This window comes from Triticum aestivum, chromosome 2D (genome assembly GCF_018294505.1).
Source record: "Triticum aestivum cultivar Chinese Spring chromosome 2D, IWGSC CS RefSeq v2.1, whole genome shotgun sequence".
In the NCBI taxonomy this organism is placed as follows: Eukaryota; Viridiplantae; Streptophyta; class Magnoliopsida; order Poales; family Poaceae; genus Triticum; species Triticum aestivum.
This window is the reverse complement of record NC_057799.1, coordinates 230,175,253-230,319,431: the sequence shown is the minus strand read 5'-3', so window position 1 is coordinate 230,319,431 and position 144,179 is coordinate 230,175,253.

Here is a 144,179-nt window from a genome sequence, read left to right as displayed (position 1 = left end):
TGTCATGCATCCCATATCATGTCATCATGCGCATCTCATTTGCATACGTGTTCGTCTCATGCATACGAGCATTTTCCCCGTTGTCCGTTTTGCAATCCGACACTCCCACATGCACCGGCGCACCCCTCTTGTTTCTTTTTGTGAGCGGGCGTTAAACATTCTCGGAATGGACCGAGGTTTGTCAAGTGGCCTTGGTATACCACCGGTAGACCACCTGTCAAGTTTCGTTCCATTTGGAGGTCGTTTGATGCTCCAACGGTTAACCGGGTAACCGCAAAGTCCTTTTGTGTGTTGCAGCAAAATACCCTCCAAACAGTCCAATAACCCCTCTAAGTCACTTCCATGCTCTTGGTCGTTCGATCACGATCTAGTGGGCGAAAACCGCACTCCATTTGGAGTCTCCTAGCTCCCTCTAGCTAAAAATAAGTGAACCCCCTCGGATTTTCGCGCAGATCAAACCCTAACCCGCTCCCTCTCCGTCGCCGGACGCGTCCGCCCCGCGCCGGACGCTTCCACCGCCGCGCCCGCTCCAATCGGATCCCGCCACCTGTCACCGCCGCTTTCCACCGCCCGCGGCCCGGCGAGCCCGAGTCGGGCCCGCCCGAGCCCGTACGCCGTCCGCGCCCTCCCGCGGCTCCCCCGCCGCCCGAGCGCCTCGCCTCCGTCCGCCGCCGCCTCGACTTCGCCGTCTGCCGCCGCCTCGACTCGTCGGCCGCCGCCCGTCTCCAGCACCTCCAGCCGACGACCGCCGCCGCCTCCTCCAATCCCGCCAGCGCCGCCGCCCGCCGGCGGCGCGCTCCTCCTCGCCGGATCCAGCGCTCCCCCCTCCTCCGGCGAGCTCCTCCCCCCTCTCCGGCAAGTCCTCCGGCGACCCGCTGCGACCTCGACATCCATGCCCCGATCCAGATCTGGAGAGGTAGACTCTGAAAATCTTCGAAGTCCCCGAATTATTGCAATATATTGCTCTGTTCATCGCATCATATCTCATTGCATACTGCTCCGTTTTGCGTGCATGATATATCTAAATGTTCGCCACGAGATGCTCTTCATTTTGTTCCATTGTGCCATGCTCATTTGAGTTCATATGGATGCCCAAATCTATGGTGCAAGAGTGCTATATGATGTTTACTGCTGTTACTTATCAGAAATTGATGTTTTGTTTTTTTTGTTGCATTTGCTGTGTGCATCTTATGGGCATGAGCTCTACAGGTGTTTTGATCTATGCCATGCAATCTTTACAGAGGTGTATGACATGTATTTTTGTGATCTATGTGGTGACTAGCACAAGCATGCAAACTAGGTTTCGTGATGTTTCTGGTTTCAGCGACTTAGGATTTTGCTAAGTCTGTTACCTGCTGTTATTTTGTTGCCATGTATCCATGTGTCTACAGTGAGATCCTTGCTTATTTTGAGTATGTTCAGTAAGTATGTTTTGTAGATATAGTTGTTCTCTATCCATCCATGCCCCTTTTTGCAATTATAGAGTCATCGAGCATGTCTTAATCTTGCTCTACTTTTGCTATAAAATATTCCTGGCAGAATGTTAGCATGATATTCAATTTTGCCAAGGTTGTTGTAGTTGATCCTTTCATGCTATTACCATGGTTAGCTTCATAGACATGCCATATTGCTGTAGGTATGCTTGTTTTGTCATGCATTGCTTTGTGATGAGTAAATCAAGCTCACAAATATGCCATCATGATGCTGTTAATGACATGCTCTGTTTTCTGCCAAGTCTGAAACCTTTTAACGAAACTTGCTATGTTTACATGGGTACCATCATATCTTCTCATCCCTTTTGGCTCATGGCCAGTAAGGAACTTTTGTTCTATGCATTTAGTAGATTCATGCGATGCCTTGTTTTGATATGTTAAGTTCCTGTACCATGTTGATTGCTTGCTCTGAACATTGCTACCTGATGTTGTTTCTGCCATGTCCAGTAATTTCACTGTCTGTGAAGCTGATATCTTTTGCACTGTTGCCATGCTTGTTTGAGCCTGTTATGGTGTGACCTAGCTGTAGCTCAGTGTTCATCTTTGGTCAAGTATCTCCTGTAGATCACTGCCATTTGCTTTGTTGCTATGTTGGAGTGCTGTAGCATAGTTACTTGTTGCATTCTAAGTGCTATCATGTTGTTAATCGCAGAATCGTGTCATTCTTGTTTTGCTTGCCATTTGCAAACCGTGCATCCGTTTCCGGTGATCTTTATATCGGTTTCGACCGAAATCATCTCATCTTTCCAGTGGCATACTTGGTTTGCCAAGTTACTGCCTTGTTCATCCTTTTTCTTCCGGAACACGCATACGCATTGCATATCATGTCTCGCTTATCATGCATGTAGTGCATCATGTTGCTTGTGCATTTCTCGTGATTGATTGTGGTTCCATTGCTTGTATTCTTGCTATGGGTAGAGCCGGGAGACGAGTTCGTTAATGAGGAACCTGTTGAGTACGCTTACGAGGATCAAGCTTTCGACAACTCTGAGAACCTTGCAGGCAAGATGACCATACCCTCGAAATCACTTCTATCTTTGCTTTGCTAGTTGTTCGTTCTATTGCTATGCTGCGCTACCTACCACTTGCTATATCATGCCTCCCATATTGCCATGTCAAGCCTCTAACCATACTTTCCTAGCAAACCGTTGTTTGGCTAAGTTACCGCTTTTGCTCAGCCCTTCTTATAGCGTTGGTAGTTGCAGGTGAAGTCGAAGTTGGTTCCATGTTGGAACATGGATATTTTGTCATATCACAATATCTCTTATTTAATTAATGCATCTATATATTTAGTAAAGGGTGGAACGCTCGGCCTTATGCCTGGTGTTTTGTTCCACTCTTGCCGCCCTAGTTTTCCGTCATACCGGTATTATGTTCCTTGAGTTTGCGTTCCTTACGCGGATGGGTGATTTATGGGACCCCCTTGACAGTTCGCCTTGAATAAAACTTCTCCAGCAAGGCCCAAACTTGGTTTTACCATTTTCCACCTAAGCCTTTTTCCCTTGGGTTTTCGCGAGGCTGAGGGTCATCTTTATTTAAACCGCCGGGCCAGTGCTCCTCTGAGTATTGGTCCAACCTGTCAGTCGCCGTTGGCCACCAGGGGCAACTCTGGCCTCGCCTAGCGGAAGCATGGACAATCCGGTGTGCCCTAAGAACGAGATATGTGCAGCTCCTATCGGGATTTGTCGGCACATTCGGGCGGCTTTGCTGGTCTTGTTTTACCATTGTCGAAATGTCTTGTAAACTGGGATTTCGAGACTGATCGGGTCTTTCCGGGAGAAGGTTTATCCTTCGTTGACCGTGAGAGCTTATAATGGGCTAAGTTGGGACACCCCCGCAGGGTATTATCTTTCGAAAGCCGTGCCCGCGCTTATGAGGCAGATTGGAATTTGTTAATGTCCGGTTGTAGAGAACTTGACACTTGACTTAAATTAAAATACATCAACTGTGTGTGTAGCCATGATGGTCTCTTCTCGGCGGAGTCCGGGAAGTGAACACGGTTTGAGTTATGCATGAACGTAAGTAGTTTCAGGATGACTTCTTGATCATTTCTAGCTTCGCGACCGTTGCGTTGCTTCTCTTCTCGCTCTCATTTGCGTATGTTAGCCACCATATATGCTTAGTGCCTGCTGCAGCTCCACCTCATTACACCATCCTTTCCTATAAGCTTAAATAGTCTTGATCTCGCGGGTGTGAGATTGCTGAGTCCTCGTGACTCACAGATTCTACCAAAACAGTTGCAGGTGCCGACGATACCAGTGCAGATGACGCAACCGAGCTCAAGTGGGAGTTCGACGAGGAACGTGGTCGTTACTATGTTTCGTTTCCTGATGATCAGTAGTGGAGCCCAGTTGGGACGATCGGGGATCTAGCATTTGGGGTTATCTTATTTTCATTTGGATTTGACCGTAGTCGGTCTATGTGTGGATTTTGGATGATGTATGAATTAATTTATGTATTGTGTGAAGTGGCGATTGTAAGCCAACTCTCGTTATCCCATTCTTGTTCATTACATGGGATTGTGTGAAGATGACCCTTCTTGCGACAATACCTACAATGCGGTTATGCCTCTAAGTCGTGCCTCGACACGTGGGAGATATAGCCGCATCGTGGGCGTTACAAGTTGGTAATCAGAGCCATCCCCGACTTAGGAGCCCCCTGCTTGATCGAATCGCTGGCGTTGTTGAGTCTAGAACAAAAATGTTTTGAGTCTTAGGATTATATATATCGGAGAGTAGGATTCTTTTTACTCCTCAGTCCCTTCGTCGCTCTGGTGAGGCCTCCTGACGTAGAAGTTTTGACTCTTCTCTCCTCAAATTTCACTAAAAAAATTTAGGATCACGCGGGTATCTTGGAATCGTTCCGATGGTTTTGTGACGAGAACATTGTTCTTGGTGCCTCCTGACATTTAGGGGTTGTGGCAGTGTCCCGGGGAGTTGAGCTCCGAGGTGTTGTCGTCACAATTTTATCGTTGCAGTTCTGGAATACCTGAGTTTCGCCGACATCGAAAATCTCTTTTATGCAGTTGTTGGTGAGATCACCTCGACGCCACCCAGTACTGGGGCGGGAGTTCGGGAGTATTGCCATAACTCGTATAACGGATGCTTTTCGAAGGTTGAGGTACACGATTTCCGAAGGTTTCTTGGTTATGTGTTGACGGATGGATACAGCTGGATCTAGGGATTGCTAGTTTGGGTGATATATTTTGTGTCCCCTGTATCCCCAACACCAGATTGCATAACCAGAAAGTTTCGGGAGTTTATAGGTGGGATTCAAGTAGCTCTTAGCATTTCTTCCCGCAGATATTTGGTTTGTGATTGGGTAATCCTTACCATTTATTTGTTCCAGTTGCACCTTGTTATTTTATTCATCAATCCTTTATCAAGTGGCTTCTCACCTTATGGAAGTGTGATGATTTACTATGGAATTCATTCGTTCATCCTCGTTCAAATGTTTATTGTGAAGACTATATGTTGCAATTTCTATCCGTTGATTCAACTTGTCTATTTGTCTATCAAGATGCTAACGGATGTCACCCTCTTCAGGATGGCTCCGCCAACGCGTCAGAATCCGGAACGCAATGAAGGGAGTCAGGCGAACCCTCCGCCACAACCTCCGCCTCCGGAGGCATGGCAAGCTATAATGGCAGCCACCAACGCCAATGCTCAGATGATTTTGCAACTCTTGCAAGAACGCACCCAACGGCAAGGCAATCAAGGAAATCAAGGCCAAGGCAACAATCAGCCTCACTTCGCTACCCTCAACCAGTTCCTCGCAAATCAGCCGAAGTCTTTCAGCTACTGTGCCGAGGCCACAGACGCCGATGATTGGCTCGTGGACATCAACAAGCATTTTGAATGTAGCAATGTCAGGCCTGAGGACTTTGTCAAGTTCGCTTCTTTTCAACTCAAGGATCAAGCTGCCGAGTGGTATCAACAATACAAAGATTCCAGAGGAGGTCGTGTGATTACCTGGGATGATTTCCGCCGAGACTTCAAAGCTCACCACATTCCACAAAGTGTTGTTGAGAGCAAGCGTGAGGAGTTCCGCAATCTCAAGCAAGGCAGCATGTCCGTGTATCAATACAATACCCAGTTTCAGAAACTCGCTCGCTTCGCTAAGCAAGACGTTCCTGATGAAAAGAGCATGATCTATCAATTCAGAGGTGGCCTCAGAGAAGATCTGCAATTACCTCTCGTGCTTTTTGAGCCGACCAAGTATGATGATTTCTACAATATGGCACTGAAGCAAGAGGCTGCTCAGCTCAAGTGTGAGGCTTCTAAGAAGAGAGTCAGGGACGCAGTTCAGTCTTCTTCTTCCTCACTAGTGGCTGCTAAGCAACAGAAGTTCTGGTTGCCTCCTCCTCCTCCGTTTCGTCAGCCTTTCCAGCAGAAGAACAAAGGTGGCCATGGATCTTCCCACCCACCCAACCCTGGCTATCAGAACAAGTCTCAGAATCAAGCTCCAAAGTCGAATGCTCCTTATCATCGTCCACTCTCAGAGGTGACTTGCAACAAGTGTCAGCAGAAAGGTCACTATGCTAACAAGTGCTTCAACCAAAGGCGCCTTCCGCCTCCTCCTCCTGTGAGATCTTCCAGCAATGCAGTGGTCAAGCATAATCCCAAGTCTGCAAAGGTGAACATGATGAATGCAGCTCAAGCGGAGGAATCTACTGATGTGATAATGGGTAATCTCTCAGTTAATGATTTCCTGCAAAAGTTCTTTTTGACACTGGTGCATCGCTTAGTTTCATCTCAAGACCATTTGCATCTAAGCATGAGTTGCATTTCCAAGAATTGCCTAGAACGTTAGCAGTTGTCTCTCCGGGCAAATGCATGAACGCAAGCTACATGGTTCCCGATGTTTCCATCAAGATGGGAAACTATAAATTTCTGGCCAAACCAATTGTCCTTGGTGACTCGGATATTGATCTAATTCTCGGGATGGACTGGCTTTCTAAGCACAAGGCTCAACTTGATTGTGCGGCCAGAGAAATTAAATTGACACACTCTTCTGAGGATGTTATCATCTATGCCGCTCGTGATGAAACCATTCGGTTATTTTCTCTCAATGAGAAGGCAAGTTGGATGCTATTTCTCAAATTGACACACTCTTCGGTCTTTCCAGAAGAGCTTCCGGGTATGCCTCCTCACCGGCCAGTTGAGTTCGTTATCGATCTTGAGCCTGGCACGGAACCCGTTTGCAAGCGTCCTTACAAGCTTGGACCCAAGGAGCTGAAAGAATTGAAGAAACAACTCGATGAACAAGAGCGTCTGGGTTTGATCAGACCGAGTTCATCTCCATGGGGTTGTGGTGTTCTTTTTGTCCAGAAGAAGGATGGCACGGATTGACATTGTGTCGACTACCGTCCATTGAACAAGAAGACAATCAAGAACAAGTATCCACTTCCCAACATCCATGAGCTATTCGAGCAAATTAAGGGTGCTAAAGTATTCTCAAAGATTGACCTTTGAATGGGTTATCATCAGATTCGCATTCGTGAAGAAGATATTCCCAAGACAGCATTCAGAACAAGTTTTGGTTCTTATGAATATACTGTCATGTCTTCCAGCCTTGTCAATGCTCCTCCAACATTCTCTCGAATGATGAACTTCATCTTCAACCCCTATACCAATGAATTCGTCTTGGTGTATCTCGATGATATTTTGGTCTTCTCCAAGAATAAGAAGGATCATGCCAAACATTTGCGATTGGTGCTCGACAAGCTCAGAGAGTATCAATTCTATGCGAAGTTTTCCAAATGTGAGTTTTGGCTTGATGAAGTTCTTTACCTTGGTCATATCATCTCTGCCAAGGGCATCGCTGTTAATCCCGAGAAGGTGTCTGCAATTGTGAATTGGGAACCTCCTCAGAATGTCAAGCAGCTCCGCAGTTTTCTTGGTCTTGCAAGCTATTGCCGAAGATTCGTTGAGAATTTCTCTAAGATTGCAAAGCCTCTTTCCAACCTCCTCCAGAAGCATGTGAAGTATGTCTGGACTCCTGAGTGTGACGTTGCTTTCAACACTCTCAAAGAGAAACTCGTCACAGCTCCTGTCTTAACTCCTCCTGACGAATCCAAGCCATTCGAAGTTTTCTGTGATGCTTCTCTTCAAGGTCTCGGTGCTGTGTTAATGCAAGAGAAGAAAGTTGTGGCCTATACCTCTCGTCAGTTGAAGCCCAACGAAAAGAACTACCCCACTCACGATCTTGAGTTGGCGGCAGTTGTCCATGCATTAATAACATGGAGACATCTCTTGTTGGGAAGAAAAGTGGACATATTCACCGATCACAAGAGTCTCAAGTACATCTTCACTCAGCCCAACCTCAACCTCAGGCAAACTCGATGGGTCGAAATGATTCAAGAGTACAATCCGAGTATTGAATATACTCCAGGCAAGGCCAATGTCATTGCAGATGCTTTGAGCAGGAAGGCTTATTGCAACAGCTTAATTCTCAAGCCATTTCAACCGGATCTTTGTGAAGCTTTCCGCAAACTGAATCTCCAAGTTGTTCCTCAAGGCTTTCTTGCCAACCTCATAGTCTCTCCTACTTTGGAAGATCAAATTCGTGAGGCACAACTCCTGGATACCATGGTGAAGAAGGTGAAACGTGGTATTGACAAGGGTCTTTCCAAATACAAGTGCTATCGCATTGATGACAGAGACACTTTATTCTTCGAGGACCGGATTGTGGTTCCTAAAGGTGATCTAAGGAAAGTCATTATGAACGAGGCACACAATTCTCTTCTTTCCATTCATCCTGGAAGTACGAAGATGTACCATGACCTCAAGCAGTCGTATTGGTGGACTCGAATGAAGCGAGAAATCGCTCAATTCGTGAATGAATGTGATGTCTGTCGAAGGGTGAAAGCAGAACACCAACGACCAGCTGGTCTCCTCCAACCTCTTGCTATTCCAGAATGGAAGTTTGATCATATCGAAATGGACTTCGTGACTGGATTTCCTAAGTCCAAGCGCGGAAATGATGCTATCTTCGTTGTCATCGACAAGCTTACTAAAGTGGCTCATTTCCTTCCAATCAAAGAATCTATCACAGCAGCTCAGTTGGCAGAGCTATACACCTCCAGGATTGTCTCCTTGCACGGCATTCCACAATTGATTTCTTCAGATCGTGGAAGCATCTTCACTTCTAAGTTCTGGGACTCCTTCCAGAAGGCCATGGGCACCAACATTCGCTTCAGCACAGCTTTCCATCCTCAAACTAGTGGCCAAGTCGAGCGAGTCAATCAAATCCTTGAAGATATGCTCAGGGCTTGTGTCATTTCCTTTGGCATGAAGTGGGAAGATTGTCTTACATATGCCGAGTTCTCCTACAACAACAGCTTCCAAGCGAGTTCGGGTAAGGCCCCATTCGAAATTCTCTATGGCAGAAAGTGCCGTACTCCTCTCAATTGGTCAGAGACTGGTGAACGCCAACTTCTTGGCAATGACTTAATCACAGAGGCTGAAGAAATGTGTAAAGTCATCCGTGAAAATCTCAAAGCCGCGCAATCGCGCCAGAAGAGTTACTATGATAGCAAGCACCGTGACTTGGCTTTCGAGATCGGAGACCATGTCTACCTCCGCGTATCTCCAATGAAAGGCACTCGTCGCTTCGGTATCAAAGGGAATATTGCCCCTCGATACGTGGGTCCTTTCAAGATCATTGGCAAAAGAGGCGACCTCGCCTATCAACTTGAGCTTCCCTCCAACTTCGCGAACGTGCACGATGTGTTCCACGTGTCACAGCTTCGCAAGTGCTTCAAGACTCCTGAGCGCACCATCAACTTCGAAGAGATTGACCTCCAAGAAGATCTGTCTTATCATGAGCACCCCGTTGCTATTCTTGAAGAAACTGAGCGCAAGACTCGCAACAAGTCAATCAAATTCCTGAAAGTGAAGTGGTCGCACCATTCCGACCGAGAAGCCACCTGGGAACGCGAGGACCACCTCCGTTCCGAATATCCGGAGTTCTTTCAGTCCTAGATCTCGGGACGAGATCCTCTCGTAGTGGTGGAGTGTTGTAACACCCCGGATGTAACTTTCCATATTTGTAACTCCAACTCTTGCCATTTTCGGCTATGTGTGATGATATTCCATTTGTGGTCGGGTTTTGTATTTCGTTTTGCATTTTGTTCATGTCATGCATCCCATATCATGTCATCATGTGCATCTCATTTGCATACGTGTTCGTCTCATGCATCCGAGCATTTTCCCCGTTGTCCGTTTTGCAATCCGACACTCCCACATGCACCGGCGCACCCCTCTTGTTTCTTTTCATGAGCGGGTGTTAAACATTCTTGGAATGGACTGAGGTTTGTCAAGTGTCCTTGGTATACCACCGGTAGACCACCTGTCAAGTTTCGTTCCATTTGGAGGTCGTTTGATGCTCCAACGGTTAACCGGGTAACCGCAAAGTCCTTTTGTGTGTTGCAGAAAACCCCCCCTCCAAAATGTCCAATAACCCCTCTAAGTCACTTCCATGCTCTCAGCAATTCGATCACGATCTAGTGGGAGAAAACCGCACTCCATTTGGAGTCTCCTAGCTCCCTCTAGCTATAAATAAGTGAACCCCCTCGGATTTTCGCGGAGATCAAACCCTAACCCGCTCCCTCTCCGCCGCCGGACGCGTCCGCCCCGCGCCAGACACTTCCGCCGCCGCGCCTGCTCCAATCGGATCCCGCCACCTGTCTCCGCCGCCTTCCACCGCCTTCCACCGCCCGCGGCCCGGCAAGCCCGAGTCGGGCCCGCCCGAGCCCGTATGCCGCTCGCGCCCTCCCGCGGCTCTCCCGCCGCCCGAGCGCCTCGCCTCCGTCCGCCGCTGCCTCGACTTCGCCGTCCGCCGCCGCCTCGACTCGTCGGCCGCCGCCCGTCTCCAGCGCCTCTCGCCGACGACCGCCGCCGCCTCCTCCAATCCCGCCAGCGCCGGTGCCCGCACCCGCGTCCGCCGCCGCCCGCCGGCGCCGCGCTCCTCCTCACCGGATACAGCGCTCCCCCCCTCCTCCGGCGAGCTCCTCCCCATCTCCGGCAAGTCCTCCAGCGACACGCTGTGACCTCGACATCCGTGCCCCGATCCAGATCTGGAGAGGTTGACTCTGAAAATCTTCTAAGTCCCCGAATTATTGCAATATATTGCTCTGTTCATCGCATCATATCTCATTACATACTGCTCCGTTTTGCGTGCATGATATATCAAAATGTTCGTCACGAGATGCTCTTCATTTTGTTCCATTGTGCCATGCTCGTTTGAGTTCATCTTCATGCCCAAATCTCTGGTGCAAGAGTGCTATATGATGTTTACTGCTGTTACTTATCAGAACTTGATATTTTGTTATTTTTGTTGCATTTGATGTGTGCATCTTATGGGCATGAGCTCTACAGGTGTTTTGATCTATGCCATGCTCGTTTGAGTTCATCTTGATGCCCAAATCTCTGGTGCAAGAGTTCTATATGATGTTTACTGCTGTTACTTATCAGAACTTGATGTTCTGTTAATTTTTTTGCATTTGATGTGTGCATCTTATGGGCATGAGCTCTACAGGTGTTTTGATCTATGCCATGCCATCTTTACAGAGGTGTATGACATGTATTTTTGTGATCTATGTGGTGACTAGCACAAGTATGCAAACTAGGCTTCGTGATGTTTCTGGTTTAAGGGACATGATTTTGCTAAGTCTGTTACCTGCTATTATTTTGTTGTCATGTATCCATGTGTCTACAGTGAGATCCATGCTTATTTTGAGTATGTTCAGTAAGTATGTTTTGTAGATATAGTTGTGATCTCTCCATCCATGCCCCTGTTTGCAATTATGGAGTGTCCTAGCATGTCTTAATCTTGCTCTACTTTTGCTATAAAATATTCCTGGCAGAATGTTAGCATGATATTCAATTTTGCCAAGGTTGTTGTAGTTGATCCTTTCATGCTATGTACTTGCTATTGCCATGGTTAGCTTCACAAACATGCCATATTGCTGTAGGTGTGCTTATTTTGTCATGAATTGCTTTGTGATGAGTGAATCGAGCTCACAAAGATGCCATCATGATGCTGTTAATGACATGCTCTGTTTTCTGCCGTCTGAAACCTGTTAACGAAACTTGCTATATTTACGTGGGTGCGATCATATCTTCTGATCCCTTTTGGCTCATGGCCAGTAAGGTACTTTTGTTCCATGCATTTATTAGTTTCATGCCGTGCCTTATTTTGCTATGTTAAGTTCTTGTAGCATGTTGATTGCTTTCTCTGAACATTGCTACCTGATGCTGTTTCTGCCATGTCCAGTAATTTCACTGTCTGTGAAGGTGATATCTTTTGCACTTTTGCCATGCCTGTTTGAGCCTGTTATGGTGTGATCTAGCCGTAGCTCACTGTTCATCTTTTGTCAAGCATCTCCTGTAGATCACTGCCATATGCTTTGTTGCTATGTTGGAGTGTCGTAGCATAGTTACGTGTTGCATTCTAAGTGCTATCATGCTGTTAATCGCAGAATCGTGCCATTCTTGTTTTGCTTGCCATTTCCAAACCGTGCATCCGTTTCCGGTGATCTTTATATCGATTTCGACCGAAATCATCTCATCTTTCAAGTGGCATACTTGGTTTGCCATGTTACTGCCTTGTTCATCCTTTTTCTTCCGGAGCACGCATACGCATTACATATCATGTCTCGCATATCATGCATGTAGTGCTTCGAGGGCCAGGGATGCAGTTTTATTTTCGGCGCGGAGTGCTATGTCCGGATCGCTGGTGAGAGTAATAATGCCGTTGGGCCCGGGCATTTTGAGCTTCATATACCCGTAATGGGGTATGGCTTGAAAGCGTGTGAATGCGTCTCGCCCCAACAGGGCGTGATATCCACTGTTGAAGGGGGCCACATGGAAGCTTATCTCTTCGGAGCGATAGTTTTCCGGCGTGCCGAATACCACGTCGAGTGTGATTTTCCCCAAGCATCGCGCCTCCCGGCTGGGGATAATCCCTCGGAAGGTCGTATTACTTTTCTCGATGTGGCTCCTGTCTATTTCCATTTTGCATGAGTGTATCCTCATAGATGAGGTTTAGTCCACTGCCGCTGTCCATGAGCACTTTAGTAAGCCGAAATCCGTCCACAATTGGATTGAGGACCAAGGCGGCTAGTGCGCGGACTGACGGGAATTTTGGTTCGTCGCTGGCATTGAAAGTTATGGCCGTGTCGTTCCACGGGTTTATAACAGCGACTTGGCAGACTTCGGCGAGGTCGCGGAGTGCCCGCTTGCGCCGATTGTTTGAAGCGAAGGTCTCAAAGACCATCAATACTCTGAGGTGGTCGTCGTCTGGGGGACCTTGCTCTGAGGTGTTTTTGGTGAGGATGTCCTCGCCACTTTTTGCCACTTGCCGAGTATCCAACATGCTCTAAGGCTGTGGGTTGGTTCAGTTTCCGGTCTCGTGTGTATTTTGCATGGCTTATCGAGCCATCCCTCCTGAACGGTTCCGTGTCCCGTAATGGGCTTAGTTTCCTTCAATATGGGGCCGGGTGCCGTGCGAGGGTGCACCCTTTTCGCCCGCCCGAGGGGTTGAGCGGAAACCGGGGGTACCGAGCGAGCTGTCTGAGTTTTCCAGGGGCTTTTCATTGCGCAGTACTTCTGTACTATAGTTGCCAAGTCAGCGAAGTGTAATACGCGACGGTGGTTGATGGCGTTGTGGATTCCTTCATCCGTGCAATTATTGCAGAATACTGAAATCGCGTGTTCGCCGCGGCAATCTTTAATCTTGTCTTTGACAAGGAGGAACCTGTTATAAAGGTGATGGACTATTTCCTGAGACTGCTGTCGTATGCACGTCAGGTCGCATATATCCGAATGACTAGAATTGCTTGGCGAATATTGCTTGTGGTGGGTGGGTGGCTTTAAATCCGAACCCTGACCCAGTTTGGAGTCCGGAGTTTGAAAAATTTCCGAGCTTAATAGTTCGGGCTCCGGGATGTCAACTGATTTTTCAGGCCCAATGTCCGACTCTAGATTCGGAGGGCTGGGTGTGTCGTTCTGCACACAGGTCTCCGGCTGTTCGCGCTCGGATATCCAAACATAGTTCGTCTTCAACATAGAGGAAGAGTTGTTGTTTTGCTCCTCTACGACCGCTATCTGATGGGTGATCGGCGGAGATTTAATTTCTCTCTGATCGGGTTTAAGCCCAATCTGATCATAGTCTATAGCGACCCCCATGGCGGCGATGCGATCCAGTAGTTCGTTTAAAGACGACAACTCCGCCGGATCCATCCATTTGGAGTATTCGGAGTCAACACCGAGGCGATTTTCGATGACCTGAGAGGTCACCGTCGGCTTAACGGCCGAACGGGCGATTATGGTAAAGTCGCCTAACCAGAGGCTTTGGCCTGAGGCCAGGGCTTCTCCGGAGTTGATGCTGTCCTTGATGACAAGGCGAGCCATCGATCCTGTCTTTGACATCACAGCGGAACTCTCAATGAAAGCACCAATGTCGGTGTCAAAACCGGCGGATCTCGGGTAGGGAGTCCCGAACTGTGCGTCTAGGGTTGATGGTAACAGGAGACGGGGGACACGATGTATACCCAGGTTCGGGCCCTCTTGATGGAGGTAATACCCTACTTCCTACTTCATTGATCTTGATGAATATTAGGATTACAAGAGTTGATCTAACACGAGAATGTAATGGCTAAACCCTAGATGTCTGGCCTGTATGATTATGATTACCCCTACGGACTAAACCCTCCGGTTTATATAGACACCGGAGGGACCTAGGGTTGTACAGAGTCGGTTTACAAAGGAAGGAATCTACATATCCGAACGCCAAGCTTGCCATAAACGCAAAGGAGTGTCCCATCCGGACACGGGATGAAGTCTTCTGTATTGTATCTTCACAGCCCATTAGTCTGGCCCACGTCACATAGTCCGGACGCCCGAGGACCCCTTAATCCAGGACTCCCTCACCCGCGCTCCACATGGGTGAATTGTAAAATCCAAGCCTCTTCCCTCATCGGTTTCCCGCCACCAGCTAATGGCTTGCTGCATATAACCCAAGCGGCAACGCACCGTCGCGACACTCTGCGCAGATCTAGCCCTCACCCATCTACCGTTAGTTATTCCAAGCATGCCAGGAAACGACCAAAGCTTCGACGTTGAGGCCTACGTGCGTTACATCTTCGGCGAGGAAAACAAGCCGAAGCAGGTCGGGGAGCAAGAGCTTCATCGGCCGGTGCAGGCACCATGGCCCATCGGCAGTGATAACGGCGTGACAGCCCTTGGGCTCACAATCGACATATCGCAGAGGGGCTGTGATGAGCAGTTTGCCATCCACCGTGAAAAAGATCCAGAGCTGCTCAGCGGCATGATCGACGACCCACCCAAAGAGCCTCCGTCACCTGTGCTCATCGAGAGCCTGATTCCCTGCAAGGAATGGGTAGAGGACCTCTGCGATTCAGTCAAGACACAGCGAGCCTATGGATTCATCATTGCCCGCGGCGGCCGTGTCATCCTCGATCTCGATGATGTGGTGGCCAAGCTCGAGCGCATCCTTGGCGGAGTTGACGTCCCCGACGAAGTAGAACATCGCCAACGTGATATCTTGAGGATGTAGGTGATGGACGGAATTTGCTACCAGGCCAGAGACATGGAAATGGAGTGGTTCCGCGGAGATATCATGCGCGTGATTGCACGATGTCAAGCTCTTCTGGAAGAGGCCCAGCAGCCCCAAGAGCCTCCCATCGTCAGCAGCTCCGTAGGCGGAGGCGGGTCAGGACACTTGGAGTGAACGGCCGCAAGGGTGCTACACTGATCATGGAGTCCGAGAAGACCATCGTCGGAAGGCCTGCTAGCTCAGCCTTTTAGCCTATATTTTATTGTAATTGTATGCATATGTAGATCGTGAGCGTTCTGGGCCTTGCCGCATGTGGCATTTTAAATTATCTTTAATATGTAAGACAATTATTAAGAATTATTAACCGTTGCCATTGTAAATTTGCCTCAACGATGAGCAGAGCGCGTAGGGACGCTAGAGCGGAGGGCGCCATGACCGCCTCAACGGCGAGCAAAACGCGTGGATGGATGCGAGTAGAGAGCGCCGCGGCCGCCTCAACGGCGAGCAACCACGTGGTCAATCTTCTGCCATCAATAAATTTTGACCTTGTTTCTCGTCACATTGCAGATTACAATGCAATAAGTAATTGCAAATCTGTTCACACCTATCAAACTAATATGTGTTCATATTTAGCACCGGGCTATAAAAACTACCCACTTGAAAATTACTTCACATTTCCTCTCCTCATCACCCAGAAAACTGGTCTTTCCTGTCAAGTCGTTCCTTCATGACCGGTAGGAGGAGTTTCGGGTGGACATATAACCAGGCAGCAAAGACCAAGGCCGCGGAAGCACTAGAGAGGTCGCACCACGAAGCCGCAACTGAGATGTCCGGCGCACCGCGGAGCCCGCGAACAAGCTCTCACGGGCACGCGAGGGCTCTCACAAGCGCACTCGCGGCGTCGGCCATCGCGACGTGCTGGCATTCCTAAAGTCCTTGGCCGGCGACGAAGACATTCTCGCTGGTGTCATTAAGTAGCAGGAGCTGGTCGACGGCTTGATGAAGATGCTAAAGATCAGCGATGCCTCGGTTGACAAGGCGACCAGCCTCGTCGAGCAACTCATGGGTGACAATGCGAAGCTCCTCAAGGCACTCGCCGAGAAGGAGGAGGAGGCCGCTGGCTGGAAGACGCTTCATGAGCAGAGCAGTGCCTCGGGGATGACACTGACAATGATCGTCCAGGAACTGATGGGTGACTTGAGGAAGCACCGGATCAAGCGCGAGTACGAGGTGGAGGAATCTATGGCTGCTTTCAAGAAAAGTCGTGAGGAATTGAAGAACGAGCTGGAGGATGTCGTCGCCCGGCGATCCATCGACGAGTAGAACAGTAGCCATCTAGATCGTTGTCTGTGATTTCCTTCTACTCTTGCCCCCATTTCTTCCAGAATATGTAAGACAATTATTATCTGTGCCATTGTAAATTTGTCGTTGTATTATCTGTTGCCATTTTATTTGTGGTTGTCTTATCCTTTTCCTATGTGGCAATTTAAATTAGGCCGGAATACGAGTTGAAAACACGAACAAAGCAAATGCTGCCATGGGATCACAAGCAAACACCCTCCGTCCAGGTGCTTTAATTAACCCATTAATGGAGAAGTTGTGAGTGAGGCAGGCGGCGACTGGTGCATGGAGGTCAAAGAGCTCGTTTACCGGTGAGCATGGGCGGCCTTGCTGCTTGCATGTGTCCCGTCGAGCCTGGGAGGTGGACAGGAAGCACGTGCCCCGTCGAGCCTGCGCGGCGGACTGCTCACATGCGTTCCGTCGAGCCTGCACGGCGGACTTCTCGCGCTCGTCTAGTCTAATCAAACAGCTGCACGCACGCCACCGAGTATGGTTAAATTTTGACACGGTAAATATAATACAACCGTTTGCGATATTAATGTGTCAGCTTTTTTTTCAAAAAGGACTTCGTTGGCTACTAATGTGTGCGCCTCTTCTCAAACTAGACGATTTTTCTTACCACGGCATATATGTGCGATGTCATGAAACCATGCCAAGTTTCATGTTTTTTGGGTGACTTTTTTATTTACTGGGATTTAAAAACCGAGATTCTCATTGTTTTAGGATGACGACAAGTTTGTAATTCATTCTCATTCCTTAAACGAGACCTAAACATGCACCCAATGACACATGTACGATTTCCCACCCATTTTGCTTCACTGGAGCATGTGATTGTAGTTCAAATTTGAATTATGGACTACATTAAATGCATAGAAAACTTAGTAATTAGTAATATATATACAATGGCCAAACGAACCTTGAACAGTTTCAAATTTCAGCGCGACACTCCTGTTATTCTATGTTGCCTATAGAAAACAAAGTTGAAGGCAAGAAGAGGCAGCGATTACAGTTTCGCACACAAGGGGGGCATGTTTCCCTACCGGAACCACGAGGGTTGCGACAGGCTCCGGTTTGTAAGAGGCTTGTAATATAGCTTCGCCCAAATTGGACAATTATATGTACCATGTAGTGACACCATGCCAAGTTAATGATTTCCTGGTGAGTTTTGGATTTATAGAGACTTAAAAACCGAGATTCACAATGTTTGTGGCTAAGCTAGGATGGCAAGACGGTTGAATTCATTCCTATTCGTTCCATGGGACCTAAACATGCACCCCAATGAAACATGTACGTTTTTTCTAGCCATTTTGTACAATGGAGCATGTATTTGTAGATCGGATTTGAATTATGGACATTAAATGCCTAGAAAACTCAATTAGTGAATAAAAAAGTCAAACGAACCCTGAATAATTTCAAAGCTCACCACGAATCTCCCGTTGTTCTGTGTTGAGTGTAGAAGAAAATACGAGGCTACAAGAGGGAGCGATTATTGTTTGGCCAACAAGGGGACACGTTTCCCTATCAAAACCATGAGGGTTCTTGCGACAGGCTCCGGTTTGTAAGAGGTTTATAATAAAGCTTGGCCCAAATTGGCAATGTTTTTACCATGACATATATGTTCCATGACGTGACACCATGCCACCTTTGATGTCTTTCTGGTGAGTTTTGGATTTATGGGGATTTAAAAACCGAGATTCGAAATGTTTGAGGATGATCCATGACGCCGGTAAGGTTGTAATTCGTTCCCACTCCTGGCATGGGACCTAATCATGCACCCAAGGACACATGTATAATTTTTCTAGCCATTTTGGTGAACTAAAGCATGTATTTGTAGTTCAGATTTGAATTATGGACATTAAATGCCTAGGAAACTCAATTAGTGTATAAAAGGCCAAACGAACCCTGAATAAGTTTAAATTTCATCACGAATATCATGTCATTCCATGTTGCCCGTAGAACAAAATACAAGGCGAAAATAGGCAGTGATTATGTTTCGCCCACAAGGGGAACACGTTTCCCTATCGGAACCACGAGGCTTCTTTGAGTGAAGCTCCGGTTTGTAAGAGGTTTGTAATAAAGCTTGGCCCAAATTGTCAATGTTTTTACCACGACATATATGTGCCATGACGTGACAGCATGCCACCTTTGATGACTTCCTGGTGAGTTTAGGATTAACGGGATTTAAAAACCGAGATTCCAAATGTTTGAGGACGAGCCAGGACGCTGGTACGGTTGTAATTCGTTCCCATTCCTGGCATGTGACCTACACATGCACCCAAGGACACATGTATAAATTTTCTAGCCATTTTGGTGAACTGGAGCATGTATTTGAAGTTCATATTTGAATTATGGACACTAAATGCCTAGGAAACTCAATTAGTGTATAAAAAGGCCAAACGAGCCCTGAATAAGTTTAAATATCAGCACGGATATCCTGTCGTTCCATGTTTCCCGTAGAAGAAAATACAAGGCGAAAAGAGGCAGTGATTACGTTTCGGCCACAAGGGGGACACATTTCCGTATCGGAACCACGAGGATTCTTTGAGAGAAGCTCCGGTTTGTAAGAGGCTTGTAATAAAACTTGCGCCAAAATGTACGAAAAATATTCCTCGACATATATGTGCCATGTCATGACACCATGCCAGGTTTCATGATTTTCGGGTGAGTTTTGGATTTATGGGGATTTAAAAACCGAGATTCTTCTCATGAAATGTTTTCAAATAGCACACGGTTCACTCACGAAAGTCGTGTGCCTACCAAACCATGGCCGATGCCCCCCTCCCCCCCTACGTTGAGCGCGATCTGAGTCGTGCGTTCTGATTGGCCAGAACCCAAACCCCACGGTTCGTACGTGTGCACCGTTGGATGCTCCCAGATTGAATGGCAACCCTCAGCCCTTTCGACAGCACATGCAGTACATGGATAAGCACTATGTGCATGTGTCGTGCTAGCTCACGCTTCCTTCTCTACTACGTTTTCTAAACAGGCTATCGTTTCTCGCCACTCCTCTCATCGGTTTCCCGCCTCTTCTCCCATCATTTTCCCTCTACCAGTGTCAGTGCTCATTGAAGGCTAGTGGCGACACATTGGCCATGTAAATATCCCACACATTTTCTAAAAGCACAAATGTGTGTCATAGGAGGGAGTAGGTCCCATAGGGTGACCAGCGTGAAACGCCTTAACGGCAAGGAGGCAATTCCTATCAGCAAGGGGCAGCTTCCCATCCGCTAGCCTAGTCGAATAGAATGCAGAAGTTAAGCATGCTCGGGCTGGAGTAGTCCACGGATGAGTGAGCCGGTGGGACGTTGCATATCTCAAGCTTCATTTAAATGCCATGACCTGGTCATTATGGAGATATAATATATCTCTATAGTGACCTATCATGGCAATTATATAAACCTTGGGATCCTTGATTTGCTAATTTGTAGACTATGTATTTATTGGTTATTTTTTGCTCTAAAAAATTAAAGAATGATTGACTTGACCTGTCATGGCGATTATATAAACCTTTTTCAGGTTGCATGCAGGGTATAGGGGGCAGGGTGTTCTTATCGATCATGTCTCCCTTGTGCGGCTTATAGACGCGGCACATATCTGTGGGCTCCCCGAGGTATATATACTATCCTTTACCAAAAATTAAGGGGGCCCACACAATCTATCCGTTTGACCCAACAGCGAGAAGGGTTTGACCATGATGGTTTCCTATTGATACTAGAAAGGTACACGTGCATTGCACGCATGAGATTTGGTAACCAAATTAAGAATAAATACCACACTATAGGATGTAAGCTTTGAGTCATATATGCATGATGTAGATGTTCGTTTAATTCTAATAGTTCATCTCATCCAAAATCAATTAGTTTTATAAAAAAATCGATTTTAAGATTAATGGAATTGTGCATTGTAAAGCATAAAGTAAAAACAAAAAGTGACAATTTATTTAGAAAGAAAGTTTGGGCAATTAAGATATGGAATATTCTAGAACAAAGGAGAAGTGCTTGTGTTTTGAGGTTTGTGCATTATTCTTAAGTTCAACCATTGAGTCTTCTAGATTGTACATGTGGCAAAATCTGGTGGAATGTAGATGATATCGAATGGCCAGTAGTGCTCGGATTTGCCATCTCTGTACCGTTGGATTGGCTTCATCCAACAACCAACTTTCAAAGTTTTTCGCACACTATATAGGGGTATAGATGTGTCCCATGCTAAACCAAATAAAGTTTGAGCGCATGCGTGGGACGACCCCCCCCCCCCCCCGCCGCCACCTCGAAGTTGGGAAACCGACATCGTACATATTGAAACAGGCATGGAGTCGGGTACAACGTTCGGTTTGTAATGTAGTTGGTGGCCCATGAAGTTGTGTATTTGGGATTTAAACACATCACACACCACCGTACCCATACATATTTTCGGGCCGCATGCAGTGTATACGGGGTCTTCTGATCGACCACGTCTCCCTCGTGCGGTTTTTTGTGATGACACACATCTCTATGGGCTTCCCGAGTGTATATATATCATCCCTTTGACCGATAACGAGGGGTATGTGTTGGCCATGAATGGATTCCTCCTAGTTCACGTTAGGGTCGGTCTGTCACATGTCGCTCAACCAAAGCTCGAGCTCATGCGTTGTCAGGATTCCCTCTCACATGCTCGGATTGCTGGGTTCGACCTACATCATACCCTGCGTATCTCGTCCTTAACTACATTGCCTTCATGGTTGTTGTCTGTATCGTGAGCTAGGCACCACATATAAATTGTACATTATTCTATATTGAAAACACACACCACCCCTTCCCAACGTACATCATTTTGGGCCGCATGCAAGAGGTGTTGGTTTTGTGGTCCCTCTCGTGTCATTTTTATGATGGTTCAATCTATTGGCCTAAGCGGTTTATCGACAAAAACAGTTGTCGTTTGACCAAACGATAGATTCATTGGTCTGTCTTATGGTAGGTCATGGTGACATGCATTTATAACCAAAGTATCGATCATTACGTGTATCCGCCTCGCTGACACGAAGTGGGAGGTGGTGGGCCAAGCATCCTAGCTAGCTAAGACATTATGTCATTATAGATATATCCAAGGGTGCTTTCGGGGTTGCGAGGCAGGTGCCACCAAAGTTATGCATTGTGTATTTAAAGTTTTAAACATCCCCAATATTCCTACATATATTTGGCCACGTCCACGTGGTTCTTGACTTCTGGCCCATCTCATCGATCTTCGACGACACACCCAACCGTGGGCTCGCGTGATTAAAGTTGTGCATTGGAATTTTGAACATCACAGACCACCCTTTTCACTCATATATATTTGGGCCACATGCTAGTGTGGCTGTCTTCTGACCCTCTCTAACTTTTTTTTGCTGCAAAGACTCTGATGATGCTCGACGGACACGGATATAATATCTTAACCGTGTGCGATGCAACTGCGTTGTGAATCACGATGACTGCGCAAGCGCGAGCGAAGTGGACACTGGTACAGCGAGGTGCTATACAAAAGGTTTTTAACACCTTTCCGCGGCGACATTTGGAACCCTCGCCAAGTGAGTGTGGGCGATAGGGGGGTCCTTCCCACATGACCCAAAAACCGTCGGGGATATGCCCTCCTGGCACACACGCTCGGCAAAGTGAGGTCATGTGCGACCGGTGAGCGATCAAATATGGTTATACGTACAGTAGTGCTAAAAAATACAATTATACAGGCGAAATCATTTCCGGCCGTAAGTACATCCCACACAGTCAGTCCCCGTTAAACGTTTCCATTTGTATATACATCCCACATAGTCGCTCCAAGGAAAACGTTTCAGTTCGCAGGTACATCACACACGATATTAACAATTTTATCGTTTGCGTTATTGAATGCATCATAGACGGTGCATAGAAGAAACTGTGTGGCAAAGGCTGTCCATCACACACAGTTTTTATGTGGTAAACGTTTGCGCAAGGTGGCCTTACGCAAATAGTTTTCAAGAGAAGGTCGTGTGTGATTTTTCATTGATCCAACACGGTTTATTCCTGGAAACTATGTGCGTTGCGTGAGGTCATCGCCCACGGTATTTTCTCAATAACCGTCTGCAATAGCAGAACCCAATTAGTAGGCTAATTCACCATTAGCGGGCTAATTTCCCTATTATTAATAATCCATTTATTGATCTAATTGACATTCATATTAAGCACATAATATATTTCATTTCCATATTAAGGAAGTAGGATTTCATAATTGAAATACATCAGAGTACAACATGATATAGCTTCAGCACTCAGCTACCCCATTACACAACTGCACCAACACCAAGTTTCACATGCAACATGTAGAACTTTTCGAAATTAGCACCATAGACGGTACATAGAAAGATGCATCTCATCTGGAGAACTGCTGAAGCGGGAGGCGAATATTGAGCCTTCATTCATGTTGAAGGTCTTTGCAACTTTAGGCCAGTACATGTGGATGATTGATCGTCCGTCCTTCGTCCTTTTCAGGAACACTTGAATATTGAACCGTGGGTGTTGTATGAAAACCTTCCTCACCTCCTGACCATAGAGGTGGTTTGAGAGGTAATCATTAGTGAACCGCTTTGGAAAGTCTTGAAAACAAGGATGTGCATAAATATCTTCTCTATTGGAAATGGGGCAAAGGAATAAAAAAAGGCAAGGTATCATAGTTACTACCATCTTGTACTGAACTAATGTTTTCTTCATTGTGCAGACAAAGATCTTATTGTTTTTGTCGCTAGTTTCTTTATCCTAAAAATCTTTCTAAGTTTATTGACTTGATTGATATTCACGGACAACTCATTTCCCCATATACAAAAAGGGTCGAACAGTGGGCCAAAACCTCTGACAGCAGAACCTACATGTGCAAGATCAAATTGTTAAAAACCTAAATATTAGAACAGTTCCTGCAATTGCACAATAATGTGCTATTAGACAACGGACGATGCATGTTCTAACCTCGATTGTAAACCTCAATGCTTCCCATTGTTTCCCTGCAACACATACAAGGTAGTTAGTCATCAGGTTAAGTAAGGGTTCGCATGCTATCAGTAAAATATGTTCATGAAAAATAAGCACATTGCAGATTCATCAGATTAATTCAAGCCACATGGAAAACCCATTCATCCAAACCAAGCATGATTAAGAACTAGGAAATATAGCACTTGTATATGTTTCCCACGTATTAACTGCAGCCAAATTTGATTTATTCCTCACATGCACAACAATAGTTTACTGTCTTGGATAGCTAACCTTTCTTAGCCTCTTTGCTTGTAAGTCTCTTTTCTCTCTTTTTTTCTGTAAATTTGTATAGTTGTAACTATACTGTTTTCTTTTAGTCATTAATAAAGGACTGTGAGGCTGTTGCCTTGCAGTATATAGTCAAAAAAAAACATGCACAACAATACAAAATTCTACCCACGACAATTGGACATCGCATTGCAGAATTGAACCAAGCAGTTAACTAAACACCACAAGAAATGAACCAAACATTAACTGAGCACCACATTGCACAATATAACATACTCCTAATAGAAGATCAGATAGTTAACCAAACCAAGCATGCTTAACAGCTTGGAAATATAACAATTGTATGTGTTTCTCATGTATTTACTACAGCCAAATTCAATTTATTCCTCACAACGTATACAATAACAGAATGCACCCACAACAATTGAACATCGCATTGCAGAATTGAACCAAACAATTAACTAAACACCACAACAAATGAACCAAACGTTAACTGAACACCACATTGCACAATATAACATACTCCTAATAGAAGATCAGACAGTTAACCAAACCAAGCATGCTTAACAACTTGGAAATATAGCAATTGTATTTGTTTTTCATTTATTTAGTACATCCAAATTCGATTTACTTCTCACATGGTATACAATAACAGAATGCACCCACAACTGTTCAACATCGCATTGCAGAATTGAACCAAAAATAGTTAACTAAACACCACAACACAAATGAACCAAACGTTAATTGAGCACCACATTGCACAATGTATAACCAAACCAAGCATGCTTGACAACTTGGAAATATAGCAATTGTATTCGTTTCTCTTGTATTTTGTAAAGATAAATTCGATTTATTTCTCACATGGAAGACAATACAAAATTACAGCCTGAAGAATTGAACATCACATTTGCAGAATTGAACCAAAAGTTAACTAAAGACGACAACTAATTAACCAAACAGTTAATAGGTGAGCACCACACTACACGACATATAGAACATATACACAAGAGCAACAGATTGCATGGTAAAATTAGATAGCACAATTCACAAGAATTTGTTAAGGAAAGGCAGGAGCAGCACACGCAACGGGTAAACTGAGCATGCTTAACTGGCGTAGCTAGCAAATGACAAGGTGCTCCTCCAAGATCTGGCGGTCGACACGAATGGCAGCCATCGCGACCTCATCCGCGCGTGCGGCCACGATTTGCTTCTCCGCTGCCAAATGCTCCTTGAGCTCCTGGCTATACTGCATGCACCGTGGCTTAGGGCAGCGCTTATTTGGTGGAGGGGTCGGTGATTTGGGTGGAAGTTGTCGCGCCGACGGTCGGGGCATGTGGGATGTGGAAGGAGGAGGAGGATGGGGTCGGGTGTGGATTACCTGCCTGGATAGACGAGGCCGAGCAGCATGAAGGAGGGTCGCCGGTGAGGAGGCGGTGCTGCAAGCAAGGAGTGAAGGTTTCAACTTGGAAAGGAAGGCGGAAACAGGGGAAATGTGGCTTTTGGTAAGGGGAGGGGGCGGGGAGGTAGATATTTCCGCGGAAGCCGAAAATTTTGAATCTGTTCAGCGAAAAAACAGGCACGCAATGTGTCATCAGACACGGTCCCTTATTCAGAACTGTGTACAATATGTGAACATCACAAACGATTCAGATAGCTTAACCCGTGTGTGATGAGTTTGAACGTCAAAATTTTTTGTTCCAATTTCCCTGGTTACAGTTGTCATCCATGTCATTGCATAATTTGGGTACACAACACACCCACACTTCTTAATCGAGGAAGTTCAACAATTAAACACAACTAGCTGGCCTAAACTTTGCTCTAGCGAATTAAAGACCGGCGATCTTAATTAAACAAATCAAAGAGTATTACTACGGCTGGTGCTCGTCGATCTCCGCCACCTCCTCCATGTCCAGCTCACGCCCGACGATCTCTTGGGGAAGGGGCTCCATGGCATCCATCGCACCATACTCGGCAAGCATCTCGCCATCCGCATCCGCCATCTCTTTGGAAAAGGCCACCACGAGCTGGCGTGGGCGGCCGTGATCTGGGCTTGGACGGGCTCCGTCGTCGCAAGGTATGCGGCGGAGGAACGGACGGCTGCTCAAACGCTCTCGGCGATTGCCAACTCTTCGGCAATGGGTTGTCGGCCATTGTCGGAGAAGCTTCGTTCAATTTGTGCGGTGACCTCCACGAGCTCTCGCCGCTGCGGAACGGACAACTGCTGTGCCGCTCTCGCCAGTTGCTATCCCCGAGGCAGATGTTGCTGCCGCCACCTGAGAAGCAACAACGGCCGTTTGGGCTGCCTTGGCCGCCCGGTCGCAGATCGAGGTTGCGCTCATGCACCTTGTTAGCACGCGCATGGCGGCTGTGGCCGCGCTCTCGCCGGAGTGGGCCGCCGAACTTGCCCTCATGATGCGGGTCCACGTCCCCATCTTTCACCGGTGAAAATTGAACAGTGAAATGATATTTGGGGAGCGAGCTAGTGTGCTTGACACGCCGGCAGTGGACTGTAGCCGACGCACCTTTTCGCATAAGCCATAGGCGTACTATACACCGACGGTGCTCCAGGATATTTTGTACTGCATCTCACACGGTTGGTGATAATAAACTGTGTGGGATCTACTTGATTTTTCATCTTTATTTGAATTACATAATGGGGTCACAGCGGCAATGGATGGTGTTTGAATTGCTAGACCTTTTATCTGCAGTGAACATGCAACTATATGTGTGTCGTAAAAAAATGGAATTATTCAGGGTTCGTTTGGAAATTTTATACATTAAATTGGTTTTCTAGCCATTTCAGGTGCACAATTCAAAAGTAAAGTACATGCACATGCTCCGGTGCACCAACATGGGTTGTAAAATTATATATGTGTCCATGGATTTACGCTTACGTCCCATGCAAGAAATGGGGATGAATTTCGAACACCACGGCACCGTGGCTCTCCGGCAAATGTTGAGGTACATGCTTTTGTAATTCTAGAAAATCCAAAACCCGTCTGAAATTCATGAACCTTGGCATGCTATCATGGAATGGCATCAACATGCTGGGGTAAAAACTATTGTCCCATTTTGGGGCAGGTTGTGGTATAAGCTTTTCACAAACCACAGCTTTTCACAAGAAGCCTCATGGTTCCTTTAGGGAAACGTGTCACCTTTGTGGACACCACGATATGTGTCGCCTCTTCTTCCTTTCATTTTTTTCCTGGTGTCAACATAGAACAACAGGAGTGTCGTGTTACATTTTGGATTTTTCGGGGATCGTTTGGACATTTTTATACGTTAATTGAGTTTTCTAGGCATTTATGTGCATAATTAAAAAATGAACTACATGCACATGCCCAGTCCATAAAAGCGGGTTGCAAAATCAAATGTTTGTCCTTGGTTGCAAGATTAGGTCACATGCAAGAAATTAGAACGAATGTCAAACACCTTGACATTGTCGCTCGGCTGCTAACATTGAGATACATGGTTCTAAAATTCTAGTAAATCAAAAACTCTTCTGAAATTCTTGAAACTTGACATGATATCATGGAATGGCAGCGACATGCCATGGTAATTTTTTTCCCATTTGGGGCAGGTGTTGGTATAAGCTTCTCGCAAACCAGAGCTTCTCTCACAGCAAGCCTGATGGTTTCGGTAGGGTACGTGCCACCTTGGGGGACGAAATGATATCTCCTGCCTCTTCTTACTTTCAAATTGTTTCTCGTGTCAACATAAAACAACACGAGTGTTGTGTCAATTTTTTGGATTTTTCGGGGTTCACTTGGACATTTTTATACATTAACTGAGTTTCTATGCATTCATGTGCATAATTCAAATTTGAACTACATGCACATGCTCTAATGCATATAAATTAGTTGAAAATTCAAATTTTTGTCCTTGGTTGCATGCTTAGGTCCCATGCAAGAAATGGGAATAAATGTCAAACACCCTGCCGTCGTCACTCGGCCGCAAACATTGAGGTACCTGGTTTTTAAATACTAGTAAATCCAAAGCTCGTCTGAAATTCATGAAACTTGGCATGCTATTATGGAGCGGCATCAACATGCCGTGGTAAATTTTTTGTCCCATTTGGGGCAGGTTTGGGGATATGCTTCTCACAAACCAGTGCTTGTCACAACAAGCCTGATGGTTTCGGTAGGGAACGTCCCACCTTTGGGGACGAAACGATATCCATTGCCGCTTATTGCTTTCAAAAAATTTCTCGTGTCAACATACAACAACAAGAGTGTTGTGTCAATTTTTGGGATTTTTCGGGGTTCGTTTGGACATTTTTATGCATTAATTGAGTTTTCAATGCATTTATGTGCATAATTTAAATCTGAACTACATGCACATGCTCTAATGCATATAAATTGGTTGAATATTCAAATCTGTGTCCTTCGTTGCATGCTTAGGTCCCATGCAAGAAATGGGAATGAATGATAAACACCCTGCCACCGTCACTCGGCCGCAAACATTGAGATACCTGATTTTTAAATTATAGTAAATCCAAAACTCGTCTGAAATTCATGAAACTTGGCATGCTATCATGGAGTGGCATCAACATGCCATTGGAATTTTTTTGTCCCATTTGCGGCAGGTTTGGGTATATGCTTCTCACAAACAGAGCTTCTCTCAAAATGCATGATGGTTTCGGTAGGGAACGCCCCACCTTTAGGGACGAAACGATATCCATTGCCTCTTATTGCTTTCAAAATATTTCTCGTGTCAACATAGAACAACAGGACTGTTCTGTCAATTTTTGGGATTTTTGGGGTTCGTTTGGACTTTTTATGCATTAATTGAGTTTTTAATGCATTTATGTGCATAATTCAAATTTGAACTACATGCACATGCTCTAATGCATATAAATTGGTTGAAAATTCAAATCTATGTCCTTGGTGTTGCATGCTTAGGTCCCATGCAAGAAATGGGAATGAATGTCAAACACCCTGCCACCGTCAGTCGGCCGCAAACATTGAGATACGTGGTTTCTAAACTCTAGTAAATCCAAAACTCGTCAAAAATTCATGAAACTTGGTATGTTATCATGGATAGGCATCAACATGTTGTGGTAAATTTTTTGTCCCATTTGGGGCAGGTTTTGGTATAAGTTTCTCACAAACCATAGCTTCTCACAACAAGCCTGATGGTTTCGGTAGGGAACGTGCCACCTTTGGGGACGAAACGATATCCGCTGCCTCTTACTGCTTTCAAAAATTTTCTAGTGTCAACATAGAACAATAGGAGTGTTGTGTTAAATTTTGGAAGTTTTCGGGGTTTGTTTGGATATTTTTATACATTAACTGGGTTTTCTAGGCATTTTATGTGCATAATTCAAATTTGAACTACATGCACGTGCGCTAGTGCATATAAATTGGTTGAAAAATCAAACGTTTGTCCTTGGGTGCATGCTTAGGTCACATCCAAGAAATGGGAATGAATTTCAAACACCAGGGCACCGTTGATTGCCGGCAAAACGTTGAGAGACTTTGTTTTTAAATTCTAGCAAATCCAAAACTTGTCTAAAAACATGAAACTTGGCATGCTATCGTGGAATGGCACCCGACATGATGTGGAATTTTTCACGTCCGTTTTGAGAGAAGGCGCACTCAATAACAGCCAACAAAGGCATTTTGAAACAAACTGCCACTCTAACATCGCAAATGTTTGTATAATTCAAATCATGTGCGTTATGTTAACCATTCACGTGATGCCACGTGTCTTTGTTTTAATGGCTATAGGAGGTGCCGTGTGGACAACTGCTTGACTGAAAGGGAGGCGTGCGAGCGCAGTCCAGTGCACAGGCTGCCCGAGAGGCGTCCAAGCTGTCCTCCAATGCATAGGCTCACCGGGAAGCGTGCACTACTAGAAAAAGGCTTACTAGTGGCGCACCAGTTTTGCCTACTAATGGCGCACTACTGGTGCGCCACTAGCACCACGCCACTAGTATTTTTTACTAACGGCGCACCACTAGTGCGCCATTAGTATCTGGTATACTAATGGCGCACCACTGGTGCGCCATTAGTATAGGCCACGGTGCGCCATTACTATCTGACTTAGTAATGGCACACCACATAGAAGTGCGCCATTAGTAACAATTTTTTTCAAATATTTTTTCAGAAATATTTTTTTGAAAAAAAAAATTCAAATTTTTTTTTCGTTTTTTTCTTAATCTCGGGTCACTATGGCTTAATCTCGGGTCAATATGCTTAATCTCAAGTCAAATCGCACTAAGTGGTCAAACTTCCCGGAAGGTCACCCATCCTCACAATACTCTAGCCCGAGCACGCTTAACTTAGCGGTTCTATCCAACCCCAACACCACCTCACTTAACAACCACTTGTTGATATATCTATCATATCAATCCTATTAAACCTTGTTGATGTCTAGGACTTTGTTCATATTCATGAGTATGATAAAATTTTGAAAAATATTTCAAACTTCCCTCTCATATTACGAATCATTTTTTGAAAAAAAATTCCAAAAAAAATTCAAAACAAATATTTTTTTCTGTTAGGTTTTTGAGGATTTTTTGAATTTTTTTTGCCTCTAGATCTAGATAGCCCCGTATCTTTTTTTCTGTTAGGTTTTTGAGGATTTTGAAAATGTTTAACGGGGTTCGTATGCAAAAGTTATGCCCATTTTAAGAAATTCCAGAGAGATTTTGCAAATAAAGTCGAAATTCATATTTGTTAATTTTCCCAACAACTAGACCACATATCATATGGGAAACTTATTTTATTTTATTTTTTGACATTTCCATCATTTTCTTTTATTTTTTCTAAAACTGAAAAGGCGGTCCACGGGGGGGGGGGGGGGGGCATTCGGTGGAATGGGCCAAGTTACTAATGGCGCATCGTGGGGGCGGTGCGCCATTAGTAGTTTTAAAAAAAAAATTGAAACAAAATTTGTAACAAAATTACTAATGGCGCACCGTGTGGGTGGTGCGCCATTACTAGTTCAACAAGAAATGGGGCACCGTTGGAGTGGTGCGCCATTACTAGTTGAACTAGTAATGGCGCACCATCCCACGGTGCACCATTAGTAGTTTAAAAAATAAAAATAAAAAAAAATTGAAAAAAAAATTGAAACATAATTACTAATGGCGCACCATGGGAGTGCTGCGCCATTACTAGTTGAACTAGTAATGGCGCACCATCCCATGGTGCGCCATTAGTAGTTTTGAAAAATATAAAAAAAATTACTAATGGCGCACCGTGGATGTGGTGCGCCATTAGTATTTGCACACTAATGGCGCACCACATGTACAGTACGCCATTAGTGTCCATATTGGCTATAGCCTTTTTTGTAGTAGTGGTGCGAGCTGTACGCTGTGCAGGCTCACTGGGAAGCGAGCCCTTTGACTTCCATGGCCGCCCACCTTCCTCTCCACTAATGGCTCCCGAGCTGGTGTTTAATACAGGCGGCCTTACTGTTCGCCTCCCATTACCCTCCCTCCCGCAGACCTCCACCAACGCTATGGCGCAGAAGGATCATCTGCCACTAGTCTTCAAATTTGGTGAAGTCGACTCCGAGCCGGAGGAGATAGAAAATAAGGAGGAATGGGGCCTCATAGAAATGGCCCAGAACAAGCTGGCCGTGGAGGTTGCTACCCCCGCTCCCGTCCCAGCTCCCATCCCCGCGCCCGCGCCAGCGACCATCCCCGTAGCATTGATGGGCTGGTCGCCGAGCACTATCGCAGAGCTGGAAGCCGCGGGCGTTAGCAAGGTCCCCGTGGACCCGCGCGAGCTCGTGTACATGCCACCGCCAGTGCCCGTGCCCATGCGCGCCCCTCCACCCACCGTGGCGCCAGCCCCCGTGCATTTGGCTGCGCCCGTGCCCGTGCGCGCGCCCCCCTCAGCGGCATGGGACACCACCATCGACCGCTACCTCTCAGCACCGCCAGCTGCCGACCTCCCGCGCCCGCCCATCGATTGCGCGATGACATGATGTTTGATTTACAAGTGAAGAACATTCTGTGCTGCATTGAAGACTTCAACAACAGCGTCCCGCAGCACGAGAACGACGGCGCGGCACGCCGCCTCCGCCGCCGCCGGAAATAGTTTTTTTCTTGGGTTTAATACTGTATCTCGATCATATAAATTCGTAGTATGACTAAATGAATGATATGGTTTGAGCGAACTTACATTTTTCTCTCTTAATGTACATACTTATCAAACAATTTTCTTTTGAAAAAAAGTCAATGGTTTCTAAATATAAAACACTCATCGCAAACGTTTTAGTTAGAACACCTGTATGCAAACCGACAGCTTCCCCAGGAAACCAAGGGAAAATGTGCCGAGCTCTTGATCGCAAACGTTTTAGATAGAACACCTGTATGCAAAGTGAGAGCAGGATTTGTGCATCTCTTCAGCGCAAACGGTTCTTCTGGATGACCCGTGTGCAACCACTTACAAGCAATTTGGTAAGATTTGCATCTGTCATATTGGGTATGTTGCCATTTGTCAAACTGGAAAGATTGACATTTTCTGATCTAGTAACATTGCCATTTGTGAACCTTGTAAAATTACGATTTGTCAAAATATGAAGCTAAAAATCACTAGTAGTATGTAATTTTTGCAACTAAAATTCAGTAATTAAGAATAGATTTCATTCATAGATTAAGCAGTCGTTCTTTATACAAACAGTTCAACTCGACAGCTGAATCAACCAAACTTTTCACCAATTGTTGCCAACCATGTACTAAAATAGCTAGTTCTACTTTATATACTAGCCAATTTTATGTACGTTGTATAGTTCCACCACATCTATAGTCAGATAAACTGAACAAAATAGCCCCTAAATACTACTACTACGGAGGGGCTTTGTACTACTTCTGGCAGCCTCTCCTCTGTCGAGCGCACTCAGTAACATGCAAAGGAGGAGGAGCCTAGCGACGAGCTGGACAACTGCAGTACGGTGCTTGCCGCTGCTGCACCTTCACCGACGCTCACCTCAAACACCCTCTGCCGCTCCAGACGACCCCTCTCGAAGCGGTGGTCCTCCTCGTAGATCTCCTGATTCCTCACCTCTGAGGTGGCGTGTGCCACGGCCACGGCGGTGGTAAGGCACTTTGCCCGCAGGAACTCGGTGTAGCGCACAAGGTCGCTGCGCACGTGCGGGCATCCACCTCCGGCTCCCAACTTCGGGCGGCGGTGGTGGAGCGGGTGATGACCTCGGCGGTCGACGGTGGGCTGGCGGCCATGGCGGCCGCCGATGGGGTGGCCGCCACGACCACCACCTCCCACCTTCGGGCCGCGGTGGCGGGGCGGGTGATGGCCACAGTGACCGGCAATGGGGTGACAGCCAAGATGGCCACCTCCCGCCTTCGAGCCGCGGCGGCGGAACGGGTGATGGCCCTGGCTTTCGACGGTGGTGTGGCGGCAACGGCGGCCGGCAATAGCTGCCGAGAGGCAGCGGCGGTGGAGCCTGTGGTGGGTGTTCCACGCACACCCAACATGGACGCTACGCGCACTACACTACGCTGGGGACTGCGCCGCCGCCGTGGTGTAGCCTCCCAGCTGGAGCTATCCTTTGATGACGGCGGAGTGGCTGAGCACGAGGGACCGTTGCTATTGGCGATTGTGGGAGAAGCAGACGAGATAAGCTATAGGGAGGGAGGGGAAAATGCGACGCAGGACTCGCCGGCTGTGAGGGCTTATATAGCAGGTCGGTAAGCATTAGGATTTTTGGGGATTTCACCGAGTCGGGCGGGAAGCTTGCGCGGGAACCTACGAGGTTGTGCGGGAACGGGCTCACCGACGATTCGTTGGCGCCACCGTTTGGCCAAAAGAATGCCCCCGCGCGCTGCGCAAGCTTGCGCTGTAAGCCGTCTGCGGTAGCGGGGTTACAAAACGTGCGATAGGAGGACGAAAGGCCACATACACTACAGTTAAAAAAATATTTGTGAATTAATTACCTACTATACCCCGTCCTGGTTTATAAGTAGGATTTAACTAATAAAATACGAATGCATGTCGCCAAAGATTATATAGTTGGATTCGTATTTGAACATAGTTTTCAAATATATAATTTTTATAACATGCATTAACATTTTGTTGGTTAAATTTGAGGGCAAAGTATGGAAAAGAATATAAAGGGGACTATAGACCAAGACGGAGATAGTAGCACACGGCCACTCTCTACGCAGTGACGCAACTGTCGGCCGGCCTATAGGCGTCCATTTCCTGCGTGTTCAACTGCTCTATGCGTGTGGTTGCTTGCGGTTGAGGCCACCGCGACGCTCTCTACTCGCGTCCCGTCACGCGTGCTCTGCTCTCGCATCCCTCCGGGTGCTCTGCCCTCCTCCCTCCACGCGCGCTGCCACTGTTTGGGGCCGGCACACGATCACACACGTTCGTGTGCATGCGGTTGCGCCGGGCGCAGCGCGACAATGCAGTTACCCGCTGCAAAAACTACCATGCGGACGCGCTGAGAATCCGGGCCGCCCGGCCCCCATTTATTCCTTCGGTCATTTACCTTCATCTCTCGTGTCACACGGCACAATAAGCACACCCACGATGACACATACAGAGAGGACATCTAGCGGTTGCAATGGCGATCCCCGTGGCTCCAATGGCGCTCTCAGCAGCCGACGACGACAACGGCAGTTCACCACGCATCACGTAGTGGACACCCACGTGAGGGGGAAGGCCCTCTCGGTGGTGTACACGAACGATCCGGTCTCGGTGGAGATCTCCATCCAAACTATGGAGCAGTTCCTTGCCGAGGACAAGTACCAAGTGGTCGGCTTCGGCCTCGAGTAGACCAACAATCGTGCCGGGCACGAACAGAAGGTTGTCGTCACCCAGTTGTGCATCCGACATGACATCCTCGTCTACCACTACGACATGGCCACAAGGCCTTGGGAGCATTTCTCCAGGTTTATCAACAACTCTGACTACAATTTCCCTACGGTGGACACCACCGACGATCTAAAAGCGCTCAAGGCTTCGGGCTTGAAATGCCAGAATCTTGTCAACATCCCGGACCACTACAATGTCTGGGGCAGTGACAACAACAAAAATAACTCCCTGGTTGACCTCGCCTCGGTCATCATCGACCCCTACTACATGAAGTTGAAGGTTGAGAGCAAGAAGGATAAGAACGCCTGGCATAGTGTCTGGCATGAGAGACTGGATGAACAACACGGCACGTACACGGCCAAGGACGCGTGCACAAGCTACGTGATGTACAAGTGGATCGTTGACATGAGGGAGTGTCTTCTTCCTGCCCCAGACGAGGGATCAAGCCACAGAGCAGGGCGGGAGCATCACAAGAAGTAGATGACTAGACGATCATTTCTCCTAGTTTATAATGCATACAATTGTTTATTGAGGTGTGTGTGAATTATCTGTATTGTCACTTATGTAATTCTTCCGTAGACAGAGCACATCACACAGCTTATTAGCAGCAATCGTCTGTGTTATTATTTGTCTTCCCACACATTTCTTATTATGGACCTGTCTATCGCGTATCACACACATCTTGTTCAGTTGAACCGTTTCTATTGTGTTGCCTAATCACAAACAGTTCATCCTAGTGAACTGTATGCCGTATATCGCACACGCCCTCATCTGGCTGCCCGTTTTTGTTGTTCTGCATCATCGCAAATAGTTCTTCTGAATTAAAGGGTTGCCACTCATCACACACGTAACTCCAATATGAACTGTGTTTGAGGTCACCACCATCGCAAATGTTTTGCATCTTTTTTGACAGTTTTATTACATAACCGTTTGTGATTGATGCATTGCACATAGTTTCGTCGAAGGGTCTCTGATTCGACTGTCATGTTTGGACCATCCTGCAGTAGTGGGAGGTACTGGCTCAACCGTGTGCGATGCAAGTACGCTGTAAAATCACCACGGCCGCGCAAGCGCGAGCAAAGGGTGGAGCTACTGGCTTAACCGTGTGCGATGCAAGTGCGCTGTAAAATCACCACCTGCGCAAGCTAAAGGCGGCTGAGATTATTTGGAAATTAGGACGAACCGTGTGCGATAGACCAGCTAGCTAGAAATATAAAAACAAACTACGCTGTAAAATCGGCGGTTCCGCCACTATCATACACACATATTGTTATTGTACCGTGCATGATCTTGGGCACTCCCGCCCCGCATCAATTCCTTAACCCAAATTTTAGTAGCCGCCGTACTTCAACCATCGCCCACACTCCTCCAGCACCGACCTTATAGTAAAATTGCAATAGCCGAGGCATTACCGTCGCCCTCCCTCGTCCACTACCATCTCCACCCACCATTACTAAAATGGTCAATAGTCGCGGCGTATCCTCAAACACCCCCCTCCACAACCCCCCTCCCCCCTCCCTCCTCGAACCCTAGCTCGCGGCCACCGTCGGCGTCACCGGCGCTGCTACCAACCCCTGTCGGTCTGCCCGTTCCTCCTAGCTTAGATAAGGCCTGAGTTTTTTAGATGAGGCCTGCGGTGTCCCAGCAATTCCCATACCATCGCCCCACTCCCCTGAGTTTTTTAGATGAGGCCTGCGGTGTCCCACCCAACCATATCCACACCCCCTGCTCCAGAATGTTGCAGCCTAAGCTCGACCACGTATCCCAGGTAGCCCGACGAGCGTTCGACCAAGAAGATGTTTAAAATGGGCTCTCCGGCGGACGTTGGCGAGGTGGCCGCCGTTCGCCCCGACCTGTCGATCCCGGAGCAACACGTCGCCGCGGAAGCCAGCAAAGACGTTGACTACGTTGCCATGCCGAAGGCTTCATGTCAGCGGGCTAGCGTCTTACTGTATCTCGGGAAAGCTTGCTACGACATCAAGCTCCTCCACAGCGACGGCTTCACGCGGGCCATGTCATAGGTCAACTGCTCCATACCCAACCCCTCTGGTTCAACCACCGTCGATCTCTCCGACGGCCCTGCCGCTGATCTCCTCCGCCAAACTGTCAAGGATTTGTGATCCTTATATGCCATCGAGCCCATTTTTTCATTTCTGAAGGACAGTTCTACAACGGCGGCTTGGGATCCTCAATTGCCAAGTCAGATCTCATCGACCACGACCACGAGGAGGGCACCCACGAACATTCTTCCAAGGTGAAACAACCCATCTGTGACATCAGAGAGCACACCATGGGTATGTGCTCTTCCAACTGGAAGGATGCCGTCCATGAAATGGGAAGCAACATCCTATCAGCAAATCTTACCTTTTCTAGCTTGCCAACCCGTACCCTTTGTTGTAGTAGCATTTGCCGTGCGGTGCTTTAACTGTGTCGTGTTTAATTATTTCAGTTATGCAAAAATGTATTGTTCAATAGGGCTATGTGATGTTTAAGTATGAATTGTCCACTTTAGTTTCATGAATGGCTATATTAGGTTGTTTATAGTGAGTAGATGCCTTGTTTATCTGTATTTGGTTCTTAGGTTGGTTGCAGTGAGCATTTTTCCAGTTATCGAGCATATGCCTTGTTTATATGTATTTGGTTCTTAGTTTGGTTGTAGTGAGCATTTGTCCAGTTATCAAACAGATGCCTTCTTTATATGTATTTGGTTGTTAGGTTGCTTTTTTTAGCATTTGTCCAGCTTTCATGCAGATGCCTTATTTATCTGTATCTACTTGTTAGGTTGGTTGCAGTGAGCATTTGTCCAGTTTTCAAGCATATGCCCTGTTTATCTGTATTTGCGTGTTAGGTTGGTTGAAGTGAGACTCTGACAGTTTTCAATGGCTATATTTGGTTTTTATACCGATCATTTATGCCTTGTTTATTTCATTCATTCACCATGTGTTGTTCATTATGTGCAAGTCGGAACTGTGCCGCTCGACTAAATCAATACCAGATTGAATGGCTATTTTTGGTTCCAGTTATGTTTCGTGTAGTTAACACATGCCCTTTATTTCAGTTTTACACATTTATCCAGTGTGATGTTTAAGCATTACCTACGTTCTATTCATTTTCAACAATACCAGTTTGAATTGCAATATTTGATGGTTGTTAAGCCTGCTGTCGGAAATATTCCCTTCCATTTTATATCTGCTTTAACAGCATGCTGAAACCAACACATTCAAGCTATCATTTTGAGATGATGTTGTTTACCTTTGCTATATTTGTTTGATGTTAAGGTTGTTGTACATATCATGCCTTACCACTACTTATGCAGGACAACAACGGGAGTGGCCACCATTTTTTGCCGAGGTTAGCTTCATCCCCCGGCTTGTACTCCCCCCATCGTTCCCTAATGTAGTGCATATAGATCCAGGCCTGGACACTTGTTAGCTTCTAATATTGACTTGTTGCTTGTAGGTACATATGCCCTTGGCAAGGATCCACGCATCGACCCTTTTTGCGTATGGGGCAATGAGATATTGATGAACAAATACTACAGCAGGGTGCTACTAACCCGACACTACAATCAGAGACCCTTCGACGAAACTGTGTGCGATGCCATTATAGCAAACGGTGGTGTAAAAAACCCGTCAAAAAAGGTGCAAAACATTTGCAATGGAGGATGCATCAAACACGGTTCAGATTTTAGTTGCGTGTGCGTTGCAGGGCATACGGTTTAGCTCAATTAACTATTTGCGATGAGGAGGAACAAAAGAAATGGGCAGCCAGATGAAGGTGTGTGCGATATACAGCATACGGTTCACTCGGATGAGCTGTTTGTGATTAGGCAACACAAAAGAAATGGTCAGCCAGATCAAGTTGTGTGCGATATACGGCATGCGGTTTACTTGGATGAACTGTTTGTGTTGAGACATGAGAATAGAAACAGTTGAACTAAACAAGATGTGTGTGATACGCGGCAAATAGGTCTGTAATCGGAAACGTGTGCGAAGACCGATAACAACACAGATGATTACTGCTAACACGCCGTGTGTGTTGTGAGCAAATGATTGCTGGTATACAATTGTGAGTGATTGATGAAAACATCACCGACGGATTCCATTGTTTAGTCCCTGTGCGATGTGATTTTCTCTGTCCGCGCAACATGTACGCTCTGTCTACAGATCAAGATATATACTTAAAAATACATCATTGCATAACCAAATTAAGCATACAATTACACAAGTGACTACACACATAACATTTCCACACACCAAACACTACAAAAAATACACTTCCGTGATGATACGTGTTTGTCACAGTAGGTCGCGTTTTCTGTCATGCATGTACACCACGACGATTTTATGACAGAATCATGATAGTCATACCTGTGCTGTCGTAGATGTGTTCCATGACATTACCAAAATTATCATCACAGAAGTGTTCACTTCCATGACGATAAATGCCGCGTCATGGAAGTGCTTTCGTCAAGGGTGACTAACACGTGGCATCCACCGTATCGGGTCGCCGTTAAGCCATCGGGTCCGGTTTTGGATCCGATAACCCGCTAACAGCCATGACCAATGTCGATTTTCCACGTGTAAAATTCTCATTGGCCGACGGAACCCCGTGTCAGCTCCGTGTTGGCACAGGTGTCACTCACCCAATGGGCGAGATGCGCCTATGATATGTCGACACGTGGGCCGGCCCAAGAGTGGCCCATTCAGGTTAAAAGGTCGGGCCTGTCAAAATAAGCGGGCCAGCCCATTAGCGGCCTACTTGAGTCAGGCCCATTTACAAGCACGGCCCATACAAGTTACATAGAATCGGCCCATCAAAGGCCCATTCTACATTTGACAATTTCCAACCCATCGTCAGTTTTAGCCCATTAACGGCCCATTACGTCTTTGGGCCCAATTGCGGCCCGACCTTCTTTCGGCCTGTTAGCGGCCCATCATCAGTTCCAGCCCGTTAATGGCCCAGAACGTCTTTCGGCCTTTTCTTGGCCCATTCTGCAGTTGGGCCAATTCTAGCCCGTTGTGACTTTAGGCCTGTACTCGGCCCATTGGGTAAATGGGCCAAATCCTAGCCCATTTTGTGTCTCGGCCTGCTAACGGCCCACACAACAGTTGAGCCTTTGACTTTAGGTCCATTAGGGGCCCATGTTCCGCAGGGCCATCATTTCAGCCCAACGTGACTTTCAGCCTGTTAAAAGCCTAGTTTGCAAATTGGGCCTCCTCTGCCCCATAACACTTTCGGCCTCTTACTGGCCCATAAAGTAAAAGGGCTGAGAAAAAATTGACATCTATTTCAGCCTGCTAGAGGCCCGCGGGCCATTTCGATTTATACGGCCTATCGAGCTTTTGGCCTGTTAACGGCCTGCTAAGAGTTGTTGTTACGGTGGGCCACATCAATTGGGATCCACTTAATGTTATTTGGACCAGCCCAATTAAGGCCCACTTTGACTACACATGTTTGTTCGTTTGTATGGCGTCCAGGAAATGTTTGGGCGTGTTGGCCCCCGTTTCAACGATATAGCATATTCAAGAATTATCCTACTCTATACTATCGCCTCAAAAAACATACACTATACAATAAAAAGACTAAGGCATAGAAACATAGAATAATCCTACACTATACAATAAATAAATTATAGCCGAATATACCCACTGGGCATTATAGTTCGGCACCAGTGATAATAAAGAGTACACAAACAGCAAATTACATACACTGGACAAATAAAGCTCATACATCATGGAGACGCATCAACAGAACTTACCATTTGAACTATAATCTCTTCAGAAAATAGGATTGGCCGGATTCAGATAGCACAAATTTCAGTCTGCAAAATCTCCAATTCCTTCGTGGTTACCTCAGTGTCTTGTTTCATTTTTTTTTACTCCTGCATCTAATACCTGCATGTCCAGTCTCAACTTGTTGATTGTACATTGAGAGTCATGTACACGTTATCTTGCCACCTCTAGTTGATGCTCGAGAACATCAGCACATTCCAATTCCAATCCATAATCATTCGGTAACGGCCATGCCGCACGGCTCGCAGATCTTTGTGTTGATGTCACTTCATCCTAAAAAATTTCTGTAAGTACACATGACTAGGGCAAAAATATAGTTACAACAATGAAGTTAGCCAGACAGACTATTTTGTACATGGCAAAACAGGACTAACAATAATGTTACATGTCATGAAGCATAAGCAGGTGATATTTTAAAAAATATAAAAATGGTAGTTTGTGCAGCCTACATATAGAAATCTCTCTTGGCTCACCAGAGGAGCATGATGTTGGGGCCAAATCCAAAACACAGACAAGTTACAAATTTAGACAGCACGTTGCATATAAGTAAGCAAGCAGTTGGCCATTCTGTAGCTCAATTAAAGTCTTAGGGAGTATAATGAATAGTAGAGGGATTCATACAACCTACTACAACAAGCAAAGCTATGCAATCATTAGCCTAGTATAAACTAGATTGTGAGCCTCATGCAGTAATAGTTGGTTAATGGACTTCAAAGCTTCACGCACACTTCGCCAGAGTAATTAAATGGTAAGGCCTTTAATTATGTCAACTAATAGTTATACAAGTACCCAACATTAGGCATCATTGTTTGGGCATCTCATTAACCTAGGACAAATAAAGCAATTGTACAGAGCAAATTAACTATGCCTAAAACAAACAAGGAATTTAACTGTTGAGTTGGATACAGTGACTAACCTTAACAGGTTGAAGAGGCTCAGCGCAAATACTACTTCTCTCGCAAGGCTCCTTCCTAACATATTGTACTTGGAAATGCTCAACCTTATCTTCATTGCACCCCCTCTGCAAGGTGACACAAACTAGTTACTCGTCTCCTTGGAAGATAAATATGCATACTTTCCAGACTGTGAACAAAGTAAAAGGATGAGATTATAACAAAACAACACCACATAATGAAAGATGCCACATCTCTTGCACTTGCACACAATGAAATAAGCATAGGCATGCCTTCTAACTGGATCTCCATGTACTCTTGGAGAGCCTACTTTAGTGTACAGCCAAACCTTTATGTCACCTATGAGTTAGATAAGACCCCACTACAGCAGCCCTTAGTGTTTAAATCGTTGACAAGCTCTGTTAGAGTGTTAGGTCAAGAACAGCAAGTAATCAAAGCAAACAGTTCTGGTATGGCTGGCTGATGCAAACAAGCAATTGAACAGATGTATCAAGAAAAGAAGCAAATAAGGAGGCTTAAAGACCATCACTTGACTGAGCAGATTTAAGGGGCATTTAAACATCATGTGCAACGTATGAACTAACATAAACATTGCATATTCCAGATTCTACAATGGAATGCACATGTATTAGGTTATGCCATGTATGATGATGCCTAAATGTACACTATTGCAGGCAGGAGTGATTCATTATTGCACGCACAGTTGAATTGCTGGTTAAGGGCCAGTTCTATTCCGCCTTTTCAGAGATTACTGTCAAAATAAGCCATGAAAGATGTAAAGAAGTCATTTTTGACCTATGCACTTGGGCTTAACTTATTTCGCTTTGGAGGGGGGTGTTTCAGGTAGAAGCTCACTAAAAATTGAAGGGAAGGGGAATAGTGAAATGACTCTATTGTCTACTTATATTACACTCAAAATGCAATTGCCCTGCCCGCTTGCATCTCCTCTCCCCTTTCCCTCTACCTTGATCCCCTAACTACAGCGCTAGGGTTTCTCCAGTGAGTCGTCACAACTGGTCCCATCTGGCCTGGTCCTCGACGATGCTCTGTCCAGCTAGGCTACATGGCCGGTGGGTAGGGCCAAATCTCCCCTGCTCCTCCTCCCTCTGGCGCCGCCCCTCATTCTCATGGACTCTAGCAGTTGCTCCACTGTGGTCCGTCCAACGCACTACTCCGGTGGGCGCCACACAACTACGGCTGATGCCACAATGCGTCAGAAGTCACCTTATCCCCCTCCCCTCCCCCCAGGCCGTGGCCTTGAGGTGCTGTTGAAGGATGAGCTCATCCAACAAGGTGAGAATCTCCTCTGATTTTTTGCCAAATTTTCATTCTGATCCACTATACAATGAATTGCTATGAGCTGCTTCTGCTGCTGCTATATGATGCATTGCTATGAGCTGCTCCTACTGCTACTATATGATGAATTGCTATGAGCTGCTACTGCTATATGATGAGTTGCTATAAGCTGCTCCTGCTGCTCCTATATGATGAATTGCTATGAGCTGCTTCTGCTGCTGCTATATGATGCATTGCTATGAGCTGCTCGTAGTGCTGCTATATGAAGAATTGCTATGAGCTGCTGCTGCTATATGATGAATTGCACACTGCTGCTGCTGCTATATGATGAGTTGCTATAAGCTGCTCCTGCTCCTGCTATATGATGAATTGCTATGAGCTGCATCTGCTGCTGCTATATGATGAATTGCTATGCGCTTCTCCTGGTGCTGCTATATGATGAATTGCACACTACTTCTGCTGCTGCTGTATGATGAGTTGTTATGAGCTGCTGCTGCTGCTATATGATGCTTTCAGGTGGTCCTGCTATATGATAATAACCAGCCACTTGGACCATCGAATTTCAATAAATAATTATTCTTCATTTAAATGTGGGTCATGCGTTCTTCGTTTAAATTAGGCAATGGGATCTCTATGGAAGACATTCACCAAAGTAGATTGAGCTAAGTAGATGGTATCTTTGTATTTGCATTTTGAAAAAATAGTGATGGTCTGTTTTCCTATCATATAATTACTGTAGTGGGTCCAATTTGTGATGTTTGCAAGTCAAATTAGTTTTGATATGGGCAGAAAAATGACAAAATATAATGCAATCTAGATTTTTCACTGATCATACCAAAGATATGCTGAAAAGGAAGGCAATTAAAAGAACTAGTTGGCTTATTACCCGGAGCTTATATTCACATGTGCTTATTTTCTTAGGATAACTCATAATAACTGTCCCTAAGAAACTTGGCCAATAGAGCTGACATACAAATATGTCACGATGATTACAATGGAGGAGCGACCTACCATAGCACACTGTGTAGGCTCACCGCTACCTCTCCTTTTTTTTGAGATGTTCCATGAAATTGCCACATACATCTTGTACTTTTGCATTGTGTAACCCTATCTGCAAGTTGACAGGGCTAATTTCAGACATCTCTACATGATAATACTTTGCATATCCCTTGCGCATATTTAAGCCACCAATTAACGATTGTGTGAGTAGCATAAACTAGCCATGACTCTGTGTGCTGGACTAGCAGGCACTCTAAGGTATCCTAATGTAGTGCACTGGAATTCCTACATGCCACCTATGATTTTGTGTAATGTACTACCTCTGTTCCTAAATATATGTCTTTGTAGAGATGCTAGTAGGGACCACATACAGATGTATATAGATGCATTTTCGAGTGTAGATTCACTCATTTTGCTCTGTGTGTAGCCTATAGTGGAATCTCTAGAAAGACTTATATTTAGGAACAGAGGTACGAGGTAGTATCATGTATGACATCTACATTTCTAATTTAGCAGCCAGTAGTAGAAATCATTGTCTGCACAAAGGGATTACTAGTTGAAAATTATAGCAAATCACACTGGCAGGCACACAACAATACAAGAGAGAGAGACACACTTACAAGATCATAGCAATTCCTCAGTCTAGTATCTTGGTTGGCCAAGCTATTAGATCCAAAAGAAACATCGTCATCGTAGTTTTTGCCAGCTGCATAACAGGTAACAGCGACGTGTTATTATATTTGAAGTACATCGGGCAGGTGATGCTGGACGGGTTTAAAGGTGAAGTACCTAGGCCATGGTGGGTGCTTGGCATCTTGCTACACGGTGGGAATCAGGTTAGAAACTTCAAGGGTTATGACGCTGCGCTGGCTGTCGGGGTCCGATAAGGAGATCTAGAACCGTCGAGTAGGGTGTTCGTGTAGCGGCTCCGGTAGAGTCGACTACGGTGTGGGCGAAGTGGATCTCTGGCCGTGGGCGAGAGTCGGCGTCCTGGGAATGGGGGTACCCAGACTTGCCTGCTTGTGGCCCGACACGTGGCTCCACCAATGGCCTGGTACGGCCCATCTTCATCAGCAACCACCCAAGAACCTCGAGAGGGGCCAAGCCTCGCGAGGCGGGCGACACAAGACCTCCTCAGGGACAGCCTCACTAGGCCCGCTCCCGAGGAGTGAAGATATCTATGCAAGGGGCACCTCGCGAGGTGCACGTGACGTGAGCCGTGACGACCAAGGCCAGGCACGTGCCAGCAGGCGCAGAGTACTCATTTCCTCTTTGGTGCTAAAGGGGCAAGCGCAGGCGAGGAGTCCCGAGGCATCAGGCAAAGGTTTCCATATCGGTGCAACGAGAACAAGACCAGTAGGATGGCAAGACGGAGGTCACCGCAGAGCCCACGGCGGCGTCACCACCAGAGCCTTTGGCAGGCGAAGACCACCTTTTGTCAGGATAGTTTGTACTAGTTGTCCCTCTTCAAACTTGGCCATTGTGGGATCCCTTCCCGCCTAAACATTTGGGAAGTGGACCAGGGACCCTATAAATAGGACTAGCCACCACCTTAGCAAGGGGACGGATCATTCAGACCATCCTCGCACTCACCACCTCACCGAGCTCAAGAACACCTCTCCTCAAGAGGCTGTTCTTAACTTGTACTGTTCATCCCCAGCCTACAAGGCAATCCACCACACCACACTGGAGTAGGGTATTACACCACGACGGTGGCCCGAACCAGTATAAACTCTCGTGTCTCTTGTTCTTCGGGTTCGTCGAGCTAGGCCTTGAGATCGTTGCGAGAGTGAGCTAGGGAGAGAGAGATCTTCGTGCACATCCCAGTGTTCGAACCTCAAGGGTTTGCCAAAACCCGCAATCCAACATTTTGCGCGCCAGGTAGGGGTGCGCTGAAGCCTTTCTTCCGCCGACCCGCGCTCCGCCGCTCAACCATATCCATGGCTGATGACCGATGAGCCTGTTGAGTGACGGGCCGCCCTTGCCGCCCGCGTTGCTCAGACGACGCCCGTTGGCGGACCTCCCTGCCGTTCTCCATCACCTGCTGCCAATGCTGCTACAGAACCGGCCGGGAACGAGCAGCAAGCTTTGTCGGTTCACCCTTCCGTGCGGCGGGACGGACGCACCGCCACCCCATCGCTAACCCCGGCCGGCTCGTCATCCCACGCTCGTCGCGCGCCCACGGACGTGTAGGCTGCGCTGCTCATGGCACGCAAGCTCCTGCGTTACCACCCGGTCGACGACCTCTACGATGACTGGCTGGACCGCATCACTGAGCTCGCCAGTGCCGCTGGGGGCTCTCCTGCACCGTCCCTCTCACTACCTCGACCTCCTCCAGCAGCGGGCGACGTCGCCCACGGAGCGCCTCCACCACCTCCGCATCAAGACGCTGCCCTCGCACCAAGATGCGCAGCCCCGCGAAGCTTCCCGTCGCGCAGGGCGTCCGCGCACGAAGAAGGAAGCTGCCAAGAAGTCCCTCGGCCACAGGAAAACGCTCCTGCGCTCCCGGCACCATTGTGTCAAGACCGCGTGCCGCCTACGGTGGCGGCGCGTGGATATCAAGATCAGGCACCGCCTCCGCGACGGGCTCCGGTGACCACATCAGGATGTCGTGCCTTCACTCTCGAACTCCGCAGCGTCGTCTAGCCCGGCAAGTTCAAGCCAGACCTGCCTCCGTGCTACGACGGCACCCCGACCCCGCGAAGTTCTTGCAGCTCTATGAGCTAAGCATCGAGGCGGCCAACAGTTACGAGAAGGTCATGTTGAATTGGATCCCCATGGCCCTCAAGAATGGCGCGTGCTCGTGGCTCCTGAACCTGCCCGCGGGATCGATCTTCTCCTTGGGCGAGATGCGCGAGCGTTTCGTCGCCAACTTCCAGGGCACTCGCGACCGCCCAGCGGCCATAGGCGACCTGCAGCACATCAAGCAACAGCCAGGGGAAACCTTGTAGAAGTACATCCAGCGCTTCAACAATGTTCGCCTCAAGATCCCCAAGGTGACGGACGAGGCCATCATCTCCACATTCTCTGATGGCGTCTGTGACGTCAAGATGAAGGAGGAGCTCGCCATCCACGAGGAACTATGATGGCCCTGGAACTGTTTAACATGGCGACCAAGTGCGCAAGGGCTGAGGAAGGGCGCCTTTCCCTCCTCGAGCTCCCAGCAGCCGACCAGAAGGACAAGAAGGCCAAAATCAAGGACGTGAAGCGCAAGGGGGCTGCCGTACTCGCGGCAGAGCCTGAGATGAAGCGCAGATGCGACCACCCTGAGTCGTCCAAGGCCCACCGGCTGTTCTACGCCTTCCAAAATGTTCACAGCCACAACACCAGCGCCTGTCAAGAGCTCAGGGCCATCCGCGGTGGGTGCTTCGGTCGACACCCCGAGCATAATGACCGAGGCTACAGCCGAGGAGGATGACGAAGTGGGGGACGCAGGGACGACCGCAGCCCCTGCCAGGAGTGGCGCGACCGGCCTCATGAGGACCGCTGGTAAGACCAACCTCATGAGGGCGCCTGGAGAGTCCAGCCTCATGAGGACCGCCCTTAGGGCAACGCCGGCCTCCCTCCGCCGCCGCCGCCGCCAAGGAGGAACGATGACCATCATCAGGACAAGGAGGCTGGGGGCTTCCAAGAGCCTCGCGCCATCGCCTGCATCTTGGGTGGTGCTCAAGCCCCAACCTCCCAGCGTATCTTAAGGCAGTTTGCTCGTGAGGTGAACACAGCCCTTCCCAGGCTCGAGGCCACGCGCCCGCTTAGGTGGTCTAATTGTGCCATCACCTTCAGCTCGTTAGACCAGCTCAAGTGCGCGGCAACCGCCGGCACCCTCCCTATACTTTGCTCACCCGTCATCAGCAACGTCCATGTCACCAAGACCCTCATCGATGGCAGCACAGGGCTCAATGTCCTGTCCATCGAGGCATTCGACAGCCTCCAAGTGCCATACGATCAGCTGCAGCCTACCAAGCCCTTCTCAGGAGTTACCCACGGCTCCACCACCCCGATAGGGCAAGTCCGCCTCCCTGTCACATTCGGCCAACGTGACCGCACCAAGCCATCGACTTCGACGTCGCCCACATCCCCCTGCTGTACAACGCCATCCTTGGGTACCCAGCCTTGGCCAAGTTTATGGCAGTAACCCACCATGGCTACAATGTCCTCAAGATGCCAGGGAGCGGCGGCATCATCACGGTCCCCTATGAAGAAAGAGATGCGGTCTGCTCCCTCGAGCGCGCTTACCAAGCTGCAGCGGCCGAAGACCCCAACAACGACGGCACCATGTACCCTCCTGTGGCCATCCCCAAGAAGAAGAAGCAGCCACTCCACCCAAGGCCTCAGGAGAGCGGCGTTTCCAGCGGCACCACCTCAGGATCTGCGCCCGCAGCCGGGGTGCCTCCCTCCCTCGCATAGGAAGGCGCGCCCGGTGCCCTCCTTAGGCTGGGCTCGGGGGCTCTCTTGTAGAGGGCCTCAGACCTAGCCAACGTCACGAGGGAGGTGCTTGGGCACCATGTGGAGGCGTGCTTCACCGCACGTTTCCCTCAAGAAGGCACAAGTCCCGGAGCGCCAAGTGCTCAGGAGTTCATCACCAAGGCGACCCAGGAGCTTCAAGAGGCAAGGACCATACGCGGCGACTGCCACCCACCACCCGGCATGGCCCCCATCCTAGCGAGGACGGCGGGCTGCATGTCTGCGTCGACATTCCAGGGCTCAATAGGGCTACGTCTCAGGGACGTTTCTGGCCTTCGCGCGTTGGACGGGGCGAGGGTCCACCTCACAACTATGGTCGCATGCCATTCGGCTTCCCGAACACGGCTATCACCTTCCAGCGCCACCTGCGGAGCGTTCTGGTGGCTCAGGAGGCCATACATCACGTCGTCTTGGCGGAGATGGCGACAGTTCTTCGGGAGCCACCTTGGCCTATAGAGCCTCCTGAGGCTCAGGACCCTAGCGCCTCATGAGGAGCAACTTCTTCAGCACACATCTTCGGCTACTCCAACATCACTCTAGCTACGGTATCAGGTGACTCTTTCCAGTTCATTCAGTTGGGGGCGCCCCTCAGGCAGCATTATCCACGGGCATGTGCCCGCGACATGTATCCTTTTGCATCTTTAGCTTTCTCTGTTGGGAGTGCCCCTCGGGCTGCATCATCCCCTGGCCGCTCGGGTCCGTCCCACTGGCATGTATTGTTCTTGCATCTATCTAAGCTAACCTGCCTCATTGCTTGAGTCATTTCATGATTATCACCTGCTTACCTATTGCCCCTCGCGGCCACCCGCAGTGCTGGCCGGCCTCCTGCTCATCCCGCAACGGGGGCTATGCATGCGGGCACGGCGCTTGTGCTCGAGTCCGTCCCTGCAACGCTGACAAACCTGAGCGGTCGAGCTCTGGCTCATGGCACGCCCTGCGCACGTCACCTCACCAGGCCCTCACTACCTTCATCTTCTTGTGGAACGACCAGGGGCAGACCAGCAAGCACGGTTGCAATCTGTATTCCTCGGGCGGTCGAGCTCTGGCTCTGGCTCATGGCACGCCCTGCGCACGTCACCTCACCAGGCTGATAATGGGCGGCACCGTGGGCTCCTTCTTTTTTCACACAATTCGCTTGTGCGTTAAAGGGGGGGCTCCCGAGCATCACGTCTCTGGTGCTCCTACTGACTCTCCAGCCCTCACCCCTGGCCTTGACCATGGCATCGCTCCCTGGTATACCAGCGGCGGCTAAGCTCGCTCGGGGGTCAGGACCCGAGGACGTAGAGCACCTAGAAGAGCGTGAAAAGGGGAGGGAGGCCAGCGCGAGCCTAACCCAATCGTCTCACAGCTGCTGACGCACGAATCGGACGTTGCGCACGGAATCCGACCCAGAGTCGCTAAGATAAGTCTCCCACTCAAGCAAGCCCAGCGCCGTGACACAGGATTTCCATCTCTTGCAACCTTGCTACAGCGACGCCACCTTCCTTTCCTGCCTTCAGGTTGTTACTTGCACGCTAAAGGGGACCTCTTGAGCATCGCCCCTCGGAGGCTCTCACTGGACCTCGGGCCGCTCACCTCCTGGCCTTGACCATGGCATCGCAACCTGGCATACCAACGACGGCTGCAGCCTGCCTGGGGACTGGGACCTGTCGGCGTAGAGCACTAAGCTACCGCGAGGTTGGAAAGGGGGGACCAACACTACAAAAAAAAGACACATCAGTGACATTTTGGGCCGAACGAAATTTTTTTCTATCATACTTATGACACTTCTATGACGATAATTGTGACAAAACCCGGTATCATCATAGATGTGGTGGGCTCCTACTTCTATGACAAAAAATCATGACAGAAAATGGGCTTTTCGTCCTGGGCGGGCTGGAGACGCAGCTGCATGACATTCTTTGGGTCGTCCATGACAGAGAAAACCGTGGTAGAAGCGAGGGCGAGGAAAATATCGGGGGAGTTCCCAGTTACGGTGGGTGGTCGGGGCCGAGCGATGCGCGTTTCTCTCATACGTATGCGCGTGTGTGCGAGGCGTTGTGCTCTAACTGAACCCGAGCGAGGCGTTGGGCTCTAACTGAACCCGAGCGATTGCACTGCAGGCTACGCGCTACTGAACCCGAGCGATCGATCGATCCCTTGCTGTTAACTGAACCCGATCGAGCGATTCCTTCGCTACTGCTGCTAACTGAAGCCGGTCGATGCTGCCTCTGGATGAACAGTGAGCATTGTTGGGGGTTTGGATGAACAGTTCCCGGTGGAGATTGGATGAACAGGAACCCGTGGCAGTAGAGGATGTTGCCGCTGGATGAAAAGTACCCCGATCGATCGAGTCGATGGATGAACAGGACCCCGTGGAGGGCTGGATGAACAGGACCCCGTGGAGGGCTGGATGAATAGTAGCCGGTGGAGGGCTGGTTGAACAGTACCCGGTGGAGGGCTGGATGAACAGTAGCCCATGGAGGGCTGATTGAACAGTAGCCGGTGGAGGAGCGGTGGAGGCTAGATGAACAGGGGCCCGTGGATGAACAGTCGTAGGTGGAGGCTGGAGGAGGTCGACGGTGGATGAACAGTAGCCCGTGAAGGCTGGAGGAGGTCGACGGTGGAGATGAACAGTATCCCGTGGAGTCCCGTTTTGCGGTACGCCACACCCCTCCCGATGAACATGACCCCCGTTTCGACCGTAGCGCTCCAACACAAGTCCATTTCGTCCGTTTTGCGGTACGCCACACCCCTCCCGGTCAACAGGACCCCGTTTCGACCGTAGGAGGTCCAAGAGAAGTCCGTTTCCTCCGTTTTGCGGTATGCCAGACCCCTCCCGATGAACAGGATCCCGTTTCGACCGTGGCCGGTCGAACACAAGGTCGTTTCCTCCGTTCTACGGTACGCCATGCCTCGTTTCCATCGGTTGTTCTGTCGAAGCCGGTTGGCTCCCGATGAATAGCACGCGTTCTGTTGCCTCCCGATGAGGACGACGCATTCCATTGCCTCCCACCAACACGACGATGATGAAGTTTCTCTGTTCCGACCCAGCCACAGCCATGTACACGAGCCCTGGCCGTACGTATGCGCGAGTAGGCGTTCGAGACCCCGCCTGTATGTACGTAAGTGGCCGTATTTACTTTCTTGCACCCTGGCCGCTGTATGTACGTGTACATGCTGCCGGCGCGCCTCTACTACCACACGTGCGCGCCTGTACATCGACTAGTATGTACGTACATGTGCGCGCTTCGACCGGGTGGGCCCGACTGGCAGGCACTTCCTTGCGTGCGAAGATGTAGGTGGTGGGTCCCAGCAGTCAGGGGGGCGAATCATTATTTTTGCCCGCAATATGGACGCACTTCCTTGTGTGCGAAGATGTAGCTGCTGGGTCCCAGCAGTCAGGGGGAAACAATTTTTTTCACGAAATACGGTGGCCCGTCTGGTGGGTCCTTGCTGTCAGGTGGAGGAATCATTATTTTCTGCGAAATAAGGAGGCACTTCCTTGCTGCAGCCATGGACCCAGCTGTCAGCCTCTCCACGTACAGTACTCTTCTGATGGAAGTCGTTCCTTGCTCATGTTGACCACATCGGGGTGAGAGCACTAGGACGGTGGACGACGGTGAGGCCTAGGAAGGGGACGACGCGGAGCCGGAGAAGACACGGCAGTGGATGCCCATGCGGAGAGGAGTACAAGGGTTCACTGGTTCGGCTGCGGTGTGAGGCTGCCGCCGCCGCTGGGCCTGGCCAGGGGTGGGAGTAGTAGGGGGCGGTGAGGCCTCCGCAGCATCACAGCCGGCCACGGGAAGCAGGAGCACGCGGCACGACCGGCGCTGGTTTGGGCGGCTAGAGCAACAAGACCAGAGGTTGAAGAAGCACCACCATCGTTGGATGGACATCATATGATCACTGGAGCTAGAATCGTTCATATTGACTAAGTTGACAGAGCCCTCCGTCCCCGTCAACTTAGTAGGCCCATAAGTCAGCCTCCCACTATGGTGGGTCCTAGCTAGGAGGGGGTATTCATTTTTTTGTGCGTAATAAGGAGGCACTTCCTTGCGTGCGAAGATATAGTTGGTTGGTCCGACCTGTCAGCGGGGGGAACTGTTTTTTCACGAAATGCAGAGGCCCTTCCGGTGGGTCACAGCTGTCAGGTGGAGGTATCATTATTTTGCGCATAATAAGGAGGCATTTCCTTGCGTGCGGCCATGGACCCAGCTGTCGGCCTCTCCACGCACAGTCTACTTCCGATGGATGTCGTTCGTGGACCACGTTCACTACTCCGCTCCGAGCGCATACAAGGTGGTGGATGACGACGAGGCCCCGGACAGCAACGAGCCGGAGATGGGAAGACGCGAGAGTAGATTCATAGACGGAGAGGTGTACGAGGGTTAACTGGTTCTGGTGCGGTGTGGTTCGGCCGTCGATGGAGAAGAACAGGAGGTGTGAAGGGGTGGAGGGATGGCCTGGCCAACGGTGGGGTAGCGCTTCACAGCGAAGCGTGCTAAGCAGAGCTGCTAGCCCCAAGAGGCGGGAGCAGGTGGTCCCGGCGGCGCTGGAGGAAGAAGGCGAGAGATTGAAGATGGATGCGGGTCGTTGGATGTAAATCCGACGGCTAACGATGTCAGAATCATTTGTTGACTAAGTTGACAACGACTTGCGTTGGCTTCGACCTATTGGCCCACATTCCAGCCTACAAAAATGTGGAACGTATTCAACCCATTTATTCAGAATTTACAGTCAATTTGATCTCTTTTTTTAGAATTATAGTCCATTAGCTAGGCTGGGTGAACAAATAATGTAGCGTCCATGCGGCCCATTTATTTTTCTCCTAAAAAATTACAGGTCATTTGCACTTTCTCGAAATAAACGATTTTGCTAGGCTGATTCTAATTATAATGTTGGGTTCGGCGCAGGAAAGTTATCAAAAAATAAACCGGGGCTGGGCATTTTGTTATAAATATATTTAAATAATAAGTGATTTATTATTACATTGGTCCTTAAATCTTACCAAGCTTTTGTACGCAATCACCAGGATTTTCGTTGCCAAAAAAATCCAGTATTTTATTTTTAAGAAATTATTTTTATAAGTTAATAAGATATGGGATATTGTTTTCTTACATATGTAAGTATCTGTTAAATATATGATGACAATAAAAATAATATATAATAACATATAAAATAATTTAAATATATATAATATATTTAGAAGGGAAACAAAAGTTGGACCAGGCCTTCCTATTCTTATATAGAAAAATAGAACAGACCTCTACATTTTCTTCAAAAAAATACATAAATTGGGCTGCCGATGTTTCAGGAAAAATAAAACCTCGGATGGGAGGTCCATAGGCCGGTCGATAGATGACAGACCTCAAAAAAATACAAACCGGCATCTTGTGGGCTCCGCATGTTAAAACACAAAGCCTAGACGGGGCAGCCCAAAACCCAGCGAATACTTGCTGCCCCAGTGATAATAAATGATACTACCCGCCAGATCCACAGCTTCGTTGTGAATTTATCTCCTACATTGAGGCACCTAAAAAAATGTAACCATGTTGACAAACCCATGGGCCCCAACGTTAGTATAGCATTAGGAGGAAGTTTTTTTCAATGGGGCACTTGCTTGCGTACGGCCATAGACCTGGTGTGTCCCGACTGTCCGCCTCTCCACGTACAGTCCTCTCCAGATTCCTCTCGTTTGTTCAGCATGTTCACAACGGCAGACAGCGGCGCCACGGCAAGCGCACAAAGGCGCAGGAGGTGATCGGACCACCCAAGGCAGTGCCTTATTTGTAACGGAAGTACCGAACTAGCCCAGTAGCCAAGTGACACTACCCGACAGCTGTTCTCCCCGGGTTCGATTCCACCTGATGCAGGAAAAATATCTCCAATTTTTTTGCCTCTGCCATTATTGACATGTGGGTCCCCATTTTCATCTACGCACACCACGTCCAACACTTTCCAAAACTTCGTCCCTCGTTTTCTCTATTTTTCGCACACTCGACATTGTGTGGGCATTTTGAAAATAGCATATCTTTTTGAATGTGCATCATATGAAGATGTGCTATACATGAATGTTGATCAGCATTATGTTAGCTGGCTGGTAGTTCCATTTTCGACCATGAATAAAACTTCCAACGTGATGTTAACCCTTTTAAAAAAGGCCGTGTTAATATAAATGCACTGCCTCTGAAAGTTGAAGTTTCTTATCTGAAACTGAACTTGCAGTTTCTTATCCAAAACTGAAACTTGAAGTTTCTTCTCTAAGAATCACATTGTCTGCACTTTTATACTCCTATGAAACTATATTTTTTTACGTGCTAAAAGTAGATCTCCAGAATTCATAAAATACTTCATATGCTCAATACTGCAAATCTGAAATTCAAAAGACATTCATATCTGAAAGTGCTCTAAAAATACACAACACAAAACACAATTCACAACCTGCAAATACTGACAACCCTAAGCTCCTCCTGACAATTCACAACCTGCCCGACTATTGGGCTGGGGGAGTAGTCCCCTCCTATTCCTCGGTGACAGACAGCCGCGCCGTGAGACGATGTGAACGGCGAGGGAGAGGATGTCGGGGAAGCATCGTCGGGCCAACTGCTTTTCTCCTCTTGCGGCTGGGTTCGGTCGATGAAGACTCCACCGGCTCGCTCTGGCACGACACCCTCACAAACGACACCCTGTAGATGCTCGATCCTTCAATCTCTGCTGGATGCTCCATCTGTGATCGATACTCCCACCACCGCTCCCTCACGATCGTATTAGGTGAATCTGTTTGCTCCAGGGCCCAGAGGAGCAGCTCTATGTACTCCCGCGCGACTCCCTTCGGGAGTATCGCCGCCTTTTCGCTCTGTTGCAGATATTTGGCCATGGATGCCGCCGTCGCCGCTAGTTGGTCCTTGTTGTCAAACCAAGACTATATCTCCAACATCCTAGCTAGCTTCACAGGGTCGCCGTCTGCGATCCTCACGTATCGGTTGTACTCCTCCATCGATCTACTTCTCCACAGCACCTTCACTCACCGGCGGTGGTTTTTGAATGGAAGAGAAGAGGAGGAGCGCTGGTTTAGGATTAGAACAGGAGAGGAGCGATGCTGGTTTTGGATTGGAACAGGAGAGGAGGGGCGGTGGTTTTGAAATGGAAGAGGAGAGGAGCGGCGCTAGATTTAGATTGGAACAGGAGAGGAGCGGCGGTGGTTTAAGAGGAGAAGAGCGGCGCTGGTCTTGGAAGTATTTTTTTGTTTCGCGTATTTTGGGTCAAAGTTTGACCACGTACTGTATTTGACAAGCAAAATGTGAATGCATGTCACCAAAAATTGTATCGTTTGGTTCGTATCTGAATGTACTTTCAAATTATATTATTTTTGCAACGTATAACATATATTTTATTTGTGAAAATCATGCTCAATTATGACCCAGAATAAAAGGGAGACTAGTTAATGTGGGGTCGCTTTCTTAATTGAAGGGTAAATTGATTTTGATTTTGATCCAGTCACACCGCGTCGGCCCTCTCGTCAAATCCTAAATCGCTGCCGCACGCTCCTCTCCCTCGTCTCCATTGCAAAACCACCTCCTCTCCTCTCCATCATCTCCATTCTAAAACCAGCGTCTCGCATCTCCCTCTTCTCCATTGCAAAACCACTTACTCTCTCCTCGGACGAGGATCACCTGACGTAGCCCATCCTGCCATTGAGACACTGACACATGGGTCCCACCAAGCGCGGGGGCCACCTGTCAGCGACCGAAAGGCAGGGAAACCTCTCCTCTCCATCATCTCCATTCCAAAACCACCGTCTCGCCTCTCCCTCTTCTCCATTTCAAAACCACCCCCTCTTCTCTCCATCATCTCCATTCCAAAACCACCGTCTCGCCTCTACCTCTTCTCTATTGCAAGACCACCGTCTCTCCTCCCATCTTCCAAAGCTAGCACCGGACCACTCAGAAGGACATCTATGGAGAGGATGCAGCAGCGAATCAGGCAGATTGCCGGCGGCGACCAGGCAAAGTTAGCCAGGTTGAAGGAGATCCTTACTTGGTTTGACAATGAGTGGGAGATTTCGAGGACGGTGAGGGCCATGTGGCAATGTATGCGAAAGAGCGAGATGGCAGCGATGTACTCCTCGGCGGCAGTCACGCCGCTGTCCTTCGAGTTCATCGAGTATCTCCTCTGGGCGATGGAGCAGACAGATTCGCCCGAGGCGAAAGTCAGGCGGAGGTGGTGGGCGTACAGGTCAAAGGTCGAGCACCCAGAGGATAACGAATCGATCGAGCACGGTGTGCCGTTCGTGAGGGTGCAGAGCTAGCCGGAGCCGGATGGCACGACATCGCTTCCCCACTGTTCTCCATGGTTCCCTTGATGCGTGCCTCGTTTCAACGGCGTCGGTAGGGTTTAAGGTAAGCTTTGCACTAACCTAATCTTCCATCTGCTCATGCTTACAATCAGTGTGACAGCTAATAAAAATCATGCTTACAATCAGTCTCCAAATACTATGCCAATCACCCTAAAATAGCTCTGGACCTTTGGGTCAAAGTTGTGACACTGTGTACAAATAAAGAAAAATAGATTGGTGGTTCTTTCAGAAAAGAGTACACCCCTAGAAAACTGCCAATTTAAGCTACTATTATTTTTTTGAAGTCTAAGCTACTAGTATTTGGTTAGAGGATTTGCTGCCGAGAAAGATCTGTCCACAGTGAGCGCTACACATCTCATTGATGGTGGTGGATGCCAATGCTTAGATGTAGTAGGGTTGGTGTCGGTAATATATGCCGGTTCCATCCGTACATTTGTGCAGTTCCACCAAAATGCAGCTGAATAACCCTGTTTGCACAGATAATGAAAAGGCGTGATTACATTATAGTGGAACTAGTTGATGAAACATACACTAATAAATAGAAGAAAATATTGCGATAGTATCATAGTATGCCATGCTGCAAGGGCAAGATGGGCCCTACGACGCCTCATATGGTACGCCTCATACTGCAAATCGACCCAAGTCTCCCCGATACACCTTCTGCCAGTGATGAACATCAGTGTACAGCAGTAGTACAAGGAGGGGCCTTGAGACATTCCAATCTCTATTTTTGTGCATATCAACTAAAATTAAGCACCCTAGTTTGCAGAAACGCTTAAACATTAACAATGGGACTAGTTGATGAAACATGTACTAACAAAGAGAAGCACTTTCTTTATCTACATTGGAAATGAAATGATAGAGAGGACACTCGCTCTATTTTAACTATATTATTACTTCATTTTATCAGTGGCACTAGGTTCGAGCAGGTGGCAAACGAGGTGTACCGTGCATCGCAAGGATGGAGGCCGGGGGTGCCTAGTCTGGGATCCTGAAGCTGGCTCTTTCAGTCCCTATCTTCCCCTCTGATGTTTCTGTGGTAGCATTTGGGTTGTAATCCAAACTTGGCCGAGCTGGTGATGCGTCCCCCTACATACCTAGCTTCTGTGGCGAACTTTTCTCCTGCTAGTACTCAGTCCGTTCCAGTAGTTTTTGCATAACTGCCCGTTTACACTGAGATGTTGTCGGATAATGGTTCTCTATGGTTGGATTTCTTGAATGAAATCGGAGGAAACCCCCTCTTTCGATATATATAAAAAAATCAGTGCCACTAGCGGTGCCAAAACATTGCCTCAAATTAATAGTGCCACTAGATTAAGGTGCAAAAAAATAACATTACTGCTTTATCATGGCAGTGCCAAAACAGTAGCACAGGAGTAGACTCAACATGTAGGATCTTTAGCAAACAGTCAGACCAAAAGGAACATACCTCGTGATGGGAACCATGTCTGCAGTCAACACCATTGTAGAAGGGATGAGACCAGTCACCAACATGGATGATTCAATTCATGGGACCTTTTGGTGCAGTTCACCTAAAATGAAGCAATGTCCCATGAGCTAGCAGCTTCTTCTTCATTTTTTTAAGAAAAGGGCTCCAGCCCCGGTTCCATTTCCATCAGAAAAAAAACCCACAGAGCTTCTTCTTCATTAGTTGCAATAAAATTGAGCAACATCAAGGTTGGTTGTGAAGCTCCTGGAATGTTCAACTATAATTTGGATATGTCCAGTTCAACTAACATCAAGCGTGAAATGTATGTCTCTGTTTGCACAAAAAAGGTGGAAAGGAGGGTGACAAACAAGTGATGAAACATACATCAAACGAAAAGAAGCATGTTCCTTATCTGAATGGCAATCCTACAAGGACAGTAGCAATTTCTAAAGCAGCAGCATTTCTAGGTATTAGTGTGGGCATTAGGATTAACTATGACAACCGTTAAATACGACATTACTTTAATGGTGCCATTGTTTCATTTTACCAGCAACATTGGTTTAACGTGTCCTTACTTTTAGCAGTGCGACTGCTACATTTTACCAGTGGCATTACATAAGAGTGGCTCGGGGCAACAAACATCAGAACATGATATCTCGGTTGGTCCCATTTTTGTTCGGTACAACCACCTTATACTGTGTGAGGCTAGCAAATCTAGTGCTGGACTTACTCTGTTGACTTGTCCCCCAGTCCCCACTTTCTTTCCTTTTTCAACCAATAGATCGGGTTTATATTGAATTTGTACTGCGTTTCCCTTTATTTCCCTATTAGACCTAGAGACCAGTTGGATAGCCAGTCTCTGCTACTTTTTGCCCCCATTATTTCCTCTTTCGACCAAATCCTAGATTCAGGTAACAAATCTTCCCCCACCACCCACCCCCACCCCCTTTCTTCCTTGTTTGAACCAAGTAGTACTAGATTCGAGTGCATGAACTAGTTTTACCTTTTAATAGTAAAAATTTAGGTGGCTTTCGAACAGCCGATCGATCCTATCTATGAGGGGGCCTGGGAAATAGTAAAAGATACAAATGAGGTGATGTTAGGAGCTCGGGAAGTAGAGCAAGGCCGGTTTCGAAGGAAGTTATACCTGAAGGTCGCCGAGATTTCGCTAGGTGGGCGGCGGGAGGCTGGATCTGCCCACACTATGGCAGTGAGGAAGAAGGGGTCGGAGGCCCTCCCTAGCCAGCGGTGCTTGGGAGACAACGGCAAGGCACGCTGACCAAGATGCGCCGGCAGTGGGTAAGAGCCGTCGCCGAGGTCGACCGCGTGAACGTTTTACCTTCTCACCTTCCCCGGCGGAGAGGTTCCGGCTGGATCTGTGACCAGCGATGAGCAGAGAGAGTGTGCGGCCACCGCTGTCGCGTTTAGATCTGGAGAGGACGAGACAGTGTGAATAGAGCAACACTAGCAAGCAAGCGCGGAGGCTCCTGCCTATATAGTGGAGTACTACTAGTTTTCTTTTGTCTACCGGAGCCGGCTTGACCTCGTCAATGACTGTCTTCATGCACGTGCCCCGGAGGCGCAGTTGTCCTCATTATGATCTAAAGCACCGGATTATAACATGACAAGAAACCATAACCTCACTGCCCAAAAGGAGACAACATGAATCCCAACTGACAAACTAGACGAGGATCAAACCTCAAATTAAAGATAAACTTGTAGAAAAGGGGTCCATCTATAGATGCCCTAATTAACATAGCCGGCTTGACATAGATGGCGGCCGAGTAGTCTTCGTGCATGTGGCCCCCATGACTAGCGCCTTGGAGGAACTCAGTTGTCGCTGTTTAACCCTCGCAGTCATCCGAAGCACATGACACCTCATTTTGCGAGATGACAAGAAACCTATTTTTAGTTTTCTCACCAGAACTACAGCCCTGTACAACACAGCCTGCACGATATGTAGACGATAGCCAATCCAGGCGTGTCTGCTGGAGTCTGGTCACATGCATGGACGAACTGATCTTCCGTGTCATGCAGGGATCGTCCAGGCACCAACGTCTGTACAACACTTCTCTAGTACTATCGCTCGTCTCTCTCTTCTATTAACTCACCCGACTTGCGGGGCCGGGGAGTGTGCCTATGGTTGGTTCTCAATTGTGGTCCCACATGTGTGTCCAAACGCAATATGATGCGCGTTCCATTCGGAGAGTGGCGTGCCAGACCGACCGACCATCTGGGGTGCGACGTGAATGCGACGGGTGTGCTGTATACTAAATGTGTACCGCCGTTTACTTGAGGCTTTGCTCCATGGCGCAATCCATGGATACAAAATTAGTATATTGTACTATTTAAAAGTCGAGGGCGGGGCTTTTCCCGCGTGGTAGACGGTGCAGTTTTGCCTAGTCGGTTCGAGAGAGACGCGAGAAGATGAGGGAGTAGGCTGCTGCAAATGTAGGGCTGTGTGAGTTGACAGCGAGTTACTGCTGGAGAGGTGGGGCCCGGTGATTTGACTGTGGCGCTACGACCGGCGTGAGTCTCCCGATTCCTGACCACCTCCATACAGGTGCCTCTCCCGATGTTCCACCATGTAGAGGTTGGCTCTTGGTTGAGAGCCCACTCCTCCACTTTTTCCATGCCTCTTTCCCCCACATATGCAAAAATGCCATGTAAAGCAGGCTTATACCCACTATTGTACTTGATCCTACAGGTGCTAAGCCTGCCACATAGGCATAATGTCTGATGTGGCAAGTTAATTAAGAAGAGAGAGAGTAGTTTGGTGACCCCACGAACAAAGGATACTAAGCGTGTGTACCTAGATGAAGCAAACTTAGCAACAAAAAACTAAGCACCTATGCATTGGGGACTTGAGTTGCTAAGCCATTTAATGCCATAGGACCTCATCTAAGCACCATTTCATTGGAAGAGGTCACTCCTTGGCAAATGCAATAAATACTATGAAGAAAGAGATAGAGAGAAGTAAACAAAAAATACTCTTATAGCCAACATTATAGCTAACCTTGTTGTAGTATGAGTGACTAGTGATGACTATGTATGACATGCCAACATCAGATAGCCTGACGTACAGTATTAAATCTCCAACTGCACGAGCGCGCGAGCAAGGCGGCGGTCATGGTAGGCGCGACCATGATATGGGCTGGTAGCAGCCCTTGGATTTGAGATCGAACAGTCGCATGCTAAGTTGCCGAAAATTTGCAGAATAACCCTCCAGGATAGGATATTCACCCATAGGTCTAGAATCACGCTATGCAACAGTTCGATCTCAGATCCAGGGCTCACGGAAGCTTCCCATCACCTGTAATTTTCTAGACGCTTGACATGACATCGAAAGCCATTTAATTGGGCGTCAAGTAGACATGACATCTAATTGGGCCCCCATAGTACTGTGCATGAATCAATTTATCCACCAGGCAAGCCACTACCCTGCCGTTTGCACGCCCCACTCAGCATTTTTACAAAAACCGCTGGCAGTTCTCGCTCGTACTCGTCCCCGGACGTCCTTTAACATTACGATAGTTTGCTCCTAGTCGTCCCATCCTTTCACATGACGTCAGTTCCACTAATCCTAACCCTCCACCCAAATCCATGGCGTCCCAAATCTCCATGATCGCGGTGAGTACAAGGTTAGAACCATCACCGGCGATGAGTTCGATGTCATCTACACCCGTTCTTCCGCAACGGTGAAAGGATGCCTTGCTCGCTTCAGACGCATGTTCGAAAACTCAAATGATGAGTGGGTCGCTGAGCTAGATGTTGAGTACACCATAGTCCTGGGAAGCGAGAAGAATCTAAAGGAGCCAGAGAAGAAGAAGCCCGCCGTGATCCAGGTTTGCCTGCATGACTTATGCTTGTTCTACCAGATATGCCATGCCGACATTGAGTGCGAGGAATTTAAGAAGCTCCTCAAGGGCGGCCTAGTCAAATTCGTTACTGTAGACTTTAGGAATGACAAGGAAATCCTGGGTCGGATAGGCCTTGTTGTAGGCAACCCCATTGACCTCCAGAAGAAAGGGCTGGTGTCCTCCCGTGATAAGCCTTCAATGCTGACCTGGCAGGAGCCATGGTTCATCCTTCGTACGGCAAGCTAAAGAAACCTCCGCACACGTTTCATCGTGCATGGGAGTGGAATGTACTAGATATAGACCACATCCACTACGCTGCAATGGACGGCTACCTTTGTTTCAATATCTACAATGGTTGGATGAAGAGCAAGAGCCAAGTGTGCGGTTCAAGCAAAGAAGTATTGGCCAAGAGCAAGAGGGACAAGGACGAAGTCGAGGACGTGGACGAGGACTCCGAGTAAGGTGGCAGTGTCGTTGCTCATGGTGGCCCTAATGCAGTGTCTACCAGATTAGTTGCTTAGTTTAATTTCTGGTGTGCTTAGCTTTATTTGAGGGGTGTGTTGTGCTAAGCCCCCAGCAGAACTATGTTATGTTTCTTGTTGTTACTTTAACTCCTTAGTACGTACATACTACTATTGCTTATAGTTCCTCTTTTAGTTGGTATAGTACTACGACTACCACTTGTTCCGTCACATTATATACGTACAATATATATGGCCAACATCATATAGCCAGCAGTTTAGTTGTCAAAGAATTTCAGGGGGCTTAGTTTTGTCAAAGAATTTCAGGGTGCTTAGTTTTATTTGAGGGGTGTGTTGTGATGGACACCATTATTGTGACTCAAATCTCTTTTGCCATGTTATAATGACATAAATACCGATGGACCAACATGCCAGCTCTCCCTCTATCTCACTACAGTAAAATAAAGTGTGGGGCCTACTTGATCCCAACAGCGTTCTTATTTTCCTGTAAAATTGTTCGCTTGGTTACTCCTGACATGCAGGGCCACACCTATCTTTTTGAGAATCGACTTATTTCTGTCATGTAACATGGTCAACGGTTTTGACGTGAAAATCACAATGTCTAATGGAATTTTTGAGCAAACATCTAACTTAACGATGGCATTTTTTAGATATCTAATTGCATTTTTGAGCAGGCATCTCACGGATCGATGGCATGTTTGAGTAGTTGTAACTTCTAATGGCAAAACTAAGTAGTGATACACAAGCTAGTGGCATAAATAATAAGAACCCAAGAATAGTTGTGCATCCGTGTTATCGATGCCTATTATTCTTGTGGTCCGTCAAGCCATTCTATTCTGGAATGACTAGGAGAAACAAACTCCAGTACCTCATCCATTTCGAGGATTGGGTCAAAGCAATTGTATTCCGTAGACCAAAATGCCAATCCAGCTTTTGCTCTGCTCTACCTTGGAGCGTTACCATCTTTATGTCAAGAGTGTCATGAGAATTGCACCACCTCTTATGAATTTTTGACGCAGTGATACTTCTCGCCATCATTATTCATTCCTCGGTCCCGTGTTGTCACAACCGGAATACCGACAAGTGAACCGTGATGTGTGAAATCAATACTCTGAGCAACTCGTTGCTGTGTAGTTAATGGCAATACTCTCATTCTTAGCGTGTTGGTTATTCAATCATCATCCTGAGATTGATCGTGTTACCTAGTCCATTTTTCCTGGTGCACTCTTCGGTCAACGAGTTAGGATTGTATCAATTCCTCGCTCTTTTTGATCACATCATCTTGCCCTGAAAATCAAGTTTGTTCTCGAGCTTAGTAACATATCGGTGGTTCGTGATTTTTCGAATATCTTCTCGGAAGTGTTACCAGGTTGACACCTGACCGCTATGTTGAGCTCGTGATCAAATGGTTTTCCTGTAAACCACTCTTTCTCCAAGAATCTGTGTTGGATACCTTGAGCTAGTTGGTTAAGCTAAACAACAACTTGGAGAGTTGGAAGATAAAAGCCTGCCTGACTTAGTTCTCTCCAAAGGATATCTCTTGTGTGTGTGTTTGTTGTAGAAAGATGATTTCTTCATCGATTGGTCCTCGTGATCAATTAATGGACCTATCATCTTAACCAAACTTTGATTTGAGTATGGGCTATTATCAATCAAATCAGAACCAACGATGTTCATAATGTTGTCTTACTCGTGGTTGATCCCGCGAGCATGCACCATTATATCTTTTGGGTCTGACCAATGCTATCACTTGTTCACATAATTATGGAATTCCATCTCCATGGAAACCTGGATGAACTGTTGTTGAGCCCATCAGCAACACTGCTACCTTCTCCATGATTCGTGTTGAACATCGAGCTAGTACTGGAAACTTTGTAAGCATTGCCTTCATGTTCCGCTCATGAGGTATACGTTATGATGGAAGAAGTGACCTCCTCTGGTTTATGTGCAATCGATGCAAGTTGCCGCCGTGAACTCGAGAAAGCTTGTTTTTGCTTCCTTTGGAATCATCCCAAGTCAGTCATGCATATGTGCGAAGTATTCTACGGTCTGGAGACTTGCAACCTTCATTCTATATGTGTTCCTAGCACACCAAGCCACTGATTGATTTGTTCAAGGAAAAGGAGTTGCCGTGCGAATACTAGTTCATGCACAAGGCTTCGATATCCTCGTTGATGGTTCCCTACCTGAACTCGGTAGTGTTTTATTATAAGACTACTACGTGGCCATGCTTGTCTGGGACAGCGTGCTCATAGGTTGTAGCAGAACCAGCCCATTTTGGAGTTTGCTATCGTAGTTCATCTCCCGAGAATCTCGCAACGTCATCTCGTCGATTTGTGTTGCAAACCTTCATTTTTCTTCCTAGACTCGATGAGTCTGGAATATCCTGCCACCAACTAGATCTGAATCTCGGGCAGATGTGATGGTTGGAACGTTTCCCAAGAGCTATAATATTGGTCTCTCGGTAACCGGTAGAGTGGATGTCGTGGCCAACACACCCAACCGGAAGACCTATTATTATGGTATCTTGATTCAGGAAGTTGGCCACCTCCCCATAAGGATTTCGTAAGATTCTACTTCCGTAGATATTCCTTATGGATTCTTGTGCTCCCGAAGTCCGACCTTTTACTTGATGTTCTACGTACCAAACCATTTTCATAAATGGGTTGCACTAGCACATCAAGGAGAACATTAGAAGCGGAGTGCTAAATGTTTCTCGGTCGATCATCCAGATTTGCTTCTTTGGCATTGCTAAGGAAAAATCTGAGAAAGTGATGTCCTCCTTTGCACCTGCATCCTCCATCACCGTTCATCCTGGTAGTATGATGTGTTGCCAGGATCCTCAGCACGGATGTTGGTAAAACCTTGATGAATATGGAAATGCTCAAGTTCTTGAAAACATGCTCAGTCACTAGGGTATATCCTTGGTATCAACTGGAATGTGCCTTCCATTTGCTGAGTTGTTCTATAACCATAGTTTCCATTCCAAATTGAGTGTGCCATTTTTTCGAATTCGTTCACACGATCGTTTGTGATTGCCTTAGGCTGGTATAAAAAGTCTCAACGATCTATGTATCAAAAGTAATTTGTTTGCCACTTAAGGGAATATTTCTATGAGCCACCCTCCCTAAAGTGCCCCGTTATGGAATGATGGCAGACAACTCCTCGTTATCTTGAAACCATGCACCGTCTTATTCAGCGTGGAATTGTGCCTATCAACTTGAATCTTCATTCTCTGTTTCACTTCTTCCCTCTGGATGTATGATCCGTGTCTTGGCTCGAGAGATGTTCAACATCTCATTCCGTGAGTTGATCGGAGTTGCTCGTTCTTTAAGAAGATCGATTCCTATAGAGTTTCTTCTGTCGTCATCATGTTGGATGAAGATCCCGAAAGCAAAGATGTCAAGATCCAGATGATGCAATGAACCAACATCTTCGAGAAGAACAATTGGATCGTGAAGATTATGTTACATTGCGTTCCCCTTTCATCTTACCCTACGCTTGAATCTCGGGACGAGATTCTTGTTTAGTGGGGGTGAGTTGTCACATCCCTAGTTCTAGTATTGCCTAGTGCTAGTATCTGGTGTTGCATCATGTTTAAATTTTATGTAATGCTGAAATGGGGATTGATCAAACCCTAGCACCAGAAAGAATTCAAATAGGTTTAAATAAAATCTGGTGCAAAGAAACCAAAATGTCATGGAAAATGTTCATGATTTCTAATAAAGGTGAAAACCTCTGCCAGAAATGATGAGCATATTTCTTGGCCATTTATGGATTTTTGAGCTAAATCATATTGTATTTGAATTGGAGCATTTACTGCCTATAAATATTTTAAATGCTTCAATACTTCTGGAAACAATTGGGGCTGTTGGAAATAATTCAAATAGTGCCCACAATTTTTATCAGGATTTTACAAAATGAGTTAGTATTTTTACTAATTCAAAACAGATCAAAATAAATAGAAAGCAGAAACAGAATTAGAAAAGAGAGAGAGAGAAGCACTCACCTGGGCCACTTACCTGGCAGCCCACCTGGCCAGGCCACCTGGCGGCCCAGTTGGCTGGCCCAGCCCAGCCAGCGCTGCCTGCTCCTTCAACCTTCTGCCAGAAGGAGAAGCAGGTGCGTGGCGAGCGCGCAGCCGAACGCGGCCACCTCCTGCTTGCCACCGAGGCGCCCCTGACGCGTCTGGAGACGCCCCGCAGCCCCCTCTGCCTCTCCCCTCACTTTCTGGTCTCTCCCTCGCCCTCTAGTCCCATCCCCGAGCTCACCCGAGCTCCTCGCCGCCGTTCGCCGTAGCCGTAGCCACCGTGCTCCTCGCGCTCAGACGACCTGACAGGGAGCTCAGCCTCGACACACTCGACCTCTCCACCGACTCACGCGACGCCAGAAGCCCTGTATCGTCGTCCCCGACCTCGCCTTGGAGCTTCGGCCGCCGGAGATCGCCGTTGTCGATTCGCCGCCCCGAGCGCATCCCCGAGCCCACTGACCACACTACCGACATCACCGTGAGCCCCTCAGCTTTTCCCCTCACCTTCCCCTCTCGCTAGCTTCCTCTAGCCGCCGCCCCACAAGCTCCCGAGGCCGTCGTCCGCCATGGCCGACCTCCTACTCACCTCTGAGCTTACCACGCCCATATGTGCTGCCCACCGTGCTCCTAGGGCCGCCTAGATGCGGCCTAGCTACCTGGTTCCCTCGAGGGCGAGCCGTGCCCTGTGCTCGTGCACCACCGAGCTCCGGCCACCGCACTTGTCGCCATTGCCATCGCTACGGGCCGCCCTAGCCACTGCTGCTTGCACTGCTCGATGCGGACGAGCACGAGCAATGCGTAGATGCCCTCCGTCACGCTTTAGGCCGCCGGAGGAGGAATTCCGGTGAGCCTCCGCCGTGCGTGCTATCGCCGCCGGCTAAACTCCGGCCTAACCACAAGTTGATTAGACTAATGACCTTGCTAATCTAATCCTAGCCACTGCCATGTGGGGCCAACCCCTGTTAAAAGTTAGTTTAGTTTAAACCTAAACTTAATTAGGCACTGAGAGACTGACACGCGGGACCCACTGGTCAGGTTTGGCCTGGACCAGCCGCTGTTGACTTGCTGACGTCATCCTGACGTAGTGCTGACGCAGTAATTTAATTACTGGAATTATGTTTATACAGGAAATTCCAGAAAATACCCTAAATTTCTAAAAATCATAGAAAATAATCTGTAACTCCAAATGAAATAAATTATATATGAAAAATGATCAGAAAAATCCAATCTATCCATCTGTACCATTTTCATGCATGTTAGAGCAACTTATAGATACTGTTTAGGACAAATCTTGTAAATGGCATTTGAATTTCCACATATGAAGTTTGAATTTGAACCTAAGGATCAAACCAACTCCATTTAATATGTTGTTAGTTGCATTAGCTCAAAACACATTCATATTGCCATGTCATAGCATGCATCATATTGTGCATTGCATTGATCGTGTTTCTTCTCTGGTTGCCGGTATTTGTCCCCTCTCGGTAGACGATGTTCCGGCATTGTGATCGTTGACACTAATGAAGACTCAATGCTATCTTCAGAAGTGCCAGGCAAGCAATACCCCCTTGTTCATTGCGATACAATACCACTCTCTCGCTCCTGCTCTCTTTTATTGCATTAGGACAACAACGATTCATCTGTTACATGCTGCGGTAGTTGAACCCCTTTATCCTGTGCATGACCTGTCATTGCCACAGTAAATAGATGAAACCCACCAGCATGAGTAGGAGTTGTTTGAGCCCTGATGTGCCTACTCATTCATGCTTGTTTGTCATGCCTGCTATTGCTTAGAGTTGTGTCAGGTCTGATTCATCGGAATGAATTGGAATGTGGTGAACATGTCCTACTGTTGAGAACTAAGTGTGTGAACACGATTTGGTGAAGGGACCGGTGAGAGGCCATGTAGGAGTACATGGTGGGTTGTCTCATTGAAGCTGTCCTCAGGAACTGAGTTCTGCGTTTGTGATCCATGAACAGTTACTACCACACATTGGAATGCTTAAGTTCCCCTCTCGACATATTAATCAACTTGATCTCTGTCCAGGAGTTGCACCTAGTTTCTGGTGTTTGTAGGTAGTGTTAGTAGTCTACCAAGTGGCACCCGGTACAGGTGGGCTTGGGACAGACTAGGCACACGTGGCCTGGTGTAGCGAGTGGCACCCGGATGGTGGGCTCGGGAACCCTGCACACATCATTTGGGGCCGTGAACGACACCCCGGCCGGATCTCCTTGCGGATGGAACCCGAATAGGCGATAAACCTGGACAAGAGACTTGTGTGGTTAGTCAGGTCGTGGCCGACTCCCTCGCCAGGCTTCCGCTTGAAGGTTGCCGAGGTACACGACGTGTACATGGTGGTAAGTGGCGAGAGCGTGTGTGACGAAGTACACCCCTGCAGGGTTAATATGATCTATTCGAATAGCCGTCTCCTCGGAAAAGGACTTCTGGGTTGCCTATAACAGTTCATAGACAAGTGAAAGTGGATACTCTAAAATGCGCAAGATAAGCGTGAGTGCTATGGATGGCGTTCTCGTAGGGAGACGGGAGCGGATCCATAGTGGTGTATTGATATGGTGAATATGTGGACTCGTGTGCGCCACCTCAAAAGAGTTACTTGCAGCCGTAGTTCAGGATAGCCACCGAGTCAAAGCTGGCTTGCTGCAGTTAAACTCCACCACCGCCTTTTGTTGATACCGATACATATGTAGATAGTTCTGATGTAAGTCTTGCTGGGTACATTTGTACTCACGTTTGCCTATTTTATGTTTTGCAGAGAGACGTCAGTCTCGCTCGTAGTTCCATGTGGACTTCGATGTTTAGCTTGATACATCAGCTACGATCTTGTGCCCTCGGCAGGATCTGGTAGATAGTCAGGCTTCTCAGCCTTTTTCATTTATAGATGTATGTACTCAGACATGTTAAGCTTCCGCATGTGCTTTGACTTGTATGCTCTGAATGTTGGGTCATGAGACCCATGTTTGTAATATCTCGCTCTTCGGAGCCTAATGAATAAATACTCTGAGTCGTAGAGTCTTGTTGTGATGCCATGTTGTATTTGAACATATCGAGCATATTGTGTGTATGATTGAAATGCTCGGTATGTGTGGGATCTGACAACCTAGTTGTTTATCCTTGGTAGCCTCTCTTATGGGGAAATGTAGTCTTGTGCTTCCATGAGCCATAGTAGTCCGCTACAGCCCGGTTCACCGGAGTCCTGCTAGCCCAGCACTACTGCTCCGGAACACTTGACTGGCCGGCATGTGATTCACTTCGTTCCTGTGTCTGTCCCTTCGGGGAAATGTCACGCGGTGACATCCGGAGTCCTGCCTAGCCTGCTATAGCCCGGGTTCCTGGAGTCCTGTTAGCCCAGTGCTACAGCCCGGATTCGCACGCTGCTGACCGACATGCTCTATGTTGATTCATGTATGCCTGTCCCCGTAAGTTAGTGCCACTTTGGGTTCACGACTAGTCATGTCGGCCCGGGTTCTCTGTCATATGGATGCTAGTGACACTATCATATACGTGAGCCAAAAGGTGCAAACGGTCCCGGGCCATAGTAAGGCGACACCCGTGGGAATACCATGCGTGAGGCCGCAAAGTGATATGAGGTGTTACCGGCTAGATCGATGTGACTTGGAATCGGGGTCCTGACATAGCAAGAGGCATTGTTCTATTGGCAATAAAGAATGATCTAATTTGCTAGTCATCTCATTTTTAGCATTGTTCTATTCATGCCTCGCAGATAAGGTGACACGTGCGGCAAAACACCCGAAGCAAAAAAAGAAACATAGGAGCAAAAGAAGAAGGAAGATTATCACCCCAAAAAAAGAAGGAAGACGCGCACACAAGTCTGGGGCGCTGCTCTCACTACATGAAGGGTTGCTGGCCGCGGAGTCGTAACTGCTTCTTCATCGCCTCCACGACCTCCATCTACTTCCGCATCTCCTCCGCTATCTTCTTCATTGTGTCCATGACGCGGGATTTCTCGACACGATCCTTCATCATCTGTTCCACGACCGCATTACATACCTTGACAGCAGCCAGGTGCTTGATGCGGAGCTTCGCCAACTCCTCCTTCTGTTCCATAATGAGGGCCTGCAGTATCTTCATCGAGGAACTACTATTCTCATGCTGCTTCTTCTAGCCGGCGTTCTCCTCCTTCAGTAGGTCGAGCTCATGGCCGAGCTTCGCCTTGTCCTCCTGAAGTTGCAGGATTTCGCCGGTCGACTTCTTCTCCGAGGCAATGCTCTTCTTTAGAAGCATCACCAAGCCAGCGATCAACTCCCCTTGCTCATTGAGCTCAGCGGGCATGTCATCGAGGCTCTCCTTCAGTAGCTCCACTAAGCCGTGGATGAACTCCTTCTGCTTATTGAGGTGCTTATTGAGCTGATCGGGCATGCCGTCGAGGGGTAACGACTCCAGCGCCGCTAGCTCGGCATGTTCGCCTCCGCAGCTAGGGCGCTGCTGGGAGCCATCGCCTGCCCGTGAGAGATCTTCCAAGGTCTCTCCATGGTGGCGAGCCCTCTCTTTTTACGAGTAGTTCGGATAGTTCTCGACCTAGAGCTCTACACACCGGCCATGGCAAGGACGGACGAAGAAGGAGGACTTATGAGGAGGAAGGTAGAGTAATTTTTGGTTATGTAGTTCCCCAATTTATAACCTAATTACTAGCACTAGTACTTAAACCTGCATAGTGGGAACACGTTCAGGTTTGGTACGTACTGGTAGGTGTGAGCAGGCTTGCACTTAATTGTAGCACTAGTACTTTGGAATGTGATAGGAACAAGGTAAAGATTAATTGATGATTTTGGTTTCGAGGCCCGAAACAGCTCCCGATGAGTTTAGTGGAACATAAATTTCAAGTACTCCTGATGAGTTTAGTAGAACATAAATTGTTTAACATAAAAAATATATCATTAAAAAATAGAATATTTGAAGTTTGTAGTGATATATTTTTCGTAATGTATGCCTCTTATTAAGTTGGTCAAATTAACGACCTAGGTACACGTGCAAGACTTGTAAACAGAGATAGAGGGAGTACTACACTGCTCAAATGCGGTTGCACAAGTCAGTGATGTAACTGGTCGTACATGTCAGACCAAGCCGATGCGTGTCCGTTCGGTGAGACGCGGGTCCGACCGACCGTCTGTTGGTGCGACTGACCGTAAAGTACTTACGCGATGGAGACTTCTGGTTGTGGCTTCGGTTGATTGCCACGACCAAGCATTCTAAAACTAGTGATAAATCAATTACCATCTTTTTCCAAACGACCAAGTATTTTTACAGGAAAACAATACATATAGATGGAGCGATTGTCAAGGTTGCAAACAGACATAGCGTTGCAAGTTCACTGCAGCAGCAACCGACTAGGTCACTGCATCGCTGGCGGGTAAGGAGGGCAGCTCACCTCGCCAATGATGCATGCCCAGCAGCGGCGCCGCAACTGGTCCCATGATTTGGCTTCTCCTACCGCCCATTTGAACAGTTGCACTGGCTGCTCATGCCATTGCGCAGGCATGCGCGTTCTTTCCTCCGCAGTCGACTGCGTGAATATGATCTCTGCCATTAGCCCTAGGTCGAAATCAATGCGACGCTGCCAGATGCTGACATCCCTCAGCATCTCTCCCCTGGGATCGACTTGTGTCTCCGCCTTGTGCTGCGCCAAGCGCAGCTCCTTGGAACTTCTCTGCAATCGATGCGACGCTTCCTCGATCCGATTTCCCCTTGCTGCCCACCACCTGAAACGCACCCCTGGCATGTGCTCCGGCGCCACCGATCTATGATTCCAGAGCAATGGATCCCCTCTAAAACACATGTGGGTTTCGCTCAAAGGTGGCAGTGCTGCGGGCCGCAGCGAGAGGGCAGCCCGTGGGATCTTGGGATCTAAGGGATTATCCATGGCGGGATCCGGTGGGTGAGGCGGGGAGGCGAGCCTAGGCGCTGGGAGAGCCCTACAAGGCTAAGATAAATATAGTACTACTCCACTCCGTCCATATTTAAATACAAAGGCCACCAACAGTAGCCCTGGCAAAAATTGATCATGTTGCCTGCGTCGTGGTTTATTGGCCACCTTTTTTTGTGCCACTTTTTATGACATGCATATATATTATGTTACTTACAAATATGGTCAAAATTTGGCACAAAATACGAAGGAGACAAATGGAAGTACTGGCACCCCATGATTTAACTACTCGCATGCCCGCAGTGGAGTAGTAATGTCTTTCTTCCGCCCTCATGTCCACTCAATTTGCATGTGCTGTATTAATTGACCATCAATGAAATGAAGGACTTTACACGTGCCAAATTATCACATGCGGTGGATCTTCGTACAAAAATCCATCGCCCCGTGTACCCGCGTGTGCGTGGGAGGGAATGAGTGCATGCGTGTCATGTGTGCACATCTTCGCTTCATGCATGTACCGCCAGTGTGGCTCAGAGAGGACGAGTACATTCTTCTGGAAGCAGCAGTATGTCACTGTGATGAATCCAGACAAGGAGGATGCGACAACGCCTCCACATGTGTCACGTAGCTTCATGAACTGGACGAGAGACACTGTGCAGCGTGCCATTGGAATTCGAATTTACGTGTTTGCACATACTCGAAGTACTAGTAAGGTACACGTGCATTGCACGCATCAGATTGGGCAACCAAATTATGAATAAATACCACACTATAGCATGTAAGCTCTGAGTCATATATGCCTGATGTAGACCTTCGTTTAATTCTTATAGTTCATCTCATTCAAAATAAATTAGGTTTTATAAAAGAGCTAGGGCCTATTTGATTCGTAGGATTTCCAAAACGCGGGAATAGGAAAAACACGGGGTTAGAGTGGAATGTCGTCTTGAATCCTACAGGATTGTACGAGTGTTTGATTGTGCATAGAAAAAACGCAGGATTCTTTCAAAGTAGTTTGAGTGGATGGGATGTTTCCTATGAAATCTAGTGCAAATGAATCCTATGGAAAAATTTCTATGGTTTACAAACCTACGAATCAAACAACCAAGATAGGAAAAATTCCTAAGGATTAGAATCCTCCAAAATTCCTTTGAGAATCCTTTGAATCAAAGAATCCCTTAATCTATTTTATGATTCATGGAATTGTGCGTTGTAAAGCATAAACTAAAAACAAATAATGGCAATTCAACTAGAAAAAAAGTTTGGGCAGTTATGATACGGAAGATTCTAGAACAAAGAAGAAGCACTTGTGTTTTGAGGTTTGTGCATTATGCTTCAGTTCATCCATGGAGTCTTCTAGATTGTACATGTGGCAAAATCCGGTGGGGGCTAGAAGATTGTGCGAGGGGCCAAGTGGAGGGAGACTATGAAGGAGTGCACAAGTGCAAGATCGATACTTGAGGAGAGGGGGCGAGAACGTGCGCTGTTGCGCGCAGTGGCGGAGCCATAAAAAATAAATGAGCTAGGGGTACAAGCATTGATAATCCTTTAAGAGAAGGGCCAATACATCAACTTAAACCATTTTACCAGCAATTGTCTAATGATCACATTCATATTAGCCTCGATATATAGTGATGTTAGGGGGGAGGGCCCTTGCTGCCACCTGTCTTTGCCACAGTGCGCGCGTCTGGGAGATGAAGCGGAGGCATGGATGATGAGAGGGGGACATTGGATATATAATTAATGTGGGTGTATTAGCTATGTAATCCTATACAGAGAGAGATAGATTGATCGATGTGGACGTGGGAAAGAGGGTGAGACCTCACTAGATATATAGATTGATCGGTTTGTGTGGTAAACTGTGAAAGACCTAGCTATATATACACACACATAGAGGAACATAAATCGTTGGGCATGCACGTGAGAGATAAAGAATGCCCAATATGATGGGGAGGGGGAGGGTGTGTGTGTGTGTGTGCATGCATGGGAGACCGACCTGAAGAAAAATATTGCATGTGTAAGATGGATAATGCCGACTGGTACTGTGTGTGCATGCATGCACGAGAGAATGTTAATGGTACAATTATAAAGAGAAGATGACTATGTGGGTATAAAAGACTAGGTGATGTCATAATCAATGTAAAGTAGAATTCAAATATTTGAATAAGAGACCATGATGTTTGAAACCCATGCATGCATGAATATAACTGAGATATGCGTGGTGTGGTTTGGAAATGAGCATGTTGTACTGTATAAACATTGAACAAGGTCAGACTGATTTGTATTTGAGATATCGATGGCAGACATCGTTTGGCCACATTGCATCCGTGCATGGACACACTATTCTAATTGGAGATGATGGGTGGCTTTCGCATCACATATCTATATCTATACCCCTATATATATTATATTTCATATTTTTTATATAGTGTGCGGATAACTTTAACTTTGAAAGATGGTCGTTGGATGAGGCAAATCCGATGGTGCAGAGATGGCAAATTTTAGCACAACTGGCCGTTGGATATCATCTAGATTCCACCAGATTTTGCCACTTGTACAATCTAGAAGACTCCATGGTTGAACTTAAGCATAATGCACAAACCTCAAAACACAAGCTCTTCTTCTTTGTTCTAGAATCTTCCATATCAGAATTGCCGAAATGTTTTTCTACATGATTTGCCATTATTTGTTTTTACTTTATGCCTTACAACGCACAATTACATGAATCTTTAAATAGATTAGCTTTCTTATAAAAACTAGATGATTTTGAATCAAATTAACTATAAGAATTAAACGAACATCTACATCATGCATATATGACTCAAAGCTTACATGCTATAATGCGGTATTTATTCATAATTTGGTTGCCAAATCTCATGCGTGCAATGCACGTGTACCTTACTAGTCTAAATGGTGTTTGTGTGTGTGTTGTGCTTGTTAAACACATTATACATAGTATATCATACATGGTTTAGATTACGACATCTAACTAGAGCATACATGTAGTATGATTTGAATTCAACATAAAATCTATACATATATTTGAATTTGAGATCATATGTACATGTAGTTCGTATTTATATAGGAATTTACTCCACGGCCCGTCTGGCACGCCACATTTCTAGGGAAGGCGTGTTGCCTAGCATTTTCACTTTCATGTGGGACCGCCGTTGAGCAAACCGACTATTGGCAAACCACACCCAGTCCACCGCCGGTTTGGAAAACATAAACGAGGGGAAGATCTAGCTGTAGCACGGAAGCCAAGAAATTTGGTGTCTGATGGGGCTCGTTGATAGAGTAGGTGCATTCCGTACTACTACTCCTACTAGTACGAAGTTTGTACTACAACTAGTACTACCACTATGCAACTAGGTACGTGCACGGCACAACATCGTAGGAATAAAAAAAAGGGAAGATCTTGTTTGGGGTGATTTATCTTTTTTTCAGTCAACGTAGTATGCATAATATGATGTGGGGGGCACCCATGAAGCTTATGTGGCTCGGTTGCATGACTACGAAAGGTTGGAGAAAAATAAATAGATAATGTGTTTAGAGTGCACTCCACTAAATAGATATACTTTGGATCCATTACACCGCACTGGCCGGCACATCTATACCCCTACTAGCAAGATGCCCATGCGTTGCATGGAAAATCAAGATGCATTTCTATGAGTAGTTTATCTTGTGAGAGAAAATGATGAATGAGGGAAGGCCTTATTTGCAAATGTGGAGAGGGGTGTGGGTATCTTTTTGCAAAATTGCCATAGTTTCCTTCCTATCCGTCAGATATAAATCGGACGGCCTATATTGCAGGATGGTAGGCACACCATCGTCACGAACTCCGTTTTTTATAAGAGTAGAGATACTAGCAAGATGCCCGTGCATTGCACGGAACATCAAAATGCTTTTTTTACAAAACGCCTGTTGTGATTGACCCATTCAGGAGTAATCCCATGTGAAAAACTAATGATATCTCGAGAATTTCATCGGGAAAATGGTATCTCGAGAATTTCATCGAAAAAATGATATCTCGAGAAAGATGAGGGATAAGGTGAGGAGGAGTGGGGCTTGGTGGTGACTGGTGGTTAGACTGGGCAGAGGCATGGGGATGGACGGCGCCGGTAGGCGGCCACCATGCCAGATTGTTCCAGAGACTTCCTTTTTTAATTGCTCGACAATGAGGTTGTGGGAGATAAGGATGAACAAGGCAAGGCCTTATCTGTAAATGTGGAGAGAGGTGCAGTTTTTTTGTAAAATTGTCATAGTTTGCTTTCTATCTGTCAGATAAAGATCGGACGGTCTATATTAAAAGATGGCAGGCACACCCATCATCACAAACTCGGTTTTTTATAAGAGTAGAGACAGTGTGTGAATAACTTTAAAAGCTTGTCAGGACCCCGATTCCAAGTCACATCGATCTAGCCGGTAACACCTCATATCACTTTGCGGCCTCACGCACGGTATTCCCACGGGTGTCGCCTTACCATGGCCCGGGACCGTTTGCGCCTTTTGGCTCACGTATATGATAGTGTCGCTAGCATCCATATGACAGAGAACCCGGGCCGACATGACTAGCTGTGAACCCAAAGTGGCACTAACTTACGAGGACAGGCATACGTGAATCAACATCGAGCATGTCGGTCAGCAGCGTGCGAATCCGGGCTGTAGCACTAGGCTAACAGGACTCCGGGAACCCGGGCTGTAGCAGGCTAGGCAGGACTCCGGATGTCACCGCGTGACATTTCCCCGAAGGGACAGACATAGGAACGAAGTGAATCACATGCCGGCCAGTCAAGTGTTCCGGAGCAGTAGTGCTAGGCTAGCAGGACTCCGGTGAACTGGGCTGTAGCGGCCTACTATGGCTCATGGAAGCACAAGACTACATTTCCCCATAAGAGAGGCTACCAAGGATAAACAACTAGGTGGTCGGATCCCACACATACCAAGCATTTCAATCATACACACAATATGCTCGATATGTGCAAAAACAACATGGCATCACAACAAGACTCTACGACTCAGAGTATTTATTCATTAGGCTCCGAAGAGCAAGATATTACAAACATGGGTCTCATGACCCAACATTCAGAGCATAGAAGTCAAACACATGCGGAAGCTTAACATGTCTGAGTACAGACAACTAAAATGAAAAAGGCTGAGAAGCCTGACTATCTACTAGATCCTGCCGAGGGCACAAGATCGTAGCTGAGGTATCAAGCTAAACATCGAAGTCCACACGGAACTACTAGCGAGACTGACGTCTCTCTGCAAAACATAAAATAAGCAAACGTGAGTACAATTGTACCCAGCAGGACTTACATCAGAACTATCTACATATGCATCGGTATCAACAAAGGGGGTGGGGGAGTTTAACTGCAGCAAGCCAGCTTTGACTCGGTGGCTATCCTAACTACGACTGCAAGGAACTCTTTTGAGGTGGCGCACACGAGTCCACATATTCACCATATCAATACACCACTATGGATCCGCTCCGGTCTCCCTACGAGAACGCCATCCATAGCACTCACGCTTATCTTGCGCATTTTAGAGTATCCACCTTCACTTGTCTATGAGCTGTTATAGGCAACCCAGAAGTCCTTTACCGCGGACACGGCTATTCGAATAGATCATATTAACCCTGCAGGGGTGTACTTTGTCACACACGCTCTCGCCACTTACCACCATGTACACGTCGTGTACCTCGGCAACCTTCAAGCGGAAGCCTCGCGAGGGAGTAGGCCACGACCTGACAAACCACACAAGTCTCTAGTCCAGGTTTATCGCCTATTCAGGTTCCATCCGCAAGGAGATCCGGCCGGGGTGTCGCTCACGGCCCCACACGATGTGTGCAGGGTTCCCGAGCCCACCATCCGGGTGCCACTCGGTACACCAGGCCATGTGTGCCTAGTCTGTCCCAAGCCCACCTGTACCGGGTGCCACTTGGTAGACTACTAACACTACCTACAAACACCAGAAACTAGTTGCAACTCCTGGACAGAGATCAGGTTGATTAATAAGTCAAGAGAGCTCGGAGCGCTCGGATCCCAATGTGTGGTAGTAACTATTCATGGATCACAAACACAGAACTCAGTTCCTGAGGACGGCTGCAATGAGACAATCCACCATGTACTCCTGCATGGCCTCTCACCGCTACCTTTACCAAATCGTGTTCACACACTTAGCTCTCACACAGTAGGACATGTTCACAACTTTCCAATTCACTCCCGATGAATCAGACCTGACACAACTCTAAGCAATAGCAGGCATGACAAACAAGCATGAATGAGTAGGCACATCAGGGCTCAAACAACTCCTACTCATGCTAGTGGGTTTCATCTATTTACTGTGGCAATGACAGGTCATGCAGAGGAAAGGGGTTCAACTACCGCAACATGTAACAGTTGAAATGCTGTTGTCCTAATGCAGTAAAAGAGAGCAGGAGCGAGAGAGTGGGATTGTATCGGAATGAACAAGGGGGTTTTGCTTTCCTGGCACTTCTGAAGATAGCATTGAGTCTTCATTAGTGTCAACGATCACAACGCCGGAACATCGTCTACCGAGAGGGGACAAATACCGGCAATAGAGAAGAAATACAATCAATGCAATGCACAAAATGATTCATGATCATGACATGGCAATATGAATGTGTTTTGGGCTAATGCAAGCTAGAACAGATTGAGATGAGTCCATTTGAACCAAAGATTCAAATGCAAACCCATTTTATAGAGTCATATAAGTGCATTATCTTGTTTCATCTAAACAGCATGGTTAGGTTGCTCTAACATGCATGAAACCAGTACAGATGGATAGATTGGATTATTCTGATCATTTTTCATATATAAATCTTTTCATTCTGAGCTATAGATAATTTTCTATGAATTTTAGAAGTTAGCACTATTTTCTGGAATTTCCTGTATAAGAATAATTCCAGTAATTAAATTACTGCGTCAGCACTACGTCAGGATGACGCCAGCAAGTCAACAGCGGCTGGTCCAGGTCAAACCTGACCAGTGGGTCCCACTGGTCAGTGTCACGGTTCTAGTTAGGGTCACTGACATGTGGACCCAGTCAATGGCCACGTCAGCATGGTCAACGCTGACGCGTGGGGCCACTGTGATTAGTTAAAACTAAATAGAAACTAATCTAAGTTTAATTAGTCAGTGGGGCCCTACTGTCAGTGTCACTAGGTGTTGACTAAGTGCGTCATTAGCCCTAACTAATCTGCCACGTCACCCTCGCCGGAGTTACGCCGGCGGCGACCAAAACACGGCCGAGGCGCACTGGAGTGACTCGGGTTTCGCCTACAGGCCACCGTTTGACGCGCAGAAGGGCGCGTTTGAAAGGGGGAAGCGAGGCGCATCTGTGGGTGGCCGTGGTTCGAGTGGGGGTGTACGGAGTCAACTGCGGCGAGCTCTTTTGCGGCCACCGGAGTTCGGGCGTGCACTGAACCGGGGCTACGGAGCACGGCGTGAAGATCTGGTGGGTGTGCTCGGACCCTGGGAGTGCTCTGAGTGCAGCGGTGGGCTCGGACGCGTGCTTGCACGGCAGTAGTCGCGGTGGCGACATGACCGGCGGCGAGGAGCTGTCGGCTCCGATGGCCACGGTGGCTAGAAGGCGCGGACAAGAACGGGGAGAGAGGGGAAAGAGGCAGGGGCTCACGGCGAATCCAGTAGAGGCAACGGCGAGGCCGGGGAGGGACTGGAGCTCGCGAATCCCCGAAGAGTTCGCCGGCGGCCAGAGGTTGAAGACAATGTCGGGGACGATGCTGCAGGCTTCCGGCGGGGCGCGGCTCGGTGGAGATGAAGAGGGAGTAGAGGCGAAGCCTCTGGGCCGGTCAGAGGAGCGAGGGGGAGGCGATGGCTTCAGCTACGGCAACGGCAGCGTCGGCTGCGCTCGGTGAGGTGGGGATCAACGAGGGAGAGAGCAGGGGGAGAGTGAAAGGGTTCGAGCGGTTCGGGACAACGCTGGGGCGTTCACCCACGCATCCAGAGGCTCGGCGGCAAGCAGGAGGAGGCGTGGCGCCTCGCGCGCGCGTGCGCTGTCCCGCCTCTGCCTACTGGCAGAGGTTAGGGATGACTGGCACCAGGGCAGTGGGCTGGGCTGTCCACTGGGCCGGCCAGGTCAGTTCTCTCTCTCTCTAACAATAATTTGTTCTGCTTTTCCATTTTTTTTATTTTGTTTTGATTTAGTTTATAGCCCAAATCATTTTAATAAATCCTGAAAGTAATTGTGGGCATTAAATGAATTATTACAGAGGCCCTTAACTATTTTCAGAATTGTTGGAGCATTAGAAAATATTAATAGCATTTAAATGCCCCAATTCAAATACAATATGGATTAATTCAAAGACCATAAATGGCTTGGAAAATGTGCATGACCTCTGGTAAAGGTTTTAACCTTTTTCCATAAATAATGAACATTTTTGAAGGGCATTTTGGGTTCATTGAAAATATTTTTATTTTGAACCTAGTAGAATTCATTTGGTGCTAGGGTTTAACAATCCCCAATTCAATTTTAAATGAAATTTAGACATGATGCAGCAACCAAGCTAGTCCAAGTGCATACCAGACTAGGGATGTGACAACGCTGGTCATTGGATGAAGCCAATCCGACGGTACAAAGATGGCAAATCCGAGCACTACTGGCCATTGGATATCATCTACATTCCACCAGATTCTGCCACATATAGAATCTAGAAGACTCCATGGTTGAACTTAAGCATAATGCACAAACCTCAAAACACAAGCACTTCTCCTTTGTTCTAGAATCTTCCATAACTTAATTGCCCAAAGTTCTTTTTTCAAAACGAATTGTCACTATTTGTTTTTACTTTATGCATTACAATGCACAATTCCATGAATCTTAAAATAGATTTTTTATAAAACTAATTGATTTTGAGCTAAATGAACTCTACGAATTAAACGAACATCTACACCATGCATATCTGACTCAAAGATTACATGCTATAGTGTGTTATTTATTCATAATTTGGTTACCAAATCTCATGCGTGCAATGCACGTGTACCTTACTAGTTGGTAGTAGTAAGAAACAAATTCCGGTTTGGCACGAGCTCGTACTGCGGGAGCACCACAAGGCCTGCCGCACGAGTTACTTTTCCCTCTCGGGGCCCACGGGACCGAGCTTCAGTGGCTTAGTGCACCGGCCTATGAGTCAATGACATGCGGACCTTAAATGCGGCTGGGCCACATGTCATTCTCATGGCGGTGGCATGGTTCGTGACTCACTCGTTCGAGATGAACTGGCCGGTGGTGGCGTGGCCGTGGCGAGGGTGCCACAGCTGGGCGTCGAGGCGTTACGAGGCATAGATGGCCACACTGGCGGGTACTACCTGTAGTACAGAAGTACTCCAGCTGAGGATTGATGCCCGGGGCGAAATGTGTCACAGCCGCTGGATGAAAATTCGATGGTGCGGGAGTAGGGATCGGAGCAGGCAACCCGCGTCCAATCGGGTGTGGCTGTGGTAGAAAGTTGACGGTCACCGCAGTTCAGCGGGCCCGCATGTCATGCACACAAAGGCAGAGGAGCGATGGGGCCGAGAGGGATGAGGCGCACGTCGGGGGACGTCGTGTCGTGGGTTGGAGCAGCGTCGTGGGAATCGCGTGTGGGTGTGGCAGTGGTAGAAACAAGAAACGTGATGTCGCCGTGGTTCAACTTCCATGGTCAAGCTGTCATGTCTGCTGACATATGCATTGCATACCGCTCACTACAAGGAGCAGTAGTAGAAAAAGCTTGTTCCAAAGATACCATTTTTCCCATAAAATTCTCGAGATATCATTAGTTATTACACATGGGATTACTCCTGCAAGGCTCAATCACAACAGGTGTTTTGTAAAAAAATGCATCTTGATGTTCCCTGCAATGCACGGGAATCTTGCTAGTTATAGAAGAAGCCCACACGGGCATCTTGCCGCAGGGTGTCCCACCGACCCAAACTCAATTTTTCTTCAGCGCGGCATGGCCGTAGTTTGGCACACCCCTCTCCACTTATGCAAATAAGGCCTTCCCTCGTTCATCCTTTTCTCTCACAAGATAAACTACTCATGCAAATGCATCTTGATGTTCCGTGCAACGCACGAGGATGTTTTCTTGGGGGTCTCTCCAGCGCGTTGTGGCCGTAGTTGCAAGTTGACGCCGCTTGAGATGCTGACGTTGAGGGGCACTCGGGTTTTGTCCGATGAGCAGGTAAGATGAGTTTGATCATGTAGTAAATGCATTCTAAATACTACTTCCGTGTCCATTTCCTAATTTTTCCCCTGCCCACTGTTTCACGGGTTAGGCTCGGTGCGAGTGGAGATTGGCTTGCATATGTACGGGAGGGTACCAACATCAATTTGCACAACATTTACAATGGTGACACCGTTCCCGTAGAACCTTTGTCTAACATTTGGATTAGCCATGCAATGGGCCACCGCCTGAATTGGTATGATGGAACCACGGTGAGATTGAAGAAGATAGCACGAACCTTGCACATGGTGGTCAAAGGTGGATCATGCTGTCTGTGGCCGATTTGTTGCCGTACGAAAATGAAGACGCTATGTTCCTTTCTAACCGCATATTCGCGGTGACAAACCAGGGGACTTGTTTCGTATGGGACACATCCTACGGTATACTCCCTCTCTCCTACTTTATTTTTTTTTGAATTTTTTCATTTTATAAGTTTCAAATTCAAATTTAGAGCTCCCCATCACATGTTGAGATTACAATGTCCACTAAATCATTGCATGCATGTATAGTAAATAAACAAATCTCGAGTTTGGCACGAGTTCGTGGAGCGGTAGCACCACAAGGCCTGGCGCAGGAGTTACATTTACCTCTCGGGGCTTATGCGACCGTCGACAGAAAAACGACGGCACAAATAAATTCCCCAATCTTTCACGGTACGGTGTCACCTGAAACGACGTGGCGCTCGCGACCTTGTAGATGCAATCACCCCAAAAACAACACGCACACCCGATAAAGGAAGTACGTGGACGATCTTTAAAAGATCAGCAGCACATTATAAGTTGATGCCTCCAATCTCCTTGCCATAACACACAAAGTATTCAACTCATCAACTAGTATTATCTGGTCAACGGAAGATACCACCACTTGACTCTGTCCATGAGGATCCAAAAACCAATCTAAAACCAAAACTGCCCTGGACGCTACGACGCAAAACATATAAATAACTCTATGGCCGGTTCCAAACCAAGTCGTACGCGACTAGTACTCTCAAGAATCCTAACCAAACTCTACTTTTATTTAATTAATAACAGCCGGCCAATTAGGCACGACGATTAGGCACACAGGCCTCTACTCTTCCTAACCAACATGTGTACATGTTGGAACTTTAACTTGCATCCGCTATGCACCATACCTCCCTCGATTGAAATCAACAGGTCCGATTGTAGCTGGAACAGATGTACGGACACAGCCACGGTAGTTTGAGCTCCCCTTCGGTTATGCATGTTCTTTGACAACATAGCCGAACAGTGCAACTTGCATCTTATATCTCTTTTTGTGTACAATATTTCCATGCCATCGCACAGAGTTTACAATCCCCATTGCCCACGGGACTTGTTGACGTGTCACAATAGACTTGGCGTTTCGTCCTTGGTTGACCATTTTAATAAGATCAGTACCGATGACACATAGGGCTGCATCATCCTCCCTCCCTTGAAAGGAAACCGTCCTCAGTTTCGCCATATACCTTGCAGTTTTCTTCTTGAACACTTCCATGGTACAACTTATATCTTTTGCATCTTTGGGAAGAATAGCATAGAACTCACCCTTATGCATAAATGCGTACCTATTTGTTCATCCATGATGAAGAGCGTTAACATCGTGCTGGCACGGACGTCCCAAAATAAGATGGAAAACATGTAGTGGCCTAATGTCGCATTCCACATATCTACATAGCCATCAACACAAAAAGGGACCTTCACCCTGTGAGTAACCCTCACTTTGCCCCCATCATTGATCCACTTCATATAGTATGGTTTTGGGTGCGCCCATGTTGGCAAAGAAAGAGACTCTACCACATCCTTGCTAATCATGTAGCTAGCACTGCCACCATCAATTATCAGTTTGCACATGTCAGGACCCCAATTCTAAGTCACACTGATCTAGCATGTAACACCTCATATCACCTTGCGGCCTCACGCACGATATTCCCACGGGTGTCGCCTTACCTGGCCCGGGACCGTTTGCGCCTTTTGGCTCACGTATATGATGGTGTCGCTAGCATCCATATGACAGAGAACCCGGGCCGACATGGCTAGTCGTGAACCCAAAGTGGCACTAACTTACGGGGACAGGCATACATGGAACAACATCGAGCATGTCGGTCAACAGCGTGTGAATCTGGGCTGTAGCAACTGGGCTAACAGGACTCCGGGAACCCGGGCTGTAGCAGGCTAGCAAGACTCCGGATGTTACTGCGTGACATTTCCCCGAAGGGACAGACACAGGAATGAAGTGAATCACATGCCGGCCAGTCTAAGTGTTCCGAAGCAGTAGTGTTGGGCTAACAGGACTCCGGTAAACCAGGCTGTAGCAGACTACCAAGGCTCAGTGGATGCACCAGACTACATTTCCCCATAAGAGAGGCTACCAAAGGTAAACAACTAGATTGTTGGATCCCACACATACCAAGCATTTCAATCATACACACAATGTGCTCGATATGTGTAAATACAACATGGAATCACAACAAGACTCTACGACTCAGAGTATTTATTCATTAGGCTCCGAGGAGCCAAGTATTACAAGCATGGGTCTCATGACCCAACATACAGAGCATACAAGCATCAAGCGGAAGCATAAACATGTCTGGGTACAGACAACTACAAATGAAAAAGGCTGAGAAGCCTGACTATCTACAAGGCCCTCCCAAGGGTACAAGATCGTAGCTGAGGTAACAAGCTAAACGTCGAAGTCCACGCGGAACAACTAGCAAGACTGACCTCTCTCTAGAAAACATTAAATAGGCAAACGTGAGTACAAATGTACCCAGCAAGACTTACATCATTACTATCTACATATGCATCGGTATCAACAAAGGGGGTGGTGGACTTTAACTGTAGCAAGCCAGCTTTCACATAGTGGCTAACATGAACTATGACTGCAAGTAACTCTTTTGAGGTGGTGCTCACGAGTCCACATATTCACCATTTCAATACACCACTATGGATCCGCTCCCGTCTCCCTACGAGAACGCCATCCATAGCACTCACGCTTATCTTGCGCATTTTAGAGTATCCACTTTCACTTGTCTATGAACTGTACAGGCAACCCAGAAGTCCTTTACCGCAGACGCGGCTATTCGAATAGATGATGTTCACCCTGCAGGGGTGTACTTCTTCACACACGCTCTCGCCACTTACCACCATGTACACGTCGTGTATCTCGGCAACCTTCAAGCAGAAGCCTGGCGAGGGAGTCGGCCACGACCTGACTAACCACACAAGTCTCTAGTCCAGGTTTATCGCCTATTCGGGTTCCATCCGCAAGGAGATCCGGCCGGGGTGTCGCTCACGGCCCCAAGCAATGAGAGCAGGGTTCCCGAGAGACCAAACGGGTGTCCCGGTACACTGTGCCTCATGTCTGTACCACATCATAGCCCACCCCTAGGGTAAGCACTACGCACGGCCCCCAACGCATATCCTACAAACACCAGAAACTAATCGGATCTCCTGGACAGAGATCAAGGCAATTAAGAAGTCCAGAGGGGCACTTAAGCATTCCAATGTGTGGTAGTAGCTGTTCATGGATCACAAACATAGAACTCAGTTCCTGAGGACGGCTGCAATGAGACAACCCATCATGTACTCCTACATGGCCTCTCACCGCTACCTTTACCAAATCGTGTTCACACACTTAGCTCTCACACAGTAGGACATGTTCACAACTTTCCAATTCATTCCCGATGAATCAGACCTGACACAACTCTAAGCAATAGCAGGCATGACAAACAAGCATGAATGAGTAGGCACATCAGGGCTCAAACAACTCCTACTCATCCAAGTGGGTTTCATATATTTACTGTGGCAATGACAGGTCATGCAGAGGAAAGGGGTTCAACTACCGCAGCATGTAACAGTTGAAACGTTGTTGTCCTACCGCAGAGTTGGATTGTCTCGGAATGAACAAGGGGGTTTTGCTTGCCTGATGGAGTGGTAGTAGGATACTGCCCTTTAGTCGGATATTCGTGGGTATCCTCGGAGGAAGAACCTACTATGAAAGACACATCGGAACACAATCATCACATGGCAATATGCAACAATATGATGCATGCTATGACATGGCAATATGGGTGTGTTTTGGCTAATGCATTCTAAAACAGGTTGGTTTGAGTCCATTTGAATCAAAGATTCAAATGAAAGCCATTGATATGAAGACATATTTATGCATTAGCTTGTTTCACTTAAACAACAAGGTTAAATTGTTCTCCCATGCATGAAACCATTACAGATGGAAAGATTGATTTTTTTGATCAATTTTCATATATAAATCTTTGCATTTGGAGTTGCACTTTAATTTCTATGAATTTTTGAAGTTAATAACATTTTCTGGAATTTCCTATATAAGAATAAATCAAGTAAATGATTTATTACGTCAGCATTGCGTCAGGGTGACGTCAGCAGTAACGGGGATGGTCCAGGTCAAACCTGACCAGTGGGTCCCGCGTGTCAGTGTCATTAGACTAACTAATTTTAGTTAGTACTAATCCTTGGTTAATTAGCAGGGCGGGCCCCACCTGTCATAGACACAAGGGGGTCAAACTGGGGTCAACCCAGGTCAAACTCGCTGTAGTTGACCCGGGGCTCGTCGCCGGCAGGGCCAGGGACGGCGGAGAGGTGCGTGTTTCGTGCTCCGGTGACCAAAATGACGGCGGAGCACATCCATGTGACGCAGGGAGTGAGCCGCGTCGAGTAGTGGCAGTGGGTGGACCTGGGGCGGCCGGAATCGTCGCCGGCGACGACCTTGGCGGTCGCCAGAGTTCGGGAGAGGTCGAACCCATCTCTAGGGGGCACGGCGAGGTGCGTGAAGTGGTGCTACGACATCCTGGGAGTGCGGTGAGTGCGATGACGTGCTCGGTTTCGAGCTAACGTGGCTGTGGCCACTACGGCGATGAGAAGAGGCGGCGGTGCGTGCGGGCGAGCTCGGTTCGGTCGCTACGAGGCACAAGAGCGAGAACGGAGAGGATGGGGAGGTAGCTGAGCTCACGGCGATCACGGTAGAGCAGACGGCGAGGTCGGGGAGGGACCGGAGCGGTCAGGGCGTCGAGGGGGATCTCCAGCGGCGATCTGTGAAGACGAGGATGATAGCGTCGCTTCGGGCGTCCCGCGGGCGAGTGGTTCGTCTTGGAGCTCCGTGGCGTCGAGGCGGAGCCTCTGGACAGCACGGAGAGGCGAGGTTGTGGCTCTGGCCATGGCAACGACGGGCGGCGGCAACGGTCGCTCTCGGGTGAGCTCGGGTAAGGGGCTAGAGGGCAAGGGGAGAGCAGAGAGTGAGGGGAGAGGCAGAGCGGGCTGCGGGGCGTCTCCAGACGTGTCGGGGGCGCCTCGGTGGTAAGCAGGAGGTGGAGCTCGGGCGCGCGCGCTGTCGACACGCCTCTGCCTACTGGCAGAGGTTGAAGACAGCCGCTTCAGTCTAGTGGGCCGCCAAGTAGGTGGCCAGGTGGGATTTCTCTCTCTCTGTTTTCTTTATTTTAGTTTCTGTTTTCTATTTTCTGCAGGTTTGTGGCTTTTCTTGACATGCTTAGACACTTTCAAAAATCACCAAACTGCTCATGCCCACTGTTTAGCATATAACCAACATGGAACATTTCTGTTTAGGATTATTTGGACATTTAAAATATTTTATAGCATTTAAATGCCTAAATGCAATTAACATATGATTTAATCCAGTGACCTTAGGATGACCTAGAAAATTGTGCACCATTTTTTTCAGAGGTTTAGGACCAGGGCAAAGATGATGAACATTTTAGGAAGGCATTTCAGGTTCATTGAAAAAGATTTTAGTAAACCCTAGTTGGATTATGGGGGTGCTGGGGGTTTTCTGTCATCCCCATTTCAACTTTCTGTGAAAAGTAAACATGATGCAACACCAGATTCTAGCACTAAGCATTGTTAGAACTAGGGATGTGACAACTCACCCCCACTAAACAAGAATATCGTCCCGAGATTCAGGCGTAGGGTAAGATGAGGGGGGACGCAACTAACACAATCTTCACGATCCATGTTGCACTTCATAAGAACGCTGATTCGATCATCATCTTTGTCTTGACATCTTGCTCTGAGAACGTTATCTAACATGACAACGAGAGGAAAGGGACAACTCCAGAAGAATCGATCTTCTCAAAGATCGAGCAACTCAGGATCAACTCATGGAGTGAGACATTTAAACATCTCTTGAGGTGGCACACAAAACACACATCAAGAGGGATGGAAAGATGACGGAGGTTCAATTTGGTAGGCAACAATTCCACGCTGAAGTAGGATGGTGCATGGTTTCAAAGTAGCGAGGAGATAATTGCCATGATTCCACGACGGGGCACGTTGGGAGAGGTGACTCGTAAAATTATTACCTTAAGTGGCAAAAAGAATTACTTTTGATCCATAGATCATTGAGACTCTTCATACCAGCCTGAGGCAAATCACAATTGACCATTTGAAAGAATTCAAGAGGATGGCATACTCAGTTTGGAAAGGAAACTAAGGTTATAGAACAACTCGGCAAATGGGAGGCACACTCCAGTTGATACCAAGGATATAACCTAGTGACTGAGCGTTCTTTCAAGAACTTAAGCATTCTGATATTCATCAAAGTTTACTAACATCTATGCCAAGATCCTAGCGACACCTCGTACTACCATGATGAATAATGATGGAGGATGCAGGTGCGGAGGAGGACAACACTTTCTCAGATTCACCTTGACGACGCCAAGGAAACAAAATCTGGATGATCGACCGAGAGACATTTAGCACTCCGTTTCTAATGTTCTCCTTGATGTACTAGCGTAACCCATTTGATATGGTTTGGAATCTTGAACATCAAGTAGAAGGTCGGACTTCGGGAGCGCAGGAATCCATAAGGAATAACTACGGAAGTAAATCCTACGGAATCCTTATGGGGAGGTGGCCAACTTTATCAATCAGGATACTAAAATAATAGACCTTCCGGCTGGGTGTGTTTGCCACGACATCCACCTACCGGGTTAAAGACACCAATATTATAGTTCTTGGGAGACGTTCCAACCATCATATCTGCCTGAGATTCAGATCTGGTTGGTAACAGGATATTTCAAACCGCATGTCCGGAAAAGGGAATTTTGCCACACAAACCGACAAGATGATGTTGCGAGATTCTCGGGAAATGAACTATGATAGCAAGCTCCAAAACATGAGCTGGTTCTGCAACACACATGTGAAGACGCTATCCCAGGGAAGCATGACTACACAGTAGGCTTACAACGAAACACTACCGAGTTCAGGTGGGGAACCATCATCGAGGATATCGAAGTCCTGTGCATTCCCATGGATTAGAACTTGACTCCTTTTCCTAGAACAAATCAGTCAGTGGCTTGGTGTGCTAGGGAATATATATGGAATGGAGGTAGCGAGCCTATCAGACCATAGAGTACTTCGCACATGCATGACTGACTTGGGACGATTCCATAGGAAGCAAAAACTAACTTTCTCGAATTCACGGCGGCAAATTGCACCTAATGCACGTGACCTTGGAGAAAATCACTTCTTATACCAAGCATATACTTCATGCACGGGACATGAAGGTAATGCTTACAAAAGTTTCCAACACTAGCTAAATGTTCAACATGAATCATGGAGGAGACAAGATGCTGCTGATGGGCTCAACAGCAACTCATCGGAATTTCCATATCACTAGACTTCCACCATTATGTGAACAATGTGATAGTATTGGTCAGACCAAAAGATGTAATGGTGTATGCTCGAGGAATCAACCATGAGTAAGACAACATTACGAATATCGTTGGTTCTAACTTGATTTGACGATGGCCCACACTCAAATCAAGGTTTGGACAAGACAATAGATCCAATCACTGATCATGAGGACCAATTGATGAGGATATCATCTTTCTTCAACACACACACACACAAAAAAATCCCTTTGAAACGAACAAGATTAGGTAAGCTTTTATCTTCCAACTCTCCAAGTTGTTGTTTAGCTTAACCAACTAGCTCAGGGGTATCCAACACGGATTCTTGGAGAAGGAGTGGTTTACAAGAAACCAACTTGATCACGAACTCAACATAGCGGTCAGGTGACAACCTGGTAACACTTCTGAAAAGATATTCGGAAAATCACAAACCACCGATATGTTACTAAGCTCGAGAACAATCTTGCTTTTCAAGGAAAAACGATGTGATCAAAAGAGCAAGGTTTTGACAAAATCCTAACTCATCAATCGAAGAGTGCACCAACAAAAATGGACTAGGTAGCACGGTCAGTCCAAGGATGGTGATTCAATAACCAACACGCTAAGGATGAGAATATTGTCCTTTAACTACCAAGCAACGCAGTTGCTAGGAGTATTGATTTCACACATCATGATTCACTTGTTGGTATTCCGGTTACAACAACACGGAACCCAGGAATGAACAATGATGGCAAGAAGTATCACTAAATCAAGAATTCATAAGATGGTGTGCAATTCCCATGATATTCTTGACATAAGACGGTAATACTTCAGGGTAGAACAGAATCAAAAGCTGGATTGGCATTTTGATCCGCGATACACAACTATTTTGACCCAACCCTGGATATGGATGAGGTACTAGAGTTTGTTTCTCCTAGTCATTCTGAAATAGAATGGCTTGACGGACCACAAGAATAATAAGCACTGATAACACGGATGCACAATTACTCCTGATTATCAATTGATAGACGATGGTCGGAATACAAAGGAAGAGGGACAACTCAAGGGGACATATATTTCTGAGTTGTGGATGCATAGATTAATATGTCGAACCAAGTTCAACAGGTTTCTTCCAGATAACCCATGCAGAAAGGTAGAACTGGCAGAATCACAATTATGAATGGAGAACTCCTCAAGAGTACTCTGGTTGTGATCTTTTGGTTCAAAGAACTTCTGCCTTAATGGTTCATGGTACTTGGAAGAAGGAAATACCACGGACCTCGAGGACTGTCGCAAGGTTACTAATATCCTAAACGAACTAGCAAACAATATCAACATGAAGTAAGTAGGGTGAATCTCGGGTTTGAGAACCCACGAATAGAATGCCTACTAACAAACTAAGTGGCACCACAGGATGCTTTCGAGAATAATGGCCAGAATCATCACACTGGGAGCACAAAACATGGCTAGATTACTAGGTGATCCTCTAAGACACCTAGGGTCATAATAATAGCTCCAACATATATGTCGAGGCAATAGAGTACCTCAACTCACCGATTAGTGTGGTTGAACTGGCCCAAAAGGACATCGGGAACAGAAAGAAGGGAGTTGCAAATGGATCGGACTATTTAGAAACATGGGATGACTCGGACAGCATAACGGCTGTAAATGCTCAGAAAAAGATTTGAGACATTCACAAGGATTTGCATAGTCACTTAACAACATCATATCAAGGTTCTGGTTCAACTGACAACATACTAAAAGTAGTAGAAACTGAACTGAGGCCTGGAACCAACAATCCTAAGATTCTACGGATTAGTAACACATGAACTTGATAGAGAGATGAGATCCTAGTCCTTAACCCACGTAGGAAAGAAGAGGATGACTCAGATCAGAAGGGCATAAGGTAAAGGTGTAAAAAGAGCCTTGCTTTCCCTTCCACAATCAATTCCCTTACATAACTAAAGAATTTCTAGACTCAACTTCGACCAGTTTGGCTTGGTAATCCTACAGGCAGTCAGGCTCTGATACCAAAGCTGTCAGGGCCCCGATTCTAGTCACACCGATCTAGCATGTAAAACCTCATATCACCTTGCGGCCTCACGCACGGTATTCCCACGGGTGTCGCCTTACCTGGCCCAGGACCGTTTGCGCCATTTGGCTCACGTATATGATGGTGTCGCTAGCATCCATATGACAGAGAACCCGGGCCGACATGGCTAGTCATGAACGCAAAGTGGCACTAACTTACGGGGACAGGCATACATGAAACAACATCGAGCATGTCGGTCAGCAGCGTGTGAATCCGGGCTGTTGCAACTGGGCTAACAGGACTCCGGGAACCCAGGCTATAGTAGGCTAGCACGACTCCGGATGTCACCGCGTGACATTTCTCCGAAGGGACAGACAAAGGAATGAAGTGAATCACATGCCGTCCAGTCTAAGTGTTCCAGAGCAGTAGTGCTGGGCTAACAGGACTACGGTAAACCGGGCTGTAGCGGACTACCAACGCTCAGTGGAAGCACCAGACTACATTTCCCCATAAGAGAGGCTACCAAAGGTAAACAACTAGATTGTCAGATCCCACACATACCAATCATTTCAATCATACACACAATATGCTCGATATGTGTAAATTCAACATGGCATCACAACAAGACTCTACGACTCAGAGTATTTATTCATTAGGCTCCGAGGAGCCAAGTATTACAAGCATGGCTCTCATGACCAAACATACAGAGCATACAAGCATCAAGCGGAAGCATAGACATGTCTGGGTACATACAACTACATCGGAAAAAGGCTGAGAAGCCTGACTATCTACAAGACCCTCCCAAGGGTACAAGATCGTAGCTGAGGTAACAAGCTAAACGTCGAAGTCCACGCGGAACTACTAGCGAGACTGACGTCTCTCTGCAAAACATAAAATAGGCAAACGTGAGTACAAATGTACCCAGCAAGACTTATAACAAAACTATCTACATATGCATCGGTATCAACAAAGGGGGTGGTGGAGTTTTACTGCAGCAAGCCAGCTTTGACTCAGTGGCTAACCTGAACTATGACTGCAAGTAACTCTTTTGAGGTGGCGCACACGAGTCCACATATTCACCATTTCAATACACCAGTATGGATCCGCTCCCATCTCCCTACGAGAACACCATCCATAGCACTCACGCTTATCTTGTGCATTTTAGATTATCCACTTTCACTTGTCTATGAACTGTATAGGCAACCGAGAAGTCCTTTACCGCGGACGTGGCTATTGGAATAGATGATGTTAACCCTGCAGGGGTGTACTTCTTCACACACGCTCTCGCCACTTACCACCATGTACACATCGTGTATCTGGGCAACCTTCAAGCGGAAGCCTGGCGAGGGAGTCGGCCACGACCTGACTAACCACACAAGTCTCTAGTCCAGGTTTATCGCCTATTCGGGTTCCATCCGCAAGGAGATCCACCCGGGTGTCGCTCAAGGCCCCAAACGATGATAGAAGGGTTCCCGAGGCACCAAACTGGCGTCCCGGTACAACGTGCCTCATGTCTCTACCGCATCATAGCCCACCCGTATGGTCAGCGCTACGCACGGCCCCCAACACATATCCCACAAACACCAGAAACTAGTTGCAACTCCTGGACAGAGATCAAGGCGATTAATAAGTCGAGAGGGGCACTTAAGCATTCCAATGCGTGGTAGTAGCTGTTCATGGATCACAAACACAGAACTCAGTTCCTGAGGACGGCTGCAATGAGACAACCCAGCATGTACTCCTACATGGCCTCTAACCGCTACCTTTACCAAATCATGTTCACACACTTAGCTCTCAATAGTAGGAAATGTTCACCACATCCCAATTCATGCCCGATGAATCAGACCTGACTCAACTCTAAGCAGTAGCAGGCATGACAACAAGCATGAATGAGTAGGCACATCATGGCTCAAACAACTCCTACTCATGCTAGTGGGTTTCATCTATTTATTGTGGCAATGACAGGTCATGCAGAGGAAAGGGGTTCAACTACCGCAACATGTAACCGTTCAAACGTTGTTGTCCTAATGCAGTAAAAGAGAGCAGGAGCGAGAGAGTGGGATTGTATCGGAATGAACAAGGGGGTTTTGCTTGCCTGATGGAGTGGTAGTAGGATACTGCCCTTCAGTCGGATATTCGTGGGTATCCTCCGAGGCAGAACCTACCACGAAAGACACATCGGAACACAATCATCACATGGCAATATGCAACAATATGATGCATGCTATGACATGGCAATATGGGTGTGTTTTGGCTAATGCATTCTAAAACAGGTTGGTTTGAGTCCATTTGAATCAAAGATTCAAATGAAAGCCCATGATATGAAGTCATATTTATGCATTAGCTTGTTTCACTTAAACAGCAAGGTTAAAGTGTTTTGACATGCATGAAACCATTACCGATGGAAAGATTGGATTTTTCTGATCAATTTTTGTATATAAATCTTTGCATTTGGAGTTACAGTTTAAGTTCTTTGAATTTTTGAAGTTAATAGCATTTTCTGGAATTTCCTGTATAAGAATAAATCCAGTAAATGATTTATTGCGTCAGGGTGACGTCAGCAGTCAACGGGGACGATCCAGGTCAAACCTGACTAGTGGGTCCCGCGTGTCAGTGTCATTAGACTAACTAATTTTAGTTAGTCCTAGTCCTTGGTTAATTAGCAGGGCGGGCCCCACCTGTCATAGACCCACGGGGGTCAAACTGGGCTCAACCCAGGTCAAACTCGCTGGAGTTGACCCGGGGCTCGTCGCCGGCCGGGCTAGGGATGGCGGAGAGGTGCGGGTTTCGTGCTCCGGCGACCAAAACGACGGCGAAGCACATCTACGTGACGCGGGGAGTGAGCCGCGTCGAGTAGTGGCAGTGGGTGGACCTGGGGCGGCCGGAATCGTTGCCGGCGATGACCTTGGCGGTCGCCGGAGTTCGGGCGAGGTCGAACCCATTGCTAGGGGGCACTGCGAGGTGCGTGAAGTGGTGCTACGGCATCTTGGAAGTGCGGTGACTGCGATGACGTGCTCGGTTTCGAGCCAACGTGGCTGTGGCCAGGGCGGCGATGTATAGAGGCGGCGGTGCGTGCGGGCGAGCTCGGTGCGGTCACCACGAGGCACGAGAGCGAGAACGGAGAGGATGGGGAGCTAGCTGAGCTCACGGCGATCATGGCGGAGCAGACGGCGAGGTCGGGGAGGGACCGGAGCGGTCAGGGCGTCGAGGGGGATGATGGCGTCGCTTCGGGCGTCCCGCGGGCGCGTGTTTCGTCTTGGAGCTCCGTGGCATCGAGGCGGAGCCTCTGGACAGCACAAAGAGGCGAGGTGGTGGCTCTGGCCATGGAAATGACGGGCGGCGGTGACGGTCGCTCACCGGTGAGCTCGGGGAAGGGCTAGATGGCGAGGGGGAGAGTAGAGAGTGAGGGGAGAGGCAAAGCGGGCTGCGGGGCGTCTCGAGACGCGTTGGGGGCGCCTCGATGGCAAGCAGGAGGTGGAGCTCGGGCGCGCGCCCTATCGACACGCCTCTCCCTACTGGTAGAGGTCTAAGAAAGCCGCTTCAGGCCGGTGGGTTGGGCCGCCAGTGGGCCGCCAGGTAGGTGGCCAGGTGGGCTTTCTCTCTCTCTCTCTCTCTCTCTCTGTTTTCTTTATTTTGGTTTCTATTTTCTATTTTCTGTAGGTTTGTGGCTTTTCTAAAAATGCTTAGACACTTTCAAAAATCACCAAACTGCTCATGCCCACTATTTAGCATATAACCAACATGGAACATTTCAGTTTAGGATTATTTGGACATTTAAAATATTTTATAGCATCTAAATGCCCCAATACAATTAACATATGATTTAATCCAGTGACCTTTGGATGACCTAGAAAATTGTGCACCATTTTTGTCAGAGGTTTAGGACCAAGGCAAAGATGATGAACATTTTAGGAGGCCATTTCAGGTTCATTGAAAAAGACTTTCGTAAACCCTAGTTGGATTAAGGGGGTGCTGGGGGTTTTCTGTCATCCCCATTTCAACTTTGTGTGAAAAGTAAACATGATGCAACACCAGATGCTTGCACTAGCATTGTCAGAACTAGGGATGTGACAGCACACTTCTCCCTTGATGGTACATGCGGGTTGAAAAATACTCCGCCGTTGTTCGTGTTCAACAATGGTCTTGTCATCTCGCTGGACCTGATGTGCTAGCGAACTCTCCATATCAGGACCATCTTGAGGATAACATAGTATGGTATCACCATGACCTCTTTCTATTCCATCCTCAAACTTAGGCATCTCATCTTCAGATTCTGAAATATATTCCGCATCAACAAGTAGAACCCTTCGTTGATTGGAACGTTCATGTTTCATGTGTCCACGTCCTCCACACTTGTGGAAAATAATATTACGATGATGAGATGAAGTTGCATTAGATGAAATCTGAGAAACCTCCTTAGGCACAGCCGCCACTTTGCTCTATTCAATGCTTCTTGACTTATAAGGAGTCGGTTTAGCACTAAACCCACCATTAATAGGAGAAGAACCACGTCGCCCACTGTTGTAAGTTGGACGAGTCTCTGAAGCTTGCATCTAAAAATACCCAACGTTCAGCACGCTCCATGTAACGCCCCAAGACCGACGCTCCAGATGCCTTCCTTGTTTTTCGTTGTTGCCGTGTGTTTTATTTGCTTGTTGCATTCATCATGTCATCATTCGCATTACATCGGCTTTGTTTTCTTAAACCTTGCATCCGTTCTTCACCCTGTTGCCTTCGTTGCCCCTTTCGAGACCAACTGTTCTTTTGTTGTCCGGCCATTTGAACCTCTCTGCACAGTGCATCGACCCCTCGCCCGTGTCCGAAAAGTTCCCTGAACCCGAACCGGACTATCGTTACCGTTGGGTCCGGATCATCCCCTAACATCTATTAAACATCTCCGTTTTCTTTATTGGACTCCCTAGCCTATTTATTCTCGTCCATCCATTTTCGATCGAAGTGGCTGGAATAGCCCCTAAACTAACCCACTCACTATATAATAAGTCTACTCAAACCCTAGAAACTAGGGATCCTGTCCCATCCATCCACCTATTCCCGAGCCGCCGCCACCCACCTCCCTTTCTTCCACGGGATCTCCTCATTCCCCCCGATCCAATCCCACCAACCAGAACCAGCCCCGAAGCTTCCCCTCGATCCCGCCACCTCCTTGCTCGGGAGAGCAAAGGCTCGACCCCGAGCAGCACCAGCGCCTCATGCCTCCTCCTCCCTTGGTCCTGGACGCGTCCGGCCGCCCGCAGCCGTCATCGTCCGCGCTTGCAGGAGCTAGCAGCTGCAGCCCCGAGCCCTCTGCTTCTTTCCCGCCGGCGTCCGAGTCCGCAGCCTCCTCGTCCACGACCACATCACCCCACCGGAGCTCCCTCTGCCCGAGCAGCAACCACGGCACCCGAGCTCCACCTCCTCGTCCCCATGCCCGCAACAGTAGAGCAGGAGCTCTGCGCCCCGCCTTCCTCCGCCTCGCCTGTGTCCTCCTCTGTACACGATCCGGGCCCGACGCCCCATCCCCGACCTCCTCGTTCGATTCCTCATCGTCGTAGCGGCCCCAAGTCCTCTGCTTCGTCCAGGACGTGGGCGCCTGTCTTCATCGCCCGAAACCCGCCAGGTCGCGTCGCTGCTCTTCCCTTCTTTCCCTGGTTCTTCTCGTTGACCCTGCCTCTTCGTGTAACCTCCCTCTCTCGTCGTTTTCACAGAAGGAGCTCCGTCTGCGCCATGGATGCCCTGCCTCGCCGGACCCGTCCATTCCCCTCGTCCCGCGCCCCGGATCCGGTCGATCCGAGCTTACCCATGCCCAAGACCTCGCCACCACTTCGCTCTGCTCCCGGCCACCGGCGCCCTGCTCGCCTCCTCTGCTTCGCCCCTGCATGAGCAGGACGGCCCCACCCTGCTTCGCGTCCGTCCAGATCCGGCGCTGGCTCACCGTCTTCGACCTCCCTCTGCGTGCCCCAAGCTCACCGCCGCCAGCGTCCTCGCCAAGTCCAGCTTCCCGCGGCCTCTGCTTCCCCTCCATCGAGCAGGAGCTCTGCTCGTCCCGCGCGCCTGGAGACGAGCGATGACTCTTCTGCATCGCTCGCCAAGCCCCGCTGGAAGCCACGCGCGAGCCCGCGTTGACTCTGTCTGTGTGGGTCCCATTCGCCAGCAGTCAAGGCCCAGCCCAGCGCCCCTTCTTCCTCAGCCCAGCCGCGCCTCCACCGACCTGGGCCTCAGCCCATGGTGAGCAGCCCAGTTCCATCAGATTCGGCCTGCCATGTTTTTTCCTGCTCTGGACGAATTTGCCTATTAATCCTGAGACTGCCAGTTTTGCAGAATAGCCCCTCTAGATCATGCATTTAATAACTCCAGAACCGTGCATCATATGTAAATAACTTATATATGTAAAATGCTTAGAATTTCATCTAGATTCATATTATGCTGCCTTCATCCATGTTAAAAATGTTTAACTTGCTATTTGCATTAATTTGCTAAAATGCCATGTGAAAATGTTTTATCTCATAACTAAACAACCGTAGCTCGGATTTAAATAAACTTAATATGTAATTGGGGTGGAAAAATGCCTAGTTTAACCTGGTGCACTTTATTTTGCGGTTTAACAACACTAAATTGTGTTTAGGGTAGAACAGTACCAAATCTAAAATATGTACATGAGGTTTTTCTGGAATTGTTGTTTGTTGTTCCGGCCTGATTTAAACTTGCCTAAATAGTTAGTTTACTTATGCTTCACCTCTTGCCATGTTAATGAACATTTAACATTGTTGGGTACATGTGACAGCCTGGTTTTTGCCCTTTCTTATTTGCTTGAAATTTCATTTGAAAGTTTTTGAAACTTGGATTTTCTGAATCTTTTCATTTCGACTTAAACACTTGGGCATCCTTGGCTTTCACCCAAGTGTTCACTTCTCTCCCAAACGATCACATCACTTCACTTCTCTCCGAAACCATAAGTTGGAGTTTCTGAATCTTTTCATTTGGACTTAAGCACTTGGGCTACCTTGGTCACTACTAGATCCACCGCTACTCCATCCTCACTGGGATTTACCCCTTATGTCCCAGTTAGCTCTAGCTCCCCTATTTCGCCGGTTACTCCCTCGAGTAGCACAGGCGTTCCAGCCGTGAACCCTCTCAGTACTCCTGCCGAGTGGGTCTCACTTCTTGCTACTCCTGCAGCCCCGATGCTTCTTCCTACCCCTGCCCCTGAGGGAGAGCCCTCGAGGCAGCGTCGTCATGTTACCTTTAACCCGGAGGTTTCCATTAACCACGTCAATTCGGGATCTGAGACCGCATCAGGGGAGGACACCGCAGCACTAGCAGAGCAATAGTGTCTTTGAGTATTCGCAGTCGTCTAGATGGTGTACGGATGTAGTTGTACGAGTCATGATGCTTCATGTATGAGAGTAGTGGAACCAATCAGGTTGTTAAATTTTCATGTATGAGTCTATGTATAATTATGATGGGACTTCAATCGCCGTATTCTCTTCGCTCTTTTGTCTTTTTCGAGAATTGTTCCTGGCGTTTCCCCAATTTTATTCTTGGATGTCTCTCATCTCGATTTCGTTGCCTTGGGAAAAATACTCAATAGGATGACGCGGGGAGGCGGCAGTAGCAACGTTCATGAGGGAACTCCTGTTCGTCGTTCCGCACGACAGGCAGGATATTCTCCCGAGCCGTACGTTCAGCCACCACCTCCTCCGCCTGATCCTCCCTCCACCGAGCAAGTTTTGCGTATGTTTGAAGAAAAAAGGAACAATGATCTGATTGAAATATTGAGAAGTGTGCAAGCTATAGTTGGACAAAATGGAAATCAGAATGGTCATCACTCAAAGCTGTCAGATTTTCAGAGGACTAATCCACCCAATTTCAGTCAGGTTGTTGACCCTTTGGATGCAGACGATTGGTTGCGCACCATGGAGAAAAAGCTTGAGATCGCCCGTACTAAAGGAAATGATAAAGTCCCATTTGCAACCCATTACCTTGAAGGCGCAGCTGCCATATGGTGGGAAAATACAAAAGCCATGTGGCCGATTTATGAGGAAGTCAACTGGGAAAAATTCAAGGATAAGTTTTGCAAATATCACTTCCCTACTGGAGTTATGAAGGCCAAGCAGCGTGAATTTCTCGCGCTTGTCCAAGGAAATCAATCTGTGGCTGAGTATCTGCAAAAAATCAATCATCTGGCCCGTTACTCTCTGTATGACGTAGCCACCGAAGAAAGGAAGATGGACAGATTTCTTGGAGGTTTAAATCCGCAACTTCAGTGTGCTCTCAGTATGTTTATTTCACAGATTTCCAAACTCTGGTAGACAAGGCATTCATTGCTGAACGGGAACACAAGCTTATATCAGATAATAGGCCTGTTAACGACAACAAGCGCAAGTTTGAGCCATAGAAGGATGGGCAACCTATGCAAAAGGCTCATACCTGGCAGCAGACTCAGGTGGAATACTGGCCAAATTGGCAGCAGAATGTTAACAAGACCACCACTCAAGTCAGGAATGTTGGGGCCAATCCAATGCATGAGGAGCGGCAGCGCAATAATTCTTGTTTCACTTGCGGGCAGCCCGGACATTATGCCAAACAGTGCCCCAAGAACCACAAGGTGAATGCGCTGAGCAGGCCACAAGTCAACTTTATGGAGTCAGGGCCAACCCAGCAAAACTTCACTGGGCACGTGAATCATATCTCTACCGATGAATCCCAAGAGAAGCCAGAAGTCATCATTGGTATGTTTTCTGTTAATGACATACATGCAGTAATTTTATTTGACTCTGGGCTTCCCATTATTTTATTTCTCGGAGTTTCACCGCCCAAAACAATTTTCCTTGCACAATTTTGGGCAAAAATATGCTGGTACAAACCCCGGGATCTATAATAAAGAGCAATCTAGTCTGCCATGATCTGGAGATCAATATCAACGGGGTCCACTTTCCAACATCTCTGATAATCATTGAGTCTGAACAGTTGGATATTATATTGGGAATGAATTGGCTGACCAAATATCAAGTTTGTATAAACTGCGCAAACCGAGAAGTCAATTTAACCAGTTTGAATGGGATGCTCACCAAATTCTATGCTCGCTAGCATATACCCAAGCCAGAACTACTGTGCACTGCTGTGGTCGAATTGGAATTTATTCCTGTGGTCAGTGAGTACCCCGATGTGTTTCCAGAAGAACTGCCAGGCATGCCGCCAGATCGGGAACTGGAATTTTCCATAGATCTTGTGCCCGGAACCGCACCATTATACAAGAAGTATTACCGGATTCCCTCATCAGAATTAGTGGAACTAAAGAAACAGCTTGACGAATTACTCCGTAAAGGTTATATTCGTCCCAGCTCTTCACCGTGGGGGTCACCTGCAATCTTCATGGGTAAAAAGGATGGCAGTCTCCGTATGTGTGTAGATTATTGCCAGCTGAATGAGGTCACCATCAAAAATAAATATCCACTGCCAAGGATTGATGATCTGTTCGATCAGCTCAGTGGGGCTAAAGTATTCTCAAAAATCGATTTACGGACCGGGTATCATCAGCTCAAGATTAAAAGGGAAGATATTCCTAAGACCGCATTCACTACACGATACGGTCTTTACGAATATACTGTGATGTCCTTTTGTCTCACCAATGCCCCTGCCTTCTTCATGCATATGATGAACAAGGTGTTCATGGACTTCCTCGACAAATTTGTGGTAGTCTTTATCGACGACATCCTCACTTACTCCAAGAGTGAAGAAGAGCATAAGGATCACCTCCAGGCAGTGCTACAACGGCTCCGCAACCATCAGCTATACGCCAAGTTCACTAAGTGCGAATTTTGGCTCAAGCAAGTTGGGTTTCTCGGGCATGTACTATCCGCCGAAGGCATTGCCGTGGACCCAAGAAAAGTAAAGGATGTGCTCGATTGGGTACCGCCCACGACTGTAGCACAGATCTGGAGTTTCCTTGGATTAGCTGGATACTATCGTCGTTTCATTGAAGGGTTTTCCAAAATTGCTAAACCTATGACGGAACTGCTCAAAAAGGATACAAAGTTTGAGTGGACCAAGGACTGTGAGAAGAGTTATTATGATGCAAAGCACCGGCAGGTCAGTTTTGAACCCGGAGAACATGTGTACCTCCGAGTCACTCCTATGAAAGGAGTTAAGCGATTTCAGAATCGTGGAAAGCTGGCACCCAGATTCATTGGTCCATTCTCAATTATGTATCGAGTGGGTACGGTTGCATACCAACTGGAACTACCCCCGGAGTTGTCAGAAATGCACAATGTGTTCCATGTTTCACAATTGAGACGATGCATATCCCCGCCTGAGAAAAGGACTGCAATGGCTGAGATAGAATTGGCATAGCATTTAACTTATGAAGAAAGACCGTCCAAAATATTGGATCAAGTGGAAAGGGTCACTCGCAGCAAAGTCAGAAAATTTTTCAAGGTTCAGTGGGAGCATCACACCGAGTCAGAAGCAACTTGGGAGCAGGAAGAGTTCCTTAAGATTCAGTATCCAGAGTGGTTTTCCCAAGCGACCGAATCTGGAGGACGAGATTCATTCTAAGTGGGGGAGGTTTGTGACAGCCTGGTTTTTGCCCTTTCTTATTTTCTTGAAATTTCATTTGAAAGTTTTTGAAACTTGGAGTTTCTGAATCTTTCATTTGGACTTAAACACTTCGGCATCCTTGGCTTTCACCCAAGTGTTCACTTCTCTCCCAAACCATCACTTCACTTCTGATCCACCACAAAATAACCTTTGGAATATTTTTCTTAAATGAAATTTTTTCATTTTCTCTCAAAAACCCTAAGCCAGATCTGTTTGCTTCAAGGCAACCCTAATTTTTATGGCTCAGAAAAGTCTAAGATAATTCACAAATATTCTATGGACCCTAGGGCACCTCCCTGAGCAAAAATATTTCATCACTTTTTGGAATATTTTTGCTACAGAAAATCTTTTCTGTTCTGGACAGAAATGGTGGTTTCTACAGCAACTACCATTTTACTTCCTCCATTTGACCTGAACTTTCTTGTGCATCTTTACCTTAGTAACTTATAACTAGCCTCCAAAGCACAGCCCCAAACTCCCAGCCATTTGACCACAGTAACATCACAAAGTTACTGACCAGAAACTTACCTGGCTTGTAAAATCTTCTCTACTACACCTGGATCCAAACCAAACCGTGGTAAACTTCAAAACTACCACGAACAACATGCCAGACATGATTTTTGGACGAAGGCTGGCCTGAGGAGAGAGTTCTCGCGGTGACCACGCGTGTCCATGATGCCAGGCATGCGTGTCGACGCGCTCTGGGTGACGCCGAGCGCTCTGTTCGAGCGTGCTCGCTTCCCCTGCCTGCCCAACCATGCCAAACCCCGCCACCATCATCGTCTCGACGTCCTTAACTCCTCCCTGGCACTCGCCGACGCCGGAGCTCGCCGCAGCGAGCATGGGCAAGGTCCGGCCAGCCGAACAGTGCGGAGCGCACTATGCTCGTCGCCATCCCCTTGATCCTGTGCTCGTCTCCGCTCGCCCACAGTGGCCGCGTGACCTCCGTCGCCTTCTCCCCCTCTCACTAACGCCACTCGTCGCCGGGCGCCGTGGACAGGTGTCCACTAGCGGAGCCCGAAGCACCCTCGCCACTCGCCTATAAATAGAGCCACCCCCAGCCTCCTCGAGCACCATCCAGCACTCACACACACCCCACGATCGAGTAGGAAGCCGTAGCCCGGCCGGGCAGGCCTCGGGCCGCCGTCCACGAGCTCGAGCTCGCCGGCGATCCCCTCTGGTCGCCGCGGTAGCTCCAGCCCCTACCAGGCCTGGGCGACCCCTCCAAGGCCACCGCCTCTCTCCGGTGAGGCCATCTCGCCTGCTTGGAGCCTCTGGAGTGACCTCTGCTCGCCGTCTTCCTCAACTCCGGTGACCTCCACGTTCTGCCTCCGCTTGCGAGCTAGTTTCCGACACCGTCCGACCACCCCTAGCCACGCTACGGGTACGGGCAGGTGCGCCATCGTCCCCTCTCTCAATCCCTCCCTCTCGTTTGGGCCAAGGAGCCCTCGTCGCCGGCGAGAGCTCCGCCGAAGCCGCGGCCCTCTCTGTTTCTCTCTCCCTCTTCCCCCACCTGACTAGCGGGGCCGGCTAGTCAGCCACTCAGTACACGCGCGAAGCGGTACGAGTGGTGGCGCCCCTGGGCTTTACGCCATCGACGTGACCCCCCAGCTGTTTCTTTTTATTCAAATTCATTTATATTCCAGAGAGCTTCAAACAATTTTAACTTTTTAACCATAAGTCCAAATGAGATGATTCTTTTTGCATTGTGTTCTTTGAAAGGAAATCTAAGAGCTCACCAAACATGAGATTTTTCTGAGTTGTTTGGAATTTTTGGTGAATTTCAGAAGTGTTCTTGATATTCTCTTTTTGTGTTTAAAATTATTTTCAGAAGGTGAGGCTTTTCTTGGGGATCACCAGGAGGCTTGTGAACCTCATCTGCACTAAGGCAAGCCACAGCAACATTTTTATGATGCCATTTGAATATTTGTGATTTTCTCACTTAAATGAAATGATTAACCCATGCATTAAAATAATTATTGGATTATTTGTATTCTGTTAAGTATTGGTCAGTTGTTATGCTTGATTTACAGAATAGTTGAAACTAGTTTAAGTGGGTAAAGCAAGTTAAAATTTATTTGAGGTGATGTTAGAAATAATTTTGTTATGCATGTTAGTAATTATTTAAAGCATTGTGTTTGCATTCTTAAATTGATAAAAATTTGTTAGAAAATATTCTGTTAAATACTTGTTTAATAATATTACTTGTCTTACAGAATGTTTGAACCCAACTTAGTGATAAAAAATTAAGAGTTGTTGATAATGATATCTTTCGGTCAAGCATATGAAAGATTTATCGGAGTTACTTTCTTGCGTAGGAAATTAATAAAGCTTGTTGCAAAATATTTTGGTTAAGTTGTGAGTCTTTTTGAGAAAGTAGAGTAATATGAGTTGTTGACGTTTATGCTTGGTGTGCATATGGATGACGTCGGTCATTTTTATCAATATGTGATGCATGTGTTGTTTTGCATTTCATGGTATGCTATGACACCGGTCATTTTTAGTTAAAAGTTAATCCTGAATATAACTCAACTTGAATATACCGTTGAATGGGTCATGGTGCCGCTGAATCGAGTTTCTGTCCAGTGCAACCACATTTGCCTTGTGGGAAGGCCTTGATTCGGTCCATTGACACGGCCTCTGGTCGGTGCCTCCATCTAGGGAAGATTATGTCGTGTTTGCCCTGGGCCGGTAAGCACACATAATCTTGTGTGCTCGTTGATGAGATTATGGTACCGAGTCCCCGAGTGGGAGTGTTTTGACCACGACGGTGGTCGGGGTGTCTTTGGTAGACACGGGGCCACCCAGGACCAGCTCGTGGGGGATTTGGGTCGGGGTAGCCGGGAGAGTGCTGTGGCAATGGAGGGGTTTTGTCGGAATGCCTTTCGTCCACCCGAATGGGAATGCGAGGCCATGGGTTCCATGGTGTGGGTACAGTGTGCTACCTTTGCAGAGTGTATAATCTATCGATAGCCGAGTCCACGGTCACGGACACCTCGTACTAGGTCCCCCCATGAGTTAACGTTTAATAACAATTGCGCACTAAGCTATGTACTTTGCATTGTCAATGGATGGCAGAAAGGCCATCGAGGTATTTGGGACCAAATGATGGTCGTGGTTGTGATCGACGTAAGGATCACGAGTTGTTCTTGAGAAAGACCACTATGGTGGTGTGTTTGTGGTCCAGAGATGATCACAGTTGGTAAGCTGTCCTGAGGAACGTTCGGGCTTGATCACAGTATGTTGACATATAATGTTGCATTATTAATAATTGGTGAAATATCATGATATTGTTTGTCATTATGATTATGCTTGTTGTGAGCTTGCAAGTACATTCAATGTACTGACCTGGCGTGTCATGCCAGATTTCAGGAAAGTCTCGTTGGAAAGGAGCGCTGTTTGAGTCTAGATCGTGTCCACATCAGTGTCCCTGTGATATGGAGCTTCCGCTACAACGTTATTCCGCTGCCACGTAGTTGTTCGAGTCGAGGCCCCTTTATGTTCACTAAATAATGTACATATTGTTCCGCCGCACAGAGTGTGCCGCTTGGCCTCGACCACTGCTGTAATATGAACTCTGTTCCGCTAGCATCAATAAACCAGTTGTTTTCTGTACCAATATGTTGTGTGTTGCCAGAAGACATGATCTCTGGGCTGGCAATGCAGGGTAAACCGGTCGCTCTGAGCCGGGGTGCCACAGTACATAAATGAGAGTGAACTAAATAACTTGAATGTGGTGTTTCGTCAATATGCAACTCGTTGCATATTGAGCTCCACTTAACTTGTAGTTTTGTTTCTGCACTTTGCCATGACATGCCTTTTTAAACCGGACATGCATCATACTTGTTTGTGCATCATGCCATGCTTATGCTTGTGTGTTTACCATGTTGTTTGCTTCTTTCCGGTTTGCGTCTCCCGTTTGCTTCGGTTTTGTTCCGGAGTTGTGAGGATTCGTTCGACTACGTCCGTTTGTCTTCATCATGGACTCGTTCTTCTTCCTTACGGGATCTCAGGCAAGATGACCATACCCTCGAAATCACTTCTATTTTTGCTTGCTAGTTGTTCTCTCTATTGCTATGCTGTGCTACCTACCACTTGCTCTTCAAGCCTCCCAAATTGCCATGAAACCACCTCTAACCTTTGTCACCCTTCCTAGAAAACCAATGTTTGGCTATATTACCGCTTTTGCTCAGCCCCGCTTATAACGTTGCTAGTTGTAGGTGAAGATGAAGATTGCTCCATGTTGGATTATGTTTATGTTGGGATATCACAATATCTCTTATATTATTAATGCATCTATATACTTGGTAAAGGGTGGAAGGCTCGGCCTTATGCCTAGTGTTTTGTTCCACTCTTGCCGCCCTAGTTTCTGTCATACCGGTGTTATGTTCCTTGATTTTGCGTCCCTTACGCGGTTGGGTGATTTATGGGACCCCCTTGACAGTTCGCTTTGAATAAAACTCTTCCAGCAAGTCCCAACCTTGGTTTTACATTTGCCTCACCTAGCCTTTTCCCCTTGGGAGTCATGCATCCCGAGGGTCATCTTTATTTTAACCCCCCCGGGCCAGTGCTTCTCTAAGTGCTGGTCCAAACTGAGTAGACTGCGGGCCCCCCTCATGGAAACTCGTGTTCTGGTTTTACTCGTAGGATGTCTCATCCGGTGTTGCCCTGAGAACGCGATATGTGCAGCTCCTATCGGGATTGTCGGCACATCGGGCGGCTTTGCTGGTCTTGTTTTACCATTGTCGAAATGTCTTGTAAACCAGGATTCCGAGACTGATCGGGTCTTCCCAGGAGAAGGAATATCCTTCGTTGATCGTGAGAGCTTATAATGGGCTAAGTTGGGACACCCCAGCAGGGTTTATCTTTCGAAAGCCGTGCCCGCGGTTATGTGGCAGATGGGAATTTGTTAATCTCCGGTTGTAGAGAACTTGACACTTGACTTAATTAAAATGCATCAACCCGTGTGTGTAGCCGTGATGGTCTCTTTTCGGCGGAGTCCGGGAAGTGAACAGGGCTTTTGGGTTATGTTTGACGTAAGTAGGAGTTCAGGATCACTTCTTGATCATTACTAGTTGACGAACGTTCCGTTGCTCCTCTTCTCGCTCTTACTTGCGTATGTTAGCCACCATATTTGCTTAGTGCTTGCTGCAGCTTCACCTCATTACCCCATCCTACCTATAAGCTTAAATAGTCTTGATCTCGCAGGTGTGAGATTGCTTAGTCCTCGTGACTCACAGATTTTACCAAAACAGTTGCAGGTGCCGAAGATACCAGTGCAGGTGACACAACCGAGCTCAAGTGGGAGTTCGACGAGGAACTTGGTCGTTACTATGTTTCGTTTCCTGATGTTCAGTAGTGGAGCCCAGTTGGAACGATCGGGGATCTAGCATTTGGGGTTGTCTTCTTTTGTTTTGGTTCCGTAGTCGGACCTATGTGTGTACTCTGAATGATGTACGAATTTATTTATGTATTGTGTGAAGTGGTGATGTAAGCCAACTCTTTATCCCATTCTTGTTCATTACATGGGATTGTGTGAAGATGACCCTTCTTGCGACAAAACCACAATGCGGTTATGCCTGTAAGTCATGCCTCGACACGTGGGAGATATAGCCGCATCGTGGGTGTTACACTCCACTTGATGAAGCAACTCATGAATATCATTATATTGCATTAAATCAACACGGTCGCAAATCTTTTCTTCTAACAACTCAAAGAAACGAACCATGGTCGCCTCCGCAGACTCATGCACAGCTGTACAAATCATCAAAACTTGCATCTCCTTGTAGTACTCGTCAACTGATTTCGTACCTTGCACTAGACGATGCAGTCTACTATGAAGCTAGCGAATGTAGTAAGTAGACACAAAACATTCCCTCATGATTCGCTTCATGTCAGCCCATGTCGCTGGTCGCTCGTGAGTACGGTTCTTATTATCTCACCATACAAGAGCATACTCTGTAAATTCCATAGATGCAACACTGACCTCCTTCTCTTCGGAGTAGTTGTGACCATCAAAATTTGATTTACACGCATCTCCCACTCCAAATATTTCTCCGGGTCAGCACAACGTCCAGAGAATTCAGTTATGGTTATTTTGATTCGACCCAAACCATTATCCTCATCGGCACCATTGCCGCCATAGTCACGGCGCCGCCCATCATGGCAGTTAGCCCCAGGATCATGTCGTGGTCGGTGAGGTAAGCCTCCAAGGGCATCAGAACCGTCAGAAAAATCACCATCATCGTTGTTGTCGCGGTCACAACATCGTCGTGGTGAGCGGGACTGTCGGGGTGCCACATCTCTCGCCTGAAGGCGCTGAACTGTTGTGGTGAGCCAATTAAGACTCTCAATCACCACCTATAAACTATCAGTGCGCTGTCGGTCACTGGTAGTCAAACGCTCGTTCAATCTGTCCTTGACGCCTACAATATTTGAAGACAACTCCTCCACCCTTGTCCGAAGCTTCTTGTTGGCTCCCTTGATCGCCATCAGATGAATATGCAATTCATCACTTATCTCGAGACCCTCCGGAAGCTCATTGACCTCCTCATGATCAGATTTGTCATGCTACGAGTTCACCATCTTTCAAACAGTTGAATCAAATAGCAAGAGAATTTTTTTTTACCATAATCAACCTTGCTCTGAATACACCTTTATGCGACCGTCAATGGAAAAACGATGCACGAATAAATTCCCCGATATTTCATGATACGGTGTCACCTTAAACGATGTGGCGCTCGCGATCTTGTAGATGCAATCACCACAAAAACAACACGCACACCCGATAAAGGAAGTATGTGGACGATCTTCAAAAGATCAGCAGCAAATTAGAAGTTGATGCCTCCAATCTCCTTGCCGTAACACACAAAGTATTCAGCTCATCAACTAGTATTATATGGTCAAGGGAAGATAGCCCTACTTGACTCTGTCCATGAGGATCCAAAAACCAATCTAAACCAAAAACTGCCCTGGACGCTACGACGCAAAACATATAAATAACTCTCTGGCCGGTTCCAAACCATGCCATACCCAACTAGTACTCTCAAGAATCCTAACCAAACTGTACTTTTATTTAATTAATAACAATCGGCCGATTAGGCACGGCGATTAGGCACACAACATGTGTACGTGTTGGAAAGTTAAATTGCATGCGCTGTGCACCATACCTCCCTCGATTGAAATCAACAGGTCCGATTGTAGTAGGAACATATGTACGCACACAGCCCTGGTAGTTCGAGCTCCCCTTCGGTTCTCCATGTTCTTTGACTACGTAGCCGAACTGTGCAACAGGCATCTTATAGCTCTTTTTGTGAACAATATTTCCATGCCGTCGAACAGAGTTTACAAACCCCATTGTCCGTGGGACTTGTCGACATAGTGCAGGCACAATATATTGGCATTTCGTCCTTGGTTGACCGTTTTAATAAGATCAGTACCGACGACACATAGGGCTGCTTCAGGGGCCCTTGGGTTTGAGCTTCAGCGCCTTACGGCACCTGCCTTTGAGTCAATAACATGTGGACCCGATAGGTGGCTGGTCCACATGTAATGCTCCCGAAGGCAGAGGGGCAGTGGGGCCGAGAGGGGTGAGCCACAGGTAGGGGGATGTGTGGTGTCATGGGTTTGAGCGGCGTTATGGGAATCGCGTGTGGCTGTGGTAGAAACTTGGTGCTCGCCGCATTTTATTTGGCCCACATGTCACGCACACAAAGGCAGAGGGGCGGTGCGGCCGAGAGGGGTGAGGCGCACATCGGGGGATGTGGTGCCGTGTGTTGGAGCGGCGTCGTGGGAATCGCGAGTCGCAGTGGATTAAACATGATGGTCGCCCTAGTTGAACTTCCATGAACAACTTGTCATGTCTTCGGACACATGCATTGCATACCGATCACTGGAAGGAGTAGTAGAGAAAGCTAGGCAGATAAATAGTTCCGTATAGTCAAGCGGACCCACGCTACTACTTGTTCCAAAGACATGCACACCATCGAAATAGTCCATCTATATCAATATACACAGAGAGGGAATAATTTTCTTTACAAGAGAGGAACTAGTTCATCCATCCATAATGCCCTGCTGCTGGTGCAGCATCTTCTTCTTCTTCTTCTTCTTCTTGTGCTCATGTTCTATGGGAGACGGCTTCACAACAAGCTCTCTGGACCTTGCAGCTATCTCGAAACTCACACGGGCATCGAGGGTAGCATATTTTATCCGCTCATACATCAAGGGATAATTGTCCCATCAAGACGACCTTAATGCCAGCATCTCGTCACCCTTCTCAAGATTTGTTCCGAGCACAAAATTTGCTACGTCGAATAGGGATGGTGTCGGTTTATCACAATCTTCTATAGGAATTTTTATTTTGGTTTGTATGTTAGCGATGCTTTTCAAATCAAAGTTGTATGACTCCAACTTCTTTTTGTCCCCTGCGATGGCTGCCCCAGAGAAGTATATGTCCTCCCGAGACAAGAAATCGTGAAGCTCGCCTGGTATGGATGGCGCGTGTATGATGTGGTACACCAAAACATCATCTTCAAGGCACAGCCGAAGGACGGGGGTGCGTTGGATCTTCCCAGTGGCACGCTGCATGTACTCTGCATCGAGACCGATGAACTTCATCTCCACCTTTTGGAGGGAGTTGGAGACATTGTTGATGCACTTCCAAACAACCCTTGGGTGGTTGGTGACTGTGGCAACTGTGCTCAATGAGCCTTCGACGAGGACATGTTGGACGCTTAAAACCTGCATCTCGATCTCTTTCGCCATTTGGAACCGCTGGACCAGAGGGCTATGGTTTGGAGAATTAGGATTAGATGTCTAGTCTAACTAAAGAAGATGATTATTTATAGGGGCTTCGGAATTACTCCAGGAGGATGTGAAGAAGTTAAAACAATTTGAATGCAGTGTGGTTTGGATGCAAATGAAGATGAAGGAGTAGTGAAGAAGCCGAGGAAAATCGGTTCCCGGTGGAGAAGTAAATGGGAGAAGTGGCTGCAAGCAGTTGATTAGACGGCTAGGTAGACTAAACGAAAAGGCTACCCGGGTAGACTGAGGAGTGGGGCCTGTCCCTGTACGTGCCCATCCTTCTAGCGCTACATGTGCCACTGGCTAGTTGAGGTCACTCTTTCGAATCACCATGGCGAGACATTTTATGATTCCTTTTTATTTCTGCACCCCTCCTAACAGGTGGGACCTATGCAAACGGATAAAAAATATGTGATAGCTGGTTCGGATGGATATTGGCGCGTGCGTGGGAGACACAACATTCTCTAGTTAAGGAATATGCGGTTATCCTCAAAAAAGACAAGTGCTTCTTCGCGCTTCTGCATGCACGAGAATTTGGTTCTGCTCGCAATATGGATGATACCCGGAGGATGAAGTGAACCAGGAGGCATGCTAGCAAAGGAGTACTACTCATGTTCCTACTACTCCTACTACTAGTAGTAGTACAACTGTGGTACACTTGATGGTCAAAATACTATTATTCATCCGATCCTCACAGTGAAGTGACAAGACCCTGCGCCCGAGGTGACACCACTCCAGGCAGCGTGTCTGGGTTACCAAAGTTAGCCTCGCCTTGTGCACTGTGCAGTCACTGTCACCGCCGTTTTATAGCATGCCTCGCCTCATCTCCCTCTCCCCTAGCACCACTCCATCTCCATCTATGTCTCGCCGGAGATCCTAAGGTCACTCTTCATCATCTCATTGTGCCCCCGCGTACCCACGCCTCGCTCGACTCCCCTAGTACCACTATTCCCTCACTAGCCGCTCCAGCACTGAGAGTCTTCTCCCACTTAAATCAAGCCCCCAAAACCACACCTTCCAAATTCCACCATGGCCGAACGCGAACCGCGCAGCATCCTCATATGAGACACGATTGGAGCAATCTCCCCAGTGACATCCTCGACCTCTGTTGTTCGTGTATGGATATGTTGAGCGCCCTGCGGGTGGCTGCATACTCGAGGGGCATGCACACGGCCATCGTCGAAGCGAGGCCTAAGCTTTTCAAGACACCCTACTTCCTGCTATCTTGTCTTGTGAGATTTTCTCACCATGAAACGGAGGCGTACATGATGCCCCTCGACTTCAATCCAACCTCCATTAGCCAAAACTTCTTTGCAAGTATGTAGTGGGTCGCCGTACATCATTTCCCTCAACTTCGATCCGATCACCATCGCCCGAAACATCTTGTAGGTATGTACTGGGTCGGCATGAACACCCACTGGATGGCTGCCGTCAGAGAAGACGGGAAAAAGTTGGTGCTCGTGAACTTCCAGACCTCCCACGAGATTATCCTTCCTCCATTGGATGATATAGAGTTTTACCGTCGCGGTCCAAGTCATCTAGATTATGTCATCAGTTGGAGGCACCTTGTTTTGCAGAAGATTGTAATCTGCCAAGTGCCCACACGACATGCGGATTACGCAGACTTCAAGCTAATTGCCTTGTTCGACAAGGGACTTGCCTATCTTTCCGCCGGTGCCATCTTTAGCTGGAGACAGCTTAACTCGCCGTGGATGTTTGTCAAAGATGATACACACTTCTGTGATGCTATTTCACATAATGGCATCATCTACGCGATCGACAGAGTAGATGGCACCACGTATTGCTGGGACGGTGCGTGTAAATTGTTTCCTCTAGTGTTAATGATGACACCATGACACTGTTTGAACTTTTTGTGATGATTGACAAATCCTTGTTTGAGCAGAATTTGAGTAGAACTATGGCAATGTATTACAGACGCCGTAAATGAGCTATATTTGGAATGAGTTAATTCATGCGGTTGCGGCCATGTCATTACAGCCAATTTGTACCCCTGAATAATCAAACAGTTAGGAAGATATTGATATTCTCCTTATTTTATAGTAATCTATATACTACTAAATATGAGTGTGTATCAATGGCCATGTTAGTTTCCTCATTTTCATGATGTAGAAACATGCATCACACTGTTGGTTTCATCTAACCATACATTAGGGAGGTAAATGTGCATACGGAGAACTCTATATTTAGAGTTAGTGAAATCCTGTAATGCTTACCATGTGTACATACCTATGTTCGCCCTTCAGCAATCAATGGCTAGAATAATATGCTCACAAATTTTTTGCCCACAGGACATGAGTATATAACAATGCATGGTCTGTTAGTTTCCTTAAAGAATTTGTTTGTGAGGACATAACATGCATGACATGGTAGTTTCCTGTGAAGAATCGATTGTGAGATAACATGAGTATAACCATGCATGGCACTTCTATATTTTCGAACCCACTATACATTTCCCTGTATTTTCCTCCCAGTTCCAACAGGGACATATCAATGCTGTTTCTTGCACTATCCTACTCATACTCTGAACAATGCTGATCTTACATTAACAATGCATGTCCTTTTTGATATGATGCGGTGTCCCTACAGTTACTGCCCTTTCTAATCACACCACCTTTGCCAGAAACAGGCAAGCACAACTGGTTCCTCGCTCGATTAGACGACGACAAAAGACTGATGATCATTCGGACACCTGAGCCAGAAAAGTTATATTCCAAAAAACCCACTGTATGCAAGCACTGTGAGATACGTGAGTATCTGGACAGTGGCTGTTACGTCTATGTGTAGGATACCAGCTTGTTGGGCCCTTGAGGATTTTTGAGTTGGAGGCGGGTAAACAGCCTTGGCTCACACTCTCTGTTTCTCAGACTCAATTATCCAATTAACCAGGAGATCACCGTTGGCAAGGACTTTGATGGCAGAGAGGCTCTGTTTGCTATGGAAAACTATGTCTACATGGCGAGCCCTAGGAGTTCGGGAGCAAACTCCCCTAATTGTCAATGATACAACCTGCAACCAAAAGAAGGTTAGAATGACAAAGGCATCTGGATTAACTTTGATCCTTGGATATATCGAGTCCGACAGGCAGTGATGTGGTTCAAGCCTTTAGGTTGATAGGTAATTGGGCTTTTGCGTCGAAAGGGTGAAGTACTGGTGTCTCCGGATCACGGGTGGCTGAACAGGGGCTGCAAATCATGATGGTGTTGGATCATCCCTCTTTGAATGACTTGTTGTCTTTGTTTCTTGTTCTGGAAGGGTAGTTCTCTCTTTTGTTATGCATACTCCTTGTCATTTGGTCATCCTCGTCTATGTCACTCTTACTATGTAGTAGATGCCTCTATTTAGAATGTCATTCTCGTCTGGATCACGAGAGTCGGAGCGCTGCAGATTGGTGCGTTTTGGTGGTGTAGCAAGACTTCTTATGAACTATCATGTCTTGCTATTTATGTTAGTGGTAGTCACTAGTAAGTGTTTGAATGTTGTATATATCATTGTTTCGAACTATTTATTGTCTTGACCAGCTGGTGGGCTAAATGAGGGCATCACCATTCTCGAGTGTTCAAAATATATCTCCTTTTTCAAGTTACTAGCAAGATGCCCATGCGTTGCACGGAACATCAAGATCTTGTGGGACAATTGGGACTCTTGCGCCGTGTTGTAAGCGCCACCGGTGTTTTTCTGCGCTTGCGTGCCGAGAGCATATTGGCGCGTGATCGAAATTCATGCTATCTTTTCATCCCCAATTTCCCGCCCCTCCCCCACCTTTGGAATCTCGATTCCTACTCCAGTTACCCCAAATCCCCCTCCTGTACTCCCTGTACTCAAGCGCACTATCATGTCGCCGGTCAACACGGATCTCCGAGCCGGAGATCCCGAGGTCCGTCATGCCTTCGGGCGCTGCGTGCTGTCGCTCAACAGTGGCATGGCGGCGCTTGGCGACTAGTTTGCCAGCAAAGTGCTGATGGTAACCATCAACGGCGACTGGCCTCCCGTCTCACCAGACGACCTTGTCAAAGCTCTTGGCATTACGCACGGCATCCAAATAAGTGACTTGCTCGTCGAAGTCTGTCCGCCACCGGCTGATTTCTTCGTCAGGTTCCGGACAACTTTTGACTGCAGTCGTGTGTTCGAATCTTCCCAGCGTTTGTTCTGCGATGGCGCTTGTGAGCTTTGATTGGTGGCACCCAGGATGGGGCTCGGTGCCCTTTGAGCTTGAGTTTTTAACAAATCTTACCTACCACGACATGCCTCGACGTGCTTGGAACAAAGAGTCCATGAATGAGCTTATCAACGACCTTGGAGGTGAGCTCGTAAGTATGTTTGTTCCTCCAGACAGCTGGGCTCTGATGGTTATGGAATGGATGAAGAAGTCGTCCACCATACCGAAGGTGATTGGTGTTGAGATACTGGTGCAGGAACCGGAGTTGTACTATTCGTCGCCACCAAGGCCGCCGGGGACCACGTTAGGGATGTACCTGTATCGAGTGTTCGGGCATGTCGAAGAAGTGGTCAATCCGTTAATGAAAGTCCTGCCGCCGCCTCTAGTGCCCGGGTTTGTCGACGACGTCCATTATAGCAGTCAACGTCAGACTTTCCTCGTGTTGCTTGGAACGATGGATGGCACAGGGCCTACTCCATCGCGCGGCGAAGGCCACTGCTTCTTGGGGAGAAGAGGCAGGGCTGGCCTCCTAGATGTGCTCTAATTTGAGGTAACAACGGAATCTTGTCAGATACTAGTTAAATCCGAGCTATGGGTGTGAAGCACTGATGTGCCAGTACATTTGATTGTGACATGTTCTATTTTTTTACTTGACCTTTTTTTAGAAAGGGCTATATGTCAACTTAATGTTCTAGCAGAACTTATATATTGTGTTGTCTGTCTATTTTATTAGCACAACATTCAAGATATTTCCCCGTCATTTGATAAAGATGATGAACAGTTATGTACGAGTTCGTTGGTTTCAACATAGCCCAACCCGTAGCGATCCACTGCTTCCACCCTGATTGTGCCACCTGCGTGAATTTTTTTATTCAAGTTCAGTGTGCTATGATGTTCTATATGATTGTGTCAACTATATAAGTTTTTACTGAGCATCATCAATGCATATGGATGAAAGATGTATTTACGAGCATCAACCGATGGGTCTCTCTCTATCACACACACACGCGCGCGCGCACACACACACACACACGCACACACACACACACACGCACAAGTGGGACCTGTTGAATTATTTCTTCACTCATGACAGCTTTTAATTAGGTTCCACTGTACTCTAACTTTTTTCTTAAGTTATTAATTGAGCTCAGTGACTTCAAAAAGTTGTATAGAAGCCTTGGTTGGGCCTTTCCGGCGTCGCTGAATGTGGGCTGAGTAGCCATGTAAGGTTGTACTGTACTACACAGGCCTTTTTTTCAACATCAGCAATGCAACTGGGCCGACAGTTGTACACAATCCGGGTCAACTTGTTATTCTCCGCCCCGATGGGCTGGAAATCTTTCCTAGGAGGGACGCATTAGGCATAACAAGAAAATGGGCTTTAAGAAATAATAAATGGGATGTAATTATAAAAACTGGACAGTAACTATAAAAAATGCACCAAACACGTAATTAGTTTATAGGATATTACTTTGGATTTTGAAAATTTTAATTTCATTAATTGTTGCGCGCGCAATGTTTCTTTGGATTTTTACGTAATACAAATTTATATTGAAATTGTATTTAATCTGACTAGAAATTTCGGGATAAAATATATCAGATGCCATCAAAATGTGGGAAATTTTACTGAATTCTGTTTTGAACGGTTGGTTGAAATTATTAATCGTTGTCCTAGCTAGAAAATGGGTTGAAGTAACTTCCATTAGAATTCAAAAATGGGTTGTACATTCTTACAAATCGGAAATGGGCTATAAGTTCTCTACCACACACTTGTGGGCCTACTAAGTTGACGCGTCCCCTAAAAAAGTAAGCTGACGTGTACGCAAGGCTTTGTCAACTTATAGTCAACACACGGTTCTAGCAGCTGTGTCCGTTGGATGTCCAGCCAACGGATGTAGTGTTTCTTCTTCAATCTCAGATATTCTAGGTTCAGCCACCCAAAAAATGGTTCCTCCCCCTGACGTCTGGGGCGCACCATTTTGGAGGCTGGCCTGTGGGCCTACTAAGTTGACGCGTACCAAGGGCTTTGTCAACTTAGTCAATATAAATGATTCTAGCTGAAGTGACCGTACGATGTCCATCCAACGGCCGTCGTGATTCTTTAACCTCTGGTCTTCTTGCTCCAGCCGCCCAAAGCAGCACCGGTCGTGCCGCCTGCTCCTCCCTCCCGTGGTCGGGTGTGTTGCCGCGGAGGCCTCACCGCCCCCTACCACTCCCACCGCTGGCCAGGCTCTGCGGCGACGGCAACCTCACACCCAGCCGAACCAGTGAACCCTCGTACTCCTCTCCGCGTTGGCATCCACTGCCGTGTCTTCCCCGGCTCCATGTCGTCCCCTTCCTAGGCCTCGCCGTCGTCCATCGCCTTGGTGCTATCAGCGTGGTGTTGTCAATGTGGTCAACGAAAAACTTCTATCGGAAGAGTACTGTACGTGGAGATGCTGATAGTTGGGTCAAGGGCCGCAGTAAGGAATTGCCTCCTTGTTACGCGCAAAATAATGACTCCTCCACCTAACAGTAGGGACCCATCGGACGGGCCACCGTATTTCGTGAAAAAACGTTCCCCCCTGACTGCTAGGACCCACCAGCTCCATATTCGCACGCAAGGAAGTGCGTCCATATTACGGGCAAAAAAATGACCCCCCTGACTGCTGGGACCCACCAGATACATCTTCGCATGCAAGGGAGTGCCTGAAAGTCGGGACCCACCTGGTCTAAGCGTACGTAGCGTTGTCATTCTGGTCGCGAACATGTACGTACATACTGGTCGATCGGTCTGTCTACAGGCTGCAAGCTGAACCGTGGTTGTGTAAGGAAGGGCACATGTTGTAGTAGAGGCGTGCACGTGTCGTAATAGAGGCGCGCACGTAGCATGTACACCTACATACAGCCAGGGTGCAGGGAAGTAAATACGACCATGTACGTACATACGGGCGGGGTCTCGAATGCCTACTCGCGTATACGCACGGCCCGGGCTCACGTACGTGGCTGGGTCGGAACAGAGAAACTGCGTCGTCCTCGTGTTCATCGGGAGCCAACCGGCTTGGACGGAACAGCCAATGGAAACAAGGCCTGGTGTACCGTAGAACGGAGGAAACGGCCTTGTGTTCAATCGGCCATGGTCGAAACGGGATCCTGTTCATTGGGAGGGGTCTGGTGTACCGCAAAACAGAGGAAACGGACTTGTCTTCGACCTCCTACGGTCGAAACGAGGTCCTGTAGATCGGGAGGGGTGTGGCATACCGCAAAACGGAGGAAACGGACTTGTGTTGGAGCGCTACGGTCGAAACGGGGGTCCTGGTCATCGGGAGGGGTGTGGCGTACCGCAAAACGGGACTCCACGAGATACTGTTCATCTCCACCATCAACCTCCTCCAGCCTCCACGGGCTACTGTTCATCTACCGTCGACCTCCTCCAGCTGCGACTGTTCATCCACGGGCTCCTGTTCATCGAGCCTCCACCGCGCGCTCCTCCATCGGCTACTGTTCAACCAGCCATCTCCACGGGGTCCTGTTCAACCACCCCTCCACGGGCTACTGTTCATCCATCCCTCCACCGGCTACTGTTCAACCAGCCCTCCACGGGGTCCTGTTCATCCACCCCTCCACGGGGTCCTGTTTGTCCACCGGCTCGATCGATCGGGGTCCTATTCATCCAGCGGCAACACCACGGGGTCCTGTTCATCCAACCCCCCACCGGGAACTGTTCATCCAAAACCCCAACAACGCTCACTGTTCGTCAAGAGGCAACATCGATCAGCTTCAGTTAGCAGCAGTAGCGAAGGAATCACTCGGGTTCAGTTAACAGCAAGGGATCGGTCGATCGCTCGGGTTCAGTAACGCATAGCCTGTAGTGCAATCGCTCGGGTTCATTTCGAGCCCAACGCCTCGCACCCACGTGCGTACGTGTATGAGAGGAACGCGCATCGCTCGGCCCCCGGCCACCCACCATAATCGGGAACTCCCCGATATTTTGCTCGCCCTCGCTTCTACCATAGTTTTTTTTGTCATGGATGACCCATAGAATGTCATGCAGCTGCGTCTCCGGCCCGCCCAGGACGAAAAGCCCATTTTCTGTCATGATTTTTTGTCATAGAAGTAGGATCCCAACACATCTATGATGATACCGGGTTTTGTCACAATTATCGTCATAGAAGTGTCATAAGCATGACATAATTTTTTTTCGTTTGGCCCAAAATGTCACGGATGTGTCTTTTTTTTGTAGTGAAAGTAAGCAATGACATGCATACTAAAGTAGGAGAAACGAGGATCTAATCATCTACTTATTGTTGCGACGATGCTTGCCATTGCTCTACTTCCCGCTGGATCCCTGGCCGTTTTGGGAAAGGAGGCACTTCCTCATGTCAATGATCCGCCTGTAGATGTCGTAGCTCGTGTACGCCTCCTTGGCCGCGTACACGACGTGAGCTTTGTCGAGTTTCTCTATCCAGGCCAAGTGCCAGGCACGCTTGTCCTTGTTGCACGAATCCTTCATGTCACTCTAGTAGGGTTCGATGATGGCCTTGGCGAGGTGAACCAGTGAGTCTTTCTCATGCTCCTTGCTGCCCTAGATCTTGTATTGGCCCTGGATGTCGACAAGATTCTAGAAGGCGATGCCCGAATTCTTGAGCGCCTTTACATCGTTGGTGATTTCCACCGTAGCGAACATGTAGTGGGGGCTGTTGACAAACCTGGCGAAATGGTCACAACACCTTGTGGCCAGGCAGTAGTGGTAGACAAGGATGTGGTGGCGCACACACATCTGGGCCACGACGACCTTGGGACGAGACCTGACACTAGCGCGGGTGTACTCGAGGTCGAACCCGAACACCTTGTACTTCTCCTTGGCAAGCAACAACTCCATGATGTGGATGGAGTGCTCCACTGTCAGATTTCGGGTTCCGGCAAAACCCTTAAGGTTCGAACTCTGGGGTGCGCGCGAAGATCTCTCGTCCCCCTAGCTCACGCTCTCACCACAATCTCAATGCTCAGCACGTCGAACTCGCAGAACAAGGGACATAGGGTTTATACTGGTTCGGGCCACCGATGTGGTGTAAACCCTACTCTAGTGTGGTGTGGTGGATTGTCTCTTAGGCTGAGGATGAACAGGTACAAGGGAAGAATAGCCTCCTGAGGAGAGGTGTCCTTGAGCTCGATGAGCTTGTGTGGTTGAGGATGATCCGAATGGTCCAAGATCAGTTGCCGCCTACTGTGGTGGCTAGTCCTACATATAGAGGCCCTGGTCCGCTTCCCAAATGTAGGCGGGAAGGGATCCAACAACGGCCAAATTTAAAGGGAGACAACCAGTACAAGTTATCCTGACTAAAGGTGGTCTTCGCCTGCCAAAGGCTCTGGTGGTGACGCCGTCCTGCTGGTCTTGGTCTTGTTGCACCGATATGGAAACCTTTGCCTGATGCCTCGGGACTCCTCGCCTGCGCTTGCCTCTTTAACACCAAAGAGGAAACGAGTACGCTGCGCGTGCTGGCGCCCGCCTGGCCATGGTCTTCATGACTTGCGTCAGAGGGACCTCGCGAGGTGCCCCTCGCCTTGATCTCTCTGCCCCTCGCGAGCCAGCCTAGTGAGGCTGCCCTCGAGGAGGTCTCGTGCTGTCCGCCTCGCGAGGCTTGGCCCCTCGCGACGGTCTTGAGTGTTTGCTGATGAAGATGGGCCGTACAGGGCCGCTGTGGAGCCACGCCGTGGGCCGCAGGCAGACAGTCTAGGGACCCCTGTTCCTAGGACACCGACAGTAGCCCTCGGGCCCAAGGCGTGCTAGGACTTGGCTTCGAGGCGAAGCTAAGGGGCAAGTGCAGAGCGCCGCGGGCCCCAATAGCCCGTGACCTCGGTTGACACATGGGATTGATGGGACGTGGGCGTGTTCACTTCCCCATGCTGCCTCGGCAACTGCCCGACTTGATGAGTCCCTATTGCATGCAGAGAAAACCATCATTACCTGTGATCATGGGGGTCGCCGGTTGGCCTCCTCCTGCTATAAATGAGGAGGGGGCGGAGCCCCCGTTGCCCATCTCTTCCTGCTCCGCTCGCTCCTCCTCCATTGCTTCATCGCTTGCAACGACTCCCATGGCGCCTGCCTAGAGGTTCTTAGTCATAGACAAGGGGAAGGCCCACCAGGAGGGTCCCGGCTCACCGCCGCCCAAGATGGGGCGCGGTCGCCCGCGTAAGCGGCACCTCCTCGCGCGGTGGGAGTCGCCCAGGTCGTGGCAGCCCCGTCGATGAAGTGAAGCGCTCCATGGTTGCGCGGCCTCCCCGGCCGTGCTTCCACTCAGCGGAGGTGCTGCCGGAGTTCGTTGTGTGGTCGGAGAACCCGGGCGGCACCTCGCTTCAGCTCCCGCGCTTCTTCTCCAGTGAACTGCTGGCCACGGGTCCAGGCGGTCTCTGGCTGCAGGCGGACGGCTGCTGCAGCAAGGCTTCGTGGGTCGTGGTGGAGGTCTCCGTCACAGGAAACGCAGCCTTGGCCCGCGGCTGGCAGACGTTTGCCAGCGCGCGCGGCCTGGGAAGGCGGTGTACCCTCCACTTCAAGTATGACAGCAACGCGACGCTCTACGTGAGGGGTTCGGGGATGTTCGCCGCGTCGGGTGCTGCACTGACGGCGGCGAGGTGCTCGGCCTTGGCGACGGTCACGACGAGGGTGAAGGTGGACTTGTCCTCGGCGCCGGCCATGGCTCGTCCAGCTACGTCGACTCCTCCTCCAGCGAGAGCTCCAGCAGCGGCGGCTATGACCAGGCGCCGTGCTCGCTTCAAGGGCAGTAGCGGGTCGTCTCGTCGTCGCGCCCCAGTGAAGTGCGAGGAGGGGTCTGGCTGAGTCCAGAAGAGCGCCAAGGGCCCACCTCGCGAAACGCTGCGGGGGCGCGCGCCACTTTTGTTTCGTTATTTCCTTTCTTCCTGCATTAAAAAAGAAACAAGTATGGGGCCCTGCAGGGGCATGCAACGAACCGTGATTTCCAAGTCACCGTGTTATGTTTATCGTTCCTGTGTCGTGTTGCAGCATCAGCGTTTTATGTAGGCAAGAGAGATAACTTAGCTTGGCGTGTTTGAAGTAGTTTCTGCCTCGTGAGGCGCGCCTCTCCCAGTACCTGGTGAGACCTCCTTGCCGTTGGCTTGGGAGGCGTCGAGGAACTGCAAAAATTTGTTTAGAAACTCTTATTCTTCCAAGCCCAGGTCATAGGCATGGCCGGTCATGACACAGAGCTCCGCATCACGGTACCCGAGGGGCACGGATTAAGGGAGGAGCGCCAGCTTGCGAGCTCGAGCGAGGGTGCCTCGCGAAGAATAGGAAAAACGCTCACGAGTGCACCTGTCCAGCCTCCTCGCGAGGCATGCGAGGGAGAGTACGGACCAAAACAAAGAACCGAGGGAAGAACAGAGGAAAAGGCGATCGAACCAAGACGACAAGAAACACCAGAATGCGAACTTCCATTAAAAAGGCGCAAGACAACTACGGAAAGCAAATGAAAAGCCGCGTCCGGCGCCTAGTCTAGTCTTCTCACTAGCGCGGAGCTAAGTGATGGCACTAGGATGTGGGAGGGAGCTCCCGAGGCCCGAGGGCGGCACTCCTGACACTCCGGGGCATGTACAGCCCCACTCATTATTACATGAGAGTGTCACGAGCGGAGACCTTCACAGGCATGGGACCTTGCTTCACACGCACTGGGCCTTGCTTCATGGGTAGAACTTCCGGAGGTGCTGGATGTTCCAGGCGTTCTGCATGGGGACCCCGTCCTGCGTCTCCAGGTGCACGGCGCCAGGCCTGGAGACGTCGGCGACCCTAAACGGGCCCTCCCACATGGGCGAAAGCTTATGCAGCCCCTCCATGGAGAGCACCCGCCTTAGGACGAGGTCACCCACCTCGAGCGTCCTGGAGCGGACGCTGTGGCAGTGATACCGCTGCAGCGCCTGCTGGTATCTTGCCGCTCGAACCGTGGCTTCGCGGTAGCGTTCATCCCCCAGCACAAGGTCCATCCCCCGCATGGTGTACTGCTACGTCTCATCAAACGCCCCGACCCATGCGGACCAATGCTTGACCTCGTGAGGGAGAACCGCTTCTGCTGCGTAGACAAGGAAGAACGGGGTCTCGCCTGTTGACTTAGTGGCGGAGGTGCGGATGGACCACATCATAGACTGGAGCTCCTCGTGCTAGCCCCTGCTGCAGGCCTTGAACTTCTTCTTGAAGGTACTAGTCTTGAGACCTCTCAGGACCTTCACGTTGGCGCGTTCGGCTTGACCATTGCCCCTGGGGTGTGCCACCGAAGCATATCAGATCTGTGTTCCAAGGTTAGCACAGTATGTCTTGAAGAGATTGCTAGTGAACTGCGAGCCGTTGTTGGTGATGATGCAATTAGGGACCTCGAACCGACTCACGAGACCCTTGATGAACTTGACCGCAGATCTGGCCGGGATGGTGCGGAAAGCTTCTACCTCCGCCCATTTGGTGAACTTGTCGATGGCGACGTAGAGGTAGCGGTAGCCCCCAGGCGCTCGGGGGAATGGGCCTAAGATATCCAGCCCCCAGACTGCGAATTGCCACGAGAGCGGGATGGTCTGCAGGCCCTGAGCTGGCTGATGGATCTGCTTGGCGTGGAATTGGCAGGCCTCGCAGGACTTTACCAGCTCGGTCGCGTCGTAGGCCAGTAGAACCCGCTGCGGAACACCTTGCCGACGAGGGTTCGTGACGACGAGTGGTGCCCGTAGTATCCGCCGTGTATGTCGGCTAGCAACAAGTTCCCTTGTTCCATGGAGATGCATTGCAAGGAAACGTCATTTGGCCGCTTTCTGTATAACTCACCGTCTTGGATGCACTATGACATAGCCTGTCGGGCCACATGCTCCGTGTCCTCCTCTTTCTCCGGCAGCGTCCCTTGTGTCAGGCATTCCTTGAACTCCTTGGTCCAGCATCCCTCTGAGGCTTGAGCACTAGGAGTAGGCGCGCTCCCGAGATCAGGCCGCAGGCCGGGGCTCCCGAGGCAGGTGGTTGGGGGAGTTCCTCCCGAGGCGGCGTCGGTCCCGAAAGCGAGGGCGCTGCGGACGGCTTGAAGAGCCGCTCTTCGAAGATGCTAGGCTCTTGGGGTTGTCGCTTGAATGCCCTTCTCGCTATGTCGTCGGCTTCCTTCTTGGTGCCACGGGGCACATGCTGCAACTCTAGACCCAGGAAATGCTTTTCCATTTGGCGTACCACTGCGAGGTATGCCTCCATTTGCTCGTCCCTTGGCTCGTACACCCTGTTGGAGAAGTTGACGAGGAGCTGCGAGTCGCCCCTCATGGTGAGGCGCTTCACCGCCAGGGCTACCACAGCCTTAAGGCGAGCGATGAGGCCTTCGTACTCTGCGACATTGTTGGAGATCTTCTCGCCTTGCTAGAAGCAGAGCTGCACGGCATAGTAGAGCTTGTCCTGAGTGGGCGAGATGAGCACTGCTCCAGCTCCCGCGCCCTGGCGTGCGAATGCGCCATCGAAATACATCACCCAGCCATCTGGTGCTTCACTTCCTGGCGAGAGGGATCGGTCCTCGCTTGCTTCAAACCCCGGGGCGTCAGTCCATTCCGCCACGAAGTCGGCGAGCGCGGCTCCCTTGATGACCCTGGTTGTGCAAACTCCAGTTGGAATGCTTGCAGCTCGATGTTCCATTCGGCGACTCTTCCACCAGTGCTGGGGCTCTTGAGTACCCTCTCCAGCGGGTAGGCCGAGACAACCTTGACTGGGTGACCTTGGAAGTAGTGTCGTAGTTTTCGCGAGGCCACCAAGAGCGCGAGCAAGAGCTTCTGAGGCATGGGGTACCGTGCCCTTGCATCCCGCAGTACCGTGCTGACGAAGTACACTGGGTGCTCGACAAGGGCGGGAGCATCGACGGAGCCTGCGCCTGCCGGAGGTTGGGGCCTCTCCTGAGGTGACGGGACCCTAAGAGCCTGGTTGCCCACTGGGTCTCTGCTGGCCCGCGAACGCCGCCTTGCTGGGCCTGGTCACTCATTGGTGTTGCTGTAGCCTTTGCGGTGTCCTCTAGGTCTTTTATCACCCTAGCTGGGGGCGCGGCACGGCGCGGCAGACCCTTGGCCTAGCGCTCCTCCCGAACCACCACTAGAGCTGTGCTAGCGGAGTAGGGAGTGGCGGCAAGGTAAAGCACCAGGGGCTCGAGAGGGGGAGGCGCCACCATCACCAGAGGGCTGGTCAGGTATCTCTTGAGGTCTTGAAATGCTTGGTCAGCCTCCGGGGTCCACTTGAATGGGCCCTTCATCTTCATCAGCTTGAAGAATGGCACGGCGCATTCTCCCAGCTTGGAGATGAAGCGCCCCAACAAGGTCACGCAGCCTGCAAGCTTCTACATCTCCTTGAGAGTTTGTGGTGGGATCATGTCTTCTATCGCCTTGAACTTCTCTGGGTTAGCCTCGATCCCCCTGTGGGACATGAGGAAGCCAGCAGCTTGCCAGAGTGGACACTGAACACGCACTTCTCTGGGTTGAGCCGCAGGTCTACCTCACGCAGGCTTGCGAATGTCTCCTCCAGGTCTTGAATCAAAGTACTTGCCTCCCGCGACTTTACCACAATGTCGTCGACGTAAGCTTCAACGTTCCTCCCGAGCTGCTGACCCAGGGCGATGTGCATCAGCCATTGGAAGGTCGCGCCTGTGTTGCACAGCCCGAACGGCATGCAAGTGTAGCAGTACACCCCGCACGGGGTCAGGAAGGCCGTCTTCTCCACATCCTCCACTGCCATCTTGATCTAGTGATAGCCTGAAAACGTGTCCAGGAAGCGGGAACGGGTCTTGGGGACAGGCCTTGTTGTGGTTGGTGAAGTCGACACACATGCGCTGCTTCCCGCCTTTCTTTGGTACGACGACGGGGTTCACCAGCCACTCGGCGTACCGAACCTCGCGAATGACACATGCTGCCTCTAGCTTGCGGGTTTCTTGGACGATGAAGGACTGCTTCTCTGTGGACTATCGTCGCGCCTTATGCTTCACAGGGCGCACATTGGGGCACACCCTCAAGTGATGCTCGATCACCCCTCTTGGGACCCCTACCAGCTGCTTGGGTTCCCAGGTGAATACCTCCTTGTTTGTGCGCAAGAACTTCACCAATGCCTCCTCTTGATCCGGGTCGAGGTTGGCGCCTATGGTGAAGGTGTCTCCTGAGGACCCATCTTCCTCGACTGGCACCTGCTTGGTTTCGACCCGATCTTGAGTGCACAACTGTTTGTTCTTTGCTGGCGCTGCCTCCTTAACCCCAGGGGTGGCCTCAGTAGCTGGTCGCGGCGGTCTTGAGGCGAAACATGAGCGACGCCAGAGCCTCCTTGGTGTCTCCAACTACGGTGAGGACGTCCTTGCTCCCGGACATCTTCATGAGGTTGTAGGCCGAATGGGTCGCCGTCATAAACTGAGCCAGAGCCAGGTATCCGGGGATGGCATTGTCTGGGAGGCCAATGCGGGCGATGTCGAAGTCGATCAACTCGGTGCGGTAGTTGTCGCGAGTGCCGAAGGTCACAGAAAGGCGGATCTGCCCCAAGGGCTGGTGGAGCTGCCGCCGACCCCAGAGAAGGGCTTGCTGGGCGGAGCCGTTCGAGTGGTACGTGAAGGAGGCTAACAGCATCCACAGAGAGCACGTTGAGACCAGCGCCGCCATCGATGAGGGTCTTGGTGACAGCTACGCTGCAGATGGTGGTCGTGCAAAGCAATGGAAGCACGCCCGAGCCAACGGTGGTGACGGGGTGATCCCTCAAGTCGATGGTGAGGTCGGCCTTGGGTGCCGCCCAACCCGGGGGAGCTCCTTGCCGCACGGAAGCGCGCCATTCTGGCAAAAGAACGGCTCGGCATGACGGCCCAAGGACCGTGCTTGCGAGCCACCGAGGAGGGCCGCGACGGCGAGGGGCGCTGGTGCCGCGAAGCGCGCGACGAAGAGGCTGCACATCTCCTCCCAAGCTGCCACTGAGTATCCTGGGAGAGCGAGTAGTCAGGTGCATGGTGCACCAGTGAGGGCCATGGGAAGGCAGTTGGCCATGACCTTGTCGTCGCCCCCAACCTTCCGGACGGCTTCTTCATATGCCAGCAGGAAGGCCGACGGGTCCGCCGCGCCGTCATAGCGCGACGGCATCTCCGGCTTGAACTTGGGCCACCATTGTACCCGTCGTAAGGAGGGAGCAAATGCCCTGAGCCCCCTGGTGCTGTCGTGGGCGTCTGTCATCCCAGCCGGGGGAGCAATGCCGGCCATGGGGAAGAGGCGCGGAAGTAGCGGAGCGTGGATCGACGGAAGGAGAGCTTCAGCGCACCCCTACCTGGGCGCCAAATGTCGGATTTTGGGTTCCGGCAAAACACTTACCGTTCAAACTTTGGGGTGCGCACGAAGATCTCTCCTCCCCCTAGCTCTTGTTCTCACCACAATCTCAAAGCTCAGCACGTCGAACTCGCATAACAAGGGACACATGGTTTATACTGGTTCGGCCACCGATGTGGTGTAATACCCTACTCCAGTGTGGTGTGGTGTGGTGGATTGCCTCTTGGGCTGAGGATGAACAAGTACAAGGGAAGAACAGCCTCCTGAGGAGAGGTGTCCTTGAGCTCGATGAGCTTGTGTGGTTGAGGATGATCTGAATGGTCCAAGATCAGTTGCCTCCTACTGTCGTGGCTAGTCCTATTTATAGAGGCCCTGGTCCTCTTCCCAAATGTAGCCGGGAAGGGATCCAACAACGGCCATATTTGAAGGGAGACAACCAGTACAAGTTATCCTGACTAAAGGTGGTAATCGCCTGCGAAAGGCTCTGGTGGTGACACCGTCCTGGGATCCACGGTGACCTCCGTCCTATTTATAGAGGCCCTGGTCCTCTTCCCAAATGTAGGAGGGAAGGGATCCAACAACGCCAAATTTGAAGGGAGACAACCAGTACAAGTTATCCTGACTAAAGGTGGTCTTCGCCTGCCAAAGGCTCTGGTGGTGACACCGTCCTGGGATCCACGGTGACCTCCGTCCTGCCGTCCTGCTGGTCTTGGTCTTGTTGCACCGACATGGAAACCTTTGCCTGATGCCTCGGGACTCCTCGCCTGCGCTTGCCTCTTTAGTACCAAAGTGGAAACGAGTACGCTACGCGTGCTGGCGCCCGCCTGGCCTTGGTTGTCATGGCTTGCGTCACAGGGATCTCGCGAGGTGCCCCTCGCCTTGATCTCTCCGCCCTGCGCGAGCCAGCCTAGTGAGGCTGCCCTCGAGGAGGTCTTGTGTCATCTGCCTCTCGAGGCTTGGGCCCTCGCGAGGGTTTTGAGTGTTCGCTGATGAAGATGGGCCGTACAGGGCCGCTGGTGCAGCCATGCCATGGGTCGCAGGCAGGCAAGTCTGGGGACCCCCGTTCCTAGGACGCCGACATCCACCCAGACCGGGTTGTTGGTGTACACCCACCGAGAGGTCCATGAACCTTCTGTGGGTGTCCACCACGGCACGCATGGTGAACTGCTGCTCGTTGTCGGCAGCCGCTCGGAGCGCCATTGGTACCGCGCAGGAAACCCTCTAAGAATTTCTCGTGGTGGGTGTGCTTGTTGAAATGGTGGCATGCCATCGAATGGTTGAAGAGACACAAGGGTTAAATGGCCGCTGTAATAAATGGGGGCCGGCCGGCCTGTAATCGTCACGTCTTGTCACGACGTTCATAGCAGAGGATTCCAGTGCATGCTTGACAACACCGTACCGCATGCGTGGGCTCGAAGAGGCAACAAATGTATCGTCGGTGAGCCTGTTCCCGCGCTACCGCGCTGTTTACCGTGCAAGCTTCCCGCCCGGCTAGTTTGGCCACGTGTCGGCTAGAAGAGGGACAAATCATGGGCATTTATAGGCAAAAAGCTCTGTAAAAACGAAGTGTGTGCAATGACTTCGGTCATAAGTTTACCCGTGGGTGATGAGGTCAAAGTTACACAGAAGGGTGATGATGGACACTCGAGTGCGATAATTAATTCCACGCTCTACAGTGCACACGGTGGAAGAAACGAACTGTGTGCAATAATGTCGAAGATCGCAGTTGAGTTAGCTATACAGATCGCCTGCTGTGAGATCGACAAGGTAAACAGATTCGAGAATGGTTAATAAAATCTAATACCATTGCATATTAAGGTCAAAGTAGTGCTAGCAATATACGAGTCTCATACGATGCCATTTCGACGATTGTACCACAAAAGCTCGAAAATGTTACAAGTTTCAAATTCCAGAGTTATATGGCTCAAATTCGAATATTACAAGGTTCAAACTGATATTAGAATTGAAATTTAGCTCATCAACCGCAAACGCTCGCGCTGATCCACTGAACATGGATATCAGAGAGGTTCAAACTAATATTACCACTTCTAAGTCTGGTTTTGAAACCTCACAATTTTTTCAAAGGGGTCAGCCACTGAGAAGTCATGTATGGGGTTGACACGATGACTTCTGATTACCCTGTCATCTGAAGTTCCAAATTGAAATTCAACATTTTTGGAGCCTATTCCATTCTGCCACAGGCGCCAGCGCTGATCAACAAACCATTCATTTTTGCGAAATAAATGTAGGGCAAACCTCATTTCCTTCAACACCCTTGCTCTGAGAACAAAGAACCTGGCGAATATAATCTCCGGTAAGGTCCCTCAGTAGGAGTTCCATGTAATTTCTAAGAGATGCAGATCTAGACATTCGATGTCATTGTTGTATTGTATCACATTATCCACCATGGGGCCTAATCTTATCTGCAAAAGAAGAAAACTTGTTAGTGCCTACATGCAGTTTTGAACATTACTACAGGCCTATTTGGTTTGCAGGATTTGTAAAATGCACTAACATGTCATCTTCGATCTGATATGATTAACATGGGCATTTGATTACATTCTAGAAAAATGTTTCCTTCTTCACAAGAGGTTGGAGTGGATGAAAAGTTCCCTAAGAAAAATAGTACAGATGAATCCAAAGGAGAAATGCTTATTGATTATAACCATATGGATCAAGCAAACAATATGGGGGGGGCATGTATGTACTCAAATCCTCCAAAAGAACCTTCAGAAATCGTAGTACATTGTCATTGTAAACTTGGAAAAAGGTGTCACAAATTGAACTCCCTTATGGTTAACATTTAACAGGAAAGGAACATCACCTCGATATATAGCTTCTCCAGGCACGGAAAGCATCTCGGGAAACTCACATCTTGCTCCAGGTTGGGGCCGATAGATTCTAGTGCCAAGACCTTCACTGTGCGCAGTTTCGGTGTCAAGCTTGTTGGAATCATTTTCTAAATGACACACGAACAAACATCTTCAAAACTAGAAATAATGTTAATTTGTAGAAGGAGAGGTAGCAGGCGGCTATTGTACCTGAACGGGTGTGGATCTAATAACAAGTTCGGAGTATTTGTGAGACGAGTAGCCCACCACTGTCAATTTCGGCACAGAAATGACATTGATTCTTGTTGGACCTTCTTGATCAACTACAAGTAATCTCTCAAGTGCAGGTGTGTCCTCAATGACGCTACCGTGGTACACACCTTGTGATGTCTTCCTGCCGCACCAGCAACACACATAAATAGTCCGGAGAGTCATGGAGGTGATGTGGAAGGTACTCAACCCATTGATCGCCTAAAGACGAAGGTACTCGAGTGCAGTACAGCCACGGAGCAGGCGCTCCATGTCACCGTTTGAGAGGCAGACGGAGATGAGCTCGAGGTGCTTCAGTCGTGGTAGAGTAAGAGCGGGCGCGTCATTAAGGGGGGAAATGGCAGTTCCTGAACTTGGCGACGCGCAGCGTGGGCGCGAGGTGGAGTGCGGACATTGGCAGCGGCCGCATATGCCCATCATCAAAAGTGAGCTCCTCGAGCTGATCTAGGGCGGGGGATCGGAGTCGTCAAGTTTGGCTTGGTCCTTGCCGTTGGAATGGAACTTGCCCATTCCAAGGCCTCCGGTTGGGCCAAGGTGACTACCGAGGATCTTGGAGAACGCATCCAAGCTTTTGTGATAGCCATGGCAGAGCTCGTGGGTGTCGATGAGGTCGAGAGGGCTGGAGTTCCATAGGGGGCGCCACCGCTGGGAAAGGACGGTTGTCCACACCCCATATTTGATTGGGAGGAGGGAGATGATGTCGATGAGGTCGAGAGGGCTGGAGTTCCATAGGGGGCGCCACCGCCGGGAAAGGACGGTTGTCCACACCCCATATTTGATTGGGAGGAGGGAGATGATGACTATCAACATATCATCGGGGTGGCTGCTGATGAAGTCTAGGCCTTCTGGAGTCGCTTGCGATTCTAGCTGGCCCCGCCTCCGCTTGTTGGCAGCCCTGTTCTCCACCTCTGAAGTCTCCTTGTCAGCGGCGCTTTCTGATAGAAATGGGAGTACAAGCAATATTTAGTTAAAACAGGGCAATAGAAAAGTGTATTGGTAACTAGAGGTTATTAGGTAGGAATATAGTAAGAAAGGGAATAACAATTGGTTCCTTAAATACTACACAATTCATTTGACATTGCTGGCTAAGTCAGCATGCAGAGAGTTGAAAATAAAACTTACTTCGAACAAAGTGTGGACATATGATTTTGTCGGGGAAGTGATCATATATCTCATGACCAGGCCCTTTTATGTGCAGTGCAATTTTAGTGCCAGCTTTCAGTACATAGAACTTAGAAATTTCTTTTCAAAAGCCAGTCCCAAAATAGGAGTCACCACGTTCATCAAGTCTTATACTAGCAACGATTGTAAATCCATTGTTTGTGTGCAGTATGACATCCGTGCAGTCTTGATCTATGTAAAGGGAAAGATTGTGCACTACATAATCTATTGCATAGCAAGGGATGCGCTGTAGAAAATGGTAGGATTGTTAAAGAAAATATGGTAACATGCAAATATGGGCCCAAATTGAAAGAACCGTACAACAGTTGAAATCGAAGGACAAAAATCTATAATTAAACAGATAGGGTAAACATGATGTCATGGAAATATGAGAGTAATTGAAAGAACAATACATCATTAATTTGCCTAATATAGAAAGAAGAGGGGAAAATCCCCTTTGACTTATATGGTGCATGTGGCACCTTTTATCCAAATGTAGCAATATTCAGAATATGTTCAGGAAATTAGGCCATGCCAACCGATTTAGGGTGAGATTGAACATACCGCGCGCGTCCTCAAGTGATCTGGTACGGTGAGATGGAATCTCTAGCGGAGGTCGCAAAGTCCTGATGTGTCGGCGCACTGTACATTCTGTGAAAGAAAGAAAACCCTCAAATCAGCTCGAATAAAAATGAATTCATGGCGATTTTCGCCGGGTGATTAAAGGAGGCAGATGAACTGGGATAAGAGATGAGATACTATCTCATTAAATTAGTTACCTTGTCGTCTATGAGAAGGAACCCTCAGTAGGGCAGATTCCCCAACCGAGCGGAGCTGGGTCAACTGCGAGCAGCGTCGAGAAAGTCGATGGCGATAGGCGGCGGCAAGCGGAAGTGGCGAAATGCGGTGGGCTTTGCCGGCAGCCTGGCGGCGGCAGGCATCGAGCTAAGTGTTTACTGCCACGACAGGCGGTGCCATGGCATAGATGCAGAGGAGCTTGGGCAGGTGTGAATGGGGACCGGAGGGGGCGGCGGGCGGGGTGAGGGTTTTTGTGACGTGGGGATGGTGAGGGTTTTCTCTTTTCTTTTTTGAATTGGGTGGTGAGGGTTTTCTGTCCCACAAAGAATTTTGGAGGCAACGGTTTGCTAGAGCGAACCGTGTGTAATTGACGCAACAGGCAAAATGAAAGTCATTGCACATGGTTCCAATTTTGGGAACCGTGTCTGATGGACGTACTACCTCCGTCCTAGTTATTGGTCCCCCTTTGTAATTTTTACCAAAATTTGACAAAATATTTAACATACTCAGACATAGATAATAAGCGTACACGTACACAAGGATAGTTCAACCATAAGTACATAGTTCAACCATGATTAAGCATACTCAATCGTACATAGTTCGATCCATCCCACATCTCATCTCACATGCCGGCACGATCCTGAAGCTTCTCCATGTACTCGGCGTACGCGTCGTGCGCCACCCTGCGGGAATACTTCTGCTTGAAGGAGCCAATGGCCCGTCCTCTTGCATGCGCCAGAGCACTTAGATACGCGTCATGAAGCTTCTGGTTGCAAAATGTGCATCGACAGCCGCCGTTCCAGGTCCTAATATGCATGTTATGCATTCCCGCATAAAGCTCCCTCGGGATTTTCCTCTTGTACCTCCTCTGGCCATCTTCATCCTCGCAGTGCACATAGTCAGACAACACCTGTACAAATAGTAAAACAAATTTGGCATCTTATCAATGATTATATGCCGTGAAGTAGGATTAGGAATTCATGGCTAATTATTTATACATATCCAGAGATTACGGTTCGATTTTTAAGCACAGTCGTCTATGTACAAACCAATCTTGAATAAAATAATGGCACAAACATATGTAGGTCATTCAAAATCAATTGTGAAATCCTAGCTAGGAATTATTAGCACGAACACTAACCCTAGTTGGATTACTAGCAGAAATCATTTGCACAGATGAAACAACTAATCACATATCACTTGTACCATTCAAACAATTAATACACTACACAGATCTAACCAAACTTACTCAGATTTCATGGATTGGGAGAACATAACCATAGGATTTCTATTCCAAAAAGGGGGAGGCAGGAGTAACCAGAGAAACCCTATGATCTATTTGACACATAAATGGGTATAGATGACTAACCAGCTGTCCGTCGTCGTCGGAGTCGTCGCCGGAGTGGTCGTCGGAGTCGTCGCCGGGGTCGTCACCAGAGTTGGTGTGGAACTCCGCCTCCGGTTGTGGAAGCTCGACGCCGTCGACGACGTCAGGGTGCAGCGATAACTCGCCGGCGGTGACGGAAACCTCTGTCTCCATCTCCACGCCGTGCTCCGGTGCTTTAGCAGCCCCGGTGTCGCCACTCCCTCCGATGGGGCAATTCGGCGGCATCCTCATACACTGACGGTTTTGAGGACTGAGAGCGGCATCGAGGATGCAAGCGGAGAGAGAGGATTGTGTGTGTGTGTGGTGAGGATGGGGGGTGCGGCCGCTCGGGCGCACCATTAATATGGAGTAGTGGGAGTTGTGGGACAGAGGCGGGCGACGTTCAAACCGGTGGCTCGCTTCCCGGTGAGCCTGTGCACCGGACTGCGGGCATGCCTACCAAAGTTTCACACAGCTACTCACATGCCTCCCGATGACGCAACGCAGTGAGCACGCCTCCGTCAATTAACACACTTGCACGCATGCCTCCCCGTCTGCCTGCGCAGCGGACAGCTCGCATGCATCCCGTCAACTCACGCCTGCTCGCCGCGCGACCTGTATATTGTTTTTTTATTTGGATGATTAATGCTGCCGATTTATTGCTTAACCGAAGCATGGCACGTATCCATTGTTGTTCTAACGCTCACGGTTCGAATAAATAATCCGTTTGGGATATTCGTTCCCAATTATTAATAATCTCCCGTTTGTAATTAGATAAAGATTGCATCAAAACTGGTCTCAAATTTGACAAAGAAAAAGTACAATGCCACTTTGTATTGGTGTCCATATGACAACATGATAAGTTTCATGAACTTCAAATAAGTTTTGGATGTACTAGAATTTAAAAAACAATATTATCAATGTTTGAAATTTGTTGCACGGGGAGTAAACATGCACCCAGTGAGACACATATTTTTTTGCAATCCATTTAGGTGCACTGTCACATGTGCATGTAGCTCAAATTTGATTTTTGCACATTATACCCATAGAAATCAATCAATTAATGTACTAAAACGTCGTAATGATCTCTGTGACTTTTTTGAGATTAAAACGTCCCTCCTTTGGTAACATATGTTCACCGCAGGATAATTAATTTAACATGCATCGTAGTTGCGGTGGATTCGCGGTGTATGTGTGGGTGTGTGCGTCTGGGGGTGGTGGGTGGTTCGCAGTACACTACGAGTTGTGAGCCACCGTGTGGGTTGGCCATTTTGTTAGGCAGGCCGGTGCCACATCAGAGTTGTGAAATCGTTATTTAAAACATTAGACAACCCTCGCATACATACATGTCTTGGCCACATGCAGTCGATGGTTGTCCTACACGACACTCGATATGTCAGGACCCCGATTCTAAGTCACACTGATCTAGCATGTAACACCTGGTATCACTTTGCGGCCTCACGCACGGTATTCCCACGGGTGTCGCATTACCTGGCCCGGGACCGTTTGTGCCTTTTGGCTCACGTATATGATAGTGTCGCTAGCATCCATATGACAAAGAACCCGGGCCGACATGACTAGTCGTGAATCCAAAGTGGCACTAACTTACAGGGACAGGCATACATGAAACAACATCGAGCATGTCGGTCAGCAGCATGTGAATCCGGGCTGTAGCAACTAGGCTAACAGAACTCCGGGAACCCGGGCTATAGCAGGCTAGCAGGACTCCGGATGTCACCGCATGACATTTCGCCGAAGGGACAGACACTGGAACGAAGTGTATCACACGACAGCCAGTCTAGGTGTTCCGGAGCAGTAGTGCTGGGCTAGATGGACTCCGGTAAACCGGGCTGTAGCAGACTACCAAGGCTCGGTGGAAGCACCAGACTACATTTCCCCATAAGAGAGGCTACCAAGGATAAACAACTAGATTGTCGGATCCCACACATACCAAGCATTTCAATCATACACATAATATACTCAATATATGCAAATACAACATGGCATCACAACAAGACTCTACGAATCAGAGTATTTATTCATTAGGCTCCGAGGAGCCAAGTATTACAAACATGGGTCTCATGACCCAACATACAGAGCATAGAAGCAACAAGCACATGCGGAAGCTTAACTTGTCTGAGTACAGACAACTACAAATGAAGAAGGCTGAGAAGCCTGACTATCTACAAGACCCTCCCAAGGGTACAAGATCGTAGCTGAGGTAACAAGCTAACCGTCGAAGTCCACGCGGAACTACTAGTGAAACTGACGTCTCTCTGCAAAAACATTAATTAAGCAAACGTGAGTACAAATGTACCCAGCAAGACTTACATCAGAACTATCTACATATGCATCAGTATCAACAAAGGGGTGGTGGAGTTTGACTATGACAAGCCAGCTTTGACTCGGTGGCTATCCTGAACAACGACTGCAAGTAACTCTTTTGAGGTGGCGCACACGAGTCAACATATTCACCATATCAATACACCACTATGGATCTGCTCCCGTCTCCCTACAAGAACGCCATCCATAGCATTCATGCTTATCTTGCACATTTTAGGGTATCCACTTTCACTTGTCTATGAACTATACAGGCAACCCAGAAGTCCTTTACCGCGGACACGGCTATTCGAATACATCATGTTAACCCTGCAAGGGTGTACTTCTTCACACACGCTCTCGCCACTTACCACCATGTACACGTCGTGTATCTCAAAAACCTTCAAGCGGAAGCCTGACGAGGGAGTCGGCCACGACCTGACTAACCACACAAGTCTCTAGTCTAGGTTTATCGCCTATTCGGGTTCCATCCGCAAGGAGATCGGGCCGGGGTGTCGCTCACGGCCCCAAACGATGTGAGCAGGGTTCCCAAGACCACCTTCTGGGTGGAACTTGGTACACCTTGCCACTGTGCCTAGTCTGTCCCAAGCCCACCTGTACAGGTGCCACTTTGTAGACTACTAACACTACCTACAAACACCATAAAATAGTTGCAAATGTTGGACAGAGATCGAGTTGGTTAATAAGCCGAGAGGGGTCGAGTTACCGGAACCCAATGTGTGGTAGTAACTGTTCATGGATCACAAACACAGAACTCAGTTGCTGAGGACAGTTTCAATGAGACAACCCACCATGTACTCCTACATGGCCTCTCACCGCTACCTTTACCAAATCGTGTACACACACTTAGCTCTCAACAGTAGGACATGTTCACAACTTTCCAATTCATCCCTGGTGAATCAGACCTGACTCAACTCTAAGCAGTAGTAGGCATGACAAACAAGCATGAATGAGTAGGCACATCAGGGCTCAAACAACTCCTACTCATGCAAGTGGGTTTCATCTATTTACTGTGGCAATGACAGGTCATGCAGAGGAATGGGGTTCAACTACCGCAACATGTAACAGTTGAATCGTCGTTGTCCTAATGCAGTAAAAGAGAGCAGAAGCGAGAGAGTGGGATTGTATCAGAATGAACAAGGGGTTTTTGCTTGCCTGACACTTCCGAAGATAGTATAGCTCTTCATCGGTGTCATCGAACTCATCGTCGGAACCACGTCTACGCAGGGTGAACGGTTACCGGCAATAGAGAGGAAACACAATCAATGCAATGCGACAATATGATGCATGAATGTGACATGGCAATATGATGTGATTTCAGCTAATGCAGCTATCAATAGAAGGGTTTGAGTGGAATTGAACCAAAGGTTCAAATTCAAATTCAAACTATGAATTTATAAAGTGCATTATCATGTTTTCATCTATACAGCAAGTTTAAGTTGCCTTGTCATGCATGATAATGGTACATATGGATAGATTGGATTTTTCTGATCATTTTTCATATATAATTTGTTTCATTTGGAGTTACGGTTGAATTTCTATGAATTTTAGAAGTTTAGGCAAATTTCTGAAAATAAATAAATCATTTAGATTTATTTAAATTCCAGAAATAGTTTACTACGTCAGCATGACATCGGTGTGACGTCATCAAGTCAACAAGGGCCGGTCCGGGTCAAACCTGAGCAGTGGAGCCCGCTAGTCAGTGACTCAGGGCTGGTTAGGATCGCAAACAGGTGGGACCGGTCAATCGCCACGTCAGCAAAGTCAATGCTAACGCGTGTGTCCACTGGATTAGATTAACTGTAACTAATTTGGTTAGCCGGTTAATTGAACCTGTGGGGTCCGGCTGTCAGTGTCTGGGGGTTAACTAAATAAGGTAATTAAGCCCTAATGGCATGGTTAGCCGGCAGCTAATCGCCAGCGACCACAGGCCATGGCGGAGGCGTCGGGTTTGCTCCTCCGGCAACCAAACAAGCGGCGGAGGGGCTCTGCGTGGAGCTGGTGCTCATCCGCATGCAACGGAGCAACCAATAGTGGCTGGGGTGGTCTACAGTGCCGATGGCGTCGAGCTTTGCGGCGGCCGGAGCTCAGCAAGGTCGGGTTCGACGCTATTGTGCACGGCAGGGCGAACAGGTGGCTGCACTCGGCTCCTGGGAGCATGCTGAGTGCACGACGGTGCTCGGACACAAGTTGTGGCTGCTGTTGGTGCGGCGGCGATGAGACATGGCGGCGGGAGCTTCTGCGTCCATGCAACTACGGCCTAGAGGACACGGGCGAACATGGGAGTAGGGGGAAAAGAAGCAGTGGCTCACCGCGGGTCTGCTGGTGCTGCTGGCAAGGCAGGGGAGGCATGGGGTCCGGCTAATCGACGGTGGAGATCACCGGCACCCGAGGTCGAGGACGGCGGCGTTGGCGGGGAAGAAGGCCGTCCGGGCTTGCGTTCTTTTGCTTGGAGGCGTGAGGCGTCGCGGCGGAGTCGGTGGGCATGTCGGCAGGGGGTGCGGTGGCCGGTGGCCACGGCTACGGCGATCGGCGGCGATGGCAACGCTCGGTTGTGCGCGTGAGAGAGAGACAGAGGCGAGGAGGAGCACGGGGAGAGTGAGAGAGGGCCAGAGGGGTTGCGTGGCGTCATCTAGACGCGTCGGGGAGGGGCAGGCAGGCAGGGAGGAGCTGGCCTCCTTGGCCGCGCGCCTGTGAGCACGCAGCTGCTCCTACTGGCAAGAGGAAGACGACACGAGGCACCAGGTGGGCTGGGCCGGCAGGTGGGCTGCACAGGTAAACGCTCTCTCTCCCTGCGTGTCCTTTCTAATTTTCTTTCTGTTTTGCTATTTTTCTCCTCTGTTTTGATTTAGTTTATAACCAATCATTTTATAAATCCTGAAAATAATTTTGGGCATTAACTGAATTATTACAGAGGCCCTTAGGTATTTTCAGATTATGTTGGAGCATTTAAAATTATTTATATAATTTAAGTGCCCCAATTCAAATGCATAAGATTTAATTCAAAAATCCAGGATTACCTAGAAAAATTTGCACCATTTTTTGGCAGAGGTTTTCAACCAATCCAAAAATGATGAACTTTTCTGAAGAGCATTATGGGTTCATTGAAAATATTTATGGTTGACCCTATTTGATTTAATTTGGTGCTAGGGTTTGTCATCCCCATTTCAACTTTAATTGAGAATTAAAATGATGCGTGGATGCTTTAATGCAACTAATGACAAGTAAATTCTAGGGTTGTGAAAACTCACCCCCACTAAACAAGAATCTCGTCCCGAGATTCAAGGCGTGGGGTAAGAAGACACTGGGCACACAAAGCTAGCGCGATCTTCATGATCCAACTGTCCATCTTGAAGATGTTGATTCATTGTTTCAAATTGATCTTGATGCCTTTGCTTTCGAGATCTTTATCCAACACGATGACAACATGAGGAAAGTCTACAGGAAACGATCTCCTCGAAGATCGACCACTCAAGATCATCTCATGGGGTGAGACGTTAGAACATCTCTTTAGCTGAGACATGAAACACGGATCAGAAGTGATGGAAAGAGGTAGCTGACAAGGTTCTACTGGGTGGGCAAAAATTCCACGCTGAAGAGGATGGTGCATGATTTCAAGATAGCGATGAAATAATTGCCATGATTCCATAATGGGGCACCTTAGGAGAGGTGACTCGAAGAATTATTCCCTTAATTGGCAAAAGGAATTACTTTCGATACAAAGATCATTGAAACTCTCTATACCAGCCTAGGCAAATCACAATTGATCGTTTGAATGAATTCAAAATAATTGCATACTCAGTTTGGAAAGGAAACTAGAGTTATAAGACAACTCGGCAAACGGGAGGCACATTCCAATTGATACCGAGGATATAACCTAGTAACTGAGCGTGCTTCGAAGAACTCGAGCATTTCCATACTCATCAAGATCTTACCAACATCCGTGCCAAGGATCCTTGCAACAAATCATACTACCATGATGAATAATGATGGAGAATGTAGATGCAAAGGAAGACAACACTTTCTTAGATTTCACCTTAGCGATGCCAAGGAAACAAAATCTGGATAATCGACCGAGAGACATTTAGCACTCCGCTTCTAATGTTCTCCTTGATGTACCAGCTTAACCCAATATCATTCGGTATCTGGAACATCAAGTAATGGTCTGACTTCGGGATAATAAAGGATCCATAAGGAACAACTTCTAAAATAAGTCGCACAACACCCTTATGGAGAGGATGGTCAAATTGCTCAGTTAAGATGCTACAATAATAGATCTTCGGCTAGGTGTGTCGGCCAACATCAACCTTGTCGGGACCTACATCATAGATCTTGGAAAAGTTCCAACCATCATATCTGCCTGAGATTCAGATCTGGTTGGTAACAGGACATTTCAAACAGCATGTCTGAAAGGAAAGGTTGCAACACAAGACGAGATGAGGTTGCGAGATTCTCAGGAAATGGACTATGGTAGTAAGTTCCAAAACATGAGCTGGTTCTGCTACACACATGTGAACACGCTATCCCAGACAAGCATGATGACATAGTAGTCTTACAACAAAACACTACCTAGTTCTGCTTGGGAACCATCAACGAGGATATCGAAGTCCTTTCATAACTCCGGATTAGCTCTTATGAAGGATCTCCTTCTCCTTGAACAAATCAGTCAGTGGCTTGGTGTACTATGAGATACATATGGAATGGAGGTAGCGAGCCTGTCAAACCATAGCATACTTCGCACATGCATGACTGACTTGGGATGGTACAAGAGAAAACAAAAACAATTTTTCTCAAACTCACAGCGGCAACTTGCACCAAATGCACGTGAATCAGAGAAAGTCACTTCTTTCATCCAACATATGCTTCATGAACGGAACACAAAGGAATTGCTTACAAAGTTTCCAACACTAGCTTTAATGTTCAGCGCAAATCATGGAGATGATAATTATGTTGCCGATGGGCTCAACAACAATTCATCTAGGTTTCCATATAAATGGAGTTCCACGATTGGGTGAACACGGTGATAGCATTGGTCAGACCAAAAGATGTAATGGTGTATGCTCGAGGGATCAACCACGAGTAAGACAACATTACGAACATCGTTGGTTCTGATTTGACTTCACAATAGCCAACACTCAAGTCAAATTTTTGACAAGGTAATAGATCCAACAACTGATACGAGGACCAATTGATGAAGATATCATCTTTCTTCAACACACACAACACAAGACATCCCTTTAAATGAACTAAGTTATACAAGCTTTTATCTTCCAACTCTCCAAGTTGTTGTTCAGCTTAACCAACTAGCTCAGGGGTATCCAACACAGATTCTTGGAGAAGGGGTGGTTTATAAGAAAACCATCTTGATCACGAGCTGAACATAACAGTCAGAGAGAAGCCTGGTAATAGTTCCGAGAAGATATTCAGAAAATCACGAACCACCGATATGTTACTAAGCTCGAGAACAATCTCGCCTTTCAGGGCAAGACGATATGATCAAGAGAGCGAGGGACTGACACAATCCTAACTCATTGATGGAAGAGTGCACCAGGGAAAATGGACAAGGTAGCACGATCAGTCTTAGAATGATAATTCGATACCTAGCACGCTAAGAATGAGAGTATTGTCCACTAACTACCAGGCAACGGAGTTGCTAGGAGTATTGATTTCGCACATCACAGTACCCTTGTCGGCATTCCGGTTACAAGAACACGGGAACCGAGGAATGAACAATGATGGCAAGAAGTATTACTGCGTCAAGAATTCATAAGAGGTGGTGCAATTCTCATGACACTCTTGACGTAAAGATGGTAACACTCCAAGGTAGAATAGAACAAAAGCTGGAATTGCAATTTGATCTGCGGAGTACAACTACTTTGACCAAATCCTGGATATGGATGAGGTACCGGAGTTTGTTTCTCCTAGTCATTCCGGAATAGAATGGCTTGACGGACCACAGGAATAATATGCATCGATAACATGAATGCACAACTACTCTTGACCAACAACTGACAGACGAAGGTTAGATAACTACTAAAGAGGGACAACTCAAAGGAACATATATCTTTCTGAGTTGTGGATGCATAGATTAGTATGTCGAGCAAAGCTCAACATTTCCTCTAGATAACCCATGCAGAAAGGTAGAACTGGCAGAATCACAATGTAGAATGGGGAACCCATTAAGAGCACTCTGGTTGTGAACTTTTGGTTCATAAGAACTTCTGCCATAAGAAGTTCATGGTATTTAGAAGAAGGAAATACCACGGACCTCGAGGACTATCGCAAAGGTTACTAATATCCTAAAGGAACTAGCAACACTATCAACAAGACGTAAGTAGGGTGAACCTCGGGTTCAAAAACCCAGGAATGGAACACCTAATAACTAATAACATCACCGGATGCTTTCGAGAACGATGGCCAGAATCATCACTTGAACACAAAACATGGCTAGATTACTAGGTGATCCTCTAAGACACCTATGGTCATAGTAATAGCTCCAACATATATGTCGAGACAACAGAGTACCACAACTCATTGATTAATGTGCTTATTCTGACCAAAAGGACATCGGGAATGGAAAGAAAGGATTTGCAAATGCATCAGATTGTTTAGAAACCTGGGATGACTCGGACAACATAACGGCTGTAAAGCTCAAAAAGATTTGAGACATCCTGCAAAAAAATGGTGGCATAACCACTTAACATCACAATATCAAGGTTCTGAGATTAACTAACAACACACGAAAGTAGTAGGAACTCAACTGGGGCTTGAAACCATCAATCCTATAAGTCTACGGATTAGTAACACGTGATCCCGATAGAAAGATGAGAAGCCTAGTTCTTAATCTACGTAGAGAAGAAGAGGTTGACTCAGATAAGAAGGGCATAAGGTAAAGGAGTAAAAAGAGCCTTACGTTCCCTTCCACAATCAATTCCCTTATATAACTAAAGCATTTCTAGACTCGACTTCGACCAGTTTGGCTTGGTAATCCTACAGGCAGTCAGGCTCTGATACCAACGCTGTCAGGACCCCGATTCTAAGTCACACCGATCTAGCATGTAACACCTCATATCACTTTGCGGCCTCACGCACGGTATTCCCACGGGTGTCGCCTTACCTGGCCCGGGACCGTTTGCGCCTTTTGGCTCACGTATATGATAGTGTCGCTAGCATACATATGACAGAGAACCCGGGCCGACATGACTAGTCGTGAATCCAAAGTGGCACTAACTTACGGGGACATGCATACATGAAACAACATCGAGCATGTCGGTCAGCAGCGTGTGAATCCGGGCTGTAGCAACTGGGCTAACAGGACTCCGGGAACCCGGGCTGTAGCAGGCTTGCAGGACTCTGGATGTTACCCCGTGACATTTCCCCGAAGGGACAGCCACAGGAACGAAGTGTATCACATGCCGGCCAGTCTAGGTGTTCCGGAGCAGTAGTGCTGGGCTAGCAGGACTCTGGTAAACCGGGCTGTAGCGGACTACCAAGTCTGAGTGGAAGCACTAGACTACATTTCCCCATAAGAGAGGCTACCAAGGATAAACAACTAGATTGTCGGATCCCACACATACCAAGCATTTCAATCATACACACAATATGCTCAATATGTGCAAATACAACATGGCATCACAACAAGACTCTACGACTCAGAGTATTTATTCATTAGGCTCCGAG